The 144,179-nt window shown below is 38.2% G+C and overlaps 8 protein-coding genes and 1 non-coding gene across 9 annotated transcripts in view; 5 read left to right on the top strand and 4 right to left on the bottom strand.

The window, feature by feature from the left end:
• The first annotated feature begins 22,539 nt into the window (after positions 1 to 22,539).
• On the top strand, positions 22,540 to 49,979 carry lim2.1 (lens intrinsic membrane protein 2.1). The gene is given in 11 exon segments (XM_042499626.1): positions 22,540 to 22,618; positions 24,696 to 24,791; positions 27,563 to 27,621; positions 30,792 to 30,803; positions 30,903 to 30,998; positions 31,116 to 31,268; positions 31,270 to 31,322; positions 45,032 to 45,213; positions 47,224 to 47,373; positions 47,610 to 47,744; positions 49,918 to 49,979. Coding segments are annotated over 11 exon segments (1,077 nt in total).
• Positions 49,980 to 55,071: 5,092 nt separating this feature from the next.
• Positions 55,072 to 57,223, top strand: bsx (brain-specific homeobox). The gene is given in 5 exon segments (XM_042498673.1): positions 55,072 to 55,146; positions 55,148 to 55,316; positions 55,985 to 56,064; positions 56,067 to 56,177; positions 56,981 to 57,223. Coding segments are annotated over 5 exon segments (678 nt in total).
• A 7,922-nt stretch (positions 57,224 to 65,145) lies between these two features.
• On the bottom strand, positions 65,146 to 90,695 carry jhy (junctional cadherin complex regulator). Its single transcript, XM_042499623.1, has 7 exons — positions 90,301 to 90,695; positions 84,617 to 85,331; positions 75,269 to 75,702; positions 72,454 to 72,748; positions 68,709 to 68,794; positions 66,706 to 66,835; positions 65,146 to 65,346 (listed from the first exon to the last, which is right to left on the bottom strand). The coding sequence occupies exons 1-7, from the start codon at positions 90,690 to 90,692 to the stop codon at positions 65,146 to 65,148; spliced, it is 2,253 nt and encodes a 750-aa protein (XP_042355557.1). The 5' UTR covers positions 90,693 to 90,695.
• Positions 90,696 to 94,461: 3,766 nt separating this feature from the next.
• LOC121952288 (heat shock cognate 71 kDa protein-like) lies at positions 94,462 to 111,629 on the bottom strand. Its single transcript, XM_042498861.1, has 18 exons — positions 111,567 to 111,629; positions 109,199 to 109,339; positions 108,912 to 109,064; positions 108,258 to 108,377; positions 106,182 to 106,337; positions 105,489 to 105,749; positions 104,044 to 104,121; positions 103,204 to 103,272; positions 102,902 to 103,051; positions 101,997 to 102,083; positions 101,466 to 101,615; positions 96,925 to 97,130; positions 96,680 to 96,832; positions 96,007 to 96,562; positions 95,695 to 95,897; positions 95,299 to 95,497; positions 94,983 to 95,215; positions 94,462 to 94,904 (listed from the first exon to the last, which is right to left on the bottom strand). Exons 1-18 carry the CDS (start codon positions 111,610 to 111,612, stop codon positions 94,707 to 94,709), a joined length of 3,159 nt encoding a protein of 1,052 aa, XP_042354795.1. The 5' UTR covers positions 111,613 to 111,629; the 3' UTR covers positions 94,462 to 94,706.
• Positions 97,205 to 97,297, bottom strand: LOC121953105. Its single transcript, XR_006106479.1, has one exon. It is a non-coding gene; the product is annotated as a small nucleolar RNA SNORD14 (small nucleolar RNA).
• A 3,767-nt stretch (positions 111,630 to 115,396) lies between the features above and the next one.
• On the top strand, positions 115,397 to 123,501 carry LOC121952285 (heat shock cognate 71 kDa protein-like). Its single transcript, XM_042498857.1, is given in 13 exon segments — positions 115,397 to 115,608; positions 119,584 to 119,789; positions 120,140 to 120,292; positions 120,373 to 120,772; positions 120,775 to 120,927; positions 121,037 to 121,140; positions 121,143 to 121,241; positions 121,436 to 121,481; positions 121,484 to 121,498; positions 121,501 to 121,632; positions 122,051 to 122,283; positions 123,273 to 123,413; positions 123,416 to 123,501. Coding segments are annotated over 13 exon segments (1,941 nt in total). The 5' UTR covers positions 115,397 to 115,403; the 3' UTR covers positions 123,470 to 123,501.
• Positions 123,502 to 124,796: 1,295 nt separating this feature from the next.
• Positions 124,797 to 125,629, bottom strand: LOC121952287 (histone H2A). Its single transcript, XM_042498860.1, has one exon. The coding sequence runs from the start codon at positions 125,554 to 125,556 to the stop codon at positions 125,170 to 125,172; it is 387 nt and encodes a 128-aa protein (XP_042354794.1). The 5' UTR covers positions 125,557 to 125,629; the 3' UTR covers positions 124,797 to 125,169.
• Positions 125,630 to 125,776: 147 nt separating this feature from the next.
• On the top strand, positions 125,777 to 126,689 carry LOC121952286 (histone H2B 5). Its single transcript, XM_042498858.1, is given in 2 exon segments — positions 125,777 to 126,111; positions 126,114 to 126,689. Coding segments are annotated over 2 exon segments (492 nt in total). The 5' UTR covers positions 125,777 to 125,882; the 3' UTR covers positions 126,377 to 126,689.
• A 5,120-nt stretch (positions 126,690 to 131,809) lies between these two features.
• The window catches only part of si:ch73-261i21.5 (zona pellucida-like domain-containing protein 1), a 21,180-nt gene continuing 8,810 nt past the window's right edge, over positions 131,810 to 144,179 (top strand). Inside the window, exons 1-9 of the mRNA XM_042499622.1 lie at positions 131,810 to 131,903; positions 133,439 to 133,665; positions 133,742 to 133,926; positions 138,328 to 138,400; positions 138,929 to 139,026; positions 139,333 to 139,413; positions 140,791 to 140,962; positions 143,490 to 143,607; positions 143,763 to 143,783. Coding sequence (XP_042355556.1) covers positions 131,810 to 131,903; positions 133,439 to 133,665; positions 133,742 to 133,926; positions 138,328 to 138,400; positions 138,929 to 139,026; positions 139,333 to 139,413; positions 140,791 to 140,962; positions 143,490 to 143,607; positions 143,763 to 143,783 — 1,069 coding nt within the window. The remainder of the gene's footprint in view (positions 131,904 to 133,438; positions 133,666 to 133,741; positions 133,927 to 138,327; positions 138,401 to 138,928; positions 139,027 to 139,332; positions 139,414 to 140,790; positions 140,963 to 143,489; positions 143,608 to 143,762; positions 143,784 to 144,179) is intronic.

Raw genomic sequence — 144,179 nt, 5'->3', positions numbered from 1 at the left:
AAATCATAGATTATATAAATAATGGATGTAGCTACCATAATGCCATCAACTTGTTTGTTGAACCACATTTTGAAGCCTCAAATTTGGCAGTTCAGCCATCACCATCCTGTTATTTTTTGCGCCGGGAGTGACATCACTTTCCTTGTGTTGCTTTCAGATGCCTTTTACAAGTATTTAAACCTTTGAACCCCAAGCAAATAGGTGTGACTTCTTTCAAAAACATGGGAAAAAGGTAATGAGGTCAAAAGCAATTTGGCAAAAATGTTTCATGACCTGCAAGAAAGTAGATTTTTTAATAATAATAATATAATAATAATAATAAAAAGTCTAGGAGGAAAACAGATATAAAAAAAATTAGGGGAACAATTATTAATATCATGGGTGGGGTGGGGGGTGGGGGGTAACAGATTTTCAGGTGTTTTTCTGTTCTGTTTTTAAATTTTTTTACTAACTTCTAGCTAACTTTTGGGTCATTTCTGCTTTCGTTCTTCCCATGTTTTTGAAAGAAATCAAGCAAATTTGTTCACCTTTCAAAGGGTTAAATTCTTTGCTTCAGCATTAAAGAGTCAAGATTCTGGGTTTCATTTGAGTTCATATCCTGTTTTACTTTGAAAATTAGGCTCCTCATGAGTCATATCTTGTTTTACTTCATGCCTTTACATGTTTTCCTGCCTTTGTGATTGTCTGTCTCGCCCTGATTAGTTCCACCTGTCCCTTAGTCTTGGGGTCACCTGTCCCTTGTTGTGAGCCAGTTCGTTTTGCCTGTGCCCGCCTCCTCCAGCTGTATATTGTCATTGTGATTGGCTCTCTGTGTATATATACTTGTGTTTCCTTTGTTCCTTGTCACTTTGTCTGTGTTTGTCTCTGTGTTCATGGTGTAATGCTGTGTTCCTTTTGTGTTTCGAGTTGGATTGTTTCCCTGAGTTCATCCCTGTTTTGGGTTAGTTTTTAATTTCATTTTGCTTCTTTCTGTTTTACTAACTGAGTTATGTCCGCCAGTTTGGAGGATTTTTACATTGAATCTAGCTTTTTTTTCATCACCTGCCTGCCTACTGCTCTGCATATGGGTCCTCATTTGAACCAAAATGTGACATGAGGTCAGAGTTAATGATGGTGCTGTACTGGAATGGATTCTGTTGAGAGGGGTTTCTAATCATCTCACCCACTCATGAATGTTAATAGGAAGGACAAACTATTAAACACTTTTCAATATAATGTAGTCCAGCACAACAACACCTTTAACCCTCTAGCACCTGGATGGACACCAGTTTTGCTGTGCTGCATTCACATGCCTTCCACAAGCATTGAAACATCTGGGACCTGAGAAAATTTGTTTGATTTCCTTGGAAAAAAAGAAATATTCAACTTGGTGAGAAATTTCTGGAGAAAAAAATCACTGGACAAACGACCAGAAAATAATGAGCTATCCAAGGTCGGATATGTTTGTATATGTCAGAGAAGCAGACAATATCCACAAGAACACACGCTGCATCTTTGACGGGTCCTATCTTGACATATCTCCATAAACTGACAAAATTGAACCCTAAAAAATCCGGAATTAGGATACCCATCTGTGAAATAAATATACATAGCGACACTTGAAAGACGCAGTCACACAGTGACGCAGTGACCATATGCACTGCCGTTACAGCCAATGGGTATCCCACCCCCCTCCATTCAAATATCCACAGTAATAGTTCAGCAGTGAAAATGTAGCCCTTTTGCTCCTCAGATTTTATCCAACTTAATGGCAGACCTACAGGCTGCTGCAAGAGTATAAGTGTGGGTTTTTTTGTGGAATTTTTTTTACTAGAAATCCAATGTTCTGTTCACTACATTGCTGAGTTTTCCAAGCATTAATAAAAAAAAAAGCCCCTGTCCCCACCACAGAACCTAGGCTTAACAGACAGATAAGAAATAATAATAATAATAATAATAATGATAATGATAATGATAATGATAATAATAATAATAACAATAACTTTATTTATGTAGATACACTAACTGAACTTCACAATTTTCCTTGCACATTGACCATCCCATCCCAAAAACATTATGGTCACAGACTGTCATCTCCGTATTTGTACCCCTAAATGTTGGAAAAATGGTACAGACATGTAGCTTTTCTCAGTTTGGTACTTATATGTACCCTTTCAACCTAGAAAAAGTACATGATAGTATCTTATGGACCAACTCTGAATCTTTGAGGGTACATCAACAGCAGACCTTACCTTACCTTAAAGAACTGTACGGTACCTTAAAGAACATGAATGTACCCCAATTGTACCCCTTTTTCTGACAATGTAGTATGTAGTATGGGTATTGGAACGCATTGGACAGCTTTATGGTGAAAACCAAAAAGAACCGAAGCCCTAATAGCTTGAAGCACTCGCAATGTAGCAGCTCCATCTCTCTGACATCACTCTACAATTATTGACATGCCTACAGGTCCTGTGTGTCAATGTGTGTATTTTTGGTGTTTCTGTGTATGTAAGGATTGCAAAAGTAAAAAAAAACGAATTTCCCCATTGAGGGATTAATAATGTAAAAAAAGTTATTGTATCAATATTGATTCAAGCTAAAACATATAGGAGCTCAGCCAGGCACAGCCCGAAGAGGCGACATGGGACTTCCTGCCCATGGGCTCACCCCTCGTAGGAGGGGCCATAGGGGTCAGGTGCCATGTGAGTTGGGCGGCAGCTGAAGGTGGGGACCTTAGCGGTCTGATCCTCGGCTGCAGAAGCTAGCTCTGGGGACGTGGAATGTCACCTCTCTGTTGGGGAAGGAGCCTGAGCTGGTGCACGAGTTTGAGAAGTTCCGACTAGATATAGGCTCATAGAGGGATACTCATGGCACAGCGGCCAAAAACACAACACCGACATGAAAAAAAAAGGCACTTACATTTTGTATTTTTTTGCTGGGCGGCGATAGCTCAGTCTGCAGGTACTTGACATCGAAACTGTAGGATGGTGCGCTTGAGTAAGGCACTAAAGCTCTAACTGCTTGGAGCTCTGTCAGCTCCATCAGTCAAACATCTCTGCAACTAATATATGTCTATAGGTCCTGTGTGTGCATGTGTGTGTGTAAAAAATAATAATAACAGAGTGTAATAATCAATTTCTATAATAATTGTATCATTTAGATCTAAACTAATGGATCCAAGCAGATAGACAACAGATAGTCATAGCATGGCGGCCATGACAGATAATCAAACCAACCAAGCACAACACAAATTGCCACCTCAGCATTATGAGGTCATTATTCTTATTCTGTGACTACTTATTAACATAATGTGAGGTGTTTCATACAAGTTATATGTATTTGGGGACTTTTTATTTAGAAAACAAAAGCTTCTATAAAATATGTATCTCAAAACCGCTTAGAACGCAGATAGTAACTCATAATTCTAAGGTGGCAAAATGTAAATGACACACAGCAAGATAGAGGAGATATAGAGAGATATTCAGGGCACGGTGGCCATAAATACATAAAGAGGGATGAGGAATAGAGATAGACAGAGAGATAGAGGGGTAAAACCAGAGATAAGGGATAGTTACAGAGATGAGAGATGGATAGTCATGGCATGGTGGCAACGATCATTAATCAAACAGATCAGTCAGCACGGCGGCCAACTTCAACCACAACACAGACTTAAAGAAAATAAAATGGCCCTTACTATTCATAGATCTAGTCTGGCAGCAGTAGCTAAGTCTGGTGTGGGAACTGGAGGGTCACAGATTGGAGTCCAGAAGTCCAGCATGGACCATGTCACAGAGTGGAGACTGAGAATAATAAGACAAATAAGACAAAGAATAAGGAGATATACAGGGATAGTCATGCACACAGTGGCCAAAAACACAACACAGACATAAGGCCCATTTGCAAAGGACTATTATTACCTAGGGACCTCATGTTATGTCTAAATTACCGCCCTACGTCTGTATTTCATGGAGTGCATTTGCACAGGATGAGCGATGGCTGTTTTACCCAAATAATACTAAATTTGTAACACAGTAAATGTATAATCATAAATTCATGGTGGATAATGAGGTTGTTGTTTTTTTAAATGAGACAACTGATAAAGAAGTACTTATAAAAAATGTATTGATACAACAAACTCACGCATTGACTACTGCAACTCTCTTCTGGCAGGCCTCCCTGCATGCTCATTCAAACCTCTTCAGATGATCCAGAATGCAGCAGCACGTCTGGTCTTCAACCAGCCCAAAAGAGCACATGTCACCCCGCTGCTAATTTCTCTTCACTGGCTTCCAGTGGCAGTGAGTGAATTCAAAGCACTTCTCTTGGCCTACAAAACAGTCACAAGAACTGCACCAGCCTACCTGGAATCCCTGATGCAGGTCTACTCTCCTTCTCGCCCACTACGCTCTGCATGCGAAAGACGCCTGGTGCTTCCAGCCCAGCACGGCTCTAAATCTAGCCAGACTCTTCTCTTCTGTTGTTCCCAAATGGTGGAACAAACTTCCAAACTCTGTGCGTTCTGCTGAGTCCCTTTCTACTTTTAAGAGACAATTGAAAACTCATTTGTTCCGAGAACACCTCGGCACTTAACCTGACTCTTCTCCGCTTTGCCCTTTGGGGTAAATTAAGTCAGAAGGTCCAAAACCCAGCACCTAATGATTATCTAGCACTGACAAAGTTGTGTGATGTTGTATGTTGACTGTCATTGTAAGTAGTGATACTGAGATTGTTGAATCTCAGATGCTGAGATTGCTACTGGTTATTACTTTGGTTTCAAAAAAAAAAAAAACTTCTAGTGGCACTTCTTCTGCCACTAGACGGCAATACCTGTGACCAATCACACCTGAAGCACTTTTTGACTTACTAAGGGTTTTTTCCTTAAGTCTAAATTCTTGCTTGTGTTGTACGTCGCTTTGGATAAAAGCGTCTGCTAAATGAAATTGTAGAATTGTAGAATTATAGAATTGTAGAACAAACAAAATGTGTCTATTTAAAACTATGTACAATAAAAAAAAATGTATGTATCTCCCCACTACATCAGCTGAACCCAAAAATAACAAAGGGGGATTATCAACTAAATAAATATCTTAAAAAAAGTAATAATAATTACACTAAATAAAAAAAAAAAAAAATAAATAAATATATGGGTAGTAGCCTCCATTAACAGACCACCCACATGCAGGTTACAGGTGAGCTGCCACTGTATGAGGCTTTTCTTTCCTGGCACACTGTGGCAATATACGCATTCATGAGCAGGTTCTAGTATATCTTGCATTGTGTTATATAGACTCCTGAATAATATTTTTTTTTTAAATTTTTTTTATTTTTGGTTGTTGTTCACCTTTAAGGCAGAATTTATGTGAAGCTGTTGTATTGGATAGCATTCGATTGTAGGTGTAGCTAATTGAATGATCATGCAGCTTCCATCCTCACATACACTGAGGTCAAATTTCAGTACTTACAGTCACTAGACTAGAAGAAAAGCAGACTAGAAGAAAAAAAAAACATTGGTCCAAGATGTTTGTTTAAAAAAATTGAGAATTTCTGTGTCATTCAAATGTATATTATATATATATATATATATATATATATATATATATATATATATATATATATATATATATATATATAAAATGTATATTTTATATATATAGTGTGATTGATGTGCACTTAAAACAGCTTGTTGTGTTAACTTCATCACATGTTGCTAACAGTGTATGACTTTAAGACTTTAATCCTTTTTTCTCAGAGTAAAATAACAATGAATTTTTGGTCTAAGTTCTCATCTTTTCAATAATTCTAATATCACTCGTGATTTTACCCTTATATATGTAATTCATAATGATGATTTGAACTATCTTATTAGTTTTTTTATTGTATGGAGAAATTCTTTATCTATAAAAAAAAATTGGTTCACACCCCCCTTTCAATCTTAACTGGATGGATTTAAACTTTACTCTCTTGCTTTTACAAATTACAAAAAAAGAAAGATTTTTAGACTATTACAAAATTGCATCTGCTGAAACCCTGTGATGTGATCTGAGTGTGGGTTTTTGTTTGTTTGTGTGTTTGCTTCTGTCAGTGTCCATTATTTATTTTTAATTAATGAATTAATTAATTATCTATTAGTTAGCCAGCAATGCAATTTGCAAAAGCTTCTATTAAGCTTCAACATAATATTTATAATATCTTCATGACTGGACTTATTCCCCTATCACGTTAAAAACACGGATAAAAATAGCTAACGTTATCGAACTGTTAAGAAGCTAACTTTACACTGACAGGTTTCATTTGGAAACTAAGGCTTGGTAGCATTTACTATAAAGTGGTTCACCTTAAATTATAAAACTCCAACGTTTGTTTGTCACCAATTTTAAGTAAATCTCACCTTATCAAAAAAAGTTTCATTTCCAGTGTATAGAGGTTAAGAGTGATTCTGGTCTGTTAGCATGGTAACAGTAGCTTACCTTGTAGAGTATCTTCTAAGAACCAAGTGTTCTTCATAAATATATGATCATAAAAATTACATTATCATGTCTGTTTGATATTACAGTTGGGCATGACATCTTCGGTAAATAATAAGTTCACAACGCTGAACGGTCCACGCAGAGCCCTCGGTTCACTCCGGTGGACTGTTTTTTTTTTCAAAGATGAAGGATCATGGACAGCCTCAATAGTTCCCGGAAGTAGCATTAATTGCTATCAGCGCAATGGAGTTACAGCAGGAAGAGCATTTGGGATGGGCTTTAACATGGTAAGACGTCTAAAGAATCTTTTTTCATATTATTAGCATATCTTAGCTAAATTAACATGTGCATTAAAGCATGATATTGGATTATCTGCTGCTAAATTAGTAGATTTACGAAGCAATAATAGACATGCTATCGGAGTAAGCTAAAGTTAGTACACTGTGCTGTAAATACTGAACACATTTCGTTAGCCGCTAACAGTCTGTTAATTTAAAATGTCCTGCTTTTGAGTTGTTTCATCTAAGATTGGGGAGTTAAAGGGGAGAAAAGGCTTGCATGATTTATGTTACAGCTCAGTGTGAATTACATGTCAGCTTTGTTAAAAATAACAAGGTACTTGATAGCAGAGTGGTATTTTATGGTAAATAAGTATTGATATGGATTAAGAGTGCATATTTGAGACTAATAAATAATGTAAAAACATTAATGTAAATAGAAATGTAATTTAAGGGTGAATGTTTTTAGCTTTGTGATTCTGTTGACTCCATTTTTCTTTATGTTACAGCTCAGCTGATTTTCCATTGATGGCAAAGGGAGGAAGGCTGAAAGACCTGAATGAGATCACAGGGTAAATAATTTAGAAAAATGAAACATACTAGGCTTAATGGGGAATTATTCTAAACACTGACATTGTTACACTATTGTATTATATTATTTTTTATGATGGTGTTATATATGTAATCCGGTTTTGTATATTGGTAACTTACAATAGGAGCACTGGGTGCTGGAGGAACTATTTGGAAGCGGGTTGTAAAAACGCATGAGGCTCTAGTTTAATGTAGTTCATTAACGTATAAATCCAGTAGAGGGCAATATTACACATCCTAATAAAGGCTCTCCTCTGGAGCGCAGATCTGACTAATACATGCATTCACATACAGTGGTTTACACTTTGTATTAAAATCACTCTTTTATATTAACAGTAGTGTGACGACATACAACAATGAAGTAGCTTGGACCTTTTTAATCAAAGGAAAAAGCTTGGACACAGGGACAGGCAAGCTGACAGAGGATCAAAGTCTGATAAATAATTTAAAAAGGATCAATAATTGTAGGCCTATCATATGAAACACTATAGACAAATGCTGAGGTTAGCACAGAAAAAGCGAATTTCCAAGCAAGTAATTCACTATGAGAAGTGCAAACATAACCCAACTAACAAACTGAAGTTGGGGAATGAACACACCTCATCTCCCAAAGCGCTTTCCCACCCAGGCCTATAAAGGTATGCCTAACCCTCTCTCCATACCTTTTCTTCTGTCCTTTCCTCCCTCCCTCTTTTAGCAAAAGAGCTTCACAGGATTCAGTGGAGCCTGGAGACTCCTGCACTAAGACAGCACCCTCATCCTCAAAATCAGCTCCCTGTCTTCTGCAAGCCTTTCCCTGTTTCTTATTTTTAATAAACCATATACAATGTCTCTCAATGGTGTGCTCTTTGTTTGGGTAAAATGTTCTAATGCAGTTTTTGAAAATGATAACCTCATGTTTTTTGTAGTTGTAATCTGTGGTAAGTGTAAGACTTAATCTGCTGGCATTACTCTATTACTATATTACAACATTTTCCTCATCTGCGTGTCAGCGCGCCTTTCTCTATTTGCCTGGATCGTCCCTTGCAGCACAGCAAAACACGGTGGAGACTATCTGAGAGGACACCACAAAAGAAGGACATATACCAACTGCTTGATGTTTCTGTGTTTATTAGATATTAATGAAATTAATTAATTGCAGTAAGTCATTAGAAAGACAAAAATAAATGAAATACATATATATATATAAGCAATAAACAGCAACCTGCTCCTTTACCATGGTAAGTCTAAAATATGTCAGCATAATCATATATGTCATATCCACATCACTCATATTTATACTATGTAATTATACATTTCATATATAAAAGTACTATACTATATGTATGTATTTAAATATATTTTAAGTTTATATATCTTCTGTTTTACCGGCTGACCGGTGCTGTGGCCGTAAGGTGGTTGTAGCCTATCGGGGCAGCAACACCCGAACCTGCTGGTGGACACCGGCGGTAAGGGATGCCGTCAAGCTGTAGAAGGAGTCCTATCGGGCCTTCTTAGCCTGTGGGACTCCGGAGGCAGCAGACAGGTACCGACAGGCCAAGCGGAATGCAGCAACAGCGGTTGCCAAGGCGAAAACCCGGGCATGGGAGGGATTCAGTGAGGCCATGGAGAACGACTTCCGGACGGCTTTGAAGAGGTTCTGGACCACCATCCGGCGTCTCAGGAGGGGGAAGCAGTGCTCTGTCAACACTGTGTATGGTGGGGACAGGGCGCTGCTGATCCCGACTCGGGACATTGTAGATCGGTGGAAGGAATACTTCGAAGACCTCCTCAATCCCATCGAAACGCCTTCCGGTGAGGAAGCAGGGCCTGGGGACTCGGGGGTGGGCTCCTCCATCTCTGGGGCTGAGGTTGCTGAGGTGGTCAAAATGAGAATCAGCACCTCCAAATCCAAGGCCATGGTTCTCAGCTGGAAAAGGGTTGAGTGCCCCCTCCAGATCGGGGACAAGATCCTGCCCCAAGTGGAGGAGTTTAAGTACCTCGGGGTCTTGTTCACGAGTGAGGGAAGGATGGAGCGGGAGATCGACAGGCGGATCGGTGCAGCGTCTGCAGTAATGCAGACTCTGCACCGGTCTGTCTTGGGGAAGAGGGAGCTGACCCGAAAGGCAAAGCTCTCGATTTACCAGTCGATCTTCGTTCCTACCCTCACCTATGGTCACGAGCTTTGGGTAGTGACTGAAAGAACAAGATCGCGGGTACAAGCGGCCAATATGAGCTTTCTCCGTAGGGTGGCTGGGCTCTCCCTTAGAGATAGGATGAGAAGCTCGGTCATCCGGGAGGGGCTTGGAGTAGAGCCGCTGCTCCTCCGCTTTGAGAAGAGCCAGATGAGGTGGCTTGGGAATCTAATTAGGATGCCTCCCGGACGCCTCCCTGGTGAGGTGTTCAGGGCACGTCCCACGGGTAGGAGACCCCAGGGAAGACCCAGGACATGCTGGAGAGACTATGTCTCACAGCTGGCCTGGGAACGCCTCAGGATCCCCCGGGAAGAGCTGGACGAAGAGGCCGGGGAGAGGGAAGAATGTTATCACGAGATGAAAGTCGCGTAACATCCTGAGAGAAGTCACATAATATCACTCACTGGAAACGCAGTTATCTTGGAGTTGTGTTCTGTTGAAATTTCGAAAAAATCGCTTAAGTTTTGCACAAATCTGTAATGGAAACCCACCTACTGTCTATTGCAAGATGGGTGTAGCCTACATATAACTGGAAATAAAATATCACCAAAAACTATTTCAAAATTCTTCCTCAGTGAGTCATTATGCTCCTGATTCCAATTGCATTACAGCAGATGTGCCCTTTAAAAGATCATCGCCTCTCTCTTTTATTAACATGTCATTCAGAGAGAAAAATACAGAGCGGCTGAGAGATAAAGGGATGTGACAAGCATTTGAGAATTTTGCTCCTGCCCTTTACAGACTCTGTGCACGCCGCTTTACAAAAATGTGTTACATGCAGAGGCAGAAAAATATGACCTGTACGAAGAATGTACACCCAAAAACACAGAAATATAAGCATTTTACACAATGCACAAGTGCACAGAGAAAGGATGCTGTACTTACTTGTAATACACCTGCTGTATTTTTGCACTATTAAATATTTGAAACGATCTGTAAGCTATTCTCAGAGAAATCGATACGTGTGAAGCAGGTTTGGTGAAAAAGACTTTATGTGGAAGGGGCAGCTGGGGTTGAATAAGCTGATTCAATAGGCAGCGATTTTCATGGTGCTTAAAGGCTTTTCTCATGACGCCTTGCTGTGTCCATCTATTTACAAAGTCAACTAAAGCTTCAGCACTTGAGTACGAGTTTGTTGAAAGGCTTCAGTGAAGGTAAGCAGAAGCTTTTGTTCGAGAAATATGCTGAGAATGAGAGGAGCGTTGCAATAAGTGAGCTTTTTGCTGCCCCACAGCACACACCAGCATCTCACCAGGAGACAGCTGATTGATGGCAAAACCTAGATGAGTGTTCGTTAACCTTCAAGTAAGCGTCCTTTTTGTCTCAATTCCATCACAGAGCTGCTGGTGTTGTTGCTGTTCCCACTGGTCACCAACAGAGGTCAATAACTATCTGTCAAAAGATACTCGACTCTTTGCGCCTTCATAATGACTCTCTGACCATGATTGTTTTTTCTTCAGACATCGTGTGGATCAATGATCGCTGTCTGATCAGTAATATAATAGCACTCACAAGACAAGAGAAGACCATCAATAATAATGACACAAGGAAAAACATAACGAGGACCTCTTTTATTTTGTAAATGCATAAGCCAGGTAATAATTCATACACTGTAGCTTGTCCTACTCTGTCTGCTGCAGGTACATATCTATGCTTGTGCAGTAACAGGCTAATTTACTGTATAACTGTCCAGATGCACTGTGGAAATTTTTGCAGAAGCCCCCAGCAGCTGCTGAAGAGGGGCCTTCTAATCTGCCATCTACACCACTCTCTGAAGCATCTAAATTTAGCCAGTTATTTGTGGTGTCTGATAAACTGCTATTTTATCATTATTGTTGTTGTTATTGTTGTTATTACTTAATATTACAATTAAACCTTGTTACTAATTAAATGCAGGTCAAATTAATTAAAGTTCATTTGTACAGTGCCAGCTTTATATCGAGTAGAATGACATAACAGACTTGATGCAGTGGTGTAACAGCATGGATATACTATATGTTTGAATCTAGCTGCAGGTCAGGATACGCCCACCAACAGCATCACTACATCCAGAACACCACCGAGCTCCAGTGGCACACAGCCTGAAGCCAGTGGGCTCCGTTAATTGTATGTTACTGTGGGAATTGTCCACAGTACATCAAATCAACCGCACTCCTTATATTATGTCATTACCAGCATCATTTCAACCTGATGTCGGCCTTCTTTGTATCATGCGGATGTGTCAGGTGCCACCCAGCCATCTAACAATATGTAAACAACGACCCATTCTGGTTGCCACATTATCAGCTCAGGCAGTCTAGTGGCGTATCATGTGAACACGAAAGGTGGCTTTTGGCATCAGGATCTTACGCTGAAGCACTACAAAAGCAGTGGAGTTTTGATGACTTTGCAATGAGAACGGGCTGTGATTGGCATGAATAGCTGCTGTCTCTGAAAATGATCTTTAATTGACAAGAGTCTCCCTTCACGGGCTAGATCTTCTAACGCCTAAAAACAGAGTCACATGCAGAAATTTAGTGTTTTCTCAGACCACTTGAAATTACAATATGATTAATGGTTATTATGGGATTTGTTTAATGAATGTTGCCTAAATTAAACAGGCTACTCAAGCCTAAAACAAATGAGATGTGACGTGCTAAATAATAAAATTAGATCAGGCTGGTAAGCAGATTTTGTGACAGAGCTGGGCTTGTTCTTTCCCTGTTTGCGGTCCTATGCTTAGATAAGATAACCAGCTGCTGGCTCTTCATATGGCGCACAGATATTAGTGGTATCCATCTTCTCATGCAAGTCTTGGCAAGAAAGCGAATGAGTAAATTTCTCAAAATGTCAAACTACTTCTTTAATATAAAAGTTGGTTTAAAAGCAAAGTGTGCCAGAGATTCTTAAAATGTCTTGCTAACATGAGTTATGATATCCTTGCACCATCAGCTTCTTTTGATATTTTATTGTACAAAAGTGGCATTATGTAAACTTTTCACCATGCGTGCGTGCGCACCGCGGCCCTTCCCCCAGCCCCTCCAGACTTATACTATCCTCCATCTCTCGTCTCTCCAGCCTGACTCAGCCCTGCTGCTCTCCTCGGCCCACTTTCCACACAGCCTCCGTGTGTAATCTCATTATCGACTTGCCAGTGGAAAAGGGATTTATTTAATGTTTGAGGAACAAACCACCAGACGCTTAAAAACACTGTCTGCGGGGTTTCCGGGTGTTGTCTTTTTTTTTTTTTTCATATTGTTTCCCTAAACCATTTCAAGCCAAAAGCTAAGCCTGTTTGACTCCCATCACTTCCAGATCCAATGCCTCTGCGGCTGCCAGCAGCATTACAGGCAGACGGATAAAACCTGGAGGAAGAAATATTAAGTGATTAACTCGTCGACACTTTATTCCCCTTCGGAGTACCTGCCAACGACTCCCATGATGCCGCTGTCTGCTCTCCTCTGAGGTTTTTAGCATTCATTTCACATTAGAGGAGTGAAATGACAGGCAGCCTCCTATGCAAACCTGTCCTCCAGGTTAAAGGACGACAAAATGAATTGAAAGTTCCACTAGAGTGTTGGTTGATCACTGGGAGTCATTGGGTGAAAGGTCTGGTTGTTTCCAGACATGAGCGCTGGATTCCAGTCTCAGCCGGATCTGCAGCAAAGCAGATCACTGCAGAGAAGCCTTGACTAAGGGGATTTTAAGGAGAGGCACTGCACAGATATCTTATCCCTCTGCTTTTAAACTGGAGGCCTAATTGGCCCGTCTGTGTTTTCAAACATACGTTTGTGGATTCGACATGTTGTTACAGTTGGAGGAAAAGTGCACTTTTGCTTTTTAAAGTAAGAACATTTAATAAAGATACAGTCGATAAACTGGTCAGATAGGTTGCAACACTTTCCAGAGAAATCTTCAAGGGAAGTGATGTGTTTTATACAGCAGATAAAAACAGGTGTATGAGCAGTAACATCTGTTGAACGAAACAGGACAGTAAATCAATAGAACAAGACATCATTGTGCATTTAATGGACAGGCATTTCATTAAAGACAACATTAGAGATAAAAAGAGCACCCCGTATGTTCTTTTTGAATTTAGCCCAAACCATAAGTGTATAATTAAATGCACCCTAACAGAACTGCAAGAGTGATTAAAAAAAGTAGTATGTCTGCTACCCCACAGAAGCAAAATACCTTAACTTGCCAGTAAAACTGAGAAAAATGACTTTCAGGATGTTTTGGTATCCCGTAAGCATTGTATTGGAATTGTGACTATGCAGCTTCTGGAGTCCTAAAGGTTTTTTTTTTTTAATATTGCACACAGAAGTTGATTATTCTGATGGGACTTTTTTTTCTTGTTCCCAAATGACAGTTAACTTGTCTCCACAAGTTCATAGGCTGACTCGTTCCCACAAGTCAATAGCTATCTTGCTCCCACGAGATAATAAATATCTTGTTCCCACATGATAGCAACTTGTTCCCACAAAATAAAAAATATATTGATCCTTCAAGATAAGAAATATCTTGTTTCCACAAAATGGTGACTTACCACAAGATGACAACTTGTTCCCGCAAAATAATGAATATCTTGTTCCCACGAGATAATAAACATCTTTTTCCCACAAGATAATGATTATCTTGTCTTGCGGAATCAAGTCATGTAACATAAAACTATCCACTTGACGGATTGTGAATTAAAATAAATCAGTTAATTGGTAGGGTTTTAGAAACCACTTTACTTTGATTGTCTTTTGATGGCACATTACCAACTCAAATCAATAGCACCAAATTGGGTAAAGTCATATTTGTACTGAATTAAAACAAAACCTTACTCAAAATTGCAACACACACACACACACACACACAAAATGTTAACTTTATGTAGGTGATCGAAGCAGAAGAGCAACAAAATAGCCAGAGTACCTTAAGTAAAGTTAAGAGTTTTTGCCTTGTTTCTCTAAAGCTAACTTAACATCTATAGCCTTTGCATGGCAGAATTCTTCTTTTGTTTATGGCCTGTATTTCTTAAGGAGTTCTATGTCACTATTACAATGCAAAATGAAACTTTCCCTCCCCTGAAATGAAGGAATAACATGCTTTGACTAAAAGTTTTTTTTGTCTCCGCAGAGCCAAGAAGCCATCTGCAGTCAGTGAAATGGATTAACATGGATTAACGGTTCCCTGCATGATTGTGTGTCAAAGTCTCTGCTGTGATTTGGAATGTGTCACCAAAGGCTCGCCAGGAAAAAAAAGAATTACCAGCTGCTGACAATAACAAAGTGTCCTACAGTCAAACAGCTCCTCTGCAATCTGAATCATGTAATCTCTTAATGATGCTTTTAAATATTCCTTATATATTCTTCACTCTAGTCTGCAGTAAAGGACATTTTAATGACAGAGCATCTGTAGAAATGGCTTCACTGCTGCACTGCTGTCATAAACTGGGATCTTTAAAATAAGATGGGGCAATTCTTGTTACAAGAAAATGGCATCTGCACTTTAATTCTGGGTAACCTGGAGGAGATTTTATATTAGAAATAGAATTTCCTTCATATCAGAACAATGTGGTTGGACCGAATGTACTGTAAAATCTAACAGAGCGGCACCATGTGATGAGTTCTTTGTCATTCCCCGATGAAAGCTCTGCATGGCCCAAACATGTTGGCTTAATTATATCTTTTCCACCATAATAAAGCTTTTTATCATTAGAGAAGTGCCTTTGTTTAGCCCTTTTCTCAACTATTTTCACATTTTTTTAACCAAAGAGCATCTTCTTATTGCTTTGTTGTTTCACCTGCCTAGATAAGGATTTTGTGTGCATTGTTTGTCAAAGCACTTTGTAAACTGTGTTTTTAAAGGCGCTATTTAAATAAAGTTTTTATTATTATTATGTTTAATGAAGTAAATCAAATGTAATTTCTAATTCAAATGCAGAAAACAATGACATTTTTAAAAAGATGCCTTTTTTGCTCCTCGAGGACAGAACAGCCCCCTACATTTGTAACAGCAGCTGTGTTAGATATTCAACTGTACTAATATTGAATATTGCATAAAGGTTGATTTGCATATGAGCTGAGGTAATGTTTGACCTCTGAAGACTGTATTTCATTTCAGCTGTTGACTGAATTTTGAGTCGACTTGTTCCAGTTTCACTGATTATGCAGCAGAGGGCACTCCTGCCAAAGCTGTGAAGATGAATAGACTGACTTCACACAGGGCACGCAGGAGCAGTAGTGTTGTATTCAAGAACAAGACCAGTTTTTGCAGGTCTTCCTCTTATCTCATATTTGACCATATATCTTAGACAAAGAAGATTTTACTTCCAAACCTTGGGGATATCATTAAACTGTTTGTGCCAAAAAAGGAGTCTTGAATAAAAGTGGATGAATCAATTTCAGCGTCTTTGTGTTTGTTTGTATTTGTTTGCTCATAGAAAACAAAAGAAAACTCACATAAAAGTCACCTCCGCATTGCTTTTAGATAATTTAAGACATTTCTTAAGTTAGATAGATACATACACACATATATACAGTATGGCAGTGAGAAAGATGCATGAAGAGGAATATTCGTTTGTTGTCTGTGGCTGTTTTAATGGGAATGTGGATCTGTACCTGTAGTCTGCATTTTATCCTAAGTGTGTCCTGCAGTGTGGGACTCACACTGCTATTGGTCTTGACTTAATCTTGGTCTCAATACACTCTGGTCTTAATCATGATTTACTCTCAGTTTAGGTGGTCTTGACTGCAACACCTCTTAATAATACACCTTTGGTTTTATTTCATGAAATAAGGTCTGCTGTTGATCATTTTATGTGTTCTTAAATACACTTGTGGTTGCTTTTCTTCATATACATTCATTCACTTCATTTTTTTCCTCAAAACAAAACTCTAAACTGACCATTTGATGAGCCCCTCAAGCTCACAATCTATAATTTATCTCACAGATTTTGGATTTATTAGACATTTGACTTATAAAGCTAATACAGGGCATATTGTTAATTCCCTCAACCATAAACTTTCTTTATGTCCTTGCTTTTTTAGGATTAAGAAGATTTGGAATGGGAAAACTCTCCAAGCACTCATTATTATTATGATCATCATGGACAGAAGTTCAAGTCAAAGAACTTCAGAAGTTTTGTTCTTAAACAGAAACGTGCATTTGTCACATCCATCAGGAAGGAGATGGTTCTGCTCAGGAAGGTGTGTAGTAGGTCTGTTTTTCCATTTACAGACCACAGATATATCGACATGGTTTGAAATAATAATAATCAGAAATAATTTTTAAAAAAAACAACAGAACTGGCTCTGAACTCTGAAATATTCACTTAACAGTAACAATTCATTGTGGTGAAAATCCTTTATAAGGAAGACTCAACATCATGTGACAGGAAATGAGTGCAAGATTTGAAACTATGAATCTTCCTTTGACTTTCTTGGTCTTCTGCAAACTTTACATCAATTCAGTGTGATGAGCAACTTTTGTGCAGGCGAGTCCATTTTACTGTAATAATATAACACATGGTGGGATTATGCCACACGAGATTATGTTTAGGCAACAAAAGCACATGGCAACCAATGCCACAACATCAAAAAACACACATGCTGGTACGGAAGGTTATGATTAGGGGAAGGAGGCACATGGTAAGGTGTCGAAAAAAAAGCATCACATTCAGACAGGAAGCAAACACCGAACTCCTGTATGAATGTCCGAGGTTTGTTAGACCCATCCACTGCCCCCCCAGCCTATAAGTGCCCTCATGCTCCTTATGTTATGTTGTTACTGGCAGTGTTTCAACCGGACGCTGTTATGTGGAGTTTCATACGCATGCTACAGCTTCAATCTGTATATCTGTATACGAGACACCGCCCACTGGCAATTAAGGCTGACGTGGAAGGTGCTATCTGGTGGCATATAATAACACCATGAATGTGTCTCTCTGGCCACATTCTCAGTTTACACTGTCCAGTGGCATATCATGAAAAGGTGTTTTTTAGTGTCAAGATCTTACGCCAAAATCACTGCAAAAGTAGCTGAATTACAGGATAGGGGTGTTTTTACAGAAATTGTTTACTTGCCTTTATGTTATTTAACTTAAGACAGCTCTTCAAGACAAACGCTGTTCCATGTGGTTAAATTGATGACCCACTTTTTTGTTATGGTCCAATGTGTAGCTCTTATGGTTGGGTCCATTATTGGTATATATTTTACATAAAATGCCCTAAGAACTTATGATATCAGTGTTTGTGGATAAAAAAACATATTGTCACTCAAGCAGTTCCATATTCTAGGAGGGGGTGAAGGTGAATAGCCTCTCCCCGTGTGCCTTATTGTCAGAGGGGCATGGCAACTGATCTGCATCCGCCTTGAGAGCCAGAAACAATTCATGCACAAAGATTCTGTAATGTGAAGCAGAGACAGGCTGGTAGTGGAAGGGGGTCCTTTATATTTTGTCGGGGTGGATGTGCATTAAGGCAGACTAAGAGAGCACTTAACAATGCTGAGGGGGGCTGGTCTGAGCGAGGGCGCAAAGCTGTCTCTGAATCAGAGCACACAAGCAGAAGAAGTGGCATTTCAGCTCCCTAATGCCAAGACTTGTACTGCTTTTTTGTGAGATGGATGACATAAAATAATCTGTATTGAACAGGACCCATATGGTCGTGGGCATTTAGGGTGGAGGCACACAGCCGCATAGGTTTTAATCCCTGGCTTTTCCTGTGGACAAACACAACCCTGGCCCTGCTCGAGGTGCTGCTGGCCGAGCCTCTCCAGCCTGGTCCATGACAGACAGCTCGGCTCATCCCCATGTGAGTGTCTGCTGCCCGTATCGACTCCCCTCCAACGCATAATTCCATTAATCAGTTCAATTTCCCTGTGGGCAGTGGTTTATTTCCGTCATCAAATGCCTGATGAAATCTTTAGACGCTGCGTATTAGGGAACAATCCCTACAAATAGCTGATAGTGTTAACCAGTCACAAGCTGCGCCGAGGCATCGCTCAGCTCTAATTTGAAAGGGAGTGAGGTGATAATGCGATGTGTCATCCTTTTGTGGGCGTGCATTAATGGCGCCAGCCAAGATGGCAATTGATGGCAAATCAACTTCTTCCAGCGGGAAGGCAACAGAGGAGGGAGGGGGGCTCGGGGTGGGGGAGAGCGAAAGAACATTGACTGGCAAACTGCAGAGCCACAGCGGCCTTTAATCCATTACTACTCCTGATGGGGAATGTTCGCTGCATCTCAGCCGTAGATAGGATGTGCATTTCAGTCTCTCTCTACTCGCTCTCTGTCTCTGGCTCAGCTGCCTTTTACTACAAGGGTTGATTGGTTTGATGTGTGGTATCCAGGATTAATGTTCTGAATTCATTCTTATCTTGCTCATTTGTTTTACTGAGATGAGTAAAGACTGGAAATCATGTTGACGATGTGATGTGTATCATATGATTATTCAATTTAAACTGGAAAATTAAAAACTAAAAAAAGTGTTTCATTTTTTTATCAGGATGTGTAGGCTTTTTTTTTTATTTTTCCATATTTTTGGCTTTTTCTTGTAAAGATGAAGGTAACGAAAAACAATGAAAGCGAGGTCTAATTCTGTTTTTTGGTAAGTTGTTTTGTAGCCTACTGTTGCGTGCACTTACCTAGCTAAAGCACACACATTCAAAGGGAGAAACCAACACGTTCTCATCCCAAGTCATCACATGTTGCCACTTTTCAGTGTGCAGGCGTTTGCTGTCGACGTTCCAGGATGCTGCTACCAAAGCATATGGTGGGATTGTGCTGCATGTGGTTGTGTTTAAGCAATGCAGGCACATGGCAACCAATGCCAGGACATCAACAAATGGCCCACATTGCATCAACATCACCCCTCAGTCACTCAATATCAATGACCTGCTGTAGTATAGTAGGGTGATAACTGGTCACAGTGAGGTTCCTGTAGACTGCTGAGCTGAAAAGAGGCCTCATTTTACTAAATGACAACAAAAATTACCTGTCCTCTGTTGGTTTTTCAAGAGACATTTAAAAACCTAAATTTAGGTTTGTTTATGAGCTGACATCTTTTTAAAACTGGAGGCACAAAAGAGCAAATTTGGGCAACAGCGTGAACATCAGTGGAGCAGCAGAGGCTGATTTATCATAGCTAACCAAGATCAAAATGTCCCCCAGATACTTGTCTCTAAGACTTCCACTTAATAGATTCTTAAACCTTGAAACATTGCCACCCAAACACACATTAGAGGAGATGAAATACTGCGTCCTTGACTTGCGGAACAGCACCTTCACATTAGCTGTAACATTCAGTGTTCAGGAAGCAGTGTTTACCACTTGTACAGCGTCCTGATAAGCAACAATGCAATGTTGTCCTATTTGATCAACGACAGCCCTCTCAGAAGCTTTTTCAAAGAGTTTCTCCTCAGACTGTGGAAGTCAGCAACTGGTGATCTATGAAAGGAGGTTTCTTGTATTTCACTGAGACTAACTGAGGCCAGGATCTTTTCAGCTCCTGGGTACACTATACATTTTGTTGTGTGGGCAGCATATCATTTTAAGTGATTCATATCTCTCCAAAGGCTCCTTATCTCGCAGCCACCCAAACACCCTCAATGGTGTTTTCATCATAACTGCCGGAGCAGCTGCCATCTGTCTGCTCCGTGTATCACCTCTCAGCTGGGTCATCACACAGAGGAAACACAGTGCTGACAGCGCATAGATACCCACAGTCTATATTTGTACAGATTTTTTCACAGTGAGATACACAAGATATCATCCTAGTCTGAATTTTTGATGTAATTTACGTGATTGTTTCCATTTGCCTCCTTAAGTCTTCTATTTGAATGCATTTCAGAGTAAATATTGCACTTTTTACTTCACTACATTTATTTGATAAATTACAGTGTGAGATGTTAAAATTGGCACCACATTTCCATCTAGGACAATAAAATAATTCTCTATAACAAAAATCTAGTTTTATACACATCCACCCATGTACTGTTATGTTCTCATCCTTACTCTACAACATATTACCGCTTTGTCAGTGGACCTCTGCATCCACATATTACATGTTAGTTCCCCCTGCATCTGCCATTTATTTTCCAGGTTGCTGCTTCTGTGATGTTGTCACACAGTAGTGTGTAGTTCTTTAGAATACCTGCAAACCAAAAGATATATCCACTGTTAAAAAAAAAAAAAATACACAGGGGATGATATTTAAATATTTTTAACAATAAATATTTTTAAAAAGCTTACAGGATGCAATTACTTAAAACCAGCCACTTAAAAATGCAAAAATTTAAAAAAAGCCAAAAATGCAATAGAAAAGGGTAAAATTACAATTTAAAATTCTGACTAACAAATGTGCAAATAATTATAAAACAGCTCCCATTCATTGTCTGTGGAGCAGCTCCAGACTTTATACCATCTGACATCACAAGTTTGAGACTTCCTGCTCTGGTTTCTTTCTTTGAGAGAAAGTAGCTCAGTTCATGTGAATATAGTCACTGAAGATTAGTCTTTTAATAAGATGATGTCGCTACATTATCTGGGAGTCTATTATGTTAACAGCATCTCCTTTTTTTAACCTATTGTAATGGTTAAATGTGCTTTTAGTATATTTAATTGTGATTCAGAACTGTTTTGAGGAGCTGGTTTTTCCATTCTGGGAGCCTTTACACTGACGACTGTTTTATTAGCAGATTAAAAAAAAAAGTCTGGGGACAGTCACACTTAATGAATAACAAAAATCATTAAGAATGACAGGTCTATGGCACCAACTCAAAGCAAACTCAGAATAAAAGCCAAAAAAGCAAAAAAAGCAATTCAGTGAATACATTTGTCTACTAAACTAGAAAAAGAAAACAAGATTGTTATATGGAATTGACTTAGTACTATATGATTGTACATGAACACTGAGTTCACTGAGTACTGAGCTCCATATTTTTCAGCTCACATGGCTGAAAATACTTTATGTAGCTGCCAGCAGCCTGATGAAATGAAGCATCATACATCTGTTCTTTGTGATTAGAATTGGACAAGTCCAATCACAGAGAAATGGGACAACACACTCTCAGAGCATCCAGTTATTGGACCTTAATATCTGCATTAATACATACACAGCTTCTTATCACAAAGAGCTGCGCTTCATTCAGCTACCTCCAGCCTTCCTGATGTATACACTAGCACCTTATTTCCCTACGAGAGGTATCTTTATAATAGCCAATTGTTTCTCCATCACAACAAACGCACAAATAAAGGAATCTATGAGTAACCCTATGCACATTTCATCACACAGCTGCACTGAGTGTTCCCACAGTATACCGCCGCTGATAGGCAGGCTTCAGAGATGAAGAATGAAAGTAATATGCACAGGTCCTGCCCTTAATTTGTACATACATTCTTTTGCATTTACACAAAAAGCAGGTGGGGGGTTCTGCTAAGACTCTCCTCTTTTGTAGCGGTACACTGAGAAAGGCAACAGCTGCTCATTTGATGGCGCCTGCACCTTTGTTGACCCCATTTCCGTCTGTGCGGTCGTGGAGACAGTGGAGAAATTAGTTGTATTACCCGCTCCCTACCGCGGCAGGTCTAGCTGTGATTCTGCCCAGATTCTGTCCATTACAGTGGCCCCTCTGTCTGATTAACTCCAACACACTCACTAACATGCCAAATCACTGGCTCACTCGGCCGCCGCAGATCTCCACTCGCTGACAAACAGACGGAGAAAACAGCAGCTTCAAGGCAGAAAGGCAGGAGTGTGGATTACAAATGTGCTTACTTTAATGCAGACAGCAAAATGAAGTTGTTTTGTTCCAGACTAAATGTTTGGAAGAGGACAAAAACAGAAACATTTGGGATTTAATTGGCAGTGTATTCACAAAGATAATTTGACATATTAAGACATTGTCATTTACAGAATCCAGCAGCTGTATCATCTATCTTTAACAAAGCAGGATTTTCCTAAAAAATTAATTAATAAAACAAACTATGGACTCATACAAAAGTCATCTCTTAAAAAAAATCAGTTATGACCAAGTAGAAGGCTGCCTTTAGTTTCTTCTTCTTTTACTGTGTTTGGGATGTTCCTGGGCACAGCAACAGGTGAGGTGGGAATTAAAGAAGGCAATGACCAGGCCCTGAGGCCCATCCATAAGAAAGGTACAAAAATCCAGGACACAGCACCCAAAAAATGCTAATTTAACAAGGCGAAATGCCAAGTGATCACGTTTTTAAGTTGGGCATTTTAACATGGGAGTCTATGGGTATTGGCTCACCTCTGGAGTCAGCCTCAAGGGGCCCCTAGAGGAACTGCAGTTTCTGGCACTTTTGTGCTAGCTTCAGTTTTCAGTTGCAGAAGTTTATGCATGGTTAAAATTCTGTTTTGGAATTGTCTTGCAAAGCTTTCACTAGATCAATCAGTCCTGCTTCTCTTAGTCTATTGTAAGGAACAAGAGCTGCTGGTCAACCTTTAGTTAGTTCATGCTCTCCTCTTGTTTTGTCCACATCACACTTTTAATACTGGTTCGCTTTCTACACTTGAGTCCAGTTAACCAGCATTACATCAGGACTTTTAGAATACTGTTATCATCAAAAAATGGGAAAAAAACATTGTTTTAAAGTGTTTGCTCCATCACCTCCTCATCCCAAGTTTTCATGTATTGTTGCTTTGTTGGTGAAATTTCATGTCTACATCGGTATCCACCTGCAACTGCTGTTGACGTTGAAGCAACCAATGCCAGGACATCAACAAAAGCACATGGTTACAATTAGGCTTCAAAGGCATGGGTGGGTTTGGGTTTAAGCAACAGAGCAAATAGCAAGGTTTCGAAAAAAACATCATGAATTGACTCTTCAAGGGGGAAGCAAACATCAGGTACCCTGAGTGAAGGTCTGGGGTTTGTGGGATCTATCCAACATCCTTCTCATCCACCACAAAGAGACCTTACAGCTTCATATCCAGCGGCATATCATACAGCTGTCCATCAGCTTACCATACACACTTATCAACACAGCAAGTTTTTGCCTGCTGTGTCACAAACTGACCCTGCCTAGCGGCATATCATACTGCTTTTGGACTTTGGCGTATCTTATGCCTAAATCACTTGGCGGGCTTCCATTAACTCTCAAATTGTGCAAAATTAAATTGCAAATATTAAATATGTCTAATGGAGCTGCGTCAATTTTCAGAAAAAAACTCCCATTTATCGCCAAAAAGGTGTTACGCTCACATGGGATGGTATTTCACGCAATTAAAAAAAAACAGATTTTGCAAAAACTGCAATGGAAACACTTTTTCCACTTTCATAGATCACATTTGCTATGGCTATGTGCTTGTCAGTAGGAACTGGCTCCCTCATGATGCGGCAGGAGCTCCAAGAGCTCTTACTACATCGTGTTACTCTTACTTACTCCAATACTTACTTTCAAAAGTTAAACGGATCATCAGGAAGTTTTATATCCACAATTACTCTGTGAAATCGTGGTCTATTATCGCTCTCATAACAAGCCAACATCGTCTTCAATTGGAAGTAATGATGGCTAGTACAGTGGCTGCAATAGAAATTAACCTGCTAATGTTTTGAACATCCATCGCCGTGCTTCTTGGAATGTTATCACAGGAGAAGTTGCAGAACATCACTTAGTGGACACTCAGTCATCTTGCAATTGTGTTTTATCGACACTACAAAAATATTGCGTAAGTTTTTCTCAAATATGTAATCAAAACCCACCCACTGACAAAGTGATGGTATTTGCGATTTTGGAATGAAAACAGGCTGTTTCTAACTAAATCAACAGACTTGTCAGTCAATTTGAAAGTGGCAGTAGGTTTAAATCTAAGTTGTCACCGATGATGCCTTGAGGAAGAGAAACAGAAATGGCATTTAACAATAACATGAATGTAATAATGAATTAATTCCACATTATTTGGACACATATACATATATCTTTTGCAATTCAGCACATTAACATATACTTTAAGGCAAAGTGAATTACTGGCAGTGACAACCATCAGCCCAGCAGCACAGTGAAGCCTTTTGAGGTTTCACTGCACTTTAAGATGTAGCAGCAGCAGTTTATAGCTAGCAGATAACTGCTATTAGCATTTAGTAGCAAGAATTACATCATCAATTAATTATTACTTCATTTGTTGCTTTATGTATTTACTATTATGGCTGAAGAGGTAGGTGTGCTTGTTTTGGTTTTATGTGTTCTTTTTTTGTGTGTGCCTCTCCAGGTGCCACCCTCCCCTCCTCCTCACCGTTATGGAGCACACCTGTGCTCAATCTGCAGATGAGGAGCATGCAGTATAAAAGGACTAGAGAAGCCAAATGTCGGTGCTTGTGAGCCATTGTGGCATTGTGGGTGCTTTGTGTCAGATTGAAGACTGAATAAACTAGTTGTGGTGCACTGGAGTCAGTGATCGCTGCTCTCATCTGGAAGTGTTCAACTTTTGGTTAAGGTGTTTATCTAATAAAATTCAATAAATGCTGTATAATAATAAAATCAATAGTCAAGTAACCCTTTGAAACCTGAGCGTATCGGCTAGATTTCTTTCAGAAACATGGGAAGAAGGCAATGAACTTAACAAGACATGGCCAAAACATTTGCGCAAAATTTTGTAAAACCTTACATGAAAATAACCTAAAATTAAGAAAACAAAGGAAAAAACAGAAGAAAATTATGTTAAGAAGGAGGTAAAAAAAATAAATCTTTTTCTGTTTCAGAATTTTAAATGTACAGTTATAAGAATTAGAATTTCTGGACTTTTTTCTTTTCTTTTTTTTGTAATTTGCAGGACATTTCCAAACAAGTTACTTATTGCTTTTTCCCTATGTCTTTAAAAGAAATCAAAACTATTTTTTCAAGTGTAAATGCTTTGTGAAAGGCATCTGATGTCAATCTAGTTGGCAAAGGATTAAATTCTAATTAAAAAGGTAACTACTAATAAATGCATTTTTTATACTAATGTTTGCATGATATTCACAATACTGTAGTGTAAAATAAAGCACAGGAGCATGTAAAATTGTCCCAGTTAAATCAATGAGGTGTTGACATGATGGACATTCAAAATATTACACTGTGAATTATGTGACTAATAAACAGTGGTGTGCTGGAACCAGAGAGAGCAGAGAGAAAAGGTTGTGGGGGTCGTGGGGGGTCATGTCCCAGCATGTTGACAGTATATCACTGAAACAGTTTGTTCCGAGGCTGACATTATTCACACAACATTATTATGATTATTACAACTATTTCGAAGAAAAACCCATGCAGATCCTGCAAATTACATGTAGAGCTACAGTCAGAGTGTATGGGGTCTCCACCTCCGTCTACCCCCCATCCATTTTTATTGACTTTATGCACAAGAGACATTTTAACTGAAAATACCCTTTTTTAATATTCACTCTCTACACAACGGCAGCCTAAGTCCTATCGATTGTGGCTGAATTAAAAGTACCTGATGCAGGGTGTCTCTAATCCGCAGGGTCTTTTAAGAGTCACCTGGTCTGACAAATGGGCCCTTTTAAAGGAGTATAATGTGTTCTTAAATTATTTTATTGATGGGAGGGGGACAGCCTCTCCAGGTACCCATACAAACTGACTTAACACGCTGTGAAAGGGTCAATTTGGCCTCCATTTTCCATTTCTTCGTTATCTGCATTTAGAGTCATGCTGAGAGGCTCGACGTGAGCTGGGATGGGCTTTGAGGAGGTTTGGCAAATTTCAGCATTTTGCTCGCATTTAAGAGGTTCTTCCATTGAATTAGAAATTTGCTGATAGTTTGTGTGTGTGCTGCGTTGTGGGCTTGGAGGTGATGTTGTGGTACGTGATTGTTTCGACCTCTCAGAATTGTCGTATATCCATATTTATATCTATGTAAACATCACATTTTGAATAGGTGATGTGATGATAACTCGGTATTTTGACTGAAATAGATGCCTTAATTAAGTGCAATTGTTGAGGAGCCTGTTTTTTTCTTGCTTGTTTAAAAAGAGATTTACACATCTAACTTTCTATATTTGGATATGTGTGGATATTTTTACTTATGTGTATGTTTTCACATGCCTAATTTTGTGTGTATGCATATTTATATGAGTATATGCAGTACAATCTTGTGTTAGGTAAACTATTTTGTTGTTTGAATTGCATTAATAATTGCTTTTTCATATGAATTACATGAAAGCAATTATTAATATATATTATAATATATATATATTATATACATATTGCAGTTTTTCAGCTGTTGTTAGCGTGTTTAAATTTTGTATTCCTATACTTTTAATTGTTTTTTGTTTGTTTTTTTACTTATCAATTTATTTATTTGTTCCCCAATTTATTTACTTTTTGGAATGGTGTGTGCTAAAAATGCTTGTGTGTATATTTAGTGAAAAATCTTTGAATGTCTGAAAAAAAAATGGACAATATTTTAAAGAAAAGGACAAAAACAAATTGGCCTCATTTCTCTACTTGCCTGTTAAATGTATATATATATATATATAATATATATATATATAATATATATATTATATATATATATATATATATATATATATACATATATATATATATATAATTAATAATTTTTTTCTGCTTTCAAGCTCAGAATAATTTTTATAAGTGACTTTCTAGACAAATCAAGTTTCTTCAAATATGAAAAAGATACTTGTGACTTTTAAAGTGTTGCTTGACCCCCTCATTTCTCCCCGGCTGGGAAAATCAAATGTCTGCCCTCTCCTACAGCAGGTTAACACATGACACAAAGCTTTACAACCCTCCCCGTGCACATCTGACAAATCTGCTCCGAGAAAAAGCCTCATGCTGCGGCCAGCCAGAATGACATTTTGTCTTTCATGCGCCTGGCAATTTCCCCCTGAGAAGACTGATTAATGCTGAATGGAGGAGGAGAAGGTGTGTCACGCTTTTCAAATCAGCAGACTCTGTAAAAGGGAGAGCGCTAATTATATTGCTGTTTGTATGACCTCTGCTTAAGTGCATGAAAGCCTCCTGCAAACGACAGGTGAAATTGCATTTTCAAGTAACATTTTAAAGGTCCATGTGGGCACTCTGCCTAATAAAGCCATTTGTAAATGACTCCTCTTTTAGACTCCATTAGGAAGTGGAGCGAGGAACATTTCGTCATAGGATTCAGAGTCAATAAGCATGTAATCAGGACGTCCAGAGAATGTAGCAACCAGTGAAGGGGATAATTAATGAGATTGCCTTATGAACTGGTTAATTACTGACTGTTGGCCTCCTCAATCGTCCCTCCAAGTGCTGCATTTGTTCCCTCGATGCCATTACGTCCTGATTGACAGAGGTAGTGAGTGAATCACGACATCTGAGGGGATATTAATTGGCTATTTACACACGGAGACCAGGCTGACAATTACTGTGACCAGTGATTAATATGTCTGAGGAGGAGAGGTCAGGCTGCAGTGAATGATCCTCGCAGCGTAAACAGGATGCGCAGCTGGTCAAGTTATCTGGGTCCAAATGAAGAGGCATTACATGACACAGATATTTAGCTAAATGTGATACTGTGTTTTCACAAAATGTTTACTTACATTTAAATGTTGTGAATACTATAGGACATTTACTGCATGTACACATCTGCTTTGGCACAGTAATTTATGTGGTTATTATTGTGTCACATTTCAATTGTTTGTAGATGAACTACACTAAATTAAGCTGAGGTAAAATAAGATAAGTCTTACTGATCCCCAGGTGGACAGACAGAAATAGAATAAAATAAAATTAGATTATATTAAATGAACGTGAAATTGAAGATACAGAACTGCTGCATTTAAAAAACAGTCAATTTTATTTTAACCGCCACTCAGACTTTCTAAGAAAATACATAAGTTGTGCAAATATTTGTCTAAAAGAAGTCTTGTCGTGCAACTCAGACGGCCAAGATGTGAGAAGAGTAGTAAGTATTTAAAGATAGGGATACATATTAAATAACAGGGTGAAGTGCATAATGTTATGTATAATATATGTGCAATATAAACACACAATATGCAGTAAATATAGAGTAAAATTATTTATAACAGAACAAAAACATACATTGATATGGTAAAGTGATACTCAACCTATGGTCCGTGGGCCTAATCTGGCCCTGACAGGTTGCTGAGTGGCCCCCCAACCTTTTTCTAATTTACAATAAAAATTATTTAATTCATTCTGGGATTTGTTTTTGTATTTTCAGTATACATACGGTGCCAGAGTGCATAAAACAGCATCAAAATAGAGCTTTGTCAGAAAAAGTGCAGGCAGAGGAAACGATGCGATGCGATGCGATGCGATGTGATAAGATAAACTTTATTATCCTGAAGGAAATTTGACAGAGAGACACATGATATTCGATACAAAACAATGCATCAACCACAGGACAAACAATATATAATAGGAAGCATAGGATCAAATAATTTGGACACAAAAATTAGGCCAAAATATTGCACGTACCTGATAATAGATTAACCATACTCTAAGACAATAAACACTTATAAAAAGCCTAAAAACATGTTTTCATGAGACCATAATTCTATGACGTTATTAGGATCTGCAGTCACCTTTATATAATATATTAATATAAAAGTACTTTCATAACAATACAGTAAAAATATATTGTTAATGTGTTGATATATAGTGATGTAAGTACTATAATGCAATGTAAAATAAAATAGTGTTATAGATATGTTACTGCCTTTTATTACTCATATAGGTAATTATATTACTGATTATATATAAAGACAAAGTACAGGTGTAATGTGATAAATGTATCAATACAGGTAGACAGGCTTTTAACAAATGACTATCAGAGGAGAAAAACAGACTCAAAATTAAAATAGCAAATAAATAAATAAAAATAAACGCAACACAAAATAAAACAGCCACTGTGTCAACACAACACAATACCAGTCCAACACAGACGGATCACTTGGACACAACATTTGTCTCCTTGTTTGATCATGTGTCTTATACCCAAGAAAGATGGAGAACAAGTAGTGAGACTGATCAGAGGGGTTAAAGGGGTTAAAGCATGTGAGAGTCAGGGAGGAGAGAACCACTTCTAGGTTTTAGTGTGTGTGTGTGTGCGTGTGTATATTTGGGATGTGGATGGGGGGTTGGGTTCAGTCAGATCCACATGAGTCCTGCACCTTCGGGGTCTAAGACTAAGCTTTGTAAACCCCAACCAAAAAAAAAGGAAAACACAGTGCATACCCTCAACAGGGGTGGAACTGAAAATCAGCCAACCTCCTTCTCGATCCAGTGACCCCCACACACAAACACATACGCAGCCTGTTAACGGGTATGTGTGTGTCCGCTGACCTGTTATGACCTGTCCTTTCTATAGGCAACAAAGGTGGGAGTGAAAGAGGCGTGAGATCACACACATTTAAATCAACTGGATGAGTGCTCTTATTCATGCGATACCCACTGGGGCGGACACTGACAATGTCTTGCTTGTTCACTGCCTCCATATTAGTCCAGATCGGGCTGAAGTGGCCGCAGTAACTGCCACACTGTTCATTACATTAAATCATTGTTTTTACAATGTGGGCCTTCTCACTGTATTATTACTTCAATAACCGTTGTGTGGGCTGAGATGATGGACTGATTACTGGTCTATGTGAATGTCCTGATCCTTTTTCAAACTGAAAATACAATTGCCTATATAATTTAGTACTTAAATTGTAACCGAGCCAGCAATTTTGGATTCTAAAAACGTGCGAAAGGTACAATGTAACCAATGCAATATGTTAGAGATGTTAACAGTTAGCGTAAAGTTAGAGTGAAATTCTCTATCAAAAAATGTTGTTGTTGGTTGTTTTGGGGTTTTTTTTTAACATTTTACATTTTGTTGCATTTTCATAAAATAATGGCCTGTAATCTTGTAATCTGTCACCTCTCAACATCACCAAGACATCCTCAGAATGTTGCAGTTATAACGTTACATTTTAGTCAGCATATAAACTTATATATAATGTTTTCTTTAAAACATTATTACTTACTTGTAGGTAACATTAACTAGTGTTGTGGGAACGTGTTAGCTGGGAAGGTAGAAATCTGTAGGCCTATCCATATTTTTGAAACACACACACTCCTACTGGTTCCACAATGGAAGTGTAAATCATCAAATATTGGATAAAGGCCTACATCTATTATAATAAATATCTATATAAAGTGACCACATGGCAGTCAATGCCTTGAACAATATTTTTAGATTATGAAGTTGTATAACAATTTTATACATAATATATATTATGCTAGACATGTATAATAAATAAATATAAATGAATGACTATAACCTCTTGTTTTCATCTCTCAGGAACACCTGCCTGTCAGTTATACAGAGGCAGCAAAGCCGAGAACAAGATGCATTTCCAGATTTATCCATGTAAGCGTGAACATTGCCTTAGCTCTACTCTCCTAATTTCAGAGCCAACCCTCCCAGAGACAGGAAGTGTTGGACTCAGGAGGTGGCGTGCTGACTGAATGGGAGCGTTTGCATTCGGAGTCGGAGTCCCTCGCTGTTGTGCGGTTCCCCGCTGGAGCAGCCGAACAGGCCTAAGCCCCTCTTTTCTCACCGCCTTCCCTGCGGATTAAATGGCTTTCGCTCACCTTTTTTTCCTTCGCTTGCTGCCGACTGGAGTGGCATTTCACTTCTTCTTCCCATGGCCTCAGCAGATGAGGCAGCAGTTTTCTGTTTTTCTTCTTGCTCACTTGGAAGGAGCAAATGACCAGCGAGAACTCAATTAGCAACATGTCCCTCCAAGCAGGGGGTCCGAGCTGCTGCTTGTTCAGCGTGTATCAGAGATCAAGCCGGCCTAAGTGAAGTGACAGCAAGTGAGCGGAAAGGGTAAACGAAGTGTGTGTGTGTGTATGTGGGGGGTGGAGGGGAACCGGCATCTGCCCCCATACAGATTTGCTTAATTGGGTTTGACTCCCACAATTACAGGGTAATAATGGCCTTTTCAACCCGGCCATGTCGAAGTGAAAGGCAGTTGCTCCGCGCACCCGCATGCTGTCAGATGATTTATAGCAGAGAGGGAGGGACAGAGAGGGGAGAGGGAGATGGGGGGAATTGGCAATGGACTTTGGTTAAGCAGTGGTTATTGAGTCTTTGATAGGACTCCAGGAGGCCAGGGCAGCAACAATGACAGAATTAATGGGCAAGGCACGATGAGAATGTCAGCTCAGCAGGGGGCTGCTGTGGCCTTTGAGCTGCCTTCTGACGCCTCTGTGATTGTGCTCTCCACAACACTGTGAAAAGGCTTGACCTGTTTGTTGGTGGATCTGGTCTTGAATGTATTTTTTTTTTCAAGCTTTTGTGCTTATCATAACACAATAACCTGGAGTTGTCTCCAAATGAGTGAGTAACGCAGTGAGGACATGTCATCAAGTGGATATAATTTTGTTAATGCGTACATATACAGCTGTCAGATAATTACATGTTTTTCAAAATTGGAAAGCTGAAATACACTCAAGCAGATTGGAGTGAGGGCAAAGGAAGAGGAATGCTAACTAAAGTCCAACTTGCATGAAGTAGAAACACCTGAACATGTTTATCCAGCCAGTTCTCATTCCGAAGTCGTCAAATACTGCCGCTTTGTCAGTCAGCATGTTAACATAATGTTAGAAAAAGTCTAAATATTGTGTTTGTCCAAATAAAACTGGACTTTTAAAGTACACAAAACCAATAAAGTCTGACTGAAATTGGACTTAATTTGAATTTCTCTAAATCAGACTAACGCACCCAGATGATTCGATCCCTCTCTGTTTACAGATAGAGACTGTTTGTCACTTATGAGTGGGGAAAGTGGAATGTTATGCCACTGGAGAGCGTCAGGTTAAATAACTTACTATAAGAAGCTGGAAGGTCCCTCTAGGGTGTTGGATGAGGGTGGTGTATCTAACAAACCCCAGACTTTCACTTAGGAACCTTGTGTTCTCTTCCCATATAAATGTTGAGTCAAACCATAATGTTTATTTTTTTAACCTAACCACCCATGCTTTTGTTGCCTTATACTAACCATGTGGTTTTGTTGACATCCTGGCGCTGGTTACCACATGCCTATTTTAAACATTATATCTAAACATAACCACCTTCATGCAGAATCCTGGAACATCAACGGAAGACGTAGGAGGATACGTAGAGCGTCATATGTAGACACAAAAGTCCACTGACAAAGTGACGATATGTAACTGTGATTGACAATGAGTTGGTTTATTTTCAATATTTGGTAATGAGTCTAAAGACGACAAACACAGAACATTTGGAAATGCAACCCCAATTTCATTTCAGCATGTTTACCAACAAACGGAGCACAGCAAGCCTTATGGGCAATTCACTGGGGGGAGAAAAAGACATATCCTTCCACAAAGTTGTTTGTTTTTGAAAATTACTTTTGATGCAACATATCGTCTCTCTGTTCATTGATCCAAAGCAGAACAAAAGACTTTGGAGTGTGTAAGAACTTTGCAGAAAGTTTTTTTCTTTTCAGTTTTTTTTCATCGCAGTACCACTTTATTTAAGTAGTAGCAGGGATGTGAACAACAAATGTGTGTAAGAGAGAGGTATGACATGTAAAAGAAAGGTTTAGCCGTAATAGCATATTCACAAAGGCGAGGACAAATGAAGCGTGAGCTGGCAGATCTACCTGTAGGTTTCTGCTCAACTGCAACAGCAGTGGAGAGAGAGTATTGTGTTGCGTTACTTTACGTCATCGTGTTACTGTACTGTGTAGGGTATATGAATGGAAACATTGTGAAAATGGGAAACGCACATTTGCAGACTTCACCCAGATATGGTAACTCGTCACCTGGATAAATGTTTGGATACTTTGAATGTTGAATGTTTGACTCTCTTTCTCTCTCTCTAACCCTAACCCTAAGCACAACTGTTAAGATATTACTTATTTATTTATTTATTTATTTATTTATTTATTTATTTATTTATTTATCTAGTTATTTATTTATTTGTGTGTCTATTTATTTATCTAACTCAACCATGGTTAGGTTTAGAAAAAAGATCATGGTTTGGGATAAAATAAGTATGTTTGTAATGTCACTTGACTATGTTGACAAGCATGTCATGTTTGGCACATAATGTTCACTACCTAACATAGTTAAAAAATAATAATAATAAATAATAATAATAATAGTAATAAGAAGAAGAAAGTTTATTTGCTTTACCAGAGTTGCAAAAGTGCTTCATAATAAAATACCATACAATAAAAGAAAACAAGGTAAAACAGAATTTGCAGAAAATGTAATTAAAATAGAATATATAAACATCCATGTACATATACATACATATATATACAGTACACACATACAAATATACACATCCATCCATGTAGACATATGTATACATATGCATACACATACATGTACATACCCACATACATACAATTATACATAAACATACACACACACACATACACAAATATATACACATAAATACACATGCATACATTGGTACACATACAAATACACACTTACACATATTAAACAAAGATATACAAATGCCAGTCTGTACAGGTGGGTTTTTCTGTGGTTGACATTGGACACAAACAGCGGCCTCCTGGGTGAAAGTCTTGGGTTTTGCTGCAGTCTCATCCATATACAGACTTTCTCCCTTGATTGACTGTCAGTGCCACGGATGGTATTGTGTTGTTGTTATTTGAACATCCACATCATTATTACACTTAGGGTGCATTGTGCGTCGTAAACAGACACAAGTGGCCACTGACCAAGCTCCCTGATCTGAGAGCAAGCTGGTCATAATCATTTCACTATCAATGCATCCCATACCACAACCCAGTGATGTTGTGTTAACAATTTCCTCTAAAAATTGCAGTAATCTGCTGGTGGTAGTGTTAAGATTAGAATGTTTCATCACAGTATATGAACCAGTGTACCAACACATCTCTAGTCGTATTATATATACAAATGATATATTCTGGGAATGTATAGTTGCAGCGATGCACAATATAAGTAGGGAGTGAAAAAAAAATATCAGAGTACTTTTGAGTGCTTAAAAGCAAATGGCACAATGAAAATTTAAATAACCAAATCTTGAATCTGTATTTTGAGCACAAACAGGCTGCAGGTTCAGTGAAAGTAATTGCAGCACAGTCCCGCTTGTAGCACTGATATTGCCTCAATTACTGGCTTTGCTATTGCTTATTTCATTGGATTGAATAACATTATTCATTCACATTATGCACTGACTGGGGCCTAGTTACCAGGACTGTGGACATATTTTTTTTTTTTTCTTTTCCTTTTATCTTCCTTTACATTTGAAATCTTTACAGTGAGCGTATAAAGCATAAAATAATAAATTTGACCCTTTTCTTTGGTAATATTTGTGATCTACATTTGATTTACATCTGAAAGCAACACAGCATTTCACTCTCTGTGCACAGGAATAAAAACAAAACCCCCAGTTGTGACACACACAAAAAGTTTCCAGTGTGGGCCAACTTGTATGGACTTTAAAGCATCCTGCTGTCAGTCATGATTAGCCTCAACGATGGGCCCATTTTGACACTTCAGAATCAAGTCTTGGCAAATAGCCCTGGGAAGAGGAGCCACATACTACGAGATGGCTTTTCCCTGATATAATTTGTGGCTGCAAATTACAAAACAGAGGCAGAAATAATGTGTAAAGTCAAGTTTGGTGAGGGAGAAAATGGAAAAATTTAGGGCTGTGTGCCACTCTAATGGATATCCTTGTGGCTGGGAGAAAATGGGACTCAATAATGTGTCCTTAATGTCTGCCAGCGCTGTTTCAGGGAACGTATCAGAAGAAATGTCCCCTGCCATTTCTGCAAGCAATCACTTAATGGGGCGGGCAAATCTCAACAAAATGGATGTACTGATCTATTTCTGGGCTTGACAGATGGAATGAATCCGTGGTTCTCTTGGAAGACAAAAACAAAAAAGGTAGAAGGCAAAGAAAAGAACAGGCTACAAACAAGGAAAGATAAAAACAAGCCTTTCACGATTCACTCAGCGACGCAGCATGCCTGCGATGTCTGTGTGCGGCTTAAGTGCAGACACTGACAGGAATTTCAATTATTTCATTAGGGAGGGAAAATGAAAAGACTTAAGTGTTGTGATTTCTGCAGTCTTTCATAGATCAATCTAATGTGCGCTCACATTGGAAATCAACCAAGATGGAAGAGGGGCAAGTGAAGTAGCGTCTTCTAAATCACGCAATTAAAATGGCAAATTAGTTTCTTGATATATTCATTTAAGTGGTTAAGTGGAAATGTTTCTCTCCCCGTCCACGCAGCTGTCTCATGGGTGGGTGTGGAGAGGCAGCGCCATCCACATGCTCTTATGATTAGAGCCGCCGTTCATTTGCTGGGGAAAACGCTGAAAGCACTTGCCGCACAAATTAGCCATTTGAAGGCTTGAAAATTCAATTCTGAGGAGTTGATTTAAGTATTTAGGCAAAGCGTGGCTGGAACGTAAAGATTCAGAAGCATTTTGCCCACTAATGTCGATAACTTTCAGAGGCCATTATAGGTTTTTGTGGCCTTGTGCCTCATGAACGGCACAGCTGGAAAAATACCAGCAATTCACACTTTCTTGACTCATTTCTGTCCCCTCTATTCTTACATGATCTATAGGCAGCTTTTCTGCTCAACAGCTTTGTTGTTGGTATAATTTGGACATTTTGTCTATAATGAAAGGTCATCTGATGCTCAGCCACTTGTTCCATTAGTGCAGAGATGGATCGAAGCGTGAGTGCGGCATTGAACTGAGTGCAGAGATGTGCAATGTACTGAGATGTAAAGGTTTAGCTAAATAATAGAAACAAATAAAAACAGACATTGGAGAAACATTCAAGGACTCCAGGATTGGACTGAAGTTGTGAGGATATGCTATAAACAAAACATGCATTTGATGATGAACTCTCAGTGCAGGTTTTTTATGTTCTTTGTGACTAGTTGTAAGGACATTTTATATTTTCTCAGATGCACATTTGACCAAGTGCCAGCACAAAGTTTGCAAACAGTGATATTATCTTTGAAAAATCATCTTCAAAAAAGAAGCATGGGGAAATTTGGTGTGATTTCTTTTTATTTTTGTTTATTTATTTTACTAATTATCAGTTAATTTTCTTATACTTTTTATCCATTTCTACATAATTTTTGGGCCATTTCTTCTTGTGTTGCTCATTGCCATCTTCCCATGTTGTTGAGAGAAATAAATCCAACTTGCTTTCAAAAGGTTTAGGAACCTGTTTTGTTTTTTCCTTGCTCCTATGTATTGGTGGAAGATGTACAGTGTATAATAGACCGATAGATTTATTATTATTATTATTATTATTTTTATTATTAAAACTTAATTTATATAGAACCTTTAAGAAATTTAAAAAAAAAACACACAAAATGCTTTACATTAAAAAACAGACGCACAATAAAAGCATAATAAATACACAAAATAAAAAAAGCAGTAGGAATCAGCACAGAGCTGGCAAGTAAAATCAAAGAAACAATGAGCCAAATGAGGGCAGAGACACACACACACATAATTTATAAATATTGATACCAAATGCTTGATTGGCTCCGTGTAGTAGTTTCTAGTAGTAGTTTATGAGAAAAAACATATCTTATCTCATATCTTATCATCCAAAATGTTGTCCTTTTGGCACATGGGACTCCTCCATTTAGTTATTTATCTATTCATTTAGTCCCATGCACTGTAAAAAAAATAAATTATTAAATTGTCAGCAGATTTGTGCTAAGGGAGAAAATGCTTCATCAGAGGTAAATTTTTTTTTAAAAAATTTAAAAAATCAGTTGCATGCTCAAATGACTTCAAAAGACTGAAAAGACAGAATTTAATGAAGTTAATCGTGTGTTATATCATAAGTTTATGATATGTGTAAAATCTGAGCAGTCAGACAAATGTGGTGGAATAAAAAAGTACAATAATAGCTGCATACATTGGAAATACTACCTCAAAAATGTACTAGGTAACTTTCCGGCATGGATAAGAGTTAGGGGATCATGCAGGAGAACAGATATATTTTTTTAGCATTAAAATGTCACTTTTCCATCCACACATCACCACAACAATCCATTTGCTGTTAGAATCCCCAGTCAGTAAAGCCTGTAATCCAGTAACTATAAAATTGAGTGATGACTTTCTCAATGAGGCAGTACTTTAAAGCAGCTTACTATATAAAGATAAGGCATTACATCATAGTGAGTGGATCATCTGGCTCGGACGGCAGGTGCACATGAACAAACCCATGTGCAGGAAGATTTCAGACCCGCCTGAGACTTTGCCACAACAATGTGTCCATGTCAGCCGTGCACTCTTTGTAATTACTCTTGTCGCATTACCTTCACAAGTGCTGCATGAGCTCCTTACTCACCGATGATAGCGCATAAATGTAGACTTTCCATAACAAAATTAATCTCTCAAAAGCTGGATGGATTCAAGAAAGCATGGATTTGCTCTTCTGTCACAGAGGCATATTGTCCACTTTGATGGTGCATGGGAGGATATCAAATGCCCTCCTGGCTGCCACACTCCAGATGGAAGAAAATAGCCTGTGGTCTATAAAAATGAAGTTAGATGTAAGTACAGCACTCAAATCTCGGGGAGAAAAAAATGCTTTTTCTGGGGCATTTTGTTGTTGTCAATTGGTCTGAGCAACTTGCTGTAATGCAGGTAATGGAGCTACTCTTCTCCTTTCATCTTTGGGGTCTATGCGTGTGTGTGTGTGTGTGTGTGTGTGTGTGTGTGTGTGTGTGTGTTCGTGTGTGTGTGTGTGTGTGTGTGTGTGTGTGTGTGTGTGTGTGCGTTTGTGTCAGTCAAAGCGAAGCGAGGCCTGGCTGGATATGGGAAAGAGGCACAACAGGAGGAAATACAGCCACATGATGGTCAGAATGAAGGAAACATCAGCGAAAAGGATCTGCGCTGGTGTGAGCTGCTTCTTCAAACATCTGCTGCTCCATTTACCTCCAGCACCCCCACTTCTCAAAGTGGGATTTCTGTAGATTTCGAGTATTTCAAGCATTGTAACACATGATTGATAATGAATGCTTTTGATTGCAAGTCATTACTGGAAAACTATCAGTTGCATTCTTTACACAATGTCAGGCATCTCATATCGACATTCTGACTACATATTATGTGTACACTTGACTCCACTTAAAAGCTATTCTTATACGTATTTATCTCACTAAAACCAAAAACTACCACAAGCACTCTTTTATTCACAAGTGATAGTGAACTCATTGACCATCCAGCTGCCTTCATAGATTTAGCTTAATATATTTAGGAGAAATCTGGATATTAGGCCATTGCAGATTTGTATTCTAATGACTATGGCAGCCATTTTCCAAAATGGTTGCCGGCTGTTACCGGTATCGAGCACTTTGACCCCATGCACCCAAGTTTTTGTTTTCAAGTTTTCAAAACCACATATATTAATAACATACAAGTTTAATTAAAAACATATTTTGTAACAATGTAAGGCCTCTACATGTTATAATAATAACCCAATTTAGCAGTAGCAGTAGTGAGTGCAGTTATGTATGTATTATAGGCCAGTTGCAATGTTCAGTAAATGTACTGAAGCTAGCTAGTAGCTATGCTACTTCAGTTGTTTGAAAAGACCAGTGTAATTACAGTACATTATTTAAATTATTCCATTACCCAAACCCAACAACATAAAACACAGCCTTCAGATATGTTGCATTCATGTGATGACAGAAGGTCATAGTTTCCAAGTTGGGAAGTTGTTCTTCCAACTTTTCTGTGTTCATGTGCTTTGAGATTTTAAAGTGTGTACAACATGGAAGCTACTAAGAAGATGGGCTGCATTTTAATGCTAAGAGCATTTTAAAAAGAGGTTGATAGCTGTTTCCAGTTTATTTATATTTTCATATATTATTTTATTTTGTATATATTTTACATATCATATGTTTTATATATATGTGTGTGTGTGTGTGTGTGTGTATATATATATATATATATATATATATATATATATATATATATATATATATATATATATATATATATATATATATATATATATATATATATATAAATCTAGGTTGCTTCACCATGGACAAGCAGTTGACATTACTACCATATCATGCTTAACATGTGATCAAAAATGTATATTGGAAATGTAAAAAAAGAAAAAAGTTTCTTGCCATTGACCAAACATTGANATATTAAATCTAGGTTGCTTTACATGGACAAGCAGTTGACATTACTACCATATCATGCTTAACATGTGATCAAAAATGTATATTGGAAATGTAAAAAAAGAAAAAAGTTTCTTGCCATTGACCAAACATTGACTTTTGCCCACCAGTACCAGGCTGTAAATGTGATCATTTCTGCTGTAAAGCTGATAATTAACATGGGGGACTATGAGGATTATTGACTTGCTCTAGGAGCCAGCCTCAAGTGGCCATTAGAGGAACTGCAGTTTTTGGCATTAAACACACTGAAGAAAAAATGGTTATTGTAGGCATTTCTTTCCAACTGACCCATCTGTTTGTGTATGTGCAATCATTGGAACCGTATGTCAAAGTTTAGTTTTGTTTCATTTGTGTCCAATGATGCAATCACTATAAATGTGGGCTTTGAGAGTTTTTAGGATGTTGTCACACTCTCCGTCCTGCTATATTTAAGTTGCCTTCATTAGCGTCCGTCTTTGTTTTCACTTGTTTCGATTATAACTGAAAAGATTGTGTTTTCTGTTTTTTTGTGTTTCAGTTCATCTATAGGAAACAATTAGTGGGGGAAAAAAACTCCCAATTAACGTAAAAAAGTTTTTATGCTCTCATCATGTGGCAATTTGAAAAAGCCATATTTCGCAAAACTGCTACCGAAACACTTTTTTGGCTTTTATAGGTCACATGGTGCAATGGCTATGTGCTTGTCAGTAGAAACTGGCTTCCCTCAGGCATGATGTAGCAGAAGGTGTTATTACAGCATATAATTCTTCAAAAGTTGAGTGAGACTTCCAGAAATTTTGAATCCAAAATTCCAATGTGAAATCATGAACTATCACCCGTGTATTATTAATGAGAAGATTGTGTTTTGTTGGGTTTTGGGTTTCAGTAACTGTGTTTTTCCTCTGGTGTGCCTGCCTTTCCCTCATTTATCATCTACACACCTGTCCTGTATCAGCATCATTAGTCCTTCCTGCTCCTCAGTTTCTCTCAGCCAATCAGCTCCCTGCATGTTCTCCTGCCTCATCACCTTATTCTCCTCACCTGAGTCTCCTCACCGTCCTTTTTCTCCACCTGCGTTTTTTCTCTGATCAGAAAGCAAATCTAGGTCAATGTAGTAACAGAGACCACAATCTTAGATCTGAGTTTTTACAGCCATTAATCATGAATCAGTTACAACATGACTTCAGTCCAGCTGAGCATTTGCTGTTGTCATCATTTCAACCTCATTAGTTTTCAAACACTCACAAACTGCTCTTGAATTTCTTCTCCTTTGCACAAAGTCCTGAAGGTTGTCAAAAGCATATTTATAATAAAACAACTGAGATTCAAAGTTATTCCAGGGAGTGTTTAAATTTCTTAAATTTAAGTTAAAATTCCAGTAGTATGACATGGATCCCAAGTTTTTAGACTGCTGTACCGTTTCAGTTTTATATCTGGAAGGTGAACAAATGCATGTGTGTATGACTTTGGATTAAATTAACCTTTAAATGTCTCATAACTTGTTTGATACTTACGATGCAAAGCACAACCACTCATTTGCTATACAGAACCTTCAATGTATTTTGTTCAGCATGCAGAGGAAATGACAGTATTTACATGGAATGGCCATTAAGATATAACCTCATGTGCAGCTAAAGCATCTTTATAACTTAAAGATACAGTATTTATTGCCACACTGCCATGGAACAGAACTGCTTGTAGTTAGGATCAGTGCAGGTCATTTAGGCTGTTATCTTGACCATTTATTGATTAAATGAATCTCTGTAGTAATAAAATTGATATTGAAAATAGTTTTTACAAAATCAAAATAGTCTTGCTGGAATTTTGAAGATATTTGCCATGACTGAAATTACAACAAAATAAATCACAAGATGTTGCCAGAGGGTGTGGCTAGTGGTTGTGGTCAGTTTAAATCATCTTGTGCAATATGTAGCTCAGGTATACATGGTGCTCACAGTACTGTATTTACATTGAATACATCAAATATTAGTTGCCACCTTAGAACCATAAGGTTCTATCTGAGGTTCTGAGTGGTTTTGAAATACTGAGTTTCAAAATTTTTGCATTCCCAATAGTATAAATTATATGAACCTTTTTTTAAATTAAAAAAAGCCCAAAAATGCTTATAACTAAAATAAATAAATAAGTTAATTAAACACTTAACATAATGTTAATAACTTGTCACTGAATAAAAGTATCTGAATATCTTTTTTTTCTTTTTTTACAGGTAAAATTCCTTTAATGCCATAAATCAACCCTAATCACTGACTGATTCATTCATTCATTTTTAACCTTTATTCACCATTTAGTGCATACATATAACCAAATGAAAAGTCAACAAAGCAGTGATATTAGATTGGATATTGGTTACAAGTAAGAAAGCAACAACAATAATGTACATAAAAATACTTTAAAAAAAAAACAAAAAGAAAAACAAATAAAAGACAATGAAAACACAAACAAATCAAATTTATTGCTTGGGTTTGGTTACATTTCATGTTAGAATTTTGCAGGATGGGTTTGGTTTGGTATTATTTATTATTTCTGTTCATACGCACATGTACATTTTGTTTTGTTTTTTTTTTTTTAAAAAAAAAAACAGTTTCTCTTTTCCTTCCCCTGCTTTCCTTCTTTTCCTTTCCTTAATAACTCAGAAACTCAATTTTAATAAAAAATGTCAGATAGAACTTTCAAAGGTGACATTGTGACATCACACTGAAACGCAATCCACATATCTGCCATCTCAAAACTCAGATTTTTCAACATGTCTGATTCGTAGATGCATCTCCTCTTTCATGCTTCATTGAAGTCAGTTTTAGGGGTTTTTTTTCTAGATTGTTGGGCTAAATTAAACCATTAAATGTACCCTATGACTCGTACACACAGTGTACCACAATGTATGTGGTTATTTTTACTCACTAAAAATACTCACTAACACTCATTGGAACAAATTGCCAAAGATTTACTTGCACTCATTAACTGAAAATCTTGAAACCATACAGGCATATTAAGACTAAGTAAGACTTTTTAAACACTGTGACAATATTTGCTTTTGAAATAAGCCAAAAATCAGAAGCCACGGAGCCAAAGACTCTGATTGAATGGCCGGCTTGCCCTCCACTAAAGCCAGTTCAGCCCTCTACTTTCAATCAAAACCATGAAGTCATCAGTATTACTTTAGCTTGCCAAGCTTTGGCCATTTCTGTTTTTTCAGCAGATTCCCAAACCACAAAACTGGTGGGTGCTGATTGGCCGGCGGGCGGCCTGGCCTTTTGTCTCAGTGCTGTGTTTGTTGTAGCCCCACTTTCTCTCTATTCACCCCGTCAAACGCTAGCTGCTATTAGCCTGCTGGGAATCCGCCTGTCTTGGCATTATAGGATCTTGTTGTATTTTGTCAGGTAACCCTGTCTTCATAAACGTCTTCATAAAAGGGGTTGATTAAGGTAAGATGATTTGGAATTTTGTCCAGTGACTGTTGGGGTTCGTTGGGGTTTTTTGTGCTATTTTTTCTTGATGTGGAGACACAGCTGCAGCTCTTAGAGCTCCACAGGTAATGTTTCAAACATTAGTCATACTTATTTTCAAAAATGGACGCACAGATTTTTGACTCACTGTATTGTAAGTTCAAATGTCTTTTTATACAAAAGTCTCATAGGTTCATCAGAGACAAACGTGTACACCATTCAGACAATTAACCTTTTGAAACCTGAATAAATCGGTTTCATTTTTTCAAAAACATGGAAAGAAGGCAATGAGCCACGAAAGAAGTAATAATCCTAAAATGATCAAGAAATTAGTAAGAAAATTATCTAAAAAACAACAAATACAAAACAAAAAAACATGTGAAAGTTAAAAAAAAAAAAAAAAAGACCTGACGAAAGGTGCTTAAAAATGACAATTCTGGAAAATATGTTTTTAAATAATTTTCTGAAACAAAGAAGAAAGAAAGAAATTAGTAAAAAGTACCAAAAAAAATTACCTTTAAATTTGTGGGGGGAAAAAAAGCAAAAAAAGAAAATTTGAGAAGAATGAGAATGAGAGTGCTTAAAACAATTTTAAGTATGTAATTATAATAATAATAAATATAGTGTTTCTCCCTAACTTTGTCCTTTCCCTAGACATTTTTCCTTAACTTTTTCTAAATGTACTAAACATTTTTTAATTATGTGTGAAAGAAAAGTGATCACTCCAGGTTTCAAAGGGTTATGTACAAATGTACAGGTGTGAATAGCTTATGTGTTCATGAAACTGCAGCGCTTGGACACATGAACAGACATAAGAAGCCAGTCTTCTGTCAAGGCTAGAGAAGGTTTTAAAAAGAAAATAGAGACAGAGAATTGTCAGCCTTATTCTCTTTTTCTTGGTGGGTCAGTTTTCTCAGATGTTTTCTAGGTAACATTTGATGTGACAGTTGGAGAATTTCTGGGGAAAAGTTTGAGTGATGTGATTTAGAGAAAAGCGCCAAGGTCAGTGCCAGGTGCAACCAAGGCCTTTTTCTGATTGAAAAGAAAATTTACTTAACTGCTCTTTTCAGGAGATTTCATCCTGGCTTGGAAGAAAACAACTTCCTTATGTATTTTTTTTTTTTTTTTTTTAGAAAAAAGATTCAATCCTGCCGGCTGATTTAAAAAAAATAGAATGATTAGAATTTTCTTTATGACACTGAGAATCTGAGACAATTTTCATATGCTTTCAACTAAGACTGGGAGTTGCCAAAGAGGATGCTCAGAGGGAAATGTGATCCTGTGGAAATACAGAGCTCTTCACTGAATACACAGAGCTCTCCAACGAGCATCCCGTTCAGGTTTCAGACATAACAAAATACACACACAAAAAAACACATCCATGACAACTCTCAATGAGACAGAGAGGATGGCTGCAGGATATTGCATCCAGGTGGAACAATGAGCAATAGATGTATCAAGTATCAAAGCATCGCTGCACTCCACAGAGGCTGGACATGTGTGTGCATGTGTGCATGTGTGCATGTGTGCATGTGTGTGTGTGTGTGTGTGTGTGTGTGCATGTGTGCGCACTGGGGGTGGGGGTGTATGTAAAGCCCATCTTCTGGAACTGATCTCCTGGAGAACAAAGTGGAGCATACACACACAGGCGACCCCACAGCTCAATCCACTGGAAATAATATGTTCATTACAATCCAATTACTGACATTTAGACCCTCTCTCCCTGAGGTGTGTGTGTGTGTGTGTGTGTGTGTGTGTGTGTGTGTGTGTGTGTGTGTGTGTGTGTGTGTGTGACAGAGAAGAGGAAGGGGGGGCCCTGCCGCTGACCGCTGATGCTAAGTGACCTTCTGTTCCTCTGTCTTTGTGTGTGTCTGCAGGTGCAGGATGTACAGCTTTATGGGCGGAGGTTTGTTCTGTGCAGGCGTGGGGAACATCCTCCTGATCGTTTCCACAGCAACCGATTACTGGATGCAGTATCGGCAGTCCAGCAACTACATGCACCAGGGCCTGTGGCGCTACTGTATGCCGGGAAAATGCTTCCCACACAACGACAGCATCGGTAAGTGTCACTGAGGAGGGTTCGTGTGGATGGCTGGGAAACTTTCTGTCAGGTCTGCAGACATTTTGTAAGGATGAAGACATTGTTGAGGCAGAGATCATTTCATTGGCTGGGCTAGATGTCACTGATTCAGAAGATTCAGAATTTTTCAAAATTTTATATGCCAGCAAGTAAACCTATCTTCATGAACCCTCTGAAACCTGGGCATAAGTTTATTTTGTTGTGCTGCTTTCAGATGCCTTTCACAAGTAAACCTTTTGAACCAGAGTCAATTAATTTAGTTTCTTTAAATAAAACAACAAACTTTAAAATCTAAAATTTGGCATGAAAAACATCCACAGTCTGCTTAAAATAATAATTCTGTATAACTGTTTTAAATATGTAATTCTCATCATTATAATTACAGTTTTTTGGAAAGATTTCCTGAGAATATATTTGTTTTCCTATTATTTTGTGCTTATTTTCAGCTAATTTTCTTGTAACTTCTTTCGTTCTTTCTTTCTTTTTTGTCATTTTTTGGCCATGTCTTATTAAGTGCTTTATAGCCTTCCCCCTATGTTTCTGAAAGAAATTAAAGACAATTTGCGTTCAAATGGTTAAACAAGCTGTCAGGAGTTCTGTGAAGTTGTGATGTCACAACTATGGCCTTCTCTAGACCAAATCACTGTGACATCACCCTAAAAACAACAGTTGCTTCCAGGTAGACACCTGGCAACTGTTTTGAGTTGCTGTGATATGTAAAATTGGCAAATTTGGTTATTTCTGTTGTCATTTTTTGCCTTAACTGAAGTTTTAAGATTTCTAGTTAAACATGGTATTCTTACTGGATAATTTTGCTGTGTTTGTGTTATCAACTGTGTGGCTTTGCTAACATCTTTAATAAACCAAACCTACAAACACTGAAGCTAAGCAATGTACAACTGTGGACAGCCAACGTATTTAAGAAACCTAAAAAATCAACATCGGCGTAGGTGTACACTATATTCGGAATGCTCTCTCTTTACTGTTTGTATGTTGTTGAGCTTGTTTTGCATTTGTTTTGCTGTCGCTGCACTTCACAGTTTTAAAAAAAGAAGAAAATATTAGAAGTTTGACGTATATTTAAAATGATGTTGATTATTTTTTGTGGGCCTTTTTAGGTGGCTAAGAATAATCAGTTAAGGCAGCGTTTCCTCAGCACCGTTTGATTTTATGCACGTGATGCAAAGGATTTCTTCATGGACGTTTTTGTAAATAAACAGTGATTCGGGCTATATAGACCTTTTCAAAACTTGACAACATAACTATTCAAACTGAATTTCCTGTTGGAATGTTTGTTAATGCGGTAGCTGACAGGAAGTAAATGGGGACCAAAACTGAAACCTGATTAGTCAGTTCAGCTCAAACTGTTTAAGGAATAGATTCCCTTGAGTTTAGTAAAATCAAACAGTTTAAGCTTAAAAAAATATTTGTTTGGGCGCTTAAAGAGACGGGCACTAAAACAGAGTGTTTCAACTAAAACAGAGTGTTTCAGACAAAGGATGTTGACAGTTTTATTCAGGTGACAGCATGTGGAAAATATAGTGTTTTTTGAACATTATAGCAAGTAAACATGTTTCATGTTTGTTTGTGAGTATTAAGAGTTCTTTATGAGAAATGAAATGCTGTGATACTTATTTTACTATATATATATCTATATATATATATATATTGTCATTGTCTTTCCATAGTGGCCCCTTTACTTACACATCGATGCCTCCCAAACAGCAAGTGTTGAATACAACATAACTCTATATTATACTGTGTTGTTTGTTTGATTGCCTTTGTTTAAGATGTCCTTGATATATTTGGATTTCCATCGGACATTGATGAATTTAATTTATTAAATGTTTTTTTTAAAGATGTTTTCAATTCTTCATCATATCGGCTTGGTAACATGACCTGAACAGGGTCACATCTCAGTTCATTCACCTCTGTTGACCTACACTGACCCCCCCAGTGACTCCTATTGACCTTTAACCCTGTCCACAGCCCACTTGGACGCCACCCGTGCCCTCATGATCCTCTCTCTTTTGGCCTGTTTCATTGGCATCATCATTGGCATCATGGCCTTCATCCATTACTCCTCCTTCGACAGATTTGACAAAACCTTTGCTGCAGGCATATTGTTTTTCATCTCATGTAAGTTCAACTCTATTATACTGAATTTTGTTGGTTTGGTTTGAGTTGTAATTTGCATTTAATTTGACTGTAATTGATGAATCCATGAGCAAAAATGGCATCCCTAAAAAAGCATATTTCAGTGATTTTATAACAGAAAACTACAACTTCGATGAGCAGTCACTAGTAATGGTTGCCCATTTGTACAATCTCTGAGAATTTTGTCTTTACATTCTCTTTTTCTTTTTCCTGCCCAGGCTTTTTAGTGTTTCTAGCTATGGCAGTGTACACTGGTGTCACTATTAACTACTATGGGAAACGCTATGGGAACTGGAGGTTCTCCTGGTCCTACATCATCGGCTGGGTGTCAGTGGTGCTCACCTTCTTTTCAGGTAAACATGCAATAAATCAAACTCTCTAGAGTTTCCTTCAGGGTTGCAAATTGTCAGCACTTATTTTAATAGATTATTGGTCAAATAAACAATCATTTAATCATTATTTAAAAACTCCATAAAAAATGTTGCTTATTTCAAACAATACCAAATATGTTTTTTTCCCTCAATCAAAGCTCACAGCATCATATCGCATATACTTTAACAGCGCTCAATTGATTGAAATTTCACATGTTCGATTAAATTCTCAACAATCAATTGATCATCGATTACTTGTTATCAACCCTAGTTTTCTCTCTTTCGCAAAGGTCCAAAGGTGTCAGGATTCAAATTCTGCCCTGTTAATGTTAAAATTCAGAAATGTCTTCTTAATGTTTAGTTATTTTTAAGATAAAGCCTTGAGTGAGTTCATGGATAAGCAACCACTGCACTCATTCAGCATGTTTACATGCACAGTTAAGCTACTGTTTTAGCTCAGTTAGGAAATTTAATTGGACTACTGTCCCAGTCTCAATACACAAGCACCAGGAAATAATCAGTTTATCAAACAAGGTATGTCTGACTCCTTCACAGTAGGTGGCGATATGACCCCTTTCAGCTGGTTGCTATTGAATCGATTACGTCACATACCAAACAAGTTAGCAAGTGGCAAACAGGCCAGCATGTGCCAACATGGATAACTTTTTGGTACTGTGCATTTTGTGCGTACTCTTTTTTTTTAGTTTGTTTTTTCTTTTGTTTGTTTTCTTCCTTCTTATTCATCGTTTGTTTTTCCCAGCTTACTTCTTCGAATTTATGGTGTTTGACGTCAAATCCCAGCATGGGGACTATGGAGTTCAGGTCGGTCTGGGGCATATACATTAGAGAGACAATCAACCCCTAATAACATTATCCAGGTTTGTTAGTCCAACTTTGAGAAACTCGACTTAGTGCAATTTCAGTTGGACTGTTGTGTTTAGATGTATTAAAAGTTCAGTTTTAGTTAGACAAACACAATAAATTCAATTTTTCTGACATTATGTAAACATACTGAGTGAAGTGCAGGGGAAATCAATGTTTGGAGAACACATTGTATGAAATCAAAAAGGCTCATATTATCTTAGATTTATGACTAATTTTACATTACATCATGCAGTTCTGTATATTTTAAAACTTCAAATGTAGTACGGCAGATAAAACTATATTCACTTCCACATATTGTCAAGGCCTCGACTAGCGCCTGCATACCTAACTAATGGTATTCATACGTGTGCTGTGTGTAATAAAGAAAACAAAAACTACAGAGACCGTGTGATATAACACAAAGCAACGACTGACTTTTTAAGCAGGAAACAGTCAAACCATACACCGGTCAAGCAGCAGAATCAATGATGTGACATTATCAGTAAGTGATGCTTGTAGTAAGTGCTCATCTCTGAATCCTCCACCATGCTGTGCAGTACCTGCTGTTCAGAGGGCCTTTCACTATACTGAATATGAAAATGGTTTAGAGGTAAACAGCATCCATATACTAAAAATACCAGGATGTGAAACTGTTTTACAAAAACTGAAAATATCCACAAAATTTTAGTAGAAAACAACAAGAACATTTGGAAAACAACAAGAACATTTCTTTAGATTTTTTTGTATTATACAACACATGTACTGTGTGAAGTGTATAGCAAATAGAACTAGAATAACAGAGGACCTTAAATATGTGTCCACATTATTTAGTTTGGGTGTAAACAAAAACAAAGCTGCTTGACAAACTCACATACAAGGAATATAAAGTATTCAATTCAATGTAGTTTTCTCAGAGTGATATTAAAAAGCCAGTTTACCAATTTGATTTTCTTGTTTATCAAGTAAAACACTCATTTCCAAGTAACTAAAAATGACCCAACATTACAGTTTCCCTTCATTTTTGAATTTGCATGACATGAATCGCACATAGTTGCGCAAATTGCATGCATATTGTGTCATTTAACAACAAAATTAAAACTGCATGTTTAAAAATAAGCATGTATGCTCCCACAAATTCACTAAAACACACAACAGTTCTCCCTTTATCAATTGCAAATTTTAATAAGTAACTTTAAGATGCATGACGTTTACATTTCCTAGTGGAAAACTAATGGAAATATATATTTAATAGTTTCCTTAGTGGAAAACAAAGCTCTCTCTTTCTTTGCAGGAATATTCTATTTGTGTGCCTATCGGATGCATGAATGCCCCAGGGGCGCTAACTCTCATTAGAAGACTTCTACCATCATCCAGAAATAAGACATGTGGATTATGATCATGAGAGCCGCATCGAGACTGTGTGGAGATTCTCAGCAGCAGCGCGGATGCGGAGCTTACGTCTGGATCATCAGAGTTTGAATGCTTTCAATAAAAAGATTGGGGAGAATGTGACTCTTAATTTTCATCCACAGACACTGTGCACATTTTGATCACTTTTTTTCGATAACCATGGACTGTTATAAATTATCATTACTCTGCACTGAAAAAAACCAGTCTGTGTCTAGTGACGTCTAATAAAAAACTACAACTTTTCCAAAAGATTGTAGGCAAATGATATATATAGCAAAAGACATACAGTCACATGCCCATGAAAACTATATACTTATAGATCATCCATTATTACGCACATTACACCGGGCCATTCTGGAGAATAAAATACGAGAAAAAAAAAATCCACAGTTGAAGTGATATATTTAAATTATTACTGAAAAAAATCTCAATATAATATCAAAAATATCAATTAGTGTGTACCAGCAAAAGTATGGTTCAGTAAATGTTAGACCAACATGCTTGCGCAGGTTTATATATATTTTTGAATCCCTCATTTTGTTTGGCCGATACATATGCTTATGTTTCTCAAAAATCACTAAAAACACAATATTTTAAAATGAAGGGGGTGGGGGAAGGGGGGGGGGCATCATATTCTAACATATTCTAAAGATATAAACTATCAAAAACTAATTGTTTTAAGTGTAGGCTAATCTAAACTATGTGTATAGAAATGCTATGAAGAAAGTATGACGTGGTACTGATTATTATTAATTTTGCGCCTCCCAAATACACATAGGTGGTTTGCCCTCCTCTCCATCCCTCTATTCCTTTGCTCTGTCGTTCACTATGAGCAGCACGGCTGCTCTGAAAATATCAGCCCAGTGTAACCAGTGCACTGCAGCAAACCTCTTATCCAAACGCGCCACTTAACGGAGTGACGCACCACCTGACCGGCTCGAAATTTTTACTTAATGAAATGGCCACAAAAAGCCGCTTAACTGCGCCTCAAGAACTGACCCTTAAGACGATTTCATTGCCATTTGTTTCATTTACTTTCTAATTTTCCCCTAAAAGCAACTTGTTATCCTGGTGCGCTGCATGAAAGGGTTTGACGCACAGCCAGATGCAGCAGGGTTACCTCTATCTGCTTTGGTCTTTAAAAGGTTCCTTTATACTCTGCTGCTATTCTGCAAATTTGCCTTATTTCTTTATTTATTTATTTAAAAGAAAAACACCGTATCTGTTATATAGTTGTGACTACAAAACTAATTTTATTTCTTGAATTATTTCTCTGGCTGATAACTTGATATATTGATAGCTCATATGAGGAAAGATGTAATGACATCATTTTGCAGCAGCTTTAGCCATGGTTTGGATGTTATTTCTGAGTCGTCTTCAGGCAGAGCTGCGGTCCCCTACATGCCAAAAGGTGTCTGATTTGCAACCATCCAACTAATTTACATTTTGAGCGCACGCGTCCATTTAACACAACCCTATGCAAACTAATGCAGCCGAACAGCACTTTGCCATCGTAACCGATTCCTAGTAATTAATTTGTTCTCCCTCCATCTGATCAAATGGAAATCCTGTCCTCCAGCCCAAGGATTACAACTTCCGCTCTAACATCTCCCTTAATTGCCTAATAGCATTGCAGCGTGAATTCTGCCTACATTAAGACACTTCCACATTAACCGGCCTGATTGGAAATGTGATGACAACACCATATCAACAAATTATAGGCACAGCTTTCTTCCGCAAATGGGCACAGGAGCGGCACTTGTACTCTCCCAGATTTTAATACCGACAATTACAGCCAATTTGAGCGGAATTACTAGACAGACCTGTAGCAGAATAATCCTCCTGTGACACAGGCGACATCACTTCATTCAAAAACTACTAACATGAAGGGAAGAGAAGTGCAGGAGTTACCCGAGTGAATTTACCCGACAATTAAAAACACTATGTGATCGCATGTTCATGTTTCAGAATAAGTCAATTTAAAGTTTCATGTGAAAGTCCGTCACTGGCATCAGTAGTTTAGGCCTATAGGGAGTCACCATAGAAATATAGAAAACAGTTAAAATTGTTTTGTATATTTTTTTGCTCAGGTTAATGCATTTTGTATGGATGGATATAATAGAAAATCACGGTCAAGCCTTCACGGCCACAACAATGTGGGGTTTTTTTGTTGGTTTTTTTTTTCAAAATACATTAAAACACTGTAAATAGTGATGCTTTTTGGGAGCCAGTGTTATACACTGTAAACCCCCCCCACACACACACTATTGAAGAACACCATGATAAATATATAGTAATAAATGTATGACATGCTGAAGTAATTTACAGTGCTGTCACTGTAAAATGACGGTAGGATGCTGGCAGCTACAGCTGCCAGTAGTTTGTCATAATTTTATGGGAAATTTTGTCACATTGTAGGCTAGGGAAGTGAAGGACACACAGCCAAATTGCATAAACTTATTTAAAAAATATATCAAATTATGTGTATTTCCACAAATAATAATCACCACTAGATTATGATACACTACTGTAGGAATATTCAAATATTTTAACAAAGGATAGGATTTAATAGGCTATAGAATAGTTCATTTAAGTCACCAGTAGAAATACTGGCTTAAGTAAAACAATGAAGATGCGATCATATCAATAAACCAGAAGCATGGAGAGCGCCTGACGGCTACACCTAACTAGCCTATCAGTTATTGTATGGCCATAAAATACTAAACAGTGCAGGACATACGGCAAACAAACAAAACCACTTTCTAATAACTACTGCATATGCAAAAGGTGACTACAAGTTGGAATCTTGAAATGTTTTAACCCAGGGAAGGCCCTTCTAAGCTATATGTATATATATATATATATATATATATAATATATATATATATATATATATTATATATATATATATATATATATATATATATATATATATATATATATATATATATATATATATACACATAATTTTTAAGTCATCAATAGACGTACTTGGAATATATATTAGATGTCTTTTCTACATAAGTAAAACAATAAAAAAATGCTACCACATCAGTAAACTGAATTTTTCAGCACCATGGAAAGCTAACTAGCCTATCAGTTATAACATAGGCTATACCGTGCTGCAGGGAACATTGCAGGGCAGACAGCCAGATTATATGAACTTATTTTCAACAGACACATATCAAAAACCTTATTTTCTCTATAGGAGAAAATTACCCTTATCTCACATTTTAATATGCAAAAAATTCAACTTCCATTGGAATATTCAAATGTTGCAACCAAGGATAGGCTCATAGGCTATAAAATATACACTTCAAGTCATCAATATGCATGCAGACTCAGGATAGAATTGAGATATTCTTAAGTAAGTAAACAGGGACAATGCTTCCATAGCAATAAAAAGAATTTGTCGGAACCATTGAGAGAACTCAATGGCTACAACTAACTAGCTTGTGAGTTATTTCATAGTCTTTAAAGTACTAAACGGAAGAGTGCAGGATGGACAGCTAAATATGATAACTTATTCCTCACAATTAAATATATCAAGAGCTTTTTTTTCTTCAAGAGAAACCACTAAAAGATGGTCATAGACTATAACCAAAGACAGGCTCCACTAGGCTAAATAATATTTATTTAAGTCACCAAAAGGAATACTGGCTAGGAATAGAAATAAGATCTCCCTTCTAAATCAGTAAAACTGCAAAAATGCCACAATAAACTGAGATTTTCAGCACCATGGAGATCTCTCGCCTACTTCAACTTACTAGCCTACAAGTTATAATATAGTCTATAAGGCTCAGACAGCCAAACAACATAAACTCATTTTCCAAACCGACACATGAAAGCTTTATTTTTCTATAGGAAAAAGCCATTATTAACTCACCACTGACTATGCTAAAGATAATTTTAAACTACTGTTGGAATATTAAAATGTTTCAACCAAGAATAGCTCCTGGGCTATAAAAAGTTTCATCACCAATATGCATACCAATGTGGACTAGAAAATAGATGACCCTTCCAGATAAGTAAAACTGTAAAAACAAAATTCACCATAGCTAAGACTAGAATATTTCAGAACCATGGATAGCGCCGGACAGCCACAGCTAACTAGCCTATCATTTATAGCATAGGCTACAGGGAATAGGGCAGAAAGGACAGCCAGATTATACTAACTTCATTTTCACATCAACACATTTCAAAATATATTTTTTCTATAGGAGAAAGACACTTTTAACTTACCACTGAATATACTAAAGATGACTATAAACTATAACCATAATATTCCAGTCTATTTCATCCTCCATTACCAACTGATGATAACTCAATGAAATATAAAGCATTTCAATTAGCAGGCATACTGACATGGAATAGAAACAGATTTTTCAGCATCATGGAGAGCGCTCGGCCAATTAGCCTATGAATTATAGCGTAGACTTCCTGTTTAAAAGGCCACCTAATAAGCAACATATTGCAGGCTCATTGTATGGATTCCATAAGAGCTAGCAGGTAGAGTACTTCTGCTTGGTATTCATAATTAACATTTAGCAGGCTAATTTTCCTCGGAAATGTTATTCTGCAGCGCAAACCTGGAGAAAAAAAACAACACGGTTGCTAGGCGACCACAAGAGCAACGCGGTGATTCTCGTTGGATTTTCAGTTGCCATTACATGAACTATCATGCGGTCATAGGTGCGCTGCGTTTCTAGACTTGCTTTGCTTTCTTCACCAGCTCCGCACGCGTCTCAGCCAACCAGAACAAAGAGCAGGCCCCTTAGATTCCCGGCCCCGCCCATCTGGAGCTCTAATTGGCTGGAGCGTGAATCAATTTCCCAATCCGCTACTCTCTCTGAATAAAATGCTTGTTGGAAATCTGCCCTCCCACTGATATCTATGTAATGCTCGACGTAGTGTTATTCACTGATCACACTCAGGGGCTGCATTTAAGCCTTGGGACAGTTGGGGAGAGGAGGCAGATGCTGATGCAGGTCTAAAGGCAGGGATTAAAAAATAAATAAAATAAAATAATAACATCATGAGTATGAACTACGCGTCCGCGGCACCCACGCAGAGGTCGACGTCGTTTTTCATTGAGGACATCTTATTGCACAAAACCCAAGCCGCTAAGAGAGGTCATCCCCTCGCCGTTCTGTAGCTCCCTGGCCTCCCGGATGCCCATCCTGGAGTATGGATACCCACTGATGCCAACCCCGATACTGGCGCCGCACTCACACCATCCTCTCCACAAGCCGGAGCATCACCAGTACTTCTTCACTTCTGGTAAGCAAGAGAGTCTGAGAGGCCTTCAGCAACAAGGAAACTTCTGTCAGATGTACAGTTTGAACTGGACAAAAAGTAGCCATGCATAAAATATGAATTTTGGATTTACACAACTTTATAAATAAGTATGGGGATGCAACAACCTTTGCAGAGATCGTTGAAATGTGTTCCATCACTTATAAAATACAGGTGGAAATTGAAAGTTAGTTGATCTCTCATGTTCAGTGGCTGAGCAGCTCAAGAAATAACAGCAACTAGCAGTTTATTCAGTTAGGTCAGTCAATTGTTGTTTTTATTTATTTATTTGTTTATTTCAGGACAACTGAGTTCTAAAAAATTTCAACTTTTACTTATTTTCATCTTAATTCATGGCCAGCGTTTGAAATTCTGTAGCTCTGATTATTTTTTAAATAATCTGAAAAAAAAATCATGTCGGTAAATAGTCATCACTTAACTATAAATGCCTATTGATTTCGTTGGCGTGGACATAGTTTCTCAGACAAATTTATGTTTTACTTGTAATTTATTGTTTACTTGTTTTTTGCTTCCATTTTTATCTATCCATTCGTTTATTGAATTTGTTTGATTTTTCCTTTTTTTTTTTTTTTTTTTTCTTTTTTGTTTTTGTAAAGTTAGAATTTCTAACCAGTGCCTCCTGCCACCTGTAGGGATGCAGATGCCGGCCTTGTTCCAGCACCACGCGGAGTTACCGGGGAAGCACTGCAGACGCAGGAAGGCGCGGACGGTTTTTTTTCTGACTCGCAGCTGTCTGGTCTGGAGAAGAGGTTTGAAATCCAGCGGTACCTGTCCACGCCGGAGAGAGTAGAGCTGGCCACGGCGCTCAGCCTCTCAGAGACTCAGGTACACACACACTCACAAGCACACACATAAACAAACCCAACAGAAAACACCAGTTGAGGAAGGAGATGCACTGATGCTGTGTGCGTTTCTGAATGTTGTTCCTTTGTTTAGTCTTTTTCTTTTCTCTATTATACCCCAAAGAGATTGGCTATCGAAACAGCAACAACAACAACAACAATACACACACACACACACACACACACGCGCGCGCTCATATATATATATCAATAAATGGTAAAACAATATTTAGTCTAGGCTATAAATATACAACAGAACATGAAGACAGAAATGCAACAAGTGAATATATGGACTGTATAGAGCAATGAATTGGACATAAATTTTGCTGTTTTTATATGTGAAAAATTGTTGTTTCTGTATAACTCAGTGTAATGTCATAATATACACAAAGTACATCAAAGAAACAGCTGATGATTTAAATTCTACAGGTTATTCTGCAACTAAATAGCCAATAAAGTGAATTTAATAATGAATAAATAATCTATATTCGACAGGGCATCTCATTCTGTCATTTAGGCTGTTGAAATAAACTTTTTTTAAAAATGTGGAAAAAATGGCCAAAAATTGATACATTTGGGGATTTTTTCTTTTCTTTCTTTTTTTTTGTCCTTTTTGTCTTTTTTGCCGTGTTTCGCCCATTTATTTATTTTTAGCCTTTTTTGCCTTTGTTTGCTTTACAAACCAATAGGGCCTAATTGCGCATAGTCTATTTAGGATGTTATTTTTTATTTTTATTATTTTACTTTATATAATTCACATCCCTCATCCGTTACCCCACCGCACAGGTAAAAACGTGGTTCCAGAACCGGCGGATGAAGCACAAGAAGCAGCTGAGGAAAGCGCAGGACGAGCGTAAGACCCCCGGAGAGCTGGAGCGCTCCGCGGAGAACTCCAGCGAGAGCGAACTGAACGACAAGAATGCGGAGGAGCTGAAACACGGACTGGAGGCGGACTCGTACATGCTGGAGGAAAACGACGACGATGTGGATATCGAGGATGACATTTGCTCCCCGGATCATCTACTATAGTAGGCTGCACGGTCGTTTTATATCAGCAGCAACCTGTATGCACTGTACATAAACACATCGGGTTCTTTTTCCTGCCGTTACGAATATATAAGTTACGATTTGAAAGAAAATAAGGGAGAATAGACTGTAAAATATAATGTTAATATTTATTCAAACATGCAAAGGGGGCCCTTTAATTTTCAACAATTGCCCCTTTCCTCTATGTATAGGCTATGACAATTTTCGTGCTCTTAAAACGGAATATATCACACTATTATTATTATTATTATTATTATTATTATTATTATTATTATTATTATTATTATTATTATTATTATTATCATTATTATCCTTTTATTGTTATAACGAAATATTCGATTGTTTATTCTGAAATGTAACACGTATGTTGTTTTTTTTTTAATTTCATTTAAAACGAAAAAATATGTACAAAATATGATAAATAACCCAATGAATAGCTCTTTGGAACACGCGTCATGCTGACCCATCCTTTTGCACTTCTATCCCTACCGAAATTTTTCATATCATTATTTTTTTCTTTTTTCTTTTTATATTTTGTTATTTCCCGTTTGTTTATACTGTTTGGATTTTGTAAATCAAGTTTGACTGACATTTCTATTTGTGTCTGTAAATATATAAATAGGCTAAATAATGAATCGGCTCTCGGCTTCGTTTTTTTTGTCACATCTTTTATCTTTTTTTAAAGCCTGTTGTTTACATTTTCATACATAAAACGAGCAGGAATGATTTGGAAAAATCGTTTTAAAAAATAGCCACATCAATATGTAATTAATATTCGTGTTCGCTGCACAGTGAGCTCTGTCCTCGGCTGTTAGACGCACTTTCAGTAGCTGGTGTCCTCAGCGTGCAGCTCAGTTGTAAATGAGAGGCTGCTTGTTCTCTGTGCGGGTTTCTGCAGCCCGCTGTGCTTTAAGTCCACAAACAGACAGACAGCAAGAAATGACAGCAGCTCTCAGGCGCTTGCACCAGACAGCGCGTGCATCAGATGGTTTCTGTGAATTCCTAACTGAAGGTAATCCCCGAAAGTGATCAGTTTATTTTCACACTAAACTATCCCGTTATAAGAATATTTTTCATTAAATGTTGCTCAGGTGAGAATGAATCCTTTTGTTTTTGTTGTCAAGAAGATAGAGAGAGAGAGAGAAAGTGATGAAAATATGTTTGCATCGGTGCAGTGAACGCTCAGATGTGCAGCACATTGCTCGTGCATGCAATAATGCAGCATGTGCTAAAGGCTTGATGGACTGATGTTCTCAATAAAAACCAATCATGACAACAGTAAAAAAACAGAATTCTCCTCAGTGCATGTTCCGACCATCAGAAGAAATGTCTAACTTTTTCAGAATAAAATCAACACAACAGGATTATGGTGATGCAGATATCCTGTAATTCCTCTGCCTATGGAAGTGATGTGTTTCTGCGAGTAAACTGTCTCTGAAAACTCAGAGAATTATTCCATTCATGAAAAAATATTTAGTCCCACTGCAAGAAAATGTTCCTTCGTCTTTTATTTTGACTCAGGTCAACACTGTTAGCCTAATGAATAAAATATGAGTATCTAATTGGCCTGAAAATATATGGGAATTAAACAGGACAAGAAATATAATAGCAAATAAAATATTTATAACAAAAATCAACAAAAAAAAAAATTAAAAAGGTGCAGGCTTTATTCATATTTAACTTTTTTTTCTTAAATCAGCCGTAGTCCAAATTCGTATATTGACACGTGTAATTTTGCTAATGTTTAGAGACAACAACCCTCTGAGTATTGTTCATGAAATGACTGGAGCAAAACATAACAAAAAACAATCAAAGAAAATGATTCCTTTTAAACATACTTTAGCATTTTTAAATTCTGAAAAAGTTGTGTTTGTCTTATTTGGTAAGTTTATCTTTTGGGGCAGGAATTTACTGCAGCAGTGTAGTGGTGCCTGCGTATAGATCAATATGGTGAATGAAAAAAAAAAAAGTTTTCCCTATTTCAGTGTTAATTTACAGATAAAGTCATATAGCATCAGTCCATGCTGCAGCATATCGACTTCCATTAAATCATCCTTGCCACATAAGAGTGTGTTTTCTCTGGTCCACAGACACAGCTGCTGTGAGACTGTGTAACTTAAAAAAAAAAAAGATTTCCCAATCATTTCTGTGATATAATTAAGGATGAGGGGGCAGTAAAATATTTACTGATTATTAATTTGATAAAACAAACACACGCATTTCAGAATCTTATTACATGTTTTTAAATGTTTGACCATAAACTGCCTCTCTAAATTATTTGCACAATAAAATGTAATCCTCTCTCTTGCTGAATGTCATCTTCAAAATGTGATTGTGATTAACAGGCGGCTGGGGGGAAACTGTGTGGAGAACAGGCCATGCAGAAGGTGATCAATTAAAAGATTAAGCGTTTTGCAACACATGGACGCATCTGCATTTGGACCTAATAGCAGGCCATCAGCTCATTTTCAGGAAGCCTGCCGCCTACTGAAAGCGTGCTTCTCACATCAAAGCACCAACGTCTGCCTCAGCTTCCCAATGGGCAGAAAGGGATGCTAATTTGTCCCCCTTCATGTGTAGCGGCGAAAGACTCCTTCAATTAACTGGATTTCAATGGCGAAAAAAACGAGTAGGTGGGACCTAAAAAGATGCAAAGAGACTGAGTCTGGAAGGGCAGCGTTTCTCATTAAATTAAAAAGGCCTCCATCATTTGTTCGCAACCACGCATCTGAGGACTTAACACTAAAAACACAGAGCTTCAAAGAGTCCATGATGGGTTAAATAGAGACTATAATCTAATTAAAATATTGCACAGAGGTAAATAGTGCTTTGATAATGATCTGAGGGTACAATTAGTAAAATGAGCTGCTTGAGAGTGTTTTGTGTCGGGGAGGAGTTACTACTTAGAATATGGCTACAAAACGCAGCGCTGGGGGCCAAATCAGGGGAGCTTCAAAGTGTCATCTTTTATTTGAGGAGGATTTTCTGCGCTGTAGAAGAAATGAAAAAAAAACAAAAACAAAAACAAAAGCTGTGTGGATTATTCCAGGTGAAACAGTGTGAACAGGTGTAATGGGGTGAGAGGAGACAGTGGTCTGAGAGAGCTGGAAGTGGAGTGTATGAAAATGAAAAAGACTGCTGATGATTTTATAATTACTCGATGTCACTGTTGACATACAACATCCAACAATCCTCAGTGATGTTCACCCCTTCCTTACCAGTGACACGAAGTCTCAGAGACACTGTTTAACTCTTTGAAACCTGAGCAAATTGGCGTGATTTCTTACAAGCAACCGAGGAAAAAAGTGCAGTAAAATTACATGAAAATTGGTTTTTAAAAAGTTGGGATTTTTTTAAGTAAAAACAACAACAAAACAAAACAAAAACAGACAAAAGACAAACAAGACTGAATTACAATCATTCGGGAACATAATTTTGAATAAGCAATTATGATGTGTGTATACATATACAGTATATAGATAGATAGATAGATAGATAGATAGATAGACAGATAGATAAACATACAGTATACACACACACACACACACACACACACACACACACACACATATATTATATATATATATATATATATATATATATATATATATATTATGTTTTTTTGATTTTTTATTTTTTTCCCCTTTGTGTTCTTTGTCTGTTTTTCTAGCTTTTTGTAAAATTTCTTGCCACTTTTTGGTCAGTATTTTTGGGCTTTTTTTCCTGTTTTCAATGAAATCAAGCGTATTTGCTCAAGTTTCAAATGGTTAGTTGCTTTCTCTGATTCATACAACTTGTAGGTGGCAGTAATATTAAAAATGTTTAGGGACCCCAATATGGAGAATTATTTAAATACAACAGGCAATAAACAAAAAAGGAAATATGTATTATTGTTATTATCATCCTAATATAATAATAATAATAATAATAATAATAATAATAATAAATCTATTGGATGCAAAAAATAAATACATAGGACTTGCATAAAGATGACATTTCTGTACAGGGGAGACTCACAGAACCCAATTTCCATTTTTTAGACATCTTGAGGTCAGAGTCCAAGCAACCTCTGTGCTGTTTTTCCTTGCGAAACTTTCGCCTAACTTTGGAGTGTCATTTATCCCCCTTGCTGAGTAGCTTGACATGTATAAGAGCCACTCCTGTTGTAACATGTGTGTAGGATGCTTACCTGTCCTGTAAGGGTCACTGTTTTGTCCTGTGTCAGTATTGGTAGGAACCATTCATTCAGTGACAGGTGTTGCTAAATGAAGGAGCACTTTGACCGCGACAAGACAAGAAGGAGAACTGACACTCTTAGTTTTGTCAGTTAGTAGCCTGACCAAGTTTGGGCTCAGCCGCTGGACAGTGAGTTAAAACTGTGCTAGACTTGCATCAAGAGCTTTATCGTGGCGCATTAGCCGACGCGAGCTGCGGCAGTTTTACGCAGGAATGACGCTGGGAAGAAAAAGAGGGAAAAAAGAGCGCCCTGGCCACTACAACCAGTTTCTGCACGAGGACGCCGACACCTGCTGAGAAGTTGGTTGCTGCACGCTTCTTCCTGCGGATCAACATCAGCCACCTGTGTGGCAGCGACAGCACAAACGAGTCTTTCATTAGGATCAGCACGGCGGCCAACGGGAGGTATGTGTAGCACGGTTGTAGCATATTTGGTGCCCCAAATAGCCAATAGCCAATAACAATGTTTTTATATTGTTGTTTGGTTGTTTATATATATATATAGCTTTCTTTTGTGCCAGGAAAACACAGAAATCTACACTTGTGCATCTACACTTGTGCAACATACTTGGAACATTTTTTACCAAGTTTCTCAAGTTTTCCTTTTCTCCATTTTTTTGTATGAAATCACTCCCAAACACTTGTGAGAGGCATCAACTAACGTCGCTCGGGGTTGTTTTAAAGGGTTAAAGTGATTGAGCCCCTTATTACATTTCCTTTAAATGAGCACAAATTCAGTGATACACATTTAAGAAATTACCTTTAAAATAAACTTCTTTCACATGGAAAACTTCCTTTTTTATATGAAATAAGTAAAACCCTTTTTTACAATATGTAATGTATGATAATCCCTAATATAATACCAGTCTTATTATATTGCTGTGAAAACATCCACAAATTTCTCTTTCAAACAGCTGTATTTATTAAAGTCTCTTGCCAAAAGTTAAATTACAGTAATCACATCATTAGAACGTTAATTGCCTTCAACTCATGTTCATTTTAACTGAATAGAGTTTCAAAGCATCACAGTGAATTTCAATGCAACCTCCATGAGCTGATGTTTACAAGCTCTCCTCAAGCTGATTTTAACACAGATTTGGTTATTTATTTATTTTCATTCTCTTTCTCTCCACATATACCCCTCTCGGTGGTGTAATGACAGATGATGAGGTGTGTGCACAACAAGGTCGATGGGCAGGTCACCAAGATGGAGGTAGGAAGGCTCTACTCTTCTATATATTCCAAGACTGGGATGACAACTTGACAAAGGAGCTAAAATTAGGGGCTTAAGTTTATGTACCCTGATTTGTTTCATTGGACAGTCCTGTACGTTTGGATTGGTGTGAAAGCTCGTTCAAATTCTGGTGCGGACCAAACAAGTGAACTCTGGTCTGTTTGAAAACAGGGGTCTCGGTTCCCTTCCAAGTGAACCCTGGTGCGGTTCAACCACAGGATTTCATGATAAGCAACATGTAATTTAGCGGGATTTTTACAGCTGAACCAATAATAAATCCATTTGCTCATCATGAAATCTCTCTCTGCGATCTCATGATTAATCCTGATAAAGGCCAGCGCCACTGCTACGGGCATCGTGAGTTATTATTACAGTGAGATGCCTCTGCTGAGCAAAGTCTTTCAAAACTTAAGCTTACTAAAAATACCGGCGTTCAACAATAGGACAGGAACGTCACAGCTGGTCTTTCTGTCATCAGTATTACCGTAGAACTGGTTCAGAACAGAAGCCATCATTATTGACCTGATTATTGACCTAGCAGCTGGTGATGCGGATGTGTGTCTCTGTAGATCCTCCAGCTGCTGCTGAAAAATGCCTGCTCTATATTTCTTCTGCAGTGGAACATATAAGTTGTGTGATTTTTCTTCTGTAATGTGTGAGCAGAAGAATGTTGCAATTACTATTGTGCACCCACAGCGGCCCTGATAACATGATCGATTTGCAGTCTAACAATAGTTTCATCATTTCTCTGTGAGCTCTTTGCAACACTAAAGAACATAAATATAGACACGTCATAAGCATTAAAGTGCTGCATGAACTTCTGTCAGTCAGCTGAGTTTAATTTCCCCACATGGGTCCTGATGATGCAGGCTGCCAAAACACCGAAACTGTCCAATCAGCGAGTTAGTCAGTCAGTAGAACCTCATGTTTCCTCCTCTTGGTTCATTTGTAAAAAGTCTGTGTGAACATGAACCGAACCAGAACTAAAATGCAACAATGCACTTTTTCCCCCTTGGACTGGACCAAAAGAACTGAACTACAGGTTCGAAAACAGCTGATGATGCAATGGGATGGAGAAATGTAATGTAATGTAAGGCTAGCACATTCTTCTAAAACACTCCTGTTGAAGCAAGGTACTTTGTTCCAAGAAGCAGACATCATGACGACATAACTGCTCCATCAAGTGCTTTTTAAAATTTTTATTGATGACTTGGCGACAATGTATCTAGCCACGTTGTTGCTTTGTCAGTTTTCTATTACAGATTTGCGTATTTGCATTGAGGGATGCTCTGCGACTTCTCCTCTCACGATAACATTCTAAAAAGCACGCCAATGGATGTTAAAAACACCATGTCATTTCTACTGCAGCCACCAACGTAGACGTGATGTGCGAGAGATAATGGAAAGGCAAGCCCCTTATACGTGGGAGCGGCCATGTATGAGGGATTTCTGGGAGGTGGTAGTCAATGATTTCACATAGGAGTTGTGGATTCAGAACCACCAGATGATAGCTCCTGCTGCATCATGAGGAAGCCAGTTCCTACTGACAAGCACATAGCCATAGCATCATGTGACCTATAAAAGCCAAAAAAGTGTTTCCATTGCAGTTTTGTGAAATATGGCTTTTTCAAATTGCCTGAAATACCACCTCATGTGAGCATAAAAACTTTCTTGCATTGAATGGGATTTTTTTTTTCTCAAAATTGACGTTTCCATAAGGCATATTTTATATTAACAATTTCAGTTTGCGCAGTTTGAGGGTTAATGGAAACCTGCCTACTGGTAGTGTGAACACAGCCTTTGTGTTACCATGCTGCTACAAAAATCAACAGACTGAATAAAACAATGATCAAATCCTATGGTGGAAATAATGATACAAACATTGCAACACTGAAGAACTGTAATCGAGATTTACACAGTAGAAACAGTTTAGCAGTGATTCCAATTTCAGAGTGTTTAGATACAGTAAAAGCCAATAAAAACTGAGTAAAAAAAATAAACCTCAAGAAGTTTAGGTCTCAGTGGTTAATTTGTCTTTTTGTAGTATGTTGTTGGCAGTTCTGATATTTTATGGCTCCAGTATCTGCCAAGCACAAATCCCAAATCCAAGCTTTAAAATGACCATTGTAGTCCTATTCTCTGGCATCTTTTTTGGGTTAAATCAAATAGCGAAAATACGTATTCAAATTAATTTCTTGTTAAATCTGACCTGCTGACACACAATGTTAAAAGTAACACAGATTCTGACTGAGAGTATATCTATCCTTTGGTAATTATTTTGAAAAATATGTGAACATGTATGTGGTAATGAAGGTCAATGTGACACGAGGACTAGCAAATTTAATGAGGCAGCATGTTGTGTCCTACATTTTGCAGTACAAATATCTATGAGAACATTGGTTACGCAGACTTTTGACGCAAATAGCACGGTGCCTCAGACAGCGTGTACTTTTCTTAAGTGTGCCACAGCCTGCTTTTCTTGTTCATGCCGTTTTCTGAGGATCTCCAGCTGGGAGTTGCCCAAATCCTCTGTGTATGGAGTGTGCTCAATGAAGTCCTCGGATTGGTCTTTCTGTCTCTGTTTTGGTTGAGACTGTACTGGGGGTTTAGCGATAGTCTTAGCATATTCCAAGGCCTAAGATTTAAAGAAAGAAAGACAGAAAGAGAGTAAGAGAGAGGGAGAAAGAGATTACATTGACTTACATATACAGCAAATCTATAATAATAATACCACAATACCGCCCAAGCAAAGCTATTAGTGACTTATCTGGTTTCATTAAGCATAACACTGTTGGTCCTGGATCAAAGGTAACACACAGCTGGTGAGCAAAACATTATTTTTCTAATACTGTGTACTTAATGTTGAATAATGAATTAATGCATAAGTTAATACGGTAACCCGGAGTATTTAGAAATCCCAAAGGTATCTTTTTCAATACTGTCATAAATACAGGCACTCCTCTTTCTATTAAACTCATTGTATGTAGTGCACAGCATGTACCACAAGAGCTCAGTCTCTGGTCTCAACTGGTGGAACAGGCAGTGGAGCTGAAAGACACAGTGACACCTAGTGGTGGAGGGAGAAGTTATAGATCTGTTAACAGCCTGCGACTAGCAGGCAGAGAGATACCATTGGGAATAATGGCATGTTTTTTACATCGTACTTGGAGAATTACGGATTTATTTTGAGCAGACCAGAGCTGGTGATTGCTGGAACAGTGGACTTGCTAACTAATTACTAGCAAGAATAACCAAGACGGTTTGAGTGAGTTTTATGTTGTTTCTGTCGAGCTTGAATGAAGTGTGTTATGATGAATTTCTGAGGCAATTCAGCCTTGTGAGTATTCTGCGACTGCAAGAAAGTTGAATTTAAAAGGCATACAGTTACATTTCTTTGTTTAATAAAGATAATGTATGTGAGAATGGTACTTTTCTTAACATGTTGTGGGTTTCTACTGTGTATTTGTCAGCCTGAAAAGCTAAAAGTAGTGCACTCACCGTTATATAGAATATCCTGGTGAAATTTCAGGAAGGTATGAAGGTTTGAAACATTAGATACCCCCAAGCCTAAGTATATTAATGTCAGTCAGTATGTCAGTATGTTTTGTCTTGATTACACTGATTCACACTGATAGTGTGTAATTAAATATACAAACAGTAAGAGCACAACTATAAAGTTATGCATTAATTCGTTATTCAACATTAAGTAAACAGTACTAATGAAAAATAATGTTTGGCTCACTAGCTGTGTGGAACCTGTATTCTACAATCAGCAGTGTTATGCTCAGTGAAACCAGATAAGTCACTAACAGATGTCCCTCATTAAGGCTTTGTAAGACAGGTCCCAGGTTGGAACCATAGTGACAGTCTCTATAATCTCATGCACTCATCCTTTGTCATTTTGCTTAGCCAAGCAAACATGCCTGTTGTGAAAAAAGACATATGCTTGGTTTCATACACACACACACACACACACACACGTGCACGCGCGCACCTTTATCCTGGGAACTTTCTTGTCATTGCCTTCCAGGTCCTTGGCCAGTAGAAAGGGAATCCTCCTTATCTTTTTGTTCTGCTCGCGGATCACATTTGAATACAACTTCTGTCGTTTCATTTTCTCAGCATGATGATGGTGAAGGAGTGGGAGTGAGAGAGAAATAGAAGCAGAGTATAAAAGGGGGTTTAATTAACTGAGCCATTTCTCCCTTAAGGCCCTTCTCTTTGTGCATCCCCCCTGGCAGAGCCTCTCCACGCAGCACAACAAAACCTAAAACAGCAAGCCATTCAGCGGGCCTATCAACATTTACACATATCATTCACTAATAGGCTTGGACCTGGAGATGCCCAGGCCTCAATCTCGTGTAAATTGGCCAAACACGCTCACTTTTTACAACTGGGAATTAACAAAAGATACATCACAACACAAAGCACTTAACTTCTACAGGGTGCTCTCGTTTGCTTTGTAAATGTCATTTTATCTGTGGGACAGCATGGGAGCCTTTAAATGATGAACTCGGACAATACGGAGAGGGTCAGTGGGTATAATGACACTAGTGGATATCAGGATTTAGGCACACGAGGCTGACTGAAAGAACAGCCAATCATGTTTGTCCAAATAAATTCTAATCACGTTTTTTTTGTGTGTCTGTGAGTCACTCCTTATAGCTGATATTGCCTAAAAGCAAATAACATCCTGGTATGTAGGGCAGCTTTTGTATTGTGTTCTTCTGCATCATCTTCTATTATCTTTTCTCTTTTTTTTGTCTAGAAAAAAAAAAGTCTAAAGAGGTTCTCAAATGTAGAGCGCAAAAAACGTAGATGCTGGTAAGCAGATTAATTTTTGTCTCATATGTCATATATCTGAAAAGCTCTCAAACGAATAAATGCATGTAAAAATATACTGGACAGCTGACATGGACGTCAGAGGGGCAGATGTGTGTGTCCCTGTTTGTCAGTTACTGTCAGCCCAGTATAGCTTTCACAAATCTGACACTGTGTTTAAATAATCTTTCACCTCCCACTTAAGTATAGTCATTTTTGATCTAGACCTGGTTCAGTGTTCCCTACATTAGAAAATTGCAGTGAAATCTTTTTTTTTTTTTTTGCATTATCACAACTAGAAATGAGAAAAGATGGTTTCACAAATTTGAAGGTTGGTTTCAGACAATGTTGAGGCTATACCTGAAATGTCAAAAAAAGCTTTCACCACAGTAGGAGGTGCAAAATTAAGAATTGCGGTCATTAAGCATTGCAAATTACGTTTCCCTTAACTTTCTCCTTAACTATTGAATTTGAAACTATCTTCAGCGTCGTAGTAAACTTCACACTTTGAGGATAAAGGCTGGTCTGTTGTGCTGGCTCTCTGTAATGTTATGTAATATTACACTTATCTTGAGCGCATAAAATAATTAAAATGAGGGAATGAATTCATCAAAATGAGGGAATTAATAGACCAAAACAAGGAAATGAATTAACCAAAATAAGGGAACAAATGAATCAAAATGGGGAAACAAAATTTATCTCACACTACTCTTTGGTACATGCAGCTGCAGACATGCAGACAGCAGTACGGAGGGAGTACTGCACCGTAAGGTAAAGAAGTGGTGAGTTTACAGCTCACAGCAACTTAGTACAAAACACCCTCTGGCTGTTTGATATCAAGTGTCTGCAAAAATTGATCTTGTGCATTTGTGATCTACTGTTAGCACCGTTAGCTAATGCTGCTGTCGCAGTGAATGTCTCGTTAAGGCCCTTCAAACTTAAAGATTTTATAAAAAAGCCGAACCGTTGAATATTTGTATTAAAGTTCTGAATCTGAGTTGGGTACAGCCCTAGTAGTATGCCAGATTAGCTGCAGACAGACAGAAACACACACTCACATATGCAAGACCAAATGCATGATGTCCTCCATACTTATGCCTTGTGGAGATAATGAACCCATCTAACTTGTACTGGTGGATAAGTGCCAGTGACTGATGTTGCAGGTCAGTACTTACTGTCTTTTCAATGGCTGTGTAGTCAGGTCCAAGACCTCGCAGATTTATATCAGACTTTAGCTGCTTGTAGTCTTTAAGACTGTATGCCTGAGAGAGAGAAAAAGAGAGACAGAGAGAACGAGAGAGAGAACGTGAGAGAAACATCAAATGACACTTATGATTACTTAATTTGAAGCTGACTTTTGAATTCCATTTGTTTTGAAGGCTGTCAAAATGGCACCAAATAATAAATTCCTGACTGCAATTTTTATCCATTTTGATGTCCGTCATTGGGTTCAAATGGTGCATTGAAAAAAAATCACTAATAACCAAATTACAGATAAATGTCATGGACATGGCGAGACAGAGCCTCAGTGTGAGTGACAGTGTCTTTATCAAACATGTTGCAGCATTCCTCCTTTTGGCTTAGTGGTGGGGCACACAACTTTAAATGTAAATGTGGTATTTTGTATTTATTTCACTGCTAATTTTTGAAAAAAAACATGCCTTTCCAAACCCCCCCAAAAAATTGGCCATTTTCAAGATCACCAAACTGACACCATTTATCATAGGCGGAAACTGTAAAAACAAAGTATCATTTAATTTTCATATTTCCATCGCATAATGACACAACCTAGACACATCATGTGTTATTATACAGGTTTGTGAAAAAGATTTCCATGACTTTTCAGAACTTTCAGTGTATATTTAGTTTTCCAAAACATTGGCCTGGAAATTGCTATTTGCAAATTCCATTACTTTTCCAGGCTTTTTCATGACCGTATATACCCTGGAGAAAAGCCAGGGGCTGAGCAAATCAATGAGGAAGACTTACCAATGTTAAATACTAAAACAAATACAAAATCAGTAAGTGGTCAGTATTATTATTGGGGAATCTGCCAATAATAAATCAATGTACGGGAAACACTGCAGGCACAGCTAAATGTAGCAGTTTCATTCTATTGTATTGTACCTTTTAGTAAGTAAGTAAAGTTATTTAATATAGCACCTTTCATGGAGCAAGGTCACAAAGTGCTCTTCAGGAATACAACTGTTAAAAACAAGACCATAAAAACAGTTATTAGTTTATTTACCACTTTTCTAGGCAATATATGATGCTGCTGAAATAAAAGTCATAAAGACTTCATGCCATGTGCATTGCTTTTGGAAATATGCCTCATGATACACAGTCTGGGCTAGTGTTAAAAAAGTGCAATAAATTGCAATTTTGAATCACAACATTCAAAAATTGCAATACACATCCAATAGGCACCTAAGTATCATGATGGTATCGAATCTGGAGATAAGCATATTGTCTGTCATGGTTTGCGTGTGTGTCATCATATGTGAATGGCTGTATACAATCCACAAGCTGCCCCAAACAAAAGGGGACTAATAAATGATTTCAGTTCCAGTTTGCTTTAGCCATCAGTCATGGACACAACAGGGTTCCTTTCTTTCCAAGCCCTCTCCCCTCTCTCTCCAACCCCTAAGTCACGCTCATCTGCTTTCACGCCCAGGCACTGCAGCAAGACTGCTTTACAAACTGAGTCTGTAATCTTGTCAGACATGATGGCTTACATGGTGGGAGTGATGGGAGGTCAGAGAGGGAGAAGTATTGGCCACCGCAGGATGAATATGTGGAGGCTCCAGAGTGAATACAGCTCTAAGCACATAATCATGCTTTCTAGCCTTTCTTTGGTCTACTTAACTCAATTGTTAGGTGATGTGAAAAAGAATCTGATACACTATCAATATAATCAGTCTGTCTTGTTACATGCTTGAATTTCCCTTTTTTGCCTGTTGTTTGGGACTTTTTGGGTGTATGATTTGCCAAGAGCATGGCCAGCCATGTTTTAAGGTAGTTACTATCAGGGAAGGTGAGAAATCTCAGCACAAAGAGATCACATAATCTTCTTATATTATGGCATAAGCTGTATGCAATGTTTAGAGTAGTTTTGGCCGGTATCATGGTGTTACGATATACCACGGTTTATCCAATACCGTCATTAATACAGCAGCTCCTCCTTCAATTAAAGTCATTGTATGTAGTGCACAGCACGCACCATCAGAGCTCAGTCTCCGGTCTCCACTGGTGGAACAGGCAGCTAAGCTCAAAGACACAGGGACACGTAGTGGTAGAGAGAGAAGTTACAGGACTGTAAACAGCCAGTGGTAAGCAGGCAGAGAGAGACTGGGGGGAATAACAGCATGTTTTTTTTTTTGTTTTTTTTTTTTACATCTAACTGGATTTACTAATCAGATTACAAGCAAGAGTTGGTTTGGTTTGTTCCAAAAAAAAGGCAATGAGCAACTTGGCCAGACACGGCTCAAAAATTAGCAAGAAGCTAGTAAATGGTTACACGAAAATTATCTGAAATTAGCAAAAAAAGATATAAACATCAAGGAACAAAAAAAACCCTGAAAAAAGACGAAGAATACATATCTACATATATATATATCCTTTTTTCTTCTGTAATATGGTTTTACAAATATAATTATAAAAATTATAAATATCCTTTTCTGGACTTATTTTATTTTATGTTATTTAATTTTATTTCTATAATCCTCTGTCTTTATAAATATTAATCTTTTCATGTCACTGTTTATTAACTTCTACTAACTTCGCACAATTTTGGGGACATTTCTTGCTAAATAAGTCATTGCCTTTTTTTCTCATGATTTTTTTATTAGAAATCAAACCAGGTCACTCAGGTTATAAAGGTTTAAATATATTGTGAAAGGCATTTGAATGCAGCACAAATAAACTGATGCATAACTATGCATAACTTTGACCTTAATGACAAGGATTAAAATAGAAATTCAACCCCTGTGCAGATGTCATGAACAGAGAAATTAGCTATAGAGACCAAGAACCTTATTTGTACCAGGCTGTACACATGTTTTATTTCAGCTGTTAAGTTTTTATTTAACATTGGGGTCTCTAGGGATAGACTAATTTTGGAAAAAGCCTCTTGAAGTTTTTGTCACATCTATGTTGGCTTAATTTTTCAGCCCTGGAGATTTGCTTAGTAATACATGGACAAGTATAAAAACAATTCCATTCATGACGCAGCTGGTTATCTACACAAATGCGTGGTTAAAAGCAACCATATCTCCGGCCTAAGAGAGGGGAAAAAAACATCAGCCAAATCATTAAATGCAAATGGGCATCTTTAGTGGCCCTGCGCCTCACAGACTCTCTCCCTTCTAATCACCTTATCCTCTAACACATCTTTAAATGGCTTTTCAGAGCCTGCAGCTCTGTGCTTTATATAGTCATCATCTTATGGCAATTAAGTGGAGCTTAGTGGAGCTAGACAATTAACCTGATGTTATGTGCCCTTAGTCACCAGAACTCTCCTGCTGGATTAAGCTGTCCCTGCATGGAGAGAGTTGAGGGGATTATTTGGGACTTCAAAGGGGCATTTATTTGTGTAACCTCTCGTGTACGTGGGGATTAAAGGGGAATGCTACTCAACTGAAGAATTTATGTGTTACTTTTGTGAAACTGCATAATCACTTCTTATTTCTGAAACTGGAACATAATTATTCAGTGTGTGTAGAGTGGGTTTTGTGGCCTTTGAGCTCTGTTTAAACACAGTTCAAAAATGCATGCATTTTAAACAAATACTTAAATGGAGTTTTTTTTATTATCTATGTAACAACCCAGATTAGATGGCAGACAAACTAAACTGATTAGAAACAAGTCAAACACTCAGTATCCCTCCTTTAAGTATACAAATGAAGTTTGCAGACACACCAACCTTGTAAGTGACCCTTGCCCTCAGCTGCTTCTGTTTCTGCATCTGAACCAGGTAGCCGTCAGAGCTGCTTCTGTGAATGGCTGTGTTCACACTCTGACCAGGGCTCAGGTCAGACTCTTCCCCTGTCAGTGATGGTCGTATAGGGGGCAGAACTGTGTAGCCACCTGAGCCCAGTGACGAAGGGGTGGTGGGTGTCCTGGGAAGGTTTTTGTGGAATTGTTTAGTGTGAACCTCATTTGGACTCCACATCTGATCCCCTTCTTCACTGGATAATAGCCCTTTTAGCATAGTTGTCCTGAAAAACAAAGTTATTGGTGGATAAATACTGAATACTTTACTAGTATTGTTTTATTCCACTGCCTTGTTATAATCATGAATATGTTTGTGTTGTAAAAAACAAACCAGGCATACTGTGTATTCTGATTGCATGTATCCTTTGTGGGGCTTGATACTGAACTAAACTTTTTAACTGATTAAACTATAGACAATATATAAAGCTGGACAAAGCATCTCCACCTAGTTCCACTGTACAACAATGAAGCCAAAATATTCCGGATACAGCTGCAGCCATCTTGTGCTCATGACATCATTCGAGGCCAGAGTCTGTGCAGTAGCGATATTGGGGTCCCCCCTTACATCCGTCTGACCAATCACAAGCAGCGCCATATATTACGAGCACACTGATTGGCATACACAGCTGTCAATCATGACTTCAAATCCCATTTTATAGCATCAAATTATTATTTAAAACAAAACTCAGAAAAATGAACACTTGAACAAACAGGGTGGTAAGAACTACCTTATATTACCGAAATCATCCTTAAAAATGCAATTGTGTGTGTGTGTCCTTTTGGGTTTTATGTTTGACCCATGTCCCAATCCAGCCAGTTGCCATTCAAAAGTTGTCAAATGGAGCTGCTTTGTCTGTGATTTCAGCGTAATATACGAACGCCAAAAGCTTGTTTTCATGGCAGAGTGGGGTCAGTTTGAATTGTGGCCAGACAGAACCTTTCACGGTGTAATGATACACTTGCCGTTGGCTAAACGGCACCTGTAGTGGCAGTATTTTAAGCCAACAGGTGGTGTCAGTTGATAATGCGGCTGAACAGAACCTGCCGTGGCCGTACAATATGCCGTTGAACTGCGACAGATTCAAACGCTGCAGAGAATAACAAAATAGAAGGACCGCGAAAGCCACTATAGGGCGGGCAGGAGGGGTGGTGACTGGGTCCAACAAAACCCAGACTTTTGCCTGGAAGCCCTGTGTTTACATACCGTATGAATGTAGAGCCAAACCATGATGTCCTTTCTTGTCCTAACCATGTGCATTTGTTGCATATACTTTACCATGTGCCGTTTGTATTAAAGGCTCAGACTATATTTAAGGTTTATTATTTTTTAGTCGTATCTGCTGGGCATCAGAGATGATAAAGGAAGCACTAGCGTTCGCTTGACATTGTGTTGAAGTTGTGTTGAAGTTAGCGAGGGCTCTAGTGAGGGGTGTTCCTGTCATTGAGATTCAGGGTCACGTATACCTGTTGTTCCTGTGTGATCCAGTTTCAGTCGTGTCAGTATGAAGTGGATGACGAAATGCACAAACCTGTTGCAGCATTGTTTATATTTGTAATTTTAAGCACACATTTGCACACCGTGATGTGTGGATTTAATTTAATAGCGGCTATAGTAATTTCTATTGGGTGTGATGCCATTGCAGTAGCCTCTTTAAAGCACAGGGTGCCACCACTGGACTTTGTAGCCAGGTCAATAAGTTAAATTTGTTTTCTGAGAAACAATATTCTCATATATATGCAACTTTAAGATATTGATTCTGTTGAGATGATTGTTTACGCTTATTGTTATTTATGTTTGAGTCTTGGTTGGTTAATTTAGTACATACGTTTATGCATACTGTATATATAGAGACATTTCCTTATTCATAATTTTAAGTAGTTTATTCCCTGTTGCTGTTTATATGTCAGTTCCTAATGGGGATTTATTTTATTTGTTATCACAGACTGATGACAATACTGATTTTAACTACCGCAATAAATATACTGGAACACAGCACAGTTCTATGAAGAATTTACATCTCCGCATCTTCATTCCTGTATCCTGACCGACACACCATCCTGTTTACTGCCCAAATCCTAGATGAACTAGCTGTGATAAATTACCTAATGAACACTGACGTAGCCTAATCGTAACCTTGGGCTTTTCTTTCCTAAATTTAACCACATGCTTTTCTTGCCTAATCCAAATCATGTGCTTTTGTTGACATCCCGGTTTTGGTTGCAGCATCTTGGAACATCAACAGTAGATGAAGTAGACATAAAAGTCCACTGACAAAGTGGCAATATGTGACTACTTGGAATGAGAACATGTTGCCCGGTCACTAACATGATGGGAGTGGGAATTATGTTGTAACTGCAGCCAGCCACAAGGGAGTACTCGAGATGTTCTGGCTTCACTTTTGAAGAGCTGCCATGACGTCCATCTTTGTAAACAGTTTATAGTTAAAACGATGACACTATGACAATAGTGACCAGACAAAAAAGTTATTCACGTGGTGTATTAGATACACTGGTGTACTGGACTCATTCTCTTTACCTCAGTGCTAGTCATTTTACATAAACCACAAATTTGCTGTCATTTATCATATTATATAACTGCTGTGTTATGATTGCTCTAATGTGTCTGGCATTTCGGTCTGACTGGTATTATTTGATGTGGCAGTGATCGAATTTTCCCAATAGGATCTTTAAAATGTAACATCTCATCTTTGAGCAGTTAAAAAAAAACAGTTTAAGCAGTTTACCTTTGCCATTGTTTGGGGCTACCCTCCAGGTTTTGGTGGTGAAAATGTGCCTTTAACCCTTTCCGAGATTTTCCTGGGTTCATTTGTTGACATCCCGGGGACAAGGCAGGTTCAGGTTCAGGGACGGGGCTCCAATCAGTATAACCATGAAGAGATGCTAAGTTAATGATGTCATCCTGGCCCCTCTGCTGGATGAACGGAAGGAGCTGGGATAAGGAGTTGAGCTGGATGTTTGGGTGAACGGCGGGGACCAAAGGCTGTGATGGGGTCATCTTTTGAGGGTTGGGCTGACTGATAGCAGCTGGTGTTTCCGATGGGGAGCTCAGACAGTCTCCCCGTTCAGCTCTGACTACCCCAGCAGGGTACTGCTGCTGTTGAGAGGGGCTGGGGTGCTCTTTCTGCCGCACTTTCTTCCCTTTGCTGATCTGGGTGACCTGGGGTTAGAGAAGGATTAACAGTTTGAGGATTACATTTTTTCATTCATGTAGAATATCCAAACAATTAAATGGTACTGATACAGACAGGATTGATTAAAGGACTTAGTGACTTTAGTGTGCAGTGATGTAAAGGGTTTAGAGAACAGGATCATAACATGAATGGTCGTGAGCAAAGCATTGTGGGGTTTTAGGAGAAGGAAGCTACAGTTAAGACTGAGTGCTGGAGGATGACACAGTTGAGTTCATATAATATCCTGCTTGAAAACATGGTAGAGTAGAGAACATTTTCTGCTTAGTCAATTGGCATAACCTTAAACATATACCTTAATCAATGGCCTGAACCTGAACCACAAATCCACAAACCAGTGCTGAAAGTTTCTGGTAATGACCACCTTATTTTCAGTAAATATCACAATATAAAACACATTTTTTTCTGTTCAAAAAGTACAAACAGTGGAAGACAGCCACTACTCACCCATCTTTTTACTGGTTATGTCATAAGTATGGTCTGGAACAGCCGATAACTTACGTGGTTTGTTTACCTGATGTTACAGAAGTACATATGTAATGGATTCAGTGTGGACAGAGAGGCATGTTCTTGTTGTCAGAACATGGTGTTAGGCCTACATATTTGCAGAGGGAAATGTTTTTACTGGACCTTGACACCTGAGACATTTAAATATGTTGGGCATCAACAGATTTTATTGGTAAAAAGTCAAATAACTGAAAGCCTGAGTGCACCAGCACCGATGATAAAGCCTCTTGCTGTTTGAGAGACACAAGGCGGGCTTACAGTAACTCTTAAATTGCAAATTTAACATTGGTAATATAAAATATGCTTAATGGAATTTTGAAAAAACTCCCATCTATCGCAAAAAAGTTTTATGCTTGCATGAGGTAGCATTTTAGGCGATTTGAAAAAGCCATATTTCGCAGAAGCGCAATGGAAATACTTTTTTGCTTTTATAGGTCACATGATGAATGTGAAACTGGCTCCCTCAGGCATGATGCAGCAGGTGCTACAAGACGTGTTACTGTAACACGTAACTCCAAAAGTTGAGCGTATAACCTGTAAGTTTTGAATTCACAGTTCCTCTGTGAAATCGTGGACTATCACCTCCCAGAAATCTCTCATATGTGGCCGCTCCCACATATAAGGGGCTTGCCTTTCCATTATCACTCGCAACACGCCTACGTGGCCTTGGACTGGAAACAGTAATGGCTAGTGTGGTGGCTGCAATAGAAATAAAGCTGCTAATGTTTTGAACATCCATCGCCATACTTCTTGGAACCTTATCACCACAGGAGAAGTCGCATGACATCACTCAATGGAAACGCATTTATCTCGCAATTGTGTTTTATCAACATTTCTAAAACATCACTTAAGTTTTGTACAAATCTGTAAAGGAAAGCCGCTTAAAGAAAACAGAGCTACAGATAGAGAGAGGGACAAAGAGAGGGGAAGAGACTTTAAGAGAGAGCGAGAGAGAGAGAGGAGAATTTAAATTGTATTTATTGTATGTTTCTGAAAGTTATTAATAACTTTATCAGAATGCTGCTTTGTCACTTTATGAACTGCCTTGAATAAACCTGGAATATTTTAAAACACGCCTTCCTGAACTGCCCAACCACCAAGTATGTACGGATTGGGGATGTTTATTCTCTAAAAGTGGGCCTTATTTTTATCATTATAACATCCAGAGACTGCACTGCTGCTGTTCAGTGTTTAAATCCTCTGCATTCCTGTGAGATATGCTAACTTGCAAAGTATAGCTTGGCCTTTTTCCAAAGGTGGGGTGGAGCACAAAGCATCACCTCTCAATCTCCCTATTTACACCACAAAAACAACAACGAACATGAGCTCTAAATAACAACAATTCTTTCCCAGGTGTAAGAAGGGCTGGAGCTCTTCTTTGCATGATCTGCCCAAATTATTTAGCAGGAGGTCTGTGAGCAAGTGTCTCATGCATCTAATGCTGCTGATTTAGCAAACACCAGCTTTGCCTGTTCCAGAGGGAAGATATTTATTCTCATCTCCTTGGCAGTGTTAAGGTGGCTGCTCAAGTGTTAAAAATAATAATGCTTCTCCAATCCTCTCCTTTTTCACTCCCACTACTGTTTTTATTTTTTAAATAATCTCTGGCAAGCCACAATGCAACAATGCCATCAATGATTGAAAGTGCCCCCACTGTGCAGCAGCTAGGTGGCCCCTGATGGATCTCAGGCAAATAAGCTTCCATACATACAATACTGCAAAACCAACTAGATTTTCACAGTACTGACTTGGCCAGTGTTAATTTAACTATGAAGAAACATGATCATGAACAACCTTTTGTCCACAACAATAATGAGAGGTTGATGATCTTGAAATAGATCTTTGATAATAAAAACTATGACAAAATGTATTCTTTCTTTTTGTTGATGAGATGAAACTTAAGTGTTAGTTGTGTGCTATCAGACATCCAAATAAGAGGAGAGAAGAACAGGTTGACCCTTAAAAACCTGAGCAAATTGGCTTGATCTTTTTCAAAAACATGGGATGAAGGCAATGTGAAACAAAAGAAGAAATGACCCCCCAAATTAGCAAGAAATGATTAAAAAGAAAAGTATCCTAAAATTAGTAAAAAATAAAATAAATTTAGTAAAATAAAAATAGTAATAAAAGAGAAAAAAAGAAAGTACAAAACAAACAAAGGAAAGGAAATGACCTTTAAAAAGTTTTTAAAAATTTCAAACATAATTTTCTGAATCTACAAATTTCATGCAATTTGTAAAACTTTTCTCACCAAGTTGCTCATCACCTGCTTTTTGAAAGAACTCACATCAATATGCTCAGGGTTCAATACTTGTAAAGGTGTCTGAAAGCAGCACAAGAAAACTGATGTTGCTCCAGGTACCAATGGGTTTACTGATTTGTGAAATGTATTCGGAAAAAGATTTAAAATTACGAAGCTGAGAATGGCCATGCTTACAATTATTTTCTAATAAAGCATGAGCTAAACTAAATCGGAGTGCCAACGCTTTGGTAAGCACCAGTAAATAGGCAGCGGTACAATGTCGCCATCCTCCATTAGCACATGTTGTGAGCATCATCTTTAAACTCATCACAGATGATGTTATTGTCAGTGATTGTCAGTGAAGTTCACCTTTGACCTTTTGGAATACTTGTCATGAGTCATGACCAAAACCATGTTTTTTGAGGTCACAGTGACCTTTGATCACCAAATTCTAATCAGTTCATTCTTTAGTCCAATCAGACGGTTTTGCCAAATTTGAGAACACTCCCTTAGGCCTTCTTGAGATATTGCTTTTGTGAGAATAATAGGGAAGTAGGGTCATAGTGACCTTGGCCTTTGGCCACCAAAGTATAACCACTTCATTGTTGAGTCCAAGTGAACTTTGTGCCAAATAAAAAAAAAAAAATCCCTCAAGCTTTTCCTGAGATATCATGTTCATGGTAATGAGACAAACGGAGTCATAATGACCTTGACCTCTGACCTGTGACTATCAATGTCTAATCAGTTCATTCTTGAGTCCAAGTAGATGTTTGTGTCAAATTTAAGGATATTTCCTCAAGGTGTTCTTGAGTTATTGTGTTCATGAGAATGGGATGTACGGACAGGCAGACAACCCAAAAACATAATGCCTCTGGAGTAAAAAAGAATAAAATATTTAATTAAAACCTACACCACTGCACCTACTCTGGTGTATCAATACTGCACCCATTACTGTCAATGCCTGCCCTCTTCAGCCACATCATATTACATCAATTTGCTGTTTCAGTAGCTCCTAATGTAGCCGTTTGCAGCATGGAAATATGGTTTGTTAATGGTGTAATGAAAATCATTTCGTTAACTTCAAGACTCCCCTCAGCGGCAGAGGACCATCGGAGTGGATCGATGGTATTGACAGGCTGAAGACTTTTGCACTGAATGCCACTAATTCTGTCAGCCTGAATAGATGAAGGTCACAAGGCATGAGTGGATCGAGCTGTAACATATCCATCAATAAGTGTGTTTGTGATTGCATATAATAGGCTGAGATGCTGCTATAATGCAGGGCACTGTTGGACAAACCACATAGACCTTGTGTTCTTTCAGTATGTAGGTTGCATGGCTTTTGAGTGCATTTTTATGCTTTTGGTAATTAACAGAGCTATACATGAACCCAGTGACTAAATAGGGCAGGGATAGTCAATTTGTTTGGCTTGGGGATCACTTTTGCAAAATGACAGGAGGTGAGGGGCCAGTTGCAGCACATCCATACATGTTTCTAGGATTTAACGATCTTTCTCCGATTTCTAGAGTTTTAGGGCGTTTATAGGATTTTAAGACATTTTTAGGACTTCAGAACAATTCTCCGATTTTAGGACATTTCTAGGATTTAACCATGTTTCTCAGATTTTAGGACATTTCTGGGATTTAAGGATGTTTCTTGGACTTTAGGACATTTCTTAGACTTTTGAACGTTTCTAGGATTTCAGGACGTTTCTCAGATTTTAGGACATTTCCCCGATTTTCAGAAATTTTTAGGATTTTAGGCAGTTTCTAAGATATCAGGACATTTATAGAATTTTAAGACGTTTCATGGCTGTTTTTAGTATTTTAGGACATTTCAAGGTTCTTAAGACATTTCAAAGATTTTAGGAAATTTCAAAAATTTTAGAATGTTTCTAGGGTTTGGGGACTTTTCTAGGATTTTAGGACATGTGATTTGAGGATGTTTTTCAGATTTTAGGGCTTTTCTAGCATTTTAGGATTGTTTTTTGGATTTTAGGTAATTTCAAGAATTTTACCATGTTTCACAGATTTTAGGTCACGTTTCTAGGATTTTAGGACATTTCAAGGATCTTAGCACATTTCAAGGATTTTGGACCTTTTCTAGGATTTTAGGATGTTTCTAGGATTTCCAGGATTTCAGGACATTTCTGGGGTTTAAGGACATTTCTAGGATTTAACCATGTTTCTCAGATTTTAGGACGTTTCTAGGATTTAAGGATGTTTCTTCGACTTTAGGACATTTCTTAGACTTTTGGCCTTTTTTTGGATTTTAGGATGTTTCTCAGATTTTAGGATATTTCTGAAACTTTAGAACATTTCTCTGACTTTGAAATGTTTTGTGGATATTAGGACATTTTGAGGATCTTAGGATATTTTGCAGATTTTAGGAAATTTCTCAGATTTTAGGATGTTGTAGGAATTTTAGAATGTTTCTTGTATTTTAGGATTTTTCTAGGATTTCAAGACATTTCCAGGATTGTAGGGCATTTGTAGGAATTTAAGTTTTTAGGATGTTTCCAGTAATTTAGGACATGCTGTTTTATGCACTCTGGCGTGTTATGTGTACTCAAAGTACAAAAACAATTCCCAGTGTGAATCACTTCATTGTCACTGTTAATTAGATAATGGTTGGAAGACTACCCGGCACTTTATCGAAGGACAGATTTGGCCTGCAGGACATAAGTTGAGTATTACTTAAATAGGGGAATCTTTTTGAAACGTCATAAAACTTAAATATTTGGGTGGTGTTACAGATGATCAACGAGGATAGAGCAGTTGTTCGAAGACCAGGAGCAGGTGTCAGTGACTACTGCATGTCCGGCAGTGTACACACTCACATGCACACAAACACTTTACGCCTCTCACCTTTACCCATTCCCCCTGCCATTGCCTTTTGTCACCCATTATAAACATCCCAATCAGCTGGAGCAAATGATCCAGCCTGTATTGCATTTTGAGCATGGTAAGCTGTGTAATATCTTTTTTACTAAATTGGGAGGCTCGTAATTGCTTCTCTGCAAGACGATGTCACAACAAAGTCTGGCAATTGCGGCAAGCTGTATTACCTCCTGTACCCGGGAAACATCTGCTTTTTGCAATGAAGACTTCAAAGGGGCTGTGGATCTTGAATTGCATTTAGCTGCTATTGTGGCCAGCCCAGGTAATCTTGATTAGGTGTTTAGACTGAGGCAGGGTATACAGTGGCAGAGAGCTCCCCAGAGCTTTGGTCTAAAGCTATTAAAAGATTGTACATTATGTTGCCCTGGCTTTGAAGTGAGGGCCTGCGAGAGGAGTAGGGACTCTAAGGGGTGAGTGCAATAGCACAAGATTGATCTGCTACTTCTGTCTTTATCAAAGGAGGCCCAGGCCCCGATGAAGCCAATCATTGCTCCTGCCACTCTGCCACTTGGCCGAGCTAAACATTTGCTGCATTAGGAAATTGTGTACATTTAATAACATGTCTAATTATCACAAGTTGTCTTCAGATGGCTGTGCTCTTCAAAAGACCAAATGGGGTATTTTTAAAGGGCCTGGTAACAATTGGCTGGCCCGGATTCATATTGATTTGTGAAACCGATGTGATTTGTACATGGAGTGTTGCTATCTTTTGCAAAGGAAGTACAGACAAGGAAGGACGAGAAAAAAAAGCTTTGTGATAAAATGTGCGGTTATCATAATTATGAAAAGTTGTTTCTTTTTTATAGTAATGTTATGCTTGAAAAATCCAGGGTGGAGGATAGGACAATTCAAAATTTTCTTCTTTGATCTTCAATATCTCATTTAACCCTTGGAAACCAACATCACTTTTCTTGTGCTGCTTTCAGATGACTTTCACAAGCGCGTAAACTTTTGAACTCTAAGCAAGTTTCTTTGTCCAAAACAAAAAAAAAAAAGGCAATGAGCAGCTTGGTAAGTGTTCCACAAAGTGCAAGAAATTAGTCAATACCAAAAATGATTTTTAAAAAGCTAGGGAAAATGGCTCAGAAAAGAAAAAGAAAAAAGCAAGGTACCATAATTTCAGAATTAAAATTATGTTAAAGAATTATACATTTTACACACTTTTTTGTTTTTTTTATACAAATTTTAAGGTAATTTACTTTTACTTTATACTAATTTCTTGCCAATTTTGGGGTAATTTTTTCTTTCCGTGTTCATTGCCCTCTTCCCATGTTTTTGAATTTAAAATAAATGGATCTCTGTTTTTAAGAAACCTGCTCATGTTCACATACAGCAAATTTAGATCTGTCCCAAGTTTGTTGAAATATCGTGTTTGTTCCGCTTTGGGATGGATTATCCCTGTTAGCAGGTTGATCACAATGCTGCAACAAACTACAGTTTTTACACAGATATCATATATTTTGGAGAGTTTGTTTCTAAAGTCTGGTTTTAAAATTACTTTGCTTTCAACCTATTTCCGATCAGCTTTGTTGATACATTATACTGTTGCAACAACACACCCAACTCATAGATTAATCCTACTATGAAACAGGAAATAGACTACATGCAAATTGGTGCCTCTTCTTTTGTGCCCTATGTCCCCCATTAAGTAAGACACGTCTTTGGGGAGACGGGGCAATGGAAAACTAATAAGCGAATTCAGAGGGAAATGACAAAACACAAGGGTTCCGGAGAGGGGAAGGCTCTGGCTCTGTTTACCATTGCCCAAAGCTAACGGCTCTTGACTATGTAAATGGTGATGATATGAGACATTGTAGAGGGCTGGGGCTCAGATGGTTGGGGGTATTATAGCCAGAAAACAGTCTTGTGGCCCAACAAATGGGGAATGCGGGCCATCCCGACCAATTATGCCACTGTGCCAGGTGCAGGGACGTCTAAGAGCCTATTGGTAACCATGCGTCTCTGATGTTCTTGTCGTACACATCAACTCATAATAAGCACTGCATAGCCAGACATGGCTCTTTTCATATGGTGGGGAAGGAGGCAGATGAAAACAGCAATGCTCCTCTGCCAAATTAATGTTCCAGACTGGGGCAGAGCAAACATCAAGATATTCTCTTAGTTGTCTGGGATAACAATAAAAGACGTATAGATACCAAGTAATGTAATGTGGCTTATGCAGAAGGAAATAGATTAAAAAATAAATAAAGATGCAGACAATCTTGGCCTATATTCTGCTCATAGGAAAAGCTGCATTCAAGCAACTGCCCATCAATAGGGTCTGTGAGAATAGCTTAGAGAAGCTTTCAGGCATAAATTTAAACACTTGGCTACTTTTCTTATCACCTGAGTGCACACTAAATACAGATCTCTGAAAAATATGAAGAAACAACAGGCCCCAGAACTGACCTCTGTGTTTAAAGCATCTCACCATTAGTTAACCCTTTGAAACCTCTTTCAAAAACATGGGAAGAAGGCAGTGAGCACCGAAAGAAGAAAATACCCCAAAATTAGGAAAGAAATTAGTTTTAAAAAAAAACAAGAAAAATATCTGAAAATTAGTAAAAATCAATCAATCAATAAAATTAAATAAATATAAACAAATAGAAAATGGCCTTGAAAAGCGCTTAAAATCCCCCTTTATTTTGTGACATATTTTCAAACATGAAATTCTTATCATTGTAAATATACTTTTTCCCTAGCTTTTTTTTACTCCTATCTTTTTTTTAAATCTACCAATTTATTGGAATTGAAAATGAAATGGCCATATGCCATAGTGAAAACTACATCCATAATCTGATTTTTCATATCCAAAACAACCTAAATTGTAAAAGAAAAAAAAGGCCAGCATATGTAATAGATATAATCTATCACCAAACAAGGCCACAGGATGGATAACAAATAATTGTAATCTGCCAATATTTAAACTGGGATTAAAAAAAACAAGTATTTTATATTTACTTTCGACTACTTTCGATAGTGTGTCCAATGAAACCTTATCTGGAGCCACAATAGCTTTGTGGCCCAAGAATCATTACCAATGTTAGTGCAGCTCCTGGTGTCTATTTCTGTAACTGCAACCTGCTACTACAGAGAGCCTGTCTGCCTGAGAGTGGCTGTGTTACAGAGCTGTCTGAGAGTTTTTAAAAGATCATTTTCATTATATGGTATTATTCATCATTTAACCATAAACTGATATCATTCGTTAAGAAAAGTCTATGATAGATACAAACCTTATTAGGCGTTTCCTGCTTAGGTGCATGCATATGCACATAGGAGCCACGTTTGGATTTGTTGCGCCCCAGGGTTAATTTGTTGCGTTCCACTATGTCCTCTGTTGGTTTTTCTGGCTTTTTGCTCAATGAAACCTTAGGAAATGTGCCCATTTGCTGGTTCTGAGTGGACCCTCCTTGTCTCAGTTCTTGCTGTTGGTAGGTCTTAAATTCTTGGATGGATATAGCACGTACATCCTCTGTCAGCCCAGGAGATCTGCTAACATTATCCCCAGTGCTGTCACAGCTATATTCATGCTTATCTCTGAGTCCTTTCTGGGAGCTTTTGTCACTTTCAGTTTTAGTGGAGAAGGCTGGTGGCTGTAAGTGGTCAGCCTCTGGTGATGTACGTTGTAAAGCATGGTTGTGGGGAGATGTTTCTGAGTTGGTCTGATCATCTTGTAGGTGTAAGCGGTATGGCTGGTTGGGCTCATTGCCAGCCATGTGAGGAGTCACTATGACAGCTGGACTTGTGTCAACGATGTATCTGTATCCTCCTTTTATTACAAGTCCTTGTTCTTCACCACATGACTGACTGGACTGCTTTTTAGGGACTTGGTAATATTCCTCAATTGAACTGTGTGGACTCTCATTAAGGCAGCCAGCTCCCCTTAGGTTGGTCTTCCAGTTAGGTTCATAGCGTAGGTCAGAATAGCCATCATCACTAAGCAGCTGGCTGCAAGGATAAAGACAGACAATAACAGATCAAGATAAAAAAAATAGTCTGAGACTAATATTTGCATCAGTAGCTCTAATGCTAAGCAGAGTCAATTATTGTTGTCCAGATCTTTATTATTCTGCTTCTTCCATACATTTTTCAGCATCTAACTACTTCTGCACACTTTTTAAACCATTCAGCACTTTGAGCACATTACTGCTTTGACTTTTTTTATATTTTTTAAAATATTCAGCTTTTCTTTTTTTTACCACAACTTTTACTACTACTAGTACTACTAATGCTACTACTGCCTCTGCTACTATTACTACTCCTTGTAGTAATAAAAGTACTGCTACTACTACTTCCTCTTCTTCCACGACTACAACTGCTACAATTGTTATTGCTATTAATACTACTAGTACAACTTCTGTACTGTTTTTGATCGATTTGATTATGTGTGTGTATATGCACAGGTACAAATATCTATCAGAATGGACTGCTTCCTGTATAAATGTAGTAAAATGTTGAGAGGATCATTCTGTCAGGTGAAGTAGCTCATTGTGTCAGGTACACATGTCTATCAGAATGGACAACTACCTGTATAAATGTAGTAAAATGTTGAGTGGGTGATTCTGTCAGGTACAACTATCTATCAGAATGTACTATCTCCTGCATGAATGTAGTTAAAATGGCAAGCCCATTCTGTTAGCTGCATCTATCTATCAGAATGGAGTACTTCCTGAATTGATATAGTTAAATGTGGTATAAGCCATTATGTCAGGTGGAGTAGGTCCCTCTGTGAGGTAAAAATATTTATCAGTATGTATTCCTGTGTGGACGTAGTTAAATGCGGCACAGGTCATTTTGATAGGTGCAGTAGGTCTTTCTGTCAAGTAACAATATTAATCAGAATGGACTGATTCCTGTGTAAAATGTAGTTACATGTGAATTTATGGAGATATATAGCTGGGTATCATCTGCGGAATTATGGAAATGTATACTGTGATTTCTAATACTATTGCCGAGTGGTAGTAGATACAGACTGAAGAGAATGGGGCCTAAGATAGATCCCTGTGGGACACCACATGTCAGGTCAATTTTATCAGACTAATAGTCTTCCAGGGCCACATAGAATTGCCGGCCAGTTAAATAGGACCTGAACCATTTAAGAACAGTCCAAAATAGAAGATAAGAAATTGAGTTATCCAAGAAATATGTCTTTATAGTCTCTATTATATCATTAGTAGTTGATATAATTGTCAATAAGTAGCTTTATTAATTACATTTCCATATCTAAAGGAAGTTTTCCAGACACCTGAATGTCACATAGGCCTTCCCTTAGAGGTCAAAGGAACAAGAGGCATTAGACCGTTATTAGAATGATGATGTCCTCAAACAAAGAGTGCCAGGCCTTATCTGAGACTTCTGAAATTGAAACAGATGAGGGGGATTATGAGTCTGTATTTACAGATAATTTTCGTATTTTCACCTCCAGGCTCACTAATGAGAGCGTATTTGAGAGCTACTAGCAGGGGAATGGTTCACAAACGGCAATTTTCAGCTTATGAAATGGCTTGAAAATTGCAGGCTAAAATGCTCTTTCTGATGGTGATGAAAAGATCTCATTAAAATAAATAGCAGAGAGCCTCTTTGTTGTGCTTACTGGGAGGACGAGGAGAGCCTAATTCTCCTGCCGTTATGTTGTGTGTCGGGGGAGGGCGAGGGGAGGGGGGGCTAGGTGTAGGGCCCTTCACTTTCGATGAGGCCAAAAGGGTAAGGGATGTCTCTCTAATGACTCAGACTCAAACAAGTTGGAGAATGCATTATAGACAACATCCAGCTGAATGTGATGCCTTTAGCACTGGCAAAACACCCCAGCCTAATATTTCCTGCCCAGGATACAGACACCTAAATACAAAAGCAAGTGAAATATTGTGACAAACACTGAATGGGGAATGAAAATAGTGGCCATACGGACTCTACTCAGAAATCTTTTTGTAATATTTGGAGTGAAGTAGGTGTAAAATATAGTTACCGGGGATGAATGGAGTTGCTTAAATAGGACTCTTTCGCTTGAATGAGGAATGCCCATTGGGTTTGTAAACTATGCAGTGGCAATGTGTGAAAAGGCTTATCCGCTTTGAGGAGGCAGCGGCAAGGACTATGACAACATGATGGGAATGGGACTGTGTCCACTGCCTTGGCTCTATGAAATGGAGCCTTTTGTGAGAATATGTCACGGCCATTTTCCTCTGAAACAATGTACTTTGGAAGCGGAACCACACTTGGTGGGCATCAATCTGTGCAGGTTAATGATGGGAAAATTGAGAATGCCCCTTTTCTATTTTGGAGGGAAATGACTATCAGGCTGTGTCTGCCAAAAAAGAGAAAGGGGGGAAACAACAGTACGAGTCGACAAGAGTGCAAAAACAGATGTGGTGTTGTTCTCGCCATAGATGCCTACCTCTGCTCCCTCAATAGAGAGAAAGAGAGATCTCCTCTGCGGCAACAATCATCCTTGTTAATGGACCATGAGTGACCACTTATTGTGATCCACCCAAACAAAACAAAAATCTAATTTCCCTCAAATGAAAGCTGTTATTCTGAAAGCACCTGAATTAGGCCATCTCACTACGATGTAGCATCGCTGCCTGCATCTCAGCAAATAACTGACACCACTTCATTGTTAAGTGATGAATGAGGGCTATTTATCTTTTATCATCTGCGGACTGTTTAAAAGTAAAAGGTTTGATTGCTGCTGCCATTCTCCTTGTTGTGTTTCATCTAAGCAAAACTATTATCTGCTTAATTTCAATTAATTTGACAATGACAGTCCAGTTCAATGGAGAAATTGAACAAGGTCGGGCACCAATCTCATAATGGTGAACAGCATACATAATACCACGTTTTATAGAATTATTGTGATTCACAACGCTTGCAACGCCGATAACATGATCAAAACATAACACATAGGCTTTTTTTAATATTTTTTTCCACCAAGAAATAAAGACTGCAAGCTCCACCATCATCAATTACTGCCATCGTCTGGCCAAACTGCATAAATCTGGATGAGAAGTGGTCATATGAATAAAAGAAACCTGAGCAAATTGGTTTAATTTCTTCCAGAAATTGGCTTCATTTCATTCAGAAATTTATGAAGAAGGCAATGAGCAACTTAAGAGGAGATGAACCAAAAAATTTACAGAAAAGAAACAAAAGATAGATCAAAAAAACAAAGTAAAACAAAAAAAATAATAAAAGAAAATGACCTGAAAAATATGCATATAAATTAATAAATTAAATTATAAAAAAGCCTATTTGCTAAAAACTACAGTTACCAGCTGTGCTACGAAATTATTCAGACTTTTTTTTTAAATACACATTATAACCCATTTTTAAATATTTGCATTTTCAGTATGAACCACATGGCTTGGAATTGAGGGGCACAGACAGTGTAGAGAAATCAAAAAATATTGAAAGGTGCAGTACGCAATTCTAGAAAAAGAAAAAGTTGGTTGTTGCGTTGCATTACCATTCAACCATGTGTTTTTGACAACCTGGGATGAGACTCATCAATAAACTATGTTAAACTTTTCTCTAGAATAACATACTGAACCTGTAAGAGACAGACCATCACACTGTTGGTTTTTTTTTTGGAGGCCCTATGGAGGCCAGAAAAGAAACGATCTCTCCACACCAAGAACAATAACAATAACTGTAAAAAAAAAAAAAAAAAAAAAAGGCCTTTTAAAAATAGTTCTTACTCAAGTGGATGGCAGAGTCCACACTACAACTATAACAAAAATGAAATCGTCTGAATCACAGGGTGAATGATAGAAATGCTAACAGTTAATCAGAATCTGTCTTATTTAGACATCACATCTAACATAGATCCTAACATCCAATTTAGACCACAAAACAGAAAGACTATTTTACTGTTTGGTTTTCTTTTAGTTTTTGTTCCTGTAAATTTAATCATCAATAACTGATTTGTCTCCCTGGCTATAGCAGATTTTGGCCAGTAGATGGTGCTGTTGACTCCTATTAGGAGAAGAAGCTGAAAAGGAAAGAGTCCCTAGAGTTGATTAAAAAACATCACCATAATATGATGATTTATAGGCTAAATAATTAATTTTGAATTAAGATCTAAATCCTCTGAATTTACAGTGTTAAATTTGGGCATAATCAGTACATTTCACGAACATTTTCCTATAAAATTAAGTTTCAGGAGTGCTTAAAATGCTTCTTAGGATTTAGGAACACCCTTTAACATGGTTTAATCACTCAGTCAGTACTATTAACAACTATATTACCTTTTATTGGGCTGCAGATTACACAAAAAAGTAATTTTACCTGAGATAAAGACAAACGCTGTTTGGCACTGATGGGGTCTCTAAAATTGCTTTTGTCTTTACTGATATCCTCTTTCATCATCGCCACAATGTCAGCAAGCTGATGTTGACTTATACCAAAGTATAAATAAAACTTGTCTTCAAAAGATGACAGCTCTCATAATAAAGTATTTGATTCTCCCAATTCCTGTCATCTTTGAAGAATCTGGTGAACCCATATCCTTCTAGTTTTCTGTTTGTTTCTCCTCAACCTCCTTGCAAGTAACAGCAGTAGTAGATCATCAACATGCATTTTTTTGCAGTGCATAGCTCTGCACCACTGTTTACATAACATTATCTAGTGGGCACTCACATCATTATCATTATGGTTATGGTTATATTGCTCGGGGTGGACGGCCATTTAGCCTAGATCCCTGTTTAACTGAAGTTCTGACTTTCCTACAGTGATACAAAAGTGTTTAAAGGGTGTCTTTATTACAGCTTTATATCATTATTATGTGTTGTTTCATGTGCAACAGAGCACACTTATAACCAAAACTAACTAATACTGGGTGTATTTATGCCCTGATGTTTCTTTAAACACAATAATTTAACCGCAAAATGCTGGGGAAAAAAAAAAGAATTGTGAAACCTACCTTGATCCTTCTCTGTCAGCTATTTGTGTGTCCAAATATTCAGTGTGTACCAGGGTGGGGTTCCTTTCGGCATGGGGGTCTGCTGCTACATCAAGGCTATCATAAACCTGCAGATCTTCAGTTTTATCATCACTTGCATTTTTATTTTCACCATCTCCCTGCTGGAAGCTGTCAGTGTTCTCCTGTTGTGTCAGTATGTGCTTGTTTTGGTTGTGGTAGCCAATGCGTTTTTGCAGCTGCTGTTGGTAAGCTCTCTCCTGGGCCAAGCTCTCTGTGTCCGACTCCACAGAGTCCCACAGGTTGGCCAGAACTGCTTGTCCCAGAGAAGGATGCTTCTCTTGACCAGTGTTCAACACTTGACACATCTCTTCATGTTTGGGTTCTTTATCCATGTTAGTATTGTAGGTGGACAGTTTGCTTCATGCAGATCTGATCATCTGTGTGGTAGTTGACTTTTCATTGGAGGTTGCAGCAGGATAACACTGTCCAAACCAGCACTGCAACCAAAAAACACATAAAATAACTGTGCAGGATGACCATCAGGCTGTAAAAAAGATCAAGTTTGCCAAGCATTCATCTATTTAGTTCACCGATCTGTTGCATCAAAAACTGGATATTCCAGCACACAAATCTGCTGTAAATACTGTCATATCATTAATAATTGACCCCTTATGACAACATAACAAAAAAGTCAGAAACAAAGCAAGCTCATGATGTGCACTTGAATAAGTCACTGAATGCCTAGACTGCATGTCATTACAGCCTGTTCTCACTCCAAACGCGTCAAATAGCACAGCTCTGTCAGTGTTTTCGGCATAACAATTTTGACGCCAAAAGCCATCTTCCGCGTTCAACTGAAATGCTGCTGGACGGCATCAGATGAGAACATGCTCAGACAGAACCACTGGCGTTGTTATAACCACTGGTGGATGGGCAGCCCAGGATGCGTCCATAAACGAGGCACATGAGCGGTGTCACTTGAAAATGTGGCCGGACAGAAACGGTTGTATGCATGAAACACTGAAGGACAGTGTCAGGAACTAATGCTGCCGGTAACCACGTGATATAAAAAGCACAAAGGCGCTTATAGGATGGGCGGGAAGGGAGATGGATGGGTCCCACAAACAACCAACTTTTGTACGGGAGATCGGGGTTTGCTTCTTGTGTGGATTTGTCTGTGCCTGTGATTTTGTTGCCTAATCTTAACCATTGTGACAGTCCACGCTGTTATATAAACATAACCATGACCATGCTTTCATCCTACTATGCGCAGTTGTTGACATCATGGTAACTACATCCAAAACAGCCGATGCAGAAGGATACCTAAAATGTAATAAGTAGACGCAGAAGGTCCCTGACAGAGTGGCACGGTGAGGTCAGTGTTGTCTTGAGTGTAGGAATACAGGCCATATTTTGATTCATCTTTTATTCACAGTGTAGAGTTCAGGGAACTTTTTTTACCAACCAAAAATAAGCAATTCAGCTTCATATCTGCAGCCAAGCCTGAGATATGATGTAGTGGTTGTATAGTAACTTTCTTTAGGTTTCACAGTATTATAAAAGCAGCTTCTCAATGTCAATATGTTTCAGAAATTATACTAATGCTGGAAACTAACAAAGAAAACTGTCTATTTTTTTTCTATTCTGACATCCTATATGCCTATATACACATAACTCATTTGGTCCCTAATAATTATTGATATACACTTTTTTCCCCTCCTAAATTGAGCAAAAATCAAGTAGTAAGTACCAAGTATTCTGGGGTTGAATTAACATCATATTATGCATGCTCTTGTTGTGATGACCCACCAGCAGATGGAGACATAAGATACAGTGATTTTCTATATTCATTCATTTAGCAAAATAACAAAAATGCTTCAATACAGTGTTCATGTTTTGTACATGCACACTTAGTCAATAAAAAAATACATGTATTTGTTCGTGTTATTGGCAGATATCAGCATGTTGGCCATATTTTACTGTAAAGCAAATATCTGCCTATGCCAATATTATTGTACATCCCTAGTACAGGTGTTACTCATAACTGGTGGCATCCCTAGGCCTGGTTGTTCAAGGTTTCAGCCCCAAATGTTTTAGAAATACTTAGAATAGGCCTAATGATAATTAAAAAAAAAAAAAAAAAAAAACTCACAAAAAAAGATTTAATAATTTGTCATTCTGTTTGAGTATTTTCCACCTGATTATGTCATTTTTACCATGTTTGGCATATAGAAAAAATACGTGCTATTTTCACTAGGTGCACTGTCACAATCAATGTTACTGTAAATCATTGACATATCCCAGGCTATGATGATGATAATAATAATAATAATAACAATAATAATAATATACATAAATAAACAAATAAATGCATTTTCAAAAAAAAATCTTACCTTGCATGTAGTATATTGACAATATTGACTATAATTAATTTTTTTGTGCTGGTCTTTTTTTATCTGAAAATATAGTGGCATAATGACAAAAACCTGGCATTTACAGGGTGAAATTCTAAAAAAAAAAATGAATATTTGATAATTACAATAAGGACTGAAAAATAATATTAATGTGTAATATTTTTAAAGCTTGATTCTGAAAGCAAGAGCAATACAAGTGTGTGTAATATTAAAGGCTAAGGGTTAAGTTTGTGTAGATTACAAAGAAACAAACTTCATAATTCTCATAAATCTGACCGCCGTCTTTTTTATTAACAGCATTAACTTGTTCTTTTACTTACAATAGGCCTACTTAACTTAACTGCCATTATCTTAAATGTACTTGTTACTTAAGTACAGAAAATATCAGATAATGTAAGACTTTTACTTAAGTAATATTCTAATAGGTGAATTTAACTTTTACCAACGTCATTTTCTTGTAAGATATCTGTACTTTTACGCAAGTAATGCTTTCAAGTACTTCATCCAGCACTGATTGTTTTACAGGACACTCCTTAGCCTTCACTGACCTGACAGCGAAGTGAAATAGAGAGAAAAATAGTTGTAATTTTCTTCAATTTAAGCTCTCAATGTTTAAAAAACAGTTAAACATTTGTAACGTTTGTTAAGTGAAAATTGTGAGCAGTGTTTCCTCGATTACATGTAGACGTTGCTTTACGTTATAACTTGGTGTAAAAGTCATACAGTCAACTAGCTTAGCAGCTATCGTTTATCTTGCCAAGCGACGTTAGAGTTGGGATAAAAACAGACAAAACTCCAAATTAACCACGTAAAAATATACACGGCGTTTCTTGTTTTACGTAGACAATTAAAACATCACTTAATGTGTCGTGTTAATTCAACATTCAGAGAATAAAGTATATTAGCTCGTTCAGTCACTCACCTGTTTTCCTGTCAGTGCTCTATTATAGCGCTGCAACCATAGAAACGCAGACGCACACGTGCTGCCTTCAAGTGCTCCTCGTAAAAACTCCGACTTTTAACTACAAAGTCACAAATACACCACGGGTGTATTATGGTAGCAGGCAGTCGTCACAGCCAGAAAAGTATACTTAAAATGAATGGCTGTATTCTACACAAGTCCTCGGTAAGACTGGCATATAAGAAAGCATAAACGTGAACGCCATATGGCCATTCTGAAGTATCTTTGCATACTTAGAAATACTAATTCTGCACCGAAAAAATGTTGCATTTGAGTAACAGATGTTTGAGGCATAATGTTAAAGACTCATTTTTCTAACGTAAAGAGTCGACTTCATTACATTATAGATTCAGTGTTCAGTCGAGATAAAGTAAGGCCCTTTGATCACTAGATGTCACTATGACCATTTATTCTTATTCTCAAGTCTGTCATGTTTTTACTGTAAATTGTATATAATTAACTATGCAGTCTGCTTTTACCTGTATTGCTTTACATTTTAAAGGTTTTTCAATTCCTGTGTAATTCCCAAATTTAAGTATGTAACCTCAAAATACTTAAATCCACATTATGTAAATAGGATGGCAAGTTTCTTCTGTCATCTGCCTTCCAAAATACATGATTGCACAATATTTTAATTAAATCTTAGCTAAAGGCCCAGAAAGCCATCAAAAGTAGTTCAGTCATTACTAGGGGAAAAAATACAAATTAACAACTGTGTGGCTTATTATCATTATCACTTTCAATCTAAAGGGTTTTGCAGCAAATAAGAAAAACAGATTTCAGGCACAGGGTTAACAAGATTTATTGTCAGGCAGTGACATCTCAGTATACAAAACACTTAGCCAGACATGTGAACCAACAGATCAACTACAAGTTGTTCCCACTTGTGTCGCAAACCATGCAATAAGTGTGATCCCTGAACCCAGTTTTTACTTCTTTAAATTACACTCTTAAGCTTGTTGTAACATGTGCTGTAAGAGGGTTTCTTTCTTAGAAAACATCTCAGGAGTAGCGGATGAGGCGATGATTATTTAGTCGACCTCCTCGATGGTTGGCCCGGAGGATCCACCACCTGGAGCAGCACCACCAGCTCCTGGGAAGCCACCAGGCATGCCTTCTGGCATACCACCTGGCATGCCACCAGCGCTCTGGTACAGCTTGGTGATGATGGGGTTGCACACCTTCTCCAGCTCCTTCTGTTGATGCTCGTACTCATCCTTCTCGGCAGTCTGGAAAAACAAGATATTTTATTGTTCTGGCCTTTGTTTTTTTGTTTTGTTTTTTACACAACTTAAATACAGACTTACCTGGTTCTTGTCCAGCCAACTGATGACCTCGTTGCACTTGTCCAAAATCTTCTGCTTGTCGTCCTCACTGATCTTGCCAGCAAGCTTTTCATCCTCTACAGTTGACTTCATGTTGAAAGCATATGACTCCAGGCCGTTCTTAGCAGACACCTTGTCACGCTGGACATCGTCCTCAGCCTTGTACTTCTCGGCTTCCTGGACCATGCGCTCAATGTCCTCCTTGCTGAGGCGACCTGGGAACAAATGACACGGTCAAAAATAATGTTTCAGAGTACATTTGAGAGCAAGTTTGGATTTAATAAAAATAAAAACTCACCCTTGTCGTTGGTGATGGTGATCTTGTTCTCCTTGCCAGTGCTCTTGTCCACAGCAGAGACATTCATGATGCCGTTGGCATCAATATCAAATGTCACTTCGATCTGGGGAACACCACGGGGAGCCGGGGGGATGCCTGTCAGCTCAAACTTGCCCAGCAGGTTGTTGTCCTTCGTCATGGCACGCTCACCCTCATAAACCTGTTGGAAGTGTGCAGGGTTAAGCAAACAATATTGACAACAATATCTGCAGTTCTGAGAACTTTATTTCGCTCAGACATCCAAGGAAGGTCAGGGCCATCTTTGGTCATGCGACCTCTGGTGGAAACTACGAATGGCAGGAATAAACGTCATCACTGCAAAATAGAGAGGACGATATAAAGTAATCATGTGCTGACCTGGATGAGCACACCAGGTTGGTTGTCAGAGTAGGTGGTGAAGGTCTGAGTCTGCTTGGTAGGAATGGTGGTGTTTCGTTTGATCAGGACAGTCATGACACCTCCAGCGGTCTCAATACCCAGAGACAGAGGGGTGACATCCAGAAGCAGCAAGTCCTGGACATTCTCAGACTTGTCACCACACAGGATGGCAGCCTGGACAGCTGTAGGGAAAGGCAACAATTAGACATTACAACAATTTTAATTTTAGAAACTCAATAGTAGCTTCAGTTGTGTTGCTCTCAGCATGTAAGAGTGGCTCAAGACACTCACCAGCTCCGTAGGCCACAGCTTCATCTGGATTGATGCTCTTGTTGAGCTCCTTTCCATTGAAGAAGTCCTGGAGCAGCTTCTGGATCTTGGGGATACGAGTTGAGCCACCCACCAACACGATGTCATGAATTTGCCCTTTGTCCATCTTGGCATCACGGAGAGACTTCTCCACAGGGTCCAAGGTGCCGCGGAAGAGGTCAGCGTTGAGCTCCTCAAAGCGAGCTCTGGTGATTGAGGTGTAGAAGTCGACTCCCTCGTACAGAGAGTCGATTTCAATGCTGGCCTGGGTGCTGGAAGACAGGGTGCGCTTTGCCCTCTCACAAGCGGTGCGCAGACGACGGACGGCTCTTTTGTTATCGCTGATGTCCTTCTTGTACTTGCGCTTGAACTCGGCGATGAAATGGTTGACCATGCGGTTGTCAAAGTCTTCCCCACCAAGATGTGTGTCTCCAGCTGTGGACTTTACCTCAAAGATGCCATCCTCGATGGTCAAGATGGACACATCAAAGGTGCCGCCACCAAGATCAAAGATGAGGACGTTCCTCTCAGACCCAACCTGAAATTAAGTAACTTTTAACTTTTTTGAAAGCTACTCAATTATGATGGACTCTCCTTTTAGTCATACACAGTGGACATCATTCATGTATAATTAGAATTGTTGCAAGTTTTCTACCTTCTTGTCCAACCCATATGCAATGGCAGCAGCGGTTGGTTCATTGATGATACGCAGAACATTGAGGCCAGAGATCGTGCCAGCATCCTTTGTGGCCTGGCGCTGGGAGTCATTGAAGTAGGCGGGTACTGTGATTACAGCATTGTTGACAGTCTTAAAAAGGACAAAAGGACAAAAAGACAAACATTAGCAAAATTTATAACAAAGCTTGCAGTTTTTGTAATGAGCTTTGCTATATCACATACTTTTCCGAGGTAGGCTTCGGCGATCTCCTTCATCTTTGTCAGCACCATAGACGAGATCTCCTCTGGGTAGAAGGACTTTGACTCGCCTTTGTACTCAACTTGAACTTTGGGGCGAGTGTTGTCATTGATGACATTAAATGGCCAGTGCTTCATGTCTGACTGCACAACTCCATCGTCAAACCTGCGCCCAATCAGTCGTTTGGCATCTGCAAAGAGAAAGTTTTTCCAAAATTCAAAACAAATCTGCTTTCATGCAGGCTTCTGTTTCTGTTAAGGAAGATCACTCAGACATCCAAGGAAGGATTATTGCCATCTTTGGTCTTTCAACCTCTGGTGGAAACTACGAATGGCAGGAAAATCGTCATCATAGTGAGGAAAGGCAATCCTAGCATAATTTAAATCATAACTTTCTATCATTCCTGTCTCATGTTCATAGGAGTCAAAACTGAGAGGCGCAAGTCTCTTTAAATCAGGTAGACATTTGAAGAAACTAACTTGTAACATGTTGCCACTTTTCAACGGGCGAGTGAGACAAGAATGACAGAAGCGCACCATATCACTATTTAATACCAAAAACTTATTCTTACCAAAAACTGTGTTGGTGGGGTTCATGGCAACCTGGTTCTTGGCTGCATCGCCGATCAGCCTCTCAGAATCTGTGAATGCCACATAGCTGGGTGTGGTCCTGTTGCCCTGGTCGTTGGCGATGATTTCAACTTTGCCATGCTGGAACACACCAACACAGGAGTAGGTGGTCCCGAGATCGATACCGACTGCTGGTCCCTTAGACATGTTTCCTATAAAAACAAAGTTAAATTGTTAATTTGTTGATTCTGTGTGATTTTACAGATTAGAGCTTGTGTCAGCCTAAACCATTTCAGCCAGTGACACTGAAGTACTAATACAAGCTGCAACATCAATACGAAGGAGCTGTAGACTAAGACTGCAACTTACAGTTATTTTGTTAATCTGTCAATAATTATCAATTACATTTTTTTCTCTATTATACAGTGTCAGGAAATGGTGAAAAATGTTGTGCTTCCTCAAAATTCTTATTTTTTTTCCACAACCTAAAAGATTTTCATGTTATTATCAGGAGGAGGAAAAAACAGAATGTAATATTATACAAATATTATATATTAATATTGAAATCAGAAAAAAAAAAAAAAATCAAAAGTATTATTCAAATCAATTCATCAATTAGCAAGTCAATTGGTGATCAATGTAAAAATTGACTAATCCAATCATTGTAACACTACTGTATGCTATAATGTTTACACTACGGTTTTGGTTACCACATCAGGGCAAGAAATACAGTATTAGAACACAAGTTCTGTGATGTTATTCAATTTAATTGAAAGGAAATAATAAAATATGCTTAATCCTTTTTCTGTAGCATTATGTGGAAAAACAAAGTGGTTCATAAAATGGTATAAATACAGTGATCCATGACTCCACATTTAAATTGCATGTGCCTTATTGGTTTAGTGGAGTTAAGGGCTCACATAGCTGTAAAGGATTAAGTACTGCAAGAGCATGGCGCTCGTCCTGGCCATGTGACAATGAGACATCAAGTTTCCACAGCAAGAGATAAGACCGGATATAGAAAAAACAGCAACTCTGCAGTACGCAAATCAATAAACACATTAGCACATAAAACAAGAGCTATACTGTAAGACAGCCTTCAAACATATCAGCCAATTATGGCGATTCAAAGCTCTTTTAACCTGAAAAAAAAGTCTGTTCTTTCCGGCTAGCTCGACACCATTTGTTCGAGAACATTCTCGAGCGTCTCAGAATCCCTTCCCCCCACCCTCCGCGCTAAGCTAAGTAGCTAACGGTTGGCCAAACCTCGCGAGCCCTATTAATAACGTATCAGTAAGCGACACTGTCAAAAATCACCCATATATCGTTGCACTGAGCCCCAGCCATTAGGAAGCAAATGTGATTTCTGAGTCAGTACATAATCTTACTGCCATCATTGTGTGAGCGATCGGCCACTTAACGGTCCGCCATTGAAGCATGCCTAGATCTGGGCTGTGGGGAGTTTTACTAAAATATAACGTTACATACACAATATCTATGACAAATCCGAGAATAACTTACCGAATTATTGAACTGACGATGACTTTAGATGTAGGAATGGGCAGCGGCGAGGTTGACTTGTCCTTGCCGGTATGAGAAGGGAAAGGGAGGACGAACCGTTATCGGAGATTTATATATCACCGGCAAGGCAGCCAATGAGACGTCGAGTAGTTTGTCTTTCCTCAACGGTCCACCAATGATGGTTAGTATCTGTGATGACGTATGTATCGACTCAGCGTGCTTCCTGTTTTAGTCTCTGGGTTTCATAATCATTTTGAATGACCGCATGGCTCGAGGTGATAGCTTTGTGTGGAAATACAAGATGTGGTTAGGCCAATAACCATGCCATTCGAGATTTTATACTCAAATTAAGTATTCATGTTTGTGAAAAGACAATAGAATGAATTATACTTGTATAATATCAAGGAATTATTGAGGAAGTAAGTACAGTTAGTGGCCAGCCCAGGCCATGATCAGACAGGGCTAACTGGGATCTAGCTAACAATATTTTTTGAAAATTAAAACAAAGGATGCATCAGAATCAACACAATTGTGTGCAAAAAGAAATGATTGTGGGGTATAAAGGGATTAAATAAGACATATAGTGTGCTTTATTGTAACTGTACAAAGTTTAGGTGGTCTAAAGAGAACAAAATTCAGTTCAGCATTTAATTAGGAAGCAGCAATGTGCAGAGTAACGTGCATATGTGTGGGGATAATGTGTATAAGCATCAGTGAGACATGGTGAAGAATATATTAAAATATGCATACAGAGCAGAAGGGTGACAAATCAGATGAAAAAAATCAGAAATGGTGAGATGATAATGCCACCAGCTCTGTGCGAGTCATTGAATGGTTTGAGTGATATAGTATATACATATATATAGATAGATAGATAGATAGATAGATAGATACTTTATATACTGTATACATTTTTTCTTATTTGTTCTTCTTTCATTGAGTTAATTTTTTAACCAACATCAGTCCTAGTCATTAATATCAAATATTCATTAATTTAAATGCCAGATTTTGAGGATGCCACTGCTTTTAGATGAAAAATAAAATACCCACAAATGAATTGTTTACAATATACTACATGCAAGACTTTTTTTCTTTTGTGATTATCACAGCCAATGATATGTCAGTTATTAGCAGCAACATTGATAATTTAATATTATTTTTTGTGCAATGTCAAATACACTCATACAGCTATGCACGCAAAATGCACTTTTCAAAATCAGAAAATAAAAAATAGTAAACAGTCAGTCAGTCATTTTCTGAAACCGCTTGTCCTCGCAAGGGTCGCAGGGGGGCTCGAGCCAATCCCAGCTGTCATCGGGCGGAAGGCGGGGTAAAAATAGTAAACATTGGTATGATTTTCTAATTTCATTAAGTTCATATTTTTAACCAACATCAATCATTATCATGAAAAAAAATCATTAATTTTCCAAAATTTTAACCCTTGAAATGCCAGTTTTTTTTCATGATGCTACTATGTGTTTAGTAGTGTTTGTTTAGAGAAAAACACACACAAAAAATATTTTTAATATACTACTTGCACTTCTTTTCTTTTTCTTGATCAGCACATCCTGGGATATGTCAACAATTTGCAACAACCTTGATTGTGACAGTGCACGTAGTGGAAATAGCGTGTATTTTCTCCATAAGCCAAATATGGTAAAAGTAAAAAATAGTAAAAATTCCAAATTCCAAGGCAGAAGCCCAGAATTACTCCCAGAAATAATAAAATGCATGCTTTGTGCATGTCCCCGTTGTAAATTGTGGGTCTAATAAGCTCTCTTTAACTGCTTAAAACATATTGTTTTGTTGTTGTAAAATTTATATTTTTTTCATGTAACAATGTTGTGCTGATGTTGTCTTGCTGTGAGGTACTTTGTCTTTTCACCATGTTGTGACTTTGCTAGCTTGAACGTTACGTTAGCATCCGAGGAAATTTTCGGTGTAACCGGGTTACCGACTGTTAGCTGAATTATTTCTTTCTGTGTTTTAGCTTTAATGGGGTCTTTTATGACGTGTAATCAGGTACATCTATTTATTTTTTTGTCCATAAAGTGTTGTGATGTTAAACTGTTGTTTCATTTGCCGTTTATCAGCCTGCTTTACGCTGTTCCTGTGCTTTAATTGGAGCTTTTATTACGAGCTTTTATGGTTAATCACACAATGCAAGAGAAAGTACACAAGCCACTACATATGCCATTGTGTTCTAGCAAAGTATAATTTATTGGTACAGGTAAAAACAAAGAATACAGTATCTACACAGTTTAATACAGTACAACAGGAAGTTATCACATTCTTTTCAGTGTAAACAGACACTTTTTATTACAGGTGCATTACAAAAGGTTAATCAGCTGAATCTGTGAGCGTAGCAGTGGTTCGGCTGATGTTATCAATCCTGTAGTTCACAGATTGTTAAAGCTCTGTCTCCTTTATGTCACTTTTGGCTGAAGTTTGTTTCTGGGTTTGAGGTTGAGAATCTTGGTCTTTATCTACAGTCTCTGGTGCTGCCATCGCTGCTGTGTTTATCACCGAGGTTATCGCTGCTGGTGTTTCGACGACATACTGTGTGAATGCTGTGTTGAGAACCCCTGTGTGAGAGAGCATTTTACAATCAGTGATTCATGACAGAAACTGGTTTCTGCCCTCTATCTGTGGCAAGAGAGGTGAGTCAGCAGAGAGCGACTCAAAAGAAGGTTGAGTTTTTCCTAAGGCTGGCAACAGAAAGCAAACATTCCATGTTTTACCAAGCTGCTTTCATTACCTAAAGTTAAAGTTACATCCAGTGATGACACATTAAATTTAAACCCATAGCAAAACATTTCTGTAATTTAGCCATGTCCTAATCCACAAAGCGTTTCAGGGAAACGAGAGGAATTGGATGATGATCTCTGGTGGCACAAATGTTTTCCAGCACATTTCTTTATTTCTTCTAATCAGAGGATTTAAAAGGTGCTGAGTCATCATCTTACCTCTTCGCCTTTGACCCTGGGGGTTTCTCTCTTCCTGGCTTGACTTTGATTTACTGCTCTCCTCTGATGGATCTGACTCTTCATTCTCTGTAACAACAAAAACTGTCAAATGTATTTTTTTAAAAATGCAATTTAAAAAAGTAAAAATACTTGCGGCATTGTGATTTAACTACAAGCTCAAAGTCTATGTAATTTACTGTTCATTGAAGTATTATCCAGCTATGTAAAGATATATCAGATACTCTAAAGCAGGGATATTCAACTTGCTTTGCTTGGGGGCCACTTTTGCGAAATGACAGGAGGCCAGGGGCCAGACGCAGCAGCCCCATACATGTTTCTTGAATTTTAGAACCTTTCTAGAATATTAGGATTCTTGTAGGATTTTAGTACATTTTAGGATTTAAGGAGGTTTCCAAGATTTTAGGAGCTTTCCAGGATTTTAGGTCTTTTCCTTGGAATTTAGTGGTTTGTAGGAATTTACTATGTTTCTAAGGATTTTCGGACATTATAGGATCTTAGGTAGTTTCCAGGCTTTTAGGAGGGTTCTAGGATTTTCTGAGTTTTCCAGGATTTGAAGGACATTTCTAGGCTTCCAGGATTTTCCCAGGATTATGTGACATTTCTAGGATTATTTATGGACATTTCTAAGCCTTTAGGACATAAGGGGCTTAGCCAGGACCTGTATCGGTAGATGTGGGGGATCCTCCACTGGCATTTTTGATTTAAAAAAAAAAAGCTCTAATTTGATGCTGTTTTATGCACTCTGGCACCTTATGATAAAAAAGTACAGAAATAATTCCCAGTGTGAATCAGTATTTGGCCCCAACTAAAGCTCACACTGCAGCTTCAGCCTGATGTTGTTGGTGAGATTATGATACACAGAAATAGTTAAATGGTCTGCTCACCTCTCTTCCACATGACATGCGCTCTCCGTAGCTTGATGCTGAAAAAAATGACGACCACCAGCAGAGCGGCGATTAGGCACGTCACCAGGAAGACCAGTAGCGATGAACTTCCTTCAGTTCCTATTTGCTTCTTTGAGTCATTGAAGCTCTCTGAAAATGGGCCAAATGCTGGTATTTAGTCCAACAAAAAGCGTTATCACTTTTAAAGCCTATGACACATTTTTATCGAATTATTACTTTCATACCAGAACAACTGAACTCTAGTCTCACCCATGCAGACACTTAAAACATTGTGGATTTACCTGTTGTGTTTCTCTCTGTCTGGTTGTAGGATGTGACCTCGTCTGTGGTCTCAGAGACAGATGTCCAGCCTTAAAGGAATTATGAAGAAAAAAAAGGTACAATAAATAACACAGACTTAACCCTGTAAAACCTGGAGCGACATCACTTTTCTTGTGCTGCTTTCAGGTGCCTTTTGCAAGTATTTAAACCTTTAAGCCCTGAGCAAGTTTATCCAATTTCTTTATAAAAACATGAATAAAAAGGCAATGAGCACCATGGTGAGACATCTTCCACAAATTGCAAGAAATTAGTGCATTAGAGAATTATTTTTAAAAAACTAGGGGAAAATGTCTATATTTAAAATGATCAAATATTTAAAATTATATAACAGATTTTTTAATTAAATATAGAATATTTCTTAAGCACCTTTAAGGATTTTCAGATAATTTCTGTGTACTTTTAACTAATAGTCTTGCTAATTTTGGGGTCATTTCATTGCCGTCTTCACAAAATTTGGGAAAAAAAATTAATAGAATATTTAGATTTTTTTTTTTACCTTGGGAAAAATGTGCCAAGGGGGGGAAAAAGCAAGGGGGAAAAAAACTTTTTTTAAAATGAATGGTAATTTCTTCTGAAGTTGCCCATTACATTCTTTCCATGTTGTTTAAAGAAATCAAGCCTATTTACCCAGGTTTCAAAGGGTTAAATCAACTGCTGCAGTCTAAGTCAACCCTAAATGAAACAACAATGACGTTGCGGTTGTTCAAAATAACCACTACGTGGGATCAGACAGGAGTTTGCAGAGAATAGTTAGTGTGCAAAGAAAAATGCATAATCTTGCAGTACAAAGGGTAACATACCTGGTGTGGTTGTTGCATTACTGTTGGTGTCATTCCTCCTCCTGGTTGAGCCTGACATTACAGCAGTTTTCGAGACATCTACAAGAAATAGAGACATTTTAATGAATAAGTTATAAGAAAATAGAAGTCAGATTTATATATAAAAAAATATTTTAAAATGAATGTAATTTGTAATTTCATTGAGCTGTATGTGTCTATGTTTTTTGACTTTTCATGTCAAAATTATCAAAAAAACCCTCTGGTGTCAAATGTTAAAAAGAAGAAAAAAATGTAGGCAGCAATTTTCTTCTGTACAATATATCTCGGAAAGTCACTTTAACTACACGAGACGTCACAGTTCCATCACCAGAATGTATGAATACACCAAACGAGTTTCACACAATACTCTGACACTTCCGTCACAGGAAACAGATCTGGTATCACAAACACAGTGGCTGTTTAGCGCCTGACTTAATGCATTGTGAAATCTGAGATGGTTTCCATCCCACAGGTTGACAGTTTGTTCAATGAATTACACATGTACTATACAAAGCCATAAATAAGGGACACAGTGGAGGGGAAACCCATTTAAGTTCAAATAATTCATGTTATTATTCACAGTATAAAGTTTACGTTTCTTTTTTTGATGCAGTACATTAATAAGCTCATATAGACATTATTGTTGTATTTTGTGAATATTGAGTCTTTGAGGCATTTGTCATCTTATGCTGAATATTTTGTCACATAAAGCGACAGTAGCTAACCTTTTGACACTTGGATCAACATCAGATTTCTTGTGCTGTTCTCAGACGCCTTTCACAAATTGATTTTTTTTTTTTTTCAAAATACATGGAAAAAAGGGGCAATGAGCAGCTTGGCATGAAATGTTCCACATATGGCCAGAAATTAGTAGATTTTGAAAAAAAATTTTACATGATAGAGAACAAATGTCCAGACAATTATATATCTAATTAACATATTAGCGCATTTAAAATGATTTAATGGAATTATTTGAATTTTCAATCACTTTTTTTCAGGTCTGTTCCTTGTGTCCTGCTAGTTACTGCACCGGCCTCCCTCTGTGTTTACAGATAGGGACTGGTCACTTATGAGGGGGGAAGAGGTGCTGCAAATTGGGTCAGACAGTTTAAAAAAAAAAAGTATGTTCTGAGGAGGGACGTCTGTTTTTAATATTGGCTTAGGTGAGGGAGGTACAACTTAAAAAGGTAGTATTTTATATTCTCTGCCCGCCGTGGCAGAGTTGGACATACTTCATCAATAAATGGGTTTTCCTCCAGTGCTTGTATACATGAAGTCCAATTAAATGTCCTAATCGAGCTATAGCCATAACTGTGCATGATTGTCAGGATATAGTGACGGTTTTAGAAATATGACAAAAAGTTACTTTCAAGCTTTCAAGTCCATGTGACATAAAATTATGTACAAATGAATGTAGTTGTATTTACCGTGCGTGCTGAGAGGTGAGCCTGAAGGCAATCCAGTGAAAAGAGGACGGTCAGAAGGAGCTGTGGCCGATTTTGGTTCATTGGAGTGAACAGTTGATAACTTCACTGAGCTCTCTGTTGAAGGCTCATTCACATCTCTGGTTGATGGGAACACTGTTGTTCTCCCTGCTGTGAACCTGCCAGTCATTGTTCTCAGCACGTCTGTTGACCCTTTAAGCCGGGTTATGGGTGAACTGGTGGTGGTTGGGAAGGAGGTTGCTGCTGTGGAGCAGAGGGGCGATAACATTATTGATAAGCACAAACAGCATTCAATTCATGAAAAATCAATGTGAGAATTCACACTGGCATTTGATCTGCAAGTCACACATCTGTTTTAATTTGAATACAGGAAACTGAACCATTTGCGACATACAGAAAGAGGAAGGGGGACTTATGAGAAAAAACCATCTCCAGTGCTTTCCCTGTTTTGTGACGACACAACTACGTTTTCACTGTTCCTCAAATATCTTCCTTAAAGCAGAAGTACTTTTAAGTAAACAAGTTTTGGTGAATTCGGAGGTCATTTTTATAAATTTTCTTTCCTGGGGAATCTTTGATGTGGGCTTTTTTAAAGGTGTAGACACTAGAATTGGAGTTGAGGGACAGAAAGAGAGACAGAGAGGAGTATTTTTAGATTAAATGACTTGTACTCACATCCTCGTCCAATTTTGACAAAGTTCATCAGAGGACGTGTGTGCAGAGCTGGATGGCGAACAAGGCATTTCACCGTGACTCTGTTCTCCACTGAGTGAACTTGCAACATATCTGTTGACACATATTTTTTACCTTCATGTAGGACCTGGGCATGACCTGTGGAAGGGGACAGATGGCGTTAGTATTCATTTGTAAGCAGGTGTATCTGCTGACAGCGGGAGTCAAAGTTAGTGTCCCAGCTACGTTATATATACTTTAAGTTGACTGTATTTGAGAAGACAAGTTAAGATGATTTTGTGATCATTCAACTTGTCTTCTCAAATTCAGTCAGCTTGAAAATTCAAGGCAGCCCACCAACTGTTTCAAGCTAAAATAAATAGTTCCTTTTTAAAGTGTATGTTCCAAAGTGAGTTTTTACTACAAATATATGACATTTAAAGTAAATAAAATATGTGTAGGTCTACATGTCTTTAGAAGTGTTCATTTCTGTCCATTTTAAAGGTTATGATTGTCATCATGGCTTGAAATAACACCTGCCAGCCAACCATAAGTGGGTAAACTTTACCATAACTGCGTCAGGTGATGTCATCAACAGATTAGCCCACACTGTGGTTGCTAAATGTAGTTTTGATACGCCTACAAAAGTGCAGTTGAAATGGCCAGTAAATAGGGCTGGGTGTTAAAAAAACAATGACAAGTTTCCAAACCTACTGTATATATCTTTTTGTTCCTATATTTGGATTATGATAGGCACAAAACTATTTGATAAAATTAAACCTAAATCAGACGGTCTCTCATCTCTCTAAAAACAGCTGTTTTAGTCTGCACTGTCTATATGATCAAAATGTCTCACAGAGTGCAGCCCGGCACTTATTAAACTAAGCACAGTTTCAAAATAGCAGTGCATAAGATAAAGTATCATAAAACAGGCAGCTAAAGATGGCAGCTTATGTGCCTCTGTGAGTTAAATTCATGTTATGTTACCGTCTATGCACAGTGGTGGTGGAAGTTTTTAGATCCTTTACTTAAGTAAAGTACTAAAGCCCCACTTGGCGGGCTTTCATTAACCCTCAAACTGCGCAAAATGAAATTGTGAATATAAGATATGTCTAATGGAAATAACTCAGTTTTAAAAAAAAACTCCCATTTATTGCAAAAATAATTCTGCGCTCACATGAGGTGGCATTTCAGGACAGTCAAAAAAGCCATAATTTTCAAAACTGAAATGAAAACACCTTTTTGCTCTTTTATAGGTCACATGATGCAATGGCTATATCATGAGAGAAGAAGTTGCACAACATCACTGAAGTAAGTTTTATCAAATTAAGTTATCAAGTTTGATTGAGACAACTGCTTGGAAATCGAGTTGAGAAAACTTGATTCATTTATGTGTTACCAGTTGAAGTAATCATTTCAGATGGTTTATAATTCTCTTTTTTCAATGAAAAATGAATCAATTTAAGATATCAAATTAATTAGAATAATCAAAATAGGAAGCAGCAAGTCCTAATATTTAAAGCAGCTGGAATATGAAATGTTTTTGAATGAAAAATGGCATAAAAGATTATCAGATTTGTAGCAAATTGCCTCAGCTGCACTCAACTGCATGGTTTGTGAGCAAAACTCTTAATTTGTAAAGTAACTAGTAAATAAATAAATAATAAATAAATAAATAATTGTAGTGCAAATTACAATACTTCCCACTGAGGTGTAGTGGAGTAATAGTAGAAAGTGGCATGAGATTAAAATACTCAAAGTAAAAGTACCTCAAAATAGTACTTAAAGCAACATTTTGCAAAGTTTTGTTGACTGCTGAATCTCATTCTCAAGTCGTTAAATATCAACGTTTTGGGTTGCTGCCACAGTGCGACCATCAACCGAACATGTTGGTATTGGATGACCTGGGAATGAGGTTCAACAATCAACTAAAACTGCTTTAAGTAGCATACAGTACTTGAGTAAATGTATTTTTTTACATTCCACCACTCCTTATGCCTCACTTTGGTTCACTTCTTGATTACAGTGTAGATTGTTTAATCAAAGAGCTGCTCACAAATTAAGTTATGACAAACTTACCAACAATTTCAGGTCCATGATCAAATTTCCAGGAGATCTGGGGAGGATGGTGGTTCCCCTCCGCAGTGCATTTTATCACAAAGTTCCCTTCATGCTTTGCTACTTTTATTTTGGGATGACCTTTAAAATAATCAACAGCAGAGCAGATGTCATTACATTATTATGAAATGCTTATCGGACTAACAATGCAATGTTAGTAAAATTAGCTCTGAACAGTAAAATCTGACAAGTTCATTTTACTTTTTAAAAAATCAAGGAAACCGACTGTCCCAAAGAAATGTAAGTAAATATAATGATTAGTCTTCATTTAGGTTTACATTATATGTAATTGTAATCTTTTCTTAAAAAGCATTTAAATTTACTTAATTTTGTGAAGTTGTTGGAAGTTAAAAATGACAAGTTTAATTAAACTATTCTTTCCCAGTTTTAGCACCTTCAAGTTAACTTTGCTGTGCTATCTGAATTTTACTGGTTGCAAACTATATACAATCTTTGTATATTCAGACTAACTTTGTTTACTGAAGTTGCTCACACTTAGAAAGAACTTGTCAGATTTTAAAGTGTGGTTGTAGGAAATATTTGTAAGCGTCTTCTCATTGCTGGGTTTGACAATAATGTCATGTGGGAGCCAGTCACATGCTGCGTTATTCTCACCTAACACTGTCACCTCCACTTTCCTCTCAGTCGTGTGGTCGTCGTAGTGAGAGCATGTGTAGTTGCCTCCGTCTTTGAAAGTCACATTGGAAATACTGATGGTGAACTCTGACTCAGACAGTTTGTTGATGCTGTAGCGCTTGTCCTTTAAAGCTGGGGGTGGGTAAAAATATGTTTAATATCTTAATCTAAAAGTGCAACAGATGCTTGCAATGTTGGCCCAAACATCAGACAATTTGTGTATACATGTGTATGTATGATAGAAGGACAAGATTTGTCACCTTCACCTCGTTCTCGATTAAAGAACATAACAAATCCTTCAGGGTTCTTCCAGTCCACGCTGCTTTTGTGAGCATTAGTAACTGGGCAGCTTAAGTTGAGCGTCTGACCTTTTTTCACAGTCACACGCTGCCACACCGCAAGCGAAACTGTAATCAGATAAATAGGAACATCAGTTTCCTTGAAAATTCACACAGAGAGCACAATTTCCATGGTATGCAGTTTGATAAGACATGTAGGGTTTCATGAAGTGGCTCCAGCTCCAGGCAGCTCTACCCTTCACAAAGTGATAAACAACCTTTGTTGGAATTATAAAGTCAAGTCAAGAGCAGTTAACCCTTTGAAACCTGGAGCATGGTGTGATTTCTTTCAAAAACATGGGAGAACAAAACAAGACAATGAGCAGCTAAGTAATAAATGTTCAAAAAATTAGTATATTTAGATAATTATTTTTAAAAAGCTATGAAAAAAAGTCTGGGGAAAAAGAAAAAAGCTAGGGTAAAACTCTCATTAGCATAATTATGTTATTGAAATTATGTTACAGAATTATTCGATTTTTTAAATGCTTTTTGAGGTTATTTACTTGTTTGATTTTTGTTTTATTTACTTTTAAAAAATTTTTTCTTGTCTGTTTTGTTTTTGGGGTGTTTTTTAAAATAATTTTTAGGTGATTTTCTGGTAATTTTAAGATAATTTCTTGCTCATTTTTGGTTAATTTCTTTCTCTTTTTTTCATTGCTCATTGCCTTCTTCCCAATGTTTTTGAAATCAAGCCAAATTGTGCAGGTTTCAAAGGGTTAAATGTGTTTTCCTCCCTCGCATACAGAGGTGTCCGAAGTTTAAAACCCCCGTTTCTCACAGTTTGACTCATCTTTTCCTGTTTGTGCCGCTGGCCTGGGACCGTGTGTGTGTGTGTGTGTGTGTGTGTGTGTGTGTGTGTGTGTGTGTGTGTGTGTGTGTGTGTGTGTGTGTGTGTGCGCAAGTGTGCTTGTGCTTGTGCATGTGTGTGTGTGTGTGTGTGTGTGTGTGTGTACTGCAACTATAAAAGAAGCAGCCCCCCTGTCACTAATGTATTTCTGCTGTGACAGGAAGTGATGTGGTCAGTTACTTCACCGTGAAAGAGAAAGTAAGAGAGCTGCTGTGGGTTTTTTACGGGGGCTCTGGGTGCTTTTCTTTCCTATGGGGTGAGAGTGACGAGCTGTTCGGAAAACACATTTCTGGGGGCATATTGACACCACCAGTCAGGACAGTGGGCTAGAAGGAAAAGAGGTCAGCAGGACTTTTTCACACGCGTGGGTAGTGTGTTAGATATGACAGGACTTTGGAACGTTGTAACAAATGTTTGAAAACCGCTGGAAATTACTCAGATGCAAATTTGTGACTGTATGGCCACATGTTTTTGAGTTTTGTCCAGACTTAAGTTACTGGGTTTCTGACTTTTTAAAACCCTTTTTTAACCCTTTCAAACCTGAGCAAATTGGCTTGATTTCTTTCAAAAACATGGGAAGAATGTAATAAGCAACAAAAGAAGAAATTACACAAAATTAGCAAGAAATTAAAATAAAATACAAGAAAATTATCTGAAAATTTGTATCTAAAGAAAAAGTTCCTAAAAAAAAACAAGCAAACAAGGACATGACCTAAAACGTGCTTAAAAATGATACAAATTCTGTAATATAATTTTAAAAAATATATATCATTTTTTACAATTTGTGGAACATTTCTCATCAAGTTGCTCATTCCCTCTATTTCATATGTTTTTGAAAGAAATTGCACCAATTTGCTCAAGGTTCAAAGGTTTAAATACTTGTGAAAGGCATCTTAAAGTAGCACAAGAGAGAAGTGATGTCGCTCAAGGTTTCAAAGGGTAAAAGTCTGATTCATTTTTCAGGAAACACAATAACATGTATCCATCACATAAGAGCAAATAATGTGATATATATAGTATATGTTCATGTACAACATGCATGCATACATAATACAAACTCAAACTCATGCATAAGTCAAATCTAATGCCTCCAAAAGCATGACCTCACGCAACCAGCTCTAAAAAGAAACTATTTGTTTTAACTTAAAAAAGTTCATGTCTGGGCTTCCTTGAATTTTTAAGTTGAATGAATTTGAGAAGACAAGTTGAACTATTATGAAATGACCTCAACTTGTTTTCTCAAATTCAGTCAACGTAATTAATTAATTAAATAATTAATTAAAAGCAACCAGGACACTAACTTTTTTAAGGCAAAACAAATAGTGTCTTTTTACAGTGAAATCATAATTTCCAGTAGGGTTATCTGCCATTTTTAATGATCAGATTCAGTCCAGCATTATTTCAAAACAAACTGTGCCTGTTGACAAGTGTAGTAAGTAAAGGACTTACCCTGTATGAGCAGCACAAAGACGCTGAGCTGCAGCTTCACTTCCATCTCTGTCACTCACTAACAATCACACTTCAACTCTGCCGCGTTTCCTCATCTTTTTGTACTCCGCTGAGGGACCTTCCATGACATCAGCCGTGGTTTCCATAGACCCGTTGGTTCAAGGGATCCTCATGTGACACTGAAAAGTAAAAGGTTAAGAGTTCATGATTCATATTTAGCTCATGTTTAAAAAACTGAATGTTGAAGTTAAACTACCCAGCAGTCATTTTCAGAGGTTTAACCATTTGAAACCTGAAATGACATCACTTGTCTTGCGCTGCAATCAGATGCCTTTCACAAGTTTTTAAACCTTTGAACACTGAGCGAACTAGTGCAATTCATCCTAAAAACATTTGAGAAAAGGCAATTAGCAACTTGGTGAGAAATGGTCCACAAATTGCAAGAAATTAGAGCATTAGAGAATTTAGAGAGAATGTGTGGTGTAAACACTAGGACAAAACTATATTCAATTTAATTACATTTTTAAATTATGTAACAGAATTTTTATCATGTTTAAGCACCTTCATGCTCATGCCTTTGTTTCTTTTTTACTTTTTTTTCTTCTTTTTTTCAAATTTTCTGATAATTTGTTTGTACTTTTTACTTTTTTTCGTGCTAATTTTTGAGTCATTTCCTATTTTGTTGCTCATTGCCTTCTCGCCATATTTTTTGAAAGAAATCAAGCCAGTTTGTTCAGGTTTGAAATGGTTAATGAAAAACATGGAAATTCACATTTTCACAACAAAAATCATACCAAAAAAGACAGGTTGATTTGCTGTGTGGAAGAGAAATATTATGATTGATGTTAGTTACTTTTTCTGCTATCACGAGGCTACATGATCTCTGTGTCTGTCTTTTTAGCTACACTAGAGTTACAATTACAGAAGGCAAGAGTTTATAAACATATTCAGAGCTAAAGCATATTGTTTCAGTGCATCTGAAGTCCTATGTTAAACCAACTGTTGAGGGAGTTTGAGTTAAAGGGGGTAGTGCATAAGTGAAGGATGTGGGTACAGATGTTGTGAGGTGCAACAACAACAAGAAAGATACATCAAAGCAGCATAACTTAACCAAAATGTAATGTGGCTGGGGGGAGCAGCAGAAGATAGAGTGATTAGAGTGGAGCCACAACTTAAAGGAACAGTTAACCCCCAATCAAAAATATACATATTTTCCCTCTTAACTATATTGCTGTTTGTGAGTCTAGATTGTTTGGATTTTGGTGGCAGAGTGTTGGAGACATCAGCCGTAGAGATGTCTGCCCTCTCTCCAATAAAATGAAACTAGATGGCACTCAGCTTGAGGTGCTCAAAGTGCCAAAAAAAAAGACATATGAAGAACTCAACAATGTCTCATTCCATAAATCATGACCCAGTCACTAAAGATAATCCACAGACCTTGTTGTGAGCAGTTTCATGTAGGAACTATTTTTTGTTCTGTAAAATTCTGTACTAAAAATTTCCTTCTACTCTGGAATAAATACAGATGTTTTTCTTAAATACAGATCATTAGTAGCATATGGACTCAGCCCCTTATTTTTTCCAATTTTTGAGGTTTGATATTTTCAGTTGGACTGTGGTAAATACCCTCATGCTCTATAGCTTACAGCAAAAAAAAAAAAAAATAATAAAGCAGGGTATGCTTTATGGCAAGGCTACCTCATGATTGACAAGCTGCTACCACAGTAACCTATCAGTCAGGACAGAGGCTCAGCAATATGTTATTGATGATGCATCAGTCAGATCCATATTCTCGTCCAAATATGTTCACATCTGGTGCCAAAAAAACAGCGATGACCAAAATGCCAAAATTAAGGCTTCAAAACAGGAGTCCACGATACATTGGTCAATGACACAGTGGTCACAATTTACACTAACAGAAACATGATATGTGGTACAAATGATACAACTATACATCATATAACTGTAGTTCAGAGAGAGCATTGCTGTACTTAATAAGGTTAATAAGGTTGTAGTGGAAAATAAATGCAACTAAATTTGTTTTAATTTGTGAAATAGAGCTTTAACACTCCGTGTGCATAAATTATCAAATCTGATCTACAGCAAGACATAGTCAACATGGTTTTATGACAATAAGACTGGTTGCTGTTTGCAGTGTATTAGTTAGAGTTTGCCTAATGATGTTCATACAGTGTACTTTAGTATTTAGGGCGCATGAATGTTAATTCTACAGTGCGGAATATGGTGATTGAGAGGAATAATTAGAAGCCTCCACATGTTCATTTCTATTTTTTTCTTTCTTTTTTAAATTTTTTTCCCCAACACATAAACTGAGGACCTTTCAAGCTATTTCCGTCTCTTCTTTCTCTTTAACTTACCGCAGCTGCTCAGGTTTTAGCCAATCAGAGGGGCCATGGCTCAAAGGAAATCTGAAGACTGGTCCAGAATGTGCTGGAATCTCAATGCTGCTCTTCGAGCTGATTGGCTCACACAACAGTGGGAAAGCTGAGAAAAGCAGTGAGCGTCTCCTGCCTGTGTTCATGTGGAGGAGAGAGTGAGACTGCAGCAGCGTGAGTACACAGCAGCATCCAGGTAGGATGAGAATATCACTCAGAAGGCATATTTGTTCCCAGTCTGTCTGTGTATGTGCAGTTATGCTTCTTATTGCCAGTTAACAGTTAATGCACAGGTTCTGTAGTGAGTAAACTGTGAATTTATAGTGACATTACTAATGCTTTCTTCCTTTCTTTCAAAATTATATTCCTATTTTATTCATTAGGACATATATTGTGATGATGTATAACTATATTTATCATCATGTAACATTTTTATTTTTGCCAAAAATCTTGAATATCTTAAAAAGTCTGTGATTTGTATTTAAAGTATTAATGAGCTTTGACTTGGCTTAGCGGGTAGCAGCTGAATACTGCAGCAGGGCAACTTTCCCCCTCAGTCGAAAGATGGTGGGGGGAGGAGTGAGTCTGTCTGTCTCAGATGCTCAAGAGTTCAGCAGTTTGAAAAGTGCTCCAGCGTGATACTGCAGAATTAGGCACACGCTCTTGTGCAGTCCTGCTCAGCACAGAAATGTACTTATTAACTTATGCAGAACGCATAGGAGAGTTTGCAGGGATGACTGATTGATGCATTAGCTGAAGACTTTTCAATCAGTTCAATCAGATTCACTCTCTAACCTACACTTTCAGTTTGCAATGTGTTTCTACTGCTTGAAATGAATACTTTCCACAGACATTTGTGGCTATTTTATAACAATGATCATAGTTTAAGAGAAAGAAAATGCAGACAGGAGAGGGGGGTATCTCAACTTTATTAAAATAACATCTTTTAAAAATCAGTTTACAAACTAAAAGACAAGTTAAAAGATGACATCACATAAAAGTAAGTCTAAAAATGGGTGTCAAAAAGTGATTTAACAAAAGTCACTGATTCTGTAGCCTTATCTCCTCAGGCAGGTCATTCCAAAGCCAAGGGGTCCTGATGGCAAACGCACGCTCACCTTTAGTTGGAAGCCTCAACTTTGGAATGGTCAGAAGGGCCCCATCTGAGGATCAATGGCTGATCTGTGGATTTATGGCTGATCTATGGGAAATGGCTCATAAGGGATCAATATTTCTGTTATGTAGCTTTTGACCAGACCCAGACGATCTTTAAAAGTGATGAGTAAAATCTAATAATCAATTCTAAAACGAAAGGAGATATTCGTAAAACCTAAAACCCCTTGAACATAACAACATATGTAGACTTTTTTGATAATTGAGTCTTATTGCCCCCTGCTGGAATAACACAAGCTATAAATTGTTTTACTTTCTCAGAGCAAGCATGTCCAAAGGGACCGCCGTTGGTATCGATCTCGGAACCACCTACTCCTGTGTTGGTGTGTTCCAGCATGGCAAAGTTGAAATCATCGCCAACGACCAGGGCAACAGGACCACACCCAGCTATGTGGCATTCACAGATTCTGAGAGGCTGATCGGCGATTCAGCCAAGAACCAGGTTGCCATGAACCCCACCAACACAGTCTTTGGTAAGGTTACTGGACGAAAGGAAAAAATTATGTCATTATTCAGGACATATGAATGTATCCCAATGATTGTTTGCTGTCAGATCATTGAGTGAATACATTAATCGTGGTCATGTGAATGGTTCACATCTTTTATCTGTGAACATTGACTTGACTATCCGTTCATGCTCCACACCCTCCTCCTGACTCACTAAGGACACACGCACTTACAGACCCCCTGCCTCCCAATTACCTTCACCTCCACCGTCACCCTCCACTATACAGGCGCAGGATAATATTCAGACAATCAAAACCAGAATTACTAACAACAGACAGGTAAGACCAGGATCTGTTCATAGAACTAACTGTATTTTAAACATCCCCCGAGTTGGAGGTGACAAGCGCACGTCCAGTGCAGACACTAAAATAGCTGTCCTGAACGTGCGCTCCCTTTTAAACAAATCATTTATTATAAATGACATTATTTTAGACAACGACTTAGACATCATTCTACTGACAGAGACGTGGCTTGGCACTGATGCACTGTCGTTCTCACTGAGGCTTCCCCACCAAATTTTAACTTTTTATTTTCAACTCGAGAGGGCAAAAAAGGAGGCGGAACTGCTTCAATTACAAAGATTACCATGTGCTCAAATGAAGTATTTTTTAACAACTTCGTATCATTTGAGTATCATGCCTTTGTTTTTAGCAACCCCCCCATTCTTTGCTTAACCGTCTACAGACCACCCAGGTACTCATCATCTTTTATCAATGAGTTTTCTGAACTTTTATCAATTATACATAGTAAGTACAATAGAATTTTAATAACTGGTGATTTTAACTTGCACATGGACAACTCCTCAGACACAGTGTCCAGAGAATTTTTAAACCTTTTACACTGCCTTTAATTTTAGACAGCATGTCACACAGCCGACTCACAGCAGGGGGCGCACCCTGGACCTGGTCATAACTTAGGGCCTGTCCATTGGTGCGCCATCTGTTGTGGATCTGGCTGTGTCTGACCACTTTTGTGTGTTTTTTACAGTCACCAGTTTTAATCAATGGGAGGCCCCGGTGAGATCAGTGAGGAAACGCTACCTAACTTCTGAAGTGGCTGCAAAGTTTATCCGGATTTTACAGAGCACTCCAGCAGAAATTTTACCAGCACCATGTGATTTCATTGTTGACAGTTTTAACAATAAATTAAAGACAACACTGGACTCAGTGGCCCCACTTCAATTGAAGACTGTTAAAACAAAACCTACACCGCCATGGAGAAATATGAACATCAAAAAGCTGAAGAGAAACTGCAGGAGTGCTGAGAGGAGATGGCGAAAGTCAAAGTTAACAGTTCATTACGAAATATTCCGTGAACACCTCAAAACCTACAATAACACAGTCAAACAGGCAAGAATTTCTCACTTTCAAAAATTAATCAACGACCATAAAACCAACCCGAAATTTCTCTTCTCCACAATCGACCGTTTAACAAACGCAAATTTTAATAGACCCTCCAAGACACCAAGTGACGCCCTTTGTGAGGATTTTGCAGACCACTTCAGAAGTAAAATCAATGACATCAGATCGAGTCTTTTACCGCATCAGATTTTAAGTGTTGATTCACCCAGATCATTGATTTTACCGGAGGAAACACTGGAGAGTTTTGCCCTGGTAGATGCGAGAGGACACTTGGTCGAGTTTTCTCCCAAGTAAAGCCCACAACCTGCCTCTTAGACCCAATTCCCACTCCATTTTTTAAAACGTTTCATGCATTCTTTGAGGAACAATTGTTATACATGGTGAATTGCTCTCTTCAGACGGGTGTCTTCCCCACCTCCTTTAAAATGGCGGTGGTGAAGCCCCTTCTGAAGAAGAGCAATTTAGATCCCAACATTTTTAATAATTATCGGCCTGTATCGAACTTACCATTTTTAAGTAAAATCTTGGAAAAACTTGTGTTTAACCAAGTAAATGACTTTTTAATCACAAATAACATTTTAGAGAGGTGTCAGTCTGGTTTTAGGATGAATCACAGTACCGAGACGGCCCTTGTAAAGATTTTAAATGACATCAGGCTCAACTTAGATAACCAAAACTCACTCGATACAGTAGACCATCACATTTTATTAAATAGACTGAGGAACCTGGTCGGCCTCTCTGGTACTGTTCTGAACTGGTTTGACTCCTACCTCACAGATCGACACTTCTTTGTAAGTATGGATACATGTTCCTCAGGAATCCATGAGATAAAGTGTGGGGTTCCCCAAGGGTCAATTTTAGGCCCAACTCTTTTTAATCTGTACATGCTTCCCCTTGGGGACGTCATCAGGAGTCACGGCATCAGCTTTCATAGTTATGCTGACGATACTCAACTGTACATCGCTGTGTCTCCTGATGACACAGGGCCTATTGATGCCCTTTTTAACTGCATTTCAGACATAAATTCATGGATGGCAGCAAATTTCCTACAGCTCAACCAAGACAAAACAGAGGTTTTAGTCATCGGTCCCGAAGGCCAGAAAGAGAGACTTTTACCAAAGTTACAGGCTTTTAGAACATCACAATCTATAATAAATCTGGGTGTGATTTTTGACTCTGAGCTTACTTTTATCCCACACATCAAAAACACAACAAAAATTGGTTTTTATCATCTAAAGAACATAGCCAGAGTCCGCCCGTTTCTCTCTCAGGCCAGCACGGAGGTACTGATGCATGCTTTTATCTCTTGTCGTCTAGATTATTGTAATGCCCTGCTCTCTGGTCTTCCCAAAAAGAGCATTTCCAATTTACAACTATTGCAGAACTCAGCCGCACGAGTGCTGACAAGGACCAGAGGGCGGGAGCACATTACACCGGTTTTAAAATCGCTTCATTGGCTCCCGGTGCGTTTCAGGATTGATTTTAAGGTTCTTTTACTTGTTTTTAAGTGTCTCAACGGTCTTGGGCCTTCTTACCTAACTGAGCTGCTTTTACCTTATCAACCCTCGCGGACCCTGAGGTCCTCCGGCACTGGCCTTTTAACCATACCACAAGTTAGCTCTAAAAGAAATGGGGAGGCGGCTTTCAGTTACTATGGCCCCCGTCTGTGGAACAGCCTGCCGGAGAACCTCAGGATCACAGACAGTGTTGAGGTTTTTAAAAAGAGGCTCAAGACCCATCTTTTCAAACAGGCTTTTAACTAACTAACTAACTAACTACTTATTTATTTATTTATTTATTCTACTTTTTTATTTTATCTTAATCCACTGTTTTAGTCTCCCATTTATTTATTTATTTATTTATTTAATTATTAGTGGTTATAACCTTTACACTATTTTACTGTGCACTTGTATTCTTTGTCTTATTTTACTGTTTTAGTCCCTTACGTTCTTAGCTTTTATGTTCTTTACCTTATTTTATTGTGTTAGTTTTTAGCTCCAGTGTTTCCTCATCGGGGCCTACCGGACTGGGAGTGGTCTCTGGTCCACCATTGGGGGTGCTGTACCGTGGACTGTTTCGGCCCAGGTGGCTAGAGGGCTCGGCATCTTGGTGCGGGCACTCCTGTCCGCCCGGGTTGGGATGGTCTCTGTGGCGGCGCCCCGGCGGTGCTGGACCGTGACCTCTCTCAGTGAGGTTGGCCCCCAAAGGTAGCTTCTCCCTCGCCACAGGTCTCAGTGCCTAGCCATGTCTCTCTAGCCATGTCTCTTTAGTAACAGCTGGTGTGTGCTGGTGTATGTGTGCGTGTGTGTGGGTGGGAGGGGGGGTGTTCGGGTGCCTTTGCGAATATGTGTGGGAATATCTACATGAATGTGTGTGTTTTGTTGCATACGTATATGTGGGGGTGGGAGGGTCAGGCTGTCTGTATTTTTCTTGATTTTCTTTGATGTTTTTCATTTCTGTTATTGTTTTTAATCTCTGTTAGGCACTTTGTGTTACTCTTTGTATGAAAAGTGCCATACAAATAAAGATTTGATTGATTGATTGATTGATGTTTCTTTCATTTTTCCCTGGGAACTGCAGATGCGAAACGCTTGATTGGTAGACGATTTGAGGACCCAGTCGTACAGTCTGATATGAAACATTGGCCATTCAATATAATCAGTGACAGTGGACGGCCCAAAGTGGAGGTTGAATACAAAGGTGAAACCAAAACCTTCTACCCAGAGGAGATCTCATCCATGGTGCTGACAAAGATGAAGGAGATTGCAGAAGCCTACCTCGGAAAAGTGAGTTTATAGTAGGGGTTGAGAGATTATCATCCTGGCCGATTATTGGGGCCGATGTTTGGCATTTTGCCCATTATCTGTATTTGCATTTTATTTGGATGACTGACGATAAAATTAGTCATTTAAAAAGTGCAAAGAAAGTGTCAGCATGGGAGGAACTTTAACTTTGTAAAACCTTAAGGAGTCTTAAATTGGTTATTGCCTTTGATCCCATTTTCAAAGAAATCACACCAGTTAGTTCAAGGTTCAAATGTTTAAATATTTGTGAAATGTGTCTAAAAAAACAGTACAAGAAAAGTGATATCACTCCAGGTTTCTAAGTCTTAAACACCACTCTTCATTCTTTCCAGTCTGTGTCAAATGCTGTCATCACAGTACCTGCGTACTTCAATGACTCTCAACGTCAAGCAACCAAAGACGCAGGAACTATCTCTGGTCTAAATGTGTTGAGGATTATTAATGAGCCCACAGCAGCAGCGATCGCTTATGGCTTGGACAAAAAGGTAAGTGGTCAATAGTTGATGTACCGTGTTATGTCCACCAGCACCTCTACAGCTGTGTTCAAAGTCTTCTTATTCTGCAGGTTGGGTCTGAGAGGAACGTCCTCATCTTTGACCTTGGTGGTGGCACCTTTGATGTGTCCATTTTGACCATCGAGGATGGCATCTTTGAGGTCAAGTCCACAGCTGGAGACACACATCTTGGTGGGGAAGACTTTGACAACCGCATGGTCAACCATTTCATCGCCGAGTTCAAGCGCAAGTACAAGAAGGACATCAGCGATAACAAAAGAGCCATCCGTCGTCTGCACACCGTTTGTGAGAGGGCAAAGCGCACCCTGTCTTCCAGCACCCAGGCCAGCATTGAAATCGACTCTCTGTACGAGGGAGTCGACTTCTACACCTCAATCACCAGAGCTCGCTTTGAGGAGCTCAACGCTGACCTCTTCCGCGGCACCTTGGACCCTGTGGAGAAGTCTCTCCGTGAGCCAAGATGGACAAAGGGCAAATTCATGACATCGTGTTGGTGGGTGGCTCAACTCGTATCCCCAAGATCCAGAAGCTGCTCCAGGACTTCTTCAATGGAAAGGAGCTCAACAAGAGCATCAATCCAGATGAAGCTGTGGCCTACGGAGCTGGTGAGTGTCTTGAGCCACTCTTACATGCTGAGAGCAACACAACTGAAGCTACTATTGAGTTTCTAAAATTAAAATTGTTGTAATGTCTAATTGTTGCCTTTCCCTACAGCTGTCCAGGCTGCCATCCTGTGTGGTGACAAGTCTGAGAATGTCCAGGACTTGCTGCTTCTGGATGTCACCCCTCTGTCTCTGGGTATTGAGACCGCTGGAGGTGTGTCATGACTGTCCTGATCAAACGAAACACCACCATTCCTACCAAGCAGACTCAGACCTTCACCACCTACTCTGACAACCAACCTGGTGTGCTCATCCAGGTCAGCACATGATTACTTATATCGTCCTCTCTATTTTGCAGTGATGACGTTTTTTCAATTCATTCGTAGTTTCCATCAGAGGTCGCATGACCAAAGAAGGCCCTGACCTTCCTTGAGTGACTCAGGGGACATTGAAGTTTCAGAACTGCAGATGTTGTCAATATTGTTTGCTTAACCCTGCACACTTCCAACAGGTTTATGAGGGTGAGCGTGCCATGACGAAGGACAACAACCTGCTGGGCAGTTTGAGCTGACAGGCATCCCCCGGCTCCCCGTGGTGTTCCCCAGATTGAAGTGACATTTGATATTGATGCCAACGGCATCATGAATGTCTCTGCTGTGGACAAGAGCACTGGCAAGGAGAACAAGATCACCATCACCAACGACAAGGGTAAAAAAAAAGATAAAAATGCTGCTTAAACCTTTGAATCCTGAGAAAGCAGTAGATTTGAAAAAAATATTTTTTAAAGAACCTAGGAAAAAATGTCTAAAACTGTACATATAATTTTGGTAATAATACATTTGAAATTGTTTTACAGAATTATTAGTATTTTTAAGAACCTTTTTCAGGTCATTACCCTTTTTTAAACATTTACTTTATTTTTCTTTATTTGTGCTAATTTTTGGCTTATTACTTTGTAAGTTAATCATTGCCTTTTACCCATGTTTTTGAAAGACATCAAGCCGATTTACTCAGGTCTCAAAGGGTTAAGGTTAAGGTTATTTAGGTTAAGGGTTAACCTAAATACAGCTGCGATGTTATCCCAGCAGCAAATGATGAAATGCTAATCCTGACTGTTTTAATACAGGTCGCCTCAGCAAGGAGGACATTGAGCGCATGGTCCAAGAAGCCGAGAAGTACAAGGCTGAGGACGATGTCCAGCGTGACAAGGTGTCTGCTAAGAACGGCCTGGAGTCGTATGCTTTCAACATGAAGTCAACTGTAGAGGATGAAAAGCTTGCTGGCAAGATCAGTGAGGATGACAAGCAGAAGATTTTGGACAAGTGCAACGAGGTCATCAGTTGGCTGGACAAGAACCAGGTGAGAATTAGTGTTGATTAAAAAAAAAAACAGAAACATACATTTTGGAATATTACCCAACATAAACCCCTTTGAAACCCGCGCAAAATGGCATGATTTCTTTCAAAAACACTGAAGGAAGGCAATGACCTCCTTGACAAGAAATGACCCCAAAATTTGAGAAAAAATAATTACAAGAAAATGTGCAAGAAATTAGCAAAAAATTGGAAGTCACAAACAAACAAGGAAATGATGTGAAAAAAAAAGTGCTAAAAAATAAAAAAATAAAAAAACATATTTTGTGCAAGATTTTGAATCTTGAGTAATCATAAAGCCAATCCATGCTCTCACATTCAATGGGGCTGCTCGCGTTTGGTCAGACGGTTGTATTGGCGGGAACTACCCCATAAGGAATATTGCACAAGATGGCAGCATCCATATTCTGGATATTTTAGCCTCACTTTAGCATAACGGGGGTAAGTGGGGGCATGTCCATATTCATATACAGTGTAATGTGCATGCGCGAAGTGCAGCTGTGTTGTCACCGTTCTCACAGGAGAACAACAGAAGGGATGGCGTTTTCAGAGAACTACACACTGGAAGTCGATTTCAAAGTTTGCATTTTCAGGCTCTCAAAACGCTGTTGTCATTTGAACAAATGGCCAAACCACAACAAAAGTTTAAAGTTTTATGCAAGAATGGTTGCAGTGTAAACGGTTCCTAAGTTAGAAGGAGTATTGATGTCAGAGTTAGTAGTGATGATTTACTCAGATCTTTGTAGCACGTCAATATATAGTTACTTGGAAGTAAGCAGTACAGATCGCATTGCTTTTCAAAATTTCAATGGATCTGGGATATATACATCCACTAAACCCAATATTTGTCATTCATGTCAATTGTGATTTTAAGGGTTACGTCATCCTCATCTTTGTTGCAACAGTAACATCAATTAAACTGTCAAATAATTCCTACTGAACGCGTCAGTATGTTATTTGATTTCTTTGTAATAGACTGCAGAGAAGGATGAATATGAGCACCAGCAACAGGAGCTGGAGAAGGTGTGTAACCCTATCATCACCAAGCTGTACCAGGGCGCGGGAAGCATGCCGGGTGATCTGCCCACTGGAATGCCAGGCGTCTTCCGGGAGCTGGTGGTGCTACTGGTGGTGGAGGATCCTCTGGGCCAACCATCGAGGAAGTGGATTAATCCCAGTGAATACTCAATACTATAAATGCATGACCATTCCCAGAGACCTATATTACATCAATACTGATAACAGTTAATTATCCTTTCTGTGAGGAAAATGACTAAGCTCTAACAAGATTAAAACACCACTGCCGTATTACACTTTCTTGAGGTTCTTTGGAGTGTTTTGTGATTGTAGTCAGCACAGCAAACCTTCCTGTAAAGAAATAAGAACAAGGCAAATATAATCATCCCTAATTGTGTCCTATATTAATATACATTTGCTATCATATTAAAAATGTCAATAGCCTCACTGCATCTCCTACCACTTTATAAACCGAATGTTACGTTGCTCATGATTTTTTTGTAGCTACAGTAGTAGTTAATGATTAATTATTTGTTTTCTATATTATTTGAAATTAACCCTTAGGGCCCATTTAATATTACACAAATTGGTATCACTTTTCAATATACAATACACTATATACTATATATACTAAACTATATACCATACAATATACTACATGTTAAGTCGATTTTTTTGGACTAACACAGCCTAGGATATGTCAATGAATCGCAGCGACATTGATTTTCATACATAATTATTTTTTGTGCAGTGTCAAACACTCACTCATAACGCTCTGCACACATAATGTACTTTTCAAAACTCAAGATGTAGAAAACATTATACATAAATATGATTTTCTACTTTGTTTTATGAGTTGGGTTTTTTTTAGCATCAGTCCTGATCATAAATATCAAGTATTCATTAAATTTCAGAATTTTAACCCTTACAAGTGCAGGTTTTTGTCATAATACCATGTTTTTAGATGAAAAAATATATAAACAGTATATTATCTTCAAAATAACAATTTTGTTTCCACAGTGTATTTTAGACTTATTGTATTTAACCCTTTCAATGTTCAAAATTCAATCCTGAGCAATTTGGTTTGAATTCTTTCAACATGAGGGGAATGGCAATAAGTATCTTGGCAAGAAATGTTCGGCAAATTAGTAGATTTAGATTTTTTTAATCTTTGTTTGGGAAAATTTGATTAAGTACAATTATTGTAGATTTAACTTGTATTGTGTCCCACAAAATAAAATAAAAAATCAAAGGTGATGAAGAAAATAACCTGAAAATTGTCTTCACATTAGGGTTTGTTTTTTTTTAACTTAAAAAGGTTTTTTTTTTTGGCTTTTTTAAAAAACTTAGTTTGAGGTATTTCTTTCCAAAACCCAGGTGCGAAATGTGTGCTGTACCGGTGTAAATGCTGGAGAAGCTGCAGCCTATTTATACGCCTGTGTGACCAAAAGTCCCCGGATGACAACATACATAAACACTGAGTGTATTCTCCCTGTGCCAAAAGGCTGCAGGATCTTTATTCAAACAACATGACATAAAACAATACAACAAATTTAACGTTTGTAGCAGCAAACTAAATCCCCCCTCCTTTTAGAATTGGTCCATATTAAGAACTGTTTTTTTTTCTCGCGGCCTTCATTCCCAGCCTTCATACAACGCCTCCATTTTCCAGAGCCGACAACACAAACACTGAGCAGTCTATGAATAGTCCAGATGAGAAGCGGTTGAATGTTTTCACTGTGGAAACATCGCACACTATCCCCTATTTGAAATGTTGATTATCCCCCAAAAAAGAACACTGATATGAAAAAGTGGTCGGCTCCGGGCTGAGCTCCGGGGGTTCGCGGGGAGTCTTTTACTTGCTCTTGGCCGGTTTCTCCGTCTTCTTGGGCAAGAGGACAGCCTGGATGTTGGGCAGCACTCCTCCCTGCGCGATGGTCACACCTCCCAGCAGCTTGTTGAGCTCCTCGTCGTTGCGCACGGCCAACTGGAGGTGCCGGGGGATGATCCTGGTCTTCTTGTTGTCCCTGGCCGCGTTGCCTGCCAGCTCCAGGATCTCAGCGGTCAGATACTCTAGCACGGCCGCCAGATACACCGGGGCCCCGGCACCGACGCGCTCCGCATAGTTGCCTTTGCGCAGTAGCCTGTGGACTCGACCCACCGGGAACTGGAGTCCCGCGCGAGAGGAGCGGGACTTTGCCTTTGCTCTGGCTTTGCCTCCAGTTTTCCCTCTGCCAGACATTATGTTTAAAAATTAATCTGTCGAGTGATCTGCTTCTACAGTGTGACGAAGGGCTCGGACCTTTACGTAATGTCTTTGTGCGTAAAGGCATATAAACTGCAAAGGCTTCTCTGATTGGCCGATTGAAACTGAAATGAAGGAGCCAATGGCAGAGCGCGCCCTCTAGTAATATCTGTCCTCTGCTGAGCGATGCACCAATCACAGAGGAGCAATGGCACACACTGATTTGTACAGCCACGTTATAAATAAAGGACTGGAGACTGGGCGGCGACACGAGCCGTGCGCGTTCCCTGCTGTTCCACAGATATCCACGCACGAAAGAGAAAATGCCTGATCCTGCAAAATCAGCTCCTGCGCCCAAGAAGGGCTCCAAAAAGGCCGTGACCAAAACCCAGAAAAAGGGAGACAAAAGACGCCGCAAAAGCAGGAAGGAAAGCTACGCTATTTACGTGTACAAGGTGCTGAAGCAGGTGCACCCAGACACAGGGATCTCCTCTAAGGCCATGGGCATCATGAACTCGTTTGTCAACGACATCTTCGAGCGGATCGCCGGGGAGCTTCGCGCCTGGCGCACTACAACAAGCGCTCCACCATCACCTCCAGGGAGATCCAGACCGCCGTGCGTCTGCTGCTGCCCGGGGAACTGGCCAAGCACGCCGTGTCCGAGGGCACCAAGGGCCGTTACCAAGTACACCAGCTCCAAATAAAAGGAGACGGACACAGGCTGGACACGCAGGGGGGCAACAGCCGCCAGATCAGCACCGGGACGATCTTTAAACCCTCTGCGCCGTGTCGGCCCTTTAATTTTGCCAACTTGTGATTTTTGCACCATTGCCAGCCAGCCCAGGCCTTACGGTGGATGTCTTGTGATTCATTGGAACTGTAGCCTGCCATTTTGTTTTAACTCAGTGTTTTCTTTTTCTTTTTTTTTTCATGACGTGTAATGTTTTTAACAAATGATTGAATAAATTCATGACGAATGTAAGTCAGTGCTCTTATACTGTGAATGTGTCTTTTGCTTCGAACCATTGTAATAATGTAAACATGCACCTTAAACATTACTACCAGACTGAATTGTAATGGGACAGTCGGTACAGACGTTGTGAGATTAAAGCTGTGACTTATTGCTACCAGTGAGGTGTTATGTTTCTGTTTCTAGTCTGCTTAAATTAATATTTGCATTAACCCTTTGATACCTGGAGCAACATAACTTTTTTGTGCTTTCCTCAAAGAAACTGAAGTGATTTCTTTCAAAAACATGAAAGAAAAGGGCAATTTGAGAAATGTCTTAAAATGTTCCAGAAATTGCACAAAAAAAATACTAGGGGAAAATGTCAATGGGAAAAAGAAGAAGAAAAGCGAGGGCGAAACTCTTATTTCATATATTTATGTTACAGAATGATGTTATTTAAGCACTTCATGGAGGTCATTTCTGTTAACTGTCTTTTTCAATTTCAATTTTTTTTAAATAATTATCAGGTATTTTCTTGTACTTTATAAGAATTTCTTGCTAATTTTTTGGTCCTTTCAGAAGTTTTTAAACATTTGAACCCTGAGCTAACAGGTGCAAATTCTTTCAAAAATTGGGGAAAAGGGCAACATGCAACTTGGTTTAGAAATTTTCCACATATTGCAAGAAACTAGAATTCTCTCTCTCTCTCTCTCTCTCTCTCTCTCTCTCTCTCTCTCTCTATATATATAATATATATATATATATATATATATATATATATATAATTGCATTTAATATTGTTATAAAATTAAATTTTGAAGCACCATTTCCAGGTCAATTCCTTGTTCTTTTAAACTTTCTTTTCTGCTTTTTTTTTTTTTTTTTTTTTTTTACTTTTTTTTTTTACTACTTTTCTTTCATTTCTTGCTAATTTTAGGTGTCATTTATTTTGCTGCTCACTCTTTTCTTCCCATGTTGTTCAAGGAAAGAAATCATGCCAATTTGCAGGTTTATTAGTGAGTGAGTGGTAATTAGTGAGGTAATGTTATAGGTCACACCAAGAAGTGCTGGAACGGAGGGACACTAATGGTGACTTAAAATGGGGGAAAGCAGGTACTCTCACTATAGGGGTATTGTGCATGCAAACAATTTTAGTGTTTGCCATTTAAACTCAAATTTAAGCATTCACTCCAGTTGGGGTTTCTACTGTAAATATCTCCTAAGTAGACTGTGGTATTAAATGTCCCATTACCACGACATACCCATATAGACATTTGAGTCCAAGTGTATGATTCAATATTTGTGTGAAAATTATGTACTCAGAATCTTATGGGAGTAGCCTAAAGAAATATGAAAGTGTACCCCCCCCCCCCCCCCGCCCCCCAAAAAAAAAACGTAGGGATTCAAGACAATAATCATGATTAACTATGGAAATTCTGCGATTAATCTTGATTTTAAAAGAAAATTATCGGTTTACAGCCCTTATTCATAATTATGTATATTTTTCAGATTAATCTATTTATGTGTATATATATTTATATATATATGTTTAAACACTAAGTGATTAAATACATTTCAAATCTTATTTTAAGATTACTGTTTTATTATCTAATTCTAATCAAATGTGTTGATGTGTTATATTCTAGTTGCCAGTACTATGTCAGTGAAGAGAAAGAATGGGGTTTAATTTTAAAAGTCCTTATTTGCATTAAGTAGATCATGGCAATTTGATAAAGGACAAGATATGAATTGATGACTAATATTGAACAAAAGCAGAACAGGATCTTTGTGATATAATGCAGATTTTGTTAAGGACACGTACAATGAAAGGAGCAGCTTCAATGAGGAATTAACTGAATATTTAAGTTGTTGTTCCCCAAGGTGATGGAAACAGAAACCATTGAGAAAGGATGCTGGACAGGGAAACATTCCCTACATGCAGTGAGAGGAGAGCTTTGTCTAAAGAAGTGAACATGTTTTTGTTATCACACAGATGGAACATAGATTATTTTTTCAAAACATAATTAAAATGTTGCAACATATGGATTTTTTTTTGCAAGGAAGAACTTCACAATAGAATAAATAAATAAATAATATAATATATATTCTGCAAGAGTTTCTCCAGATCTACATGAAATAAAACCAATCTAGTGGCTAGAAAAAATGCTGCCATTTTCTGCGAATCCAGGATATGATACGTTTGGACATTATTATGTAGCAGAACTTTGTCTCTTTTTTTTTGCAACTTTTCAACAATGCTGTGGTTAATGTGTAATTATTTGGTTAAGGCATAAAAACCACCTGGTTATGGTTAATAAAATATCATGTTTTCGCTTAAAATACATGGTTTTTGAAGGCGAACCCACTGAAAATAATAGTGACATATTACAGAAATTACACAGTCGGACGACAAAAACAAATTTTGAAAAACTGGATCAGGTGACTAAAAAACACATTCATTTGTGGGCTAAAAAAGCTAGGAAAACAGTGATATGTCCCTAAAAACACCCAGGTTTGTGAGCTAAAGAGAACACTGGAGAAACAGTGACGGGGCCAAAAAACACCCACATTTGGGGGCTTAAAAAATGCTTAAACAGTGATAGGTCCCTAAAAACACATTAGGGTTCTAAAAAGATGCAGAATCACAGCAATGACTTTTAAAAAAAAAACAAAAAAAACAAAAAAAAACAGATTTGTTGTTTGTTGGTCTGCAGTTTGGCACACATCTCATGTAGGTGTCACATCATGCCTCATTCCCTCCACCTCCTGATGACAAAGTCAGCTCACATCACTTTAGAAACGTTGATATGATACCTATGAAACGTGCAAATGTAACAATTTCATAGTTTGCAAAAACAAACAATGGCAACCTTCTCTTCTGGCCAAACATGAGTCATTACAGAGGAATTTCACATGATAAGGACACACACATAGCCTACATTGTGTTTGTATGAACATTATGTTCCCCTCAAGCTTGCGCTCCCAGGATTAAGAAAAAGTAGATATGGGAGGTAACCTGTGTCTAATAACCCACTCAGATACACTTGTGGCTGCTGAATGGGAGGAAGGCAGACAGAACACCTACTTAATGTTAAGCCCTGTGTAAGCTCATCTTCACGCCATTGTTGGGACGAGGTCTCAGGATTCCTGGAGGGCATGTGGGGGGATTTGTGGTTCAGGTGACAGTTGTAGGAGGTTTTGTTTGGCAGGTCGTGCCTTTCTCTCCAAGTCTGACATGATGTGCAAGAGACCTCATTTCTAAACAAAAGGTGGTTGCCCCCGGCAGCAGAGGGGCGATGTGGCAACAAAAAAAAAACACAACTTTTTCAGAGCAGAATTCATAGCATGGCCTTTTTTAGGTATCCTTGCATAAATATGGCTGAAACAATTCAATGTATTATGTAATGTCTTCATAGGTTGCCTTAGTTCTGAAAATATTTAAGGTTGGGGTTTTTCCTTAGATGTTATATAGCACTTAATATTTTTTCATATTTTTTTATCTTATTATGTCAGTGACCAACTTAGATTTAACAAAAAATAATAACTCTATCTGCATTTAAAAAAAAAAAAGCTCAACTAAGTTTCACAAAACAACATAATTTAATGAAATAAAACAACATTTTAAAAAAAACACATCTATATTTCACAGAAGACAAAATCATTTCACAAAACTAAACTTCTCACAATGCACAGCACTTCACAAAACACAAACACATTTCAGAAAACATAGAAAAAACATCTGAGAAAACACATTTTACAAAATACAACAATATATGAGAAAGTATATTTCAGAAAACACAGCAAAATTTCAGAAAACACAATTGGATTAAAAAAACAAAACAAATTGTGCCCAACATTTCAGAAAACATGGCATTCAGAAAACAACCATGTTTGAGAAAAGAAAAAGAAAAATACGTTTTTGAAAACATCTCAGAGAGCACAACATTTCCAGAAACGCAACGGCATTTTAGAAAACCAACATTTATGAAAAGCCCAACATATACCACAAAACACAATAATATTTACCAAAACACAACTATAATTCCAGAAACAAAACATCATTTCAGAAAACACAACCATAAATTTGTTGTAGCGCTTTGCGAAAATTCTTCTTAAAATAGAATTTCTGTACATGATGACGCCTGCCCTACAAACATGAAGGCAGCTGAGGTCATGGCTGAAATGAATTAAATATACAGCTACTTGACATAATATTTCACCGACCAAAGACACTATAGGTTCACCTATTGTTCTCCATCTGTCAGATGATCTGACAGGTTTGTGTTGCTCTCCTACCTTTCCCTTTCTTCTCAGTGGGTTTCCTGTGGACTAGTTTGAGCTGGAAAGGAGGCCAGTATAAATGGCTGAAAGTTGCATAGGTGAGAGCAGACGCAGAAAAATCATACTGTGGGAAAGAGGCTGCAATCTGTCACCATCCAAAAAAGGTAAGAAAGAGCTCTCAGAGGCTTTTGGCACAAACATAAATCTCACATCATTTTATATTGGGTTTTTTTAGGCTGTTTTTTTTTTTTTATTTGTTACAAGATATATTGATACTATTGTTGTAGCTGCCAGATCTAGCCTAAATTGGACTTTACACAGCTGTCCTACAGGTGTCTCTAAGTGTTATTACTACATTTCTGTTTTTGTCCTTAATTCAGTGTTTAATATTCAAGCCAGATTTGATGCCACTGACACATCAGTTATGAGTTAATGTCAACATACAGTGTCACAGCAATGAATGGATTACCCCCAGCTTACAGTGTACGCTTCACCAAATGGAGTGTGCACTGTAACCTGGGACAAAAAATAGCAAGACATTAATAAAAAGTAACAAGAAAATTACCTGAAAATAAGCAAAAAGTATTAAACAAAACAAACGAGAAAATAACGTCAAGAAAGTGCTAAAACAAAATCTGTGGAATTTTAATTTTACTTGATTGACTTGACTTGACTTTACATGATTGCCAGAATTAAAAGTACATTTTTCTGGATCTTCTTCTTATTATTATTATTATTTTTTATTTTTTTCAATGCTCCCCACCCCATACACACACACACCTTTTGCACACAATTTCATGCATTTTTTAATTTTTTTTCCTCCATGTTCAGAAAAAAAATCAAACCAATTAGTTCAGGTACCAGAGGCTTAAATACTTAGGAAAGGTGTCTGAGTGCAGCACAATAAAACATAAGTCAATCCGGGTGTTAAAGGGTTAACATGATCCAAAACGAGGAACATATGCACTTCTGATTTCTGTCATTTGTTTTATTTTGTTTTTTCCCAGCAGTTTGAGGACAATGTGGCTGACCCTTCTTACGTATCAATTTGCTGCACTCTTTCTCGCCCAAGCTGAACATGCCTGCATCGGACACTCTTCATTCAGAAGTCCAGGTGAGTGAGATTCACCATGCTAACCCTCTCATCCTTTTCATCTGCCAGCTGCTGTGACTTCCTCCCCTGCTGCCCCCCAGCCCCCGTCCTCTTCCTTTCACACCTCTCTGTCTGCTGCAACCTAATCAGCATCAGCGCAGCAGCAGCCTGGCTATCTGAGGAGGGGTCTTTATCTGTGAGGGGCGGTCTGTTACATCTGTGGGGAGTTTGAAAATGGAGCTGCTGGCATTATTTATCACTGTCAGAAGAAGGTCTTCTGGGTGCAGTCCTCAAAGAAAAGAAACAGTTACAAATGGAATTAATACCCTCAACTGCATGCTATAATAGCAGCAGGTTTTACTTCTGTTTGCCACAATACGGGTTTCCAGTAACCCTCAAATTGCGCAAATTGAAATTGCGAATATGAAATACACCTAATGGAAACACGTCACTTAAAAAAAAACCTCCCATTTATCGCTAATAAGTTTTTACGCTAGCATGAGGTGGTATTTCAGGTGATTCGAAAAAGCCATGGTTCACTAAACTGCAATGGAAACACTTTTTTGGGGGGGGGGCTTTTCTAGGTCACATGATGCGATGGCTATGTTTCTGTCAGTAGGAACTGGCTCCCTCAGACATGATGCAACAGGTGCTACAAGAGGTGTTATTGCATCACATAACTCTTCTGAAAGCTTTGAATCCACAATTCCTCTGTAAAAATCGTCCTCTCGAAATCCCTCATATGTGGCCATTGCCACTTATAAGGAGCTTGCCTTTCCATCATTGCTCCATAACACGCCTCTTGCCCCTAGTATAGCAAGTCAAGAGCATCCATAAGACCTTTGCTACTTCTAAATAATTATAAGTCACATCATGTTTTATGACTGTTTATGTAGAGCATCAGTAGGTGTTATGCATGTTTATGCAAGTCATATAGCATTATGAATGGATCATAATTCACTATGAATGCATTCATAATACATTATAGATGTGGTCTTCATAGAAAGTGTAACCAAAACGTTTTTAGCTCATATTTTTCATTTATTAACTTTTACTGTCGGTAGGAACTGGCTCCCTCATGATGCAGCAGGAGCTACAAGAGGTGTTATTGCATCACATAACAACTCAAACGTTGAGCGGATCATCCCGAAGTTTTGCATCCAAAACTCCTCTGTGAAACCGTGAACTATCACCTCCTAGAAATCCTTCATATGTGGCCGCTCCCAAGTGTTCATTATTGCTCGCATAACACGCCTACGCTGCCTTCACTTAGAAATAATGAAGGCTAGTGCGGTGGCTGCAGTAGAAATTAACCTGCTAATGTTTTGAACATCCGTCATCATGCTTCTTGGAATGTTGGAATGAATCACTCAGTGGAAATGCAGTCATCTAGCGATCGTGTCTTAGCAACATTTTGAACAGTTTTGTAGAAATCCGTCATGGAAACCTGTCTATTGGTTAAGTGTCAGTTCTGGGGTGATCTGTATCTCAGCCACAGACTGAATCCTGTTCTGAATCCTTAAAGTTCATTCTGGTTTCATCCGCTCTCTGTTCAGCTAACTCAGACATCGAGGTCCTCTGCGGCTCTCAGACAGTGGACCTCAACATCCTTCTGTGTCCCATCTATTTCAACGGATACAATGAGTCACTGCTGTCCCTTAACTCCCAGCACTCCAAACACCAGTGTAAAGGGACTCCTGACTGGACGGCGGACCCACCTGTCGTCAAATTCAACTTCTCCATCACAGAGGAGGGGATCTCTGCCTGCTCCAGCAAGCTCTCGGTAGGCTCTCTGAAATACAGCCAGCAGAATTCACTTGCACAACAAATTCTCTAACCTAAACTCTGTCTCCCCAAAGGTCTCTGATGAGGTGGGAACTGGAGTCTTTGGAGACTTTTCCAATGTCCAGTACATCAGCATCTCAGGCATGATCTGCTCTAAGGACCCTGGCAAAGAAGCCATTACCTATCACCAGGAGGTGATGTACAGGTTCTCCTGCCGCTACCCACTGCAGTACCTCGTCAACAACACTCAGATGAGCGTGTAAGTCTCGTCAGTAGTTAAATTACTTACTCTCCAATATTGAAATATGCTCAAAATATCCTATATAAATATAAATATTGATAAAAAATATGAAACTGTAACTCAAGTGTTGCTTGACTGCTGTCGGTAGGTAGAATCAATATTAAAAACTGTTCTGTCTCTCTAATTCATTATTCTCAAATGTGTTAAAAAGAGGGACTATGAGTGTTATATGGGCTACGTCACTGTCATGGTTTTTGTAAACTGTGTGCCATAAAAAATGGCTGATTTCTTTTAAAAACATGGGAAGAAGGCAATGAGCAACTTAACAAGAAATTCTATAAAAAAATAATTTTAGATAGATAATGATGATAATCTTAAATATACTTAATGAATTAACTTTTCCTTAGCATTTATTAAAAAATAATTTTATAAATCTACCAATTTCTTGCATTTTGTAGAACATTCCTTGACAAATTTCTCATTGCCTTTTTTCCCATGTTTTTTTAAATATTTGCTCAGGGTTTAAAGATTTAGACCGGGAATTTACACAGGGCAAGAGTAAGTGTGAAATTTCAATTGATGTTTGTAAATTCAAGGCAAAAATGTCAAAGTATGACATTTTGCTGTAGCTTTCCCAATTCAAAATGAAATCTGGTTTGACTCTGCATGTTGTTGGTGTGGTTTGCTTTATATGTTTGTTTTTTTTTGCCAGCAGTAGCTGGATATGAAGGCTGGAGGCATAGTGTTTTGGGGTTGTCTGCCCATCTGTCTCTGTTATGATGGCTTTATGTGTAGTTTGTAAGTGTCCTGCAGCTGTGGGTGTGGTTTAGGCAGGTGGTAGGAGGCAGAGTTAGCACTGATGTCACAATCACGGATTGGTTGCACTGACTCATTAGCCGCTATCATTGGCACCTGGGAGAGAGTTCTGGAGGCCTTTGAGCTGAAACTGACATGCCTCAAGGCTCTTCACTCTGAGCAACCACTTTAGAGAGTGAGCTGGCCAGCGATATTGACAGAACTTCACCTGGGGGGGGGGGGGGTGTCCAGCTTTGTCAGCTTAGCTGTTCCTGAGGAGCATGACTGATGTTTTGGTGGTGAATCAACCACATAGTAGCACATAGAGGGAGACGCAGAGTTACGGGCATGCTCGCCTTAGTTAAGAGGGTTTATGGGCCAGGTTTAGCATAGGGGGGAGGTTGAGAACTCCGTGCCAACACCTTGTGCCCCAGAATTTTACCGTGAGCTGAATGAGAAAGAGACCGTGCATTTCACAGAATGAGGGATGTGAGGGAGAGATGGGATCCTGACCCTTGACAGTTTCAGCTTTTCAGGTGAGAGAGACACTGTGCACCATGGAGCTTCAGTGTTACGTGAGCGAGAGCATGGTGTGCCTCCGCCTGCTTGACAGCTTTGTATAGTTTGTTGAGCTTGTTGAGCTACAAATTGTGTTCACTGTTCTAAATTAGTCTGTTAAATTTCACTGTGCGTCTGATTTGATAAGTGTCCTCATTATGGAAGATACTGAAATTCTCCTGCTCGGTGCAGCAGGAAACTGCTCCACTTGGGGTGTTTGCATTCCAGTGCTGGACACACCAACAAGAAGCGACTCGACTAGTTCAATACACCCGATAATAACTGTTGGTAAAATGATCATTCCTGTTACTGTGTGTGTGACAGTTGCATCAGCAGTATCACAAACTCTGAAATAGCATTTATCCTCTGCAAAAAGAAAAAAAGAACATAAGAATGCCTAAACTGAAAACTGAATGCCTACCCAATTAATGAATACACTAATAGCAGAATATTTGGTCCAGTCCTTCATGTTTGGACATTATATACAAAATAGCGAGGCAAGATATTTCCACCTTTCACAGGCAGCGTAAATGCAGCTATAGATGCATTTTACCTTTCCACTTTGTAGTAAATAGAAGAAGAACTGGCTGGTTAACCTGACCAGTCATAGGCATTGTAAACTTAATTTCATGGTTCAGTCAGTCATCATCTTATTACTTGGCACTTTCTCAACAGGTGACAAGAACAGGCTGCATCACACAGTTAATGTGGCCTGTGAGGTTGTAGGCGTTAAACTGCCAGATCTGTTGCACATTTCCGTCATGAGAAAACAAGTCATTCTGGAGTCCTCTCCAACCTCTCAAGATTCAGAGCAACGAAAGACTAGGTGTAACAGAGGGACAGAACTGTGTTATCTTTCATGTTTTCACACTGTGAAATAATCAGGAAGAGTCAACTGATGATCAGTCTTCCATATCAAGTTGACATGTGACCATTGTGATGTTTTAATTATGGATGATTGTTGGGTATAATGCATGTGCTGTCATTAATTTACTTTGATGCAATGAGCTTGTATGGTGGGTTTTAGAAAATGTATCATTTATTTATATTACATTTTCTGACTTTCTTTAATCTTCAAGTTTGTTCTGTTTCACTTGTCTGTAACACAAACTCCCTGTTTGGGAAAATAAAGCTGAAGAGTGCTAACTCAAACTTTATCAACAGGAAATGTAACATAATGACCCCAACACACTGGACAATAAATTAACACTTAACACTTTAAGAAAATTTAAACACAACACCTTTGGTCCCATTTTCCACAGGTTTTAAGCTAATGATCTAAGACTTTTTCAGCCCTCAATAGATATTTTTCTATCGGTTGCAAATTTGTTAAAATCCATGTTGCTGAGCAATTCTTAGTTTCTAAAATAATCCATCCACCTGACAGGTGTGGCATATCAAGATGCTCATTAAACAGCATGATTGCCACACAGGTGTGCTTTGGGATGGTCACAATAAAAGGTCAATCTAAAATGTGCAGTTTGATCACACAGTGCAATGCTGCAGATGTCACAAGTTTTGAGGGTGTGGTGCCATTGGCATGCTGGCTGCAGGGGGTTCCACAAGAGCTGAACTTAATGTCAGTTTCACTACCATAAGATGTCTCCAATGTTGTTTCAAAGAATTTGGCAGTACATCCAACCAGCATCCCAACCGCACAAGTCGGTTATTAAGACCCAAAGTTGCAGGTGAAGAAACTGGATGTGAAGGTCCTGAGCTGGTGTGGCTACATGTGGTCTGTGGTTGTGAGGCTGGTTGGATGTACTGCCAAATTCACAGAAATGACATTGGAGATGTTTTATGGTAGTGAAATTCAGTTCACATGCAACAACTGCTGGACATTCTTGCAGTCAAAATGCCAACGCTCCCTCAAATCTTGCAACATCTTTGTCATTAGGCAGGTTTCTATTACATATTTGTGTAAAATTTAAGCGTCATTTTCCAAATGTTGATAAAACACCATTGCAAGATGATTGCTTTTCCTCTGAGTGATGTTATGCAATTTCTCCTCTCGCAATAACATTCCAAGAAGCATGGCAATAGATTTTCAAAACATTAGCAGGTGAATTTCAATTGCAGCCACCATGCTAGCTATCATAATTTCCAATCGAAGGTGATGTAGGCAATTTATGTGAGCCACAATGTAAAGGCCCCTCTAAGTCCCTTATACGGGCGAGCAGCCATTATCCGCTCAACTTTTGAAGAGTTATATGATGCAATAACACCTCTTGTAGCACCTGCTGCATCATGCCTGAGGGAGCCAGTTCCTACTGAGAAGCACATAGCCATAGCATCATGTGACCTATAAAAGCAAAAAATAGTGCTTCCTTTGCAGTTTTGCAAAATATGGCCTGAAATACCACCTCATGCTAGCGTGAAAACTTTTTTTTATTTTCACAATTTTAATTAGCAAAATTTAAGGGTTAATGTAAACCCGCCAGTTGTGTTGTGTGATCAAACTGCACATTTTAGAGTGACCTTTTATCGTGACCATCCCAAGGCACACCTGTGCTGTAACAATGCTGTTTTTCCACGTCAAGTAGATTATTTTGGAAAATAAGAATTGCTCACTAACATAGATTTTAACAAATTTGCAACCAGAATTTGAGAGAAATATATCTATTGAGTTCCTAAAAAGTCTTAGATCTTTAACTTAAAACCTGTGGAGAATGAGAACAAAAAAAGTGCTGCATTTACATTTTTGCTCAATCTAAATATAGTAAGCTAATCACAGTAGTCAGGATCTTAAAACAAAGTGTGTATGTCAAATTGTGATTTCTTGTACTCAATCATTTTCATGGAGAAGTTGACTGGAGATGGATGAATCTCAGCTCAGCTCAACTATATGTTAAAAACAGTATCAAGTTACAATATGTGGTAATGCCTGAAGGATCAGCCAGCGTCATCAGAGGTGTGTGTTCCACTTATGTCTAGTTTCAGAAGGGCTTGAATCTCACCTCAGTGAGTACCACATGTATCAGATGAAAGATGACCTGGTTTTGAGAACTTGGGTTTTTTCCCGTAACAGTTTCAGACTCCTGACAGAACATTTTTTTTGTCCAACAGGTCAGGGGTCAGCCTGGCAGTCAAAGACAATAATGGGAGTTTCATCAGCACACTGAGCATGAGACTCTACTCGGTAAGAAGAGTGAGGTGACGACACCAAGCTGCTTTAGTGGCTCCATGGCTGCATTTAGGAACAAACTGGCATTACCTGGCCTTTAAGGTGTCCTCCAAGTACAAGGCTGTTTTGCATGAACCCCAGGGCCTGCTTTAATATTACACACACAAATCAAGAGCACTCACTACACAGCAATATGATATTGATATTGAATAGCACAAAAAGCAATATTCAATATCAAGCTTTTTGTTTAAAAAATTTAAATGAAAAAGAACTAAAACACAATATTATTTTCTACTTCCATTGAGTTAATTTCTTAAACCAGCATCAGTCCTAATCATAACCATTTAAATGCCAGGTTTTTGTCATGATGGCATTATGTTTTTAGATTAAAAAAAACACGCACAAAATTAACAATTGTCAATATACTACATACAAAGTAGATAATAATAATAATTATTATTAGAATAATCCTGGAACCAAGAATCTATAAAAATGACCAACACATATCAATCTAAACACTGTTCTTCTCTCTCTTCTGTAAAGGACAATGGCTACTCCTCCATGCTGCAGATGCCTCCAGGAGGCCTCGAGCTAAAGACCAGGATCTTTATAGAAGTGAAGGCATCCAACCTCACCAGCAGGTACTTCATACAAGTTATAATAATTGAAGTGTACTAATTGTATTTTTTTTTCCTTTAAATTCTTTAACATACAAATACATACTAACAGTTTCAACCATAAATATATTGTGAAAAATGGTGCTCAGTGAACCCACAGTGGCTTACCCAATCAAAATTCTAGATACAAGAAAGTACTTTTTCCAAAACTCTATTCCCAAATCCACAGCAAAGACCCTTTTAGTCCCTATAGATACAATCTCACCAACAAAGTGGCAAAATATCACATGCTTTATCGATCTGTGCTACTGATACCAAATCTCCTTGCAGATTCAACGTGTTCCTGGACCGATGTTACACCACAACCTCGCCTTTCCCGGTCAACACCACTTACCACGATCTCTTTGTTGGGTGAGTTAACAGGATACATTCAGAGATAAAAAGTGAAACAACTCGAATAAGGTTCAGAGAAAAATAAGAAAACTTCTCCACACATACATAATATTTAGAAATGATTCACTTTTTCTGATCACTGAGTCTAACATCATGGTCTTCATGGTCTTAAAGAATAAATCTGGCCTAAGTGTTTGATAGTTTATGAAATTTCACAATTTACAATATTTGATATAACAAGTCTACTGTGGACTTCCAGGTGTGCCATCCCCAAAAATCTCAACGCTTTTGTCTCTGTGTGCTCTCATTTCATGTGCATGAAAAACCTTCACACTATCAGTCTGTTTTAGCGTCAAAAGCCCCTGTGAACCAAGCCCATGCTCACCCCTTGATTTTATTTCAAAAACATGGACAGAAGCCAATCGGCAGCTTCACAAGAAATGGCCTAAAACTGAGCAAGAAATTAACTAAAAGTTAGAAGTAAATTACCTTTAAATAAGCCTACAAAAAAACAAAAGTTTAAAAAAAAAACTGAAAAAAACAAGAAAATGATGATACAATAATAGGATTGTCAGGTCCTTTTTTTGTCATCTTTTACTTTTTTTTCTCTTTTTTTTTTTTTTTTTTTTGCAATGTATGGTACATTTCTTGTTTTTGGGAGAAACCTAACAATTTTCTCAGGTTTCAGAGGTTTAATGGTGTCATAAAAGGGCATCTGAACACAGCACAAGAAAGCAGGTGTCGATCCAGATGTTAAAGGGCTAAACTAACAGTAGAGGCGTGTCTAAGGGGTATGGGCCAACCCTGTAATCTGACTGGCCACCCCAGGTGCCACCCCATTATGATTGGCTATCTACCCAGTCAGTTTGAACTTTTTTTGTGAAAAGACTGAATTTTTGTCTATAGGTGCAATTCAGTCTTAAACCTGAGAGGCAGTAATGTGTCACAGCAGTGGCTAGCCTGCCAAAAAGTCACAGAAGATGAAGAAGATCTGTTTTGATTTGCAATGGAGCCCTGGAGCAAAGCTTTATTTTACATTTGTGTGGTGTCACTCTGGTTTTTTTGTGATTGGTAGATCTATCAATCTTTTAAACTAATCTACAATCAGGAATGTTAGAAACTGCAGTGTTAGTATTGAGTAGTAGTATGAGTAGTAGAGACAAAAATGGTAAATTAAAGCTTTGCTAATGCATGTGCCTAAAGCAGCACTCATACTTCATGCCACTCCTGCATAACTCGGTGCCTTATTTGGGGCACCACAGTAAAAAAAAAAAAAAAAAAAGTCTGGACACACCACTGTGTGAGGGTAAGTTGTGAGAATATCAAAAAAATATATATTTTCAGACTGAAACCAGGTAAAAAAAAATTCTGCATTCACCTTCGGTCCTCTTCCAGGTGTAACCGGGATGGCCAGACAGTAATGGGAGTCAACGGAGTGCAGCAGGAAGCCCGCTTCTCCTTTGAGGCTTTCCGTTTTGTCCAAAGCACAGATGCAATAATCTCCACCTACTATGTCCACTGCGCCACCCGGCTCTGCGTGAACACCTTCTGTCCCAAACTCACCCAGGTCAGATGCTGCCTTCAGATGCAAACATCACAAATGCAAACATTTGTCCAGACAAGAGCTTTGATATTGGTCAATTCTGCAAAACACTACTTTGGATCCAATGTCTTCAAAAAAAAAAATCATGCTTTCTACAATATCTACACATGGAAACTACAGTATTGTTAACATTATGAAAAGATTGTGACTATGGTTTTGACTTGATTGTGGGCAGAATATGAGATAATGGGCCCCTGGCACAGATGTAAAGGGCCCCACCACATCTCCTACTATATATGGGAGCAAGACACAGACTTGTGGTGGTTTTGTGTCTCTTTGTAGTCATTGTGCATCATTTTGTGGTTTTGGGTTTCCGTGTGGTCGTTTTGTGACTCTTAAAGACATATTTTTTGGGCTTTTTCAGTGCTTTTATTTGATAAGACAGATATAGTGTGAAAGGGGGAGAGAGAGAAGGGATGATATGCAGTAAAGGGCCAAAGACTCGAACCCACGGCCACTGTGGCGAGGACACAGTCTCTGTACATGGGGCGCCTGCTCTACCAGCTGAGCAACCTGTTTTGTGACTCTTTCAGGTGAACTTTATGTCTTTTTTTTCATTTTGTGTCTCCTTGTGGTTGTTTCTTTTTTCTGTTGTTGTTGTTGTTGTTGTTGTTGTTGTTGTCTTTTTAAGTCAACTGGGAGTCTTTAGGATAATTTTGTGTATTTTTTGGTCATTTAGTGTCACTTTGTAGTCTTTTTCTGTCTCTGTGAGGTTGTTTAGCCCTTCGTGTAGTTATTTCTTTGTGTAGCAGGGGGCCCCCTGACACTTGGGCCTCTGAGTCTGTGCCCAGTGGACCTGTTAAATCATCCATCCATGGACGGAATGAAAAATCCAGGCTTCCTGCTACACATTCCAACCTCTGAAATCTTACTTTCTGCATTCATACAGGGCAGACTACTTCCATCCAGTAGCACTAAACAGTTGCATTGGATATAAATCATGAGGTGCAGATTTGCCCAATGTAGGCAAAATTGTTTTGGACACTCGGCTGCACAAATTCTATCATGCCATGGATTTAAATATAGAATTTTAATGTATAGCAGTTAGTGTATTTTCATGGAAAGCTGTCATGGAAATCTCAATTTCAATACTCACTGTAGGGCAGTGGTTCCCAACTGGTGGGTCGTGGTCCAAAAGTGGGGTGTGGATCAGGGACCAAAACTTTAGTACAGTGAATTTCTGGCTCAGAACTTTGATTTTGAAGCGCTATTTCTGTTTATTCTTGCAATTTTTTTTATTTCTTTGTGTTCTAAGCCAACATGTTTTCATTTTGTGACATTAAATCTTAAGACTGACCCTTGAAAGTAGGAAATTCAAAGCAGTCATTCGAGCAGTCTTATTTATTTTTATTTTTCACTCGTCAGAATGCTGTGCAGTGTATTTCTGGGGACTTTTTGAATGAATTTACAGCTCACAGCAACTAGATAGGACACAGTCACTCACTTTTGTTTGATATCTAGTGTCAGCAAAAAATGATGTTGCACATTTACAACCTATCATTGGCACCATTAGCTATTTTACTATATTAAGTGAATGCCACTGTCACACTGAATGTCCTGCGGAGGTCACTGAAACTTTAAAACTTCAGATGGAAAACAAAACAAATTGTCCAATATTTGTGTTGAACTACCAGATCCAATTTGACTGGCATAATTCTAAATCAAGTGCACTCTTTCAATCTAAATATGCGACAATTTATAATGTGCGGACCTTGAACTAATGACAAAGGTGAAATTTTAACCCCAAGAATGGACCAGTTGGGAACCACTGCTTCACTTCAATTCTACTAGAGAACTGCCTAATCCATAAACCGTATATCCATAGACTGTATATAAATTTTAACTGAATTTTACCTTTTTAGTTACTGACTATTTATTTGTACATTTTAGTTTGTTTTACCAGATGCTATATTATTTTATTATTTTTTAACATTTTTGTCTATTATTTGTTATGTTATCCTTTTATTTATTTATTTTAAATTTACAATTTACCAACTATTTAGAGGATTGTATTTATTCATTTATTTTACCTATGATTTATATTATATTTATTTATTTCTATCTTTTATCTATTGGTTTTCCTCACTTATGGTAGTATTTCCTCAGTTCCTGGTTTAATGAGTTCTGTCATTTTAGCTCTTAAATTAATTGCTTGAGGACTTTTGGTTTTATTGTATGAAGCACTTTGTGTTAAAGTTTTGCTTGTATGATAAAGCTTTGCTTGACTGATAAAGTCTGATGTCACTGAGAACCAGACAGACAAACCTGACAGAAAACATCTTTGGGAAAGATTTATTTGGCGTGTACTCTGAGTTTTTAGTTTGGCCTATGTCTCTTTCACAAACATGGAGGGGCGGTCTTTATGACATATACTGCATTCAGACATCAGGGGGTAACCAAGACTAACAATTTACATTTTGGGGGAGCTGTCATGTCACCCATCTTTATATACAGTCTATGGTCTAATCCAAATCACCTGATTCACCTACAGAACTGCACCAGCAGCCCTGACTCCAGGAGGCGCCGCAGTGCCAACGACAACCAGGGCACCACAGTGAGTGACATGGCCACCGTCAGCTCAGGCCCCATCATTATCCGCTCAGATAAAGGTGAGAATGTGAATGGTCCACTCTTCATAGGATGTCACTTCGAAATTCAGATAGCCTCAAGTAATGAAGGCATAGTTATGTTTGCTGAATCATGTCTGAATGAGTTAAGACCTTTGATCATGAATGAACTGAGAGTTTCTCTTGTTCTCTTACAGGGTATCCAATGGCATCTGGAGGTAAGCATACAGTGCCAGCATGAATTCATTCCCTGCCTTCCTTTATCTTTATCAAATAAAACGTTGGACAACAGCATTATATGGTCATGCTGATCATACAGACAAAAATTTTAAGGCTTCCAGAGATTATTCGAGTAAATGTTTCTCATACCATTACTCGATTAACTGATGGATTAATCAGTAAAATAATTAATTACAATAATAACTTATAGTTGCATAGTTGCAGCTATAGTTGCATTGTAAAACCTCAAAATAGTTGGTAACATGTTTTAAAAAAAGGCTCAGAATAGCAGAACAAACAACACTTTTTTTTTGTCAGGATGCTCAGAGCAGAGGATCCACTGTCTGCACGCTAGCTGTCACTGTTCTTTTGCTGACATAGCAAAATGAAAATTC

This window comes from Plectropomus leopardus, chromosome 13 (genome assembly GCF_008729295.1).
Source record: "Plectropomus leopardus isolate mb chromosome 13, YSFRI_Pleo_2.0, whole genome shotgun sequence".
Classification (NCBI taxonomy): domain Eukaryota; kingdom Metazoa; phylum Chordata; class Actinopteri; order Perciformes; family Serranidae; genus Plectropomus; species Plectropomus leopardus.
The sequence above is the reverse complement of the archived record's forward strand: the minus strand, read 5'-3'. Positions and strand labels throughout refer to the sequence as shown.

Bases quoted from the DNA above. Each gene is read 5' to 3' on its own strand.
- jhy (XM_042499623.1), bottom strand. From the start codon at position 90,692: ATGGATAAAGAACCCAAACATGAAGAGATGTGTCAAGTGTTGAACACT. The intron at 68,795-72,453 runs GTTGGTGTGTCT...TCTCTCTCTCAG, and splicing joins GGGCAAGGGTCACTTACAAG to GCATACAGTCTTAAAGACTA. The intron at 66,836-68,708 runs AGTAAGTACTGA...TCACCATCATCA, and splicing joins TACACAGCCATTGAAAAGAC to TGCTGAGAAAATGAAACGAC.
- LOC121952288 (XM_042498861.1), bottom strand. From the start codon at position 111,612: ATGGAAGTGAAGCTGCAGCTCAGCGTCTTTGTGCTGCTCATACAGG. The intron at 97,131-101,465 runs GTGACATAAAGG...TTCTCTTTGCAG, and splicing joins GAAACAAACTTCAGCCAAAA to ATGCCAAACGACTGATTGGG. The intron at 94,905-94,982 runs GTAAGTCTGTAT...TTGTTTTTCCAG, and splicing joins GTTGGCTGGACAAGAACCAG to ACTGCCGAGAAGGATGAGTA.
- LOC121952287 (XM_042498860.1), bottom strand. From the start codon at position 125,556: ATGTCTGGCAGAGGGAAAACTGGAGGCAAAGCCAGAGCAAAGGCAAAG.